The sequence below is a fragment of the Gossypium hirsutum genome, chromosome D12 (genome assembly GCF_007990345.1).
Source record: "Gossypium hirsutum isolate 1008001.06 chromosome D12, Gossypium_hirsutum_v2.1, whole genome shotgun sequence".
NCBI classification, from domain to species: domain Eukaryota; kingdom Viridiplantae; phylum Streptophyta; class Magnoliopsida; order Malvales; family Malvaceae; genus Gossypium; species Gossypium hirsutum.
Window position 1 is genome coordinate 25,233,429 of NC_053448.1, and position 144,179 is coordinate 25,377,607.

Below are 144,179 nucleotides of genomic sequence, written 5' to 3' on the forward strand. Positions count from 1 at the left end.
GTGGAGGGGTATAACAAGCCTAATTTCTATAAATTGTGAAAGTAATTCAATTGACACCTACGATATTTCAAGATTAATACATTTGATATTTTAGTAGATAAAAATTAATTTACCCAAACTTTTGATATCTTTAAAGCATAAGGATTCGAATCTCATTGATTGGTTCTATTAGTTCTCTCTCTTCATTTGTTCACTCTATAAAAGGCATACAAATATCTCTGGCGGGTCGTAAGGGTCTCAGGTTGCTCATTTTGGGTAGAAGTGATGGCTTTGGGTTGATGGATCCAATAGAGGTGAAGCTTAGATGAGGTGATGTTGTAGATTAGACACATACATACGGTTAGAAAACTAAAATACAAATAAAAAAATCAGGAACAAATTTTATCTTTTGTTTGGCTTACGTGTTGTTGTTAGGGACAACAAATACATATACCTGGTTTAAACTAATATTTCTAAAGATGCTTATTTTTTTGGCAAAGTTTTATTCTTGAAAAATTGGAGGCCGATGACAATAGATAATGGGTTTTGTTCTCTTTTTTGAATTTTGGGCCTTGGTTTGGTTTTTTTGGCAAAGTTGAATAGAGGTGTATGTATGACCTTTTATTTTTTTTATTAAATTTTGTTTTATTTTCTCGTGTTTAAATTTGAGGATCTTGACGGTATTGTCTTTGTACTTGTTTGTTGTGAATTAATTGCTACATATGAGTGATTCCTTTAAGAGCAAAGTCTAACAAACCTAAGTGAAGTTAACAATTTATTTTCTTTCGAGTTGCAACAAGTTCATAATACAGTAGGGTTAGTTTAGCATTTCTTTTAAGAAGTGTTTTTAAAAAGTATTGTGAAAAAGTGATTTTGAGAAATACTTTTCAAAAGTTTGGTTTAAGATTTAAGTATTTAGTATTGATGTCAAAAACTACTTTTGATAAATAAAATGTTCATTTTAGACATTGTATAATAAAATAATAAATATGCATTTAAATAATGTTCAAATTAGTTAATATTATGATATCTTAGTAAGAATATAAAAAATTATTTTTTATAATTTGTTGTTAATATTTTAATATATGAAATATAAGTTTTAAATATTTTTAAGCAATTAATATTAATTATTCATAAAATTTATTATGAATATATAAACTATATTTTAAATAATAAAATATGACCAATAAAAATTTAAATATATAATATTATATATTTAACATAAATTTTAATAAGAAAATAATTACATACACTATATAAATATTATATAAAATACATTATAAGTGTTAAAACTGTCATTTATTCCTAAAAGCACTTTTGTCAAAAGCAAAAGCTAAAAAAAAACTCATTTTACTTTTGGGTTGAAAAACACTTTTCAAAAGCACTTTTGACTCAAAAAATTGTCTGTTTAGCATTGCTTTTGGGGTAAAAAACACTTTTGAAGCTATCTCAGTGGTGGGACTAAATTCCCTCTTCATTGTTTTTGAACTACAAATCTGTATACAGTTTGTCATGCTTTTGTAAATATTGTATATTAGATTTACATTTTCCATGTTATATAGTTACTATATTACCATAAATTGTATACATCATGTAGACCTTTTGTTATAGTTGTACACTCGCTATATGCTCGTATGTTTTTTTCTATAATTTAAGAGCAATGACATCTGTAGGTATTTTGTTGAGAAAAAATGAGTTGAGACTTGTCTAGTCGTATTCGGCATTGTCAACTGTTAACTACCACTAAGGTGGTTAAAAATTTGTCTTATTTGGTTTGACAATTTAATGAAGAAAATCTTAGGATCTAGTTGTGGGCTATTGTTTTTAAGATACTTTGGTCCAACTATATAAACCAATCCTTGGAGTTTGAAGATTGGATTAGATTCATGTGAATTAATTAAGTCCATAGAATGTGAAGATCTAATCGAGATAGTGCTGTTGATTTTGGAAAGCATATCTTCAAGTGATTTTATTTTTTATTGTTATTGATGTAATAATTATTTTCATGGAGTTACTTTGTATTTACTTAGATTCTATGTTAACAAGCAAAAATTGATATGTGTTGAGGCTTGTCTAGGTTATGTAATGAGAGTTTATTGGGTGCATTCTAATCTATTCATTGAGGAATTGCTTTGTGAAAGAACGGAAATTGCATTGTAAACATTATTGAGTATCTACTGTCCAAGTTCTTTGGGGGAGGATTTGGAGGTGAGTGTTCTAATATTTAGGTACAAAGGTGAGATCTCTATACTTGGGGAGTGATAGAGTGTGAATCAGTTATTGTATTCGTGTTCAAAGATAGTGGAATTAGTCACTGAGCTAGGCTCCGCAGACGTAAAGAAACCAAACTGCATAAACAAACCTCTATGTTATTATTGTTTTGTTTGCATTGTTATTCGCAGTGCCAAGCCGTAGTGGCCACTGCAGTCTAGCACTTCCCTTGAAATTTTCTTTTTGAACAAATAAGTAACTTCAAGTAGCTATAATTGGTATTAGAGTAGACAATTAACATATCTAGTGGTGAATCCTGATGGTGCTTTTTGATGACAATGGAAGGTTCATCGATTACTTGTCCCTCTATGTTGAAGAATGGAAATTATCTCTACTGGAAGACTAGAATGAAAGGCTACATTAAACTATCAATGAGAAGGCATGGTGATCTGTTCTCATTGGCTTGCAAGCTCCTACTATTGATACTGAAGTTGGAAAGGTTCCTAAGCCTGATGTACAATGGACTACTGAAAAAGAGAGAGTTGCAAATGCAACTCTAAGGCCTTATATGTCATTTTTTATGGCATTGATATGCAAGAGTTCAAGTGTATATTAAAGTGCACAGTTGCAAAGGGAGCATGAGAAATACTTCAAACTTCTCATGAGAGAACTAATACAGTCAAGCAATCCAAGCTGCAAATGCTAACCACCATTCGAGACCTTAAGAATGTAAGATTCTGAGACAATTAGAGAGTTCCATGCCAAGTTGTATGACCTGTCAAATCAAGCTTTTGCTTTTGGAGAAAAGTATTCGAACTCTAAATTGGTAAGGAAGTTCTTAAGGCCACTTCTTGAAAGATTCTATATCAAAGTGACTATTATTGAAGAGGCCAAAGATCTGAGAGTTTGAAGATTGATGAGTTGATAGGATCTCTACAAACTTTCAAGCTAAATCTAGATAAGTCCAAGAAGGTTAAGTCTAAGGGAGAAAGGAGCATTGCAATCCAAGTTGCTGATGAAGTGCCAATTCCCAATGCCTCTGCTATAGAAGAACTTCAAGAGCAAATTACTCTGCTTACACATAACTTCAATAAAACTTTTAAAACGCAAACTAGGAGATCAAGAAGTTTGAGACACCAAAGAGCACTCTTAAGAACAAGATAAAAAGTGTTGCTGTCAAAGAGGATAATGAAAAAGAAAAGAAGAAGCACATCCATTGTCTTGAGTGTCTTGGCTATGGACATATCCAGAAAAAAGTGTGCTAACACTCTTAAGAAGAAAAAGAAGGTGTTATGTGCATCATTGAGTGATGAAGACACTTCAAGAAATTCTGGTTCTGAGGTTGAGACAGATAATGATTCTGACAGAGGTTCTGATAGGGAGTTCCTAAATACATACAAGACCATACTAAGTAAATGGGAACATGTGTGTAAGTTGAGATTTTTATAATTTAGTTCCTGAAATTTAATTAATAATTTTCTTAGTTGAATTACTTATTCGATCTTCAATATATTTTCATACCAACTTCGTACATATTCCTATTTTATTCTTACGAACTCGTTTTGCGGAAATGAGATTCCGAAATCTCATTTTCTGACACCGCCTAAAATCGTGTTGTTACAAAACCAAAATACTATTACACACCCTTACTAAAAATCTCTTTTATAATGTCGAAGGACCTAAAACGACACCAAAATGCCCCTTAAAACCATTTTAAAATATGAGATTTTTTTTATAGTGTTGTCATGATTGTGAAAATTCATTGTCGTGACAATGGCTTGTGGTCGCGATAATGGAGTCTTTGTCTTCAAGGTTTCATTTCAAACAGTGGAGGTGTCATTGAGACCGTGGCAATTCATCATCACGACAACAATCTTTCTTGCATAGTTCTCCACACCATTTGAGTGCCTAATCTTGCCATCATCCATAAAGACCTATAATGGCATTTTCATATAAGTAAGCTCACATTTAGAGGAACACAATGTCAATGCTCAAAATATATGTAAAAATACTTAAAAATTATATTTATTATAACTCCTACTATTTATACAAAAACACACAAAATAAATCTAAATATAACCCGAAAACAAGCTCTGAAAATGGTCTAATATACCATGTTAATTTATGACGCATCACCCACCTATAAGGATTTCACATCAAAACACCATTCTCCATTTGTAGACTTCAGAGCCTCAATACGATTTTGTCTACATTTTGCCCCTGGGCGGCTATGAAAATACTAGATGTTCTTGTTGCCATTATCCAAGTGTATCCCGGCTTCAATTTACATGGCAGTTCTTTTTAATTAAGAATTTCCTCTAATTCCGACCTCAAGGATAGCTCTAACTCTAAAAGATTATGACTATTAGTTGTTCAAGGGCCAGTTGAATCCCTTTTAATCGCGCCATAACCCTTCTCTTTCGCACATTCAAGTTGCCAAAAACCTCTTAGCTTCATACTTAATCAGTAAAAGTCGTAAGAGTATCATCAATATTACTTTAACAAGACTTATAAGTAACTTATGGGATAACCATCCAGCGAAGAATCTAAAATGTCCTACTGGTTCTGTCCCCACTTTCCGGTGCAACTTAATAAGCAGAGGACACTCATCTTGTTTAAGTTTAGGGATATGATTTACTACTGCCCTGGAAAATCTCGAAACTCGACTACAAGTACAAAAAGCCTAATCCAATCTCTCAAAAAGATTTCCTGTGTTCCAGGTGAACTTCAGCCCCTCTGTCATGAAAATTATGTTCAAATAAGAAATCATGAAAGGATTAGTAGAAGATCAGTCTCCTTGCTTTTCTTTAACGCTAAGAAGACACTTAAAATTACCTGCATTGAGACAAGGCTTCCTTATGCTATTAGTAGTAAGATGCAAATATTCCCAAAGTCGTGTGATTGGAGAAATAAATCTTGACTCCCCAAAAAATTCATGATTCCACCCAACTTTACTCATAAAGAGGTTTATAAATGACCCATCAATATCAACACAAACAAACACCCATTGAAGGAATGGCAATGCGTTTTTCTCAAGTTGATCCCTTTTAACCTGTACCACGTATCTCCTCCCCTGGTTTCCAGCTCCTCTTGATGAACCCATTTTCTCACTCTCATTTATTGGCTTTCATGGTCATGGTCAATATGCCTCTCTTTTATCGTTTTTGAAAATTTTCTTATTAATCAAGTAAACATATACATAGTGTAAATTATGTCGATGTGAATATATTTATTAAACATATATTTGGATATCGTCTCCAAATTATTATATATTTACAAAGTTTGGGATTTTATTGGTTTTTGTCTTTAAAAAAAATTAGTTGATTTTCATGCTGGTTGGCATGTGAATGTATATTGTATAAGTTGGAAGATTTTGGCTAATGAATTGGGATTTTCCAGTTGGAATATATCACTTTCACTGTGATCACAAAATCATATAGATTCTATCCTTGTGTAGTGAAATAAATTCTTATGGACCCTGGAATAAGAAAAGGTTAGTGCACTCAACAAAAACTCACTTACATCTAATTTTATTTATTAAGTTTGTATTTTAATTTAGATGGTATTATTATTATTATTATAAGAGAAAGTGGACTCATACGTTTTAAAGCACCATATCTTTTTATTTAAAGATTAAAGAAGAGTTAGGTCTACATTTATGTAATTTATAAAAGAAGAAATTTAAAACAAAATCTTTTTCTTTTATTTTTGAAAGAATATTGTTGAAATCATTTTATTTTGAAAAAAAAAACAAAAATTAGTTGTCGATAAAAATTGGAAAAATTTGGAGTCGCCACCAATCTTTTATTGAGGTGTGATTGGATCACCTAAAAAACGGCTTTGGTCTACGAGTTTTAGAAAAATGGATCCGGGAGTCAGTTACGTACGAGGAAGGGTTAGCACCCTCGTAACGCCCAAAAATTTGTACCTAGTTAATTAATTAGTATATTAATGTCGAAAGTTAAAAATATGATTCTTAGTAAAAACTTAAAAAAAATGCGTTACTTTTTAAGACTCTTCTCATTTCGGAAAAAGAAAATGTCACACCCAATACGTTAGGGCACGATATTCTACTTCTTCAAAAATGAGTTTGTCCAAAAATACCCGTGTATTAAAATTTAAAAGAATATTCGTTTGTTTAAGATTTATAAAGAAATAGCGGCCCAATACATTAGGGCACAATTTTTCAAAATTCTAAACATTTAATATTTCCTTTATTATTTTTTTAAAAAAATTTCATCTCGAGAAATCAACGCGTCACATCCAATACGTTAGGACACGATGTGTTGAATTCCCGATAACAAGCTTTTATTTGGTTTGATTAAAGAGCATTCGCGATAATTAGATTCAACGAAGAAAATTGGAACTCAATACGTTAGGGCTCAATCCTTTCTAAGATCCTAAATACGAGTATTGCATTATCTTAAAAAGCCTTCGAACAAAAATGATTTTAATGCTTTGATGACACCAAATATATTTTCTTTGAAAGTATGATAAAATGTTAATATACAACATGAAACACATGCTTTAATTTAAATTATACATGTATATGTATTTACAATATATATATAAGTACAATATATAAGTAAATTTGAAAATATGTGTATGCATATATTAAAACACATATATAAGAATACATATAAAAAAGGAATGAAATATATAAAAAAAACTTAATAATTTCCAAAAAAATATGTATATATATTACAAAAAATATATATGTATATGTGCATGGATTATAAAATAAGGAAAATGTATATGTATTATAAAATATAAGAATTGTGAAGATAAAGTAATAATAATAAAATAAAATATGTACATGTATATCTTCTACAAAAGTTTAAAACATATATGCACATATATTTTAAAAAATAAAAAAATGTATGTATGTACATAGAAATAATAACTACAATAATAATAATAATAAAAAAACTAATATTAAACTTAATTAGTAAAACAAATGCAAAGGATTAAGTTGAAATCAAAACAAATTTGAAAAAACGAAAGCAAATTAAAACAAAAGGACATTTTTGAAAAATGCGCATAATCTGAAGGGCCAAAAGGGAAATTAATCCTGTCCTTCCTAAACGCTGCGCAGCATTGGATTAAAACGTCACACGGGTAAAATATTTGAGCCAAATTAAAAAAAGCAATCGGACTTGATTAAAACGGATCGCAAAACGGAGGGCCTAACTGCGCAAATATACCATTTATGCCAGAACGCGCGGACCCTGCTTGCGGGTCGGGTCGACGCGCGGATCTGGCCTCTTAAACGGCGCCGTTTTACCTGTTTTAAGTTTTAAAAAAAGAAAAATTTAGGGAAATGTTTTGTTTTTCCCCTGAAGCAGAAACTGCTTCTTTTACAGCATGTTTGGTTATTCCGTGGGCCCACCTAATCACCCGTTTGGTTCAATGGAATGCCTATTACGGGCTTATTCCATTACGGGTCTATGCCAAAAATTGGCTGATTTCTGGGGGATTTCTATTCCCTTCCCAGACCACCGATTGGCTATTCCTTCCCATTTTTTACCCTCCCAACCCAAAAGCCCCAAAAACAAGAGCAAGCAGAAGCTGCCAGCAAAGTCACCCCACAAGGCTCCACCCGCTCCCGATTCACTATTTCAGGCTAGTGCTTCTTCATTTTATACGCGGCTGATTTCTCTTTTGCTAGTTCCTTCTTTCATTGCGTATCCACACGGTTCAGATTGCAAGGGTTTCCTCTGCGGCACATCTTTTCCTTTCTTTTATTTAAAATTGCTGAATCCTATGGTTTCCTTTTCTCTGGTTCATATCTGAGTTTTTTTAAGGCGATTTCGCTGTTAAATTTTGGCGAAGATGCTTCGGCATATGGCCGGCGGGAATGTCCACTGCGTCTCTCGTGAGTTTCGCCTTTTTTTACCTGCGCCGACGTGTATGCTATTTCTTGTGAATTTAATTGACTTCGGGGGCTTCTTTCTGGTGAAGTTTCTCCCGTTCGTTCTTTTTCTCTATTTGGTCGTATAAAATCTTCTTTTTATTTGAAAAAAAAATCTGAAAGGAATCAATGGAGGGGCTGATAAAATACCCTAAAATTGAACCAGAAGACAACCAGTTTCAATTTTTATCTTCCCAGGTAATTCTTATTATTTTTTCTCTCATGTTAAATATCTGTTTGGTTGCATTGAAAACCAAGGAAAAGGAACTGGAAAGTTTGTAAATGCTGTTTCTCTGCTTTTTCTAATTGGGTTTAGCCCAGATGGTTGAATGAATACCCTTAACTAAGATGGAATACAATTTTCTATTGTTTATTCTTTTTTTCTTTGAAAAGGGAGCATCTGTTAGTTTTAGTTTTCTTTTTGTTTTGGATTAATTGTTATTTGGCTTCTCCAAGTAGAGGGTTGTTCTTAGTATTTCTTTGTATGAAAAAATTTGAAGGTTTTTATTGGATGCCTGAGATTGATCGCACTGTTTTAGCATTGCTGCATTGTTAAGGATAGTCAGTAGCTGTTAGTCAAGAGTAGCTGTTAGTCGAAGCTGTTATACAATTGGTTCAATTGTAACTATTTGCTATCCATTATAGTCTGCTAAGGAGTTAATAGTAGCTGTTAGTCGAAGCTGTTATACATATTCTTGTATGAATAGCTATAGAGACTTTATTGTAAAGAGATCATCTTTGCATATTGATGGTATTTCAATATCAGATGTCTTTCTTCTTGTATGTTTAGTGTGTATCTTGATATGCATTGATGTGATTTCCCAGTATTAGAGCAAAGTCATTGTTTAAATTGTAGGTTATTTAATTTGATATGGATTTTAGTATGGCAGCAAGTTTTATGTCGAAATGTACCTATAGGCTATAGCATATTTTGCTTCTTTTTTTTTCTTTTTGCTCGCATAATATGCTTATCTTTGTTGTTTTAGTTTGTGGAATAACTTGTTAATCTTGGTGAATGATAGCTATTTTTATTTTGATTTTGATTTTGTTATTGTTGTTTATTGGTTCAAGGAAAAACAATAGTGTTTTTTTTAATGATGGTGTTAGGATCTGGAAAAAGTGGAGGAAAGTAGAGAAAAATGGACTCTTACAGATACCGATGTTATGCAAGATGGAAAGCAGCTTAAAAGGTCTGCAAGTGAAGTACATCCTAGAGTTAGTGGATGCAATAGTATGGAAATTCTTTAGAGCGATGGAAATCAGAAAAAAGGAGAAGCTTTTTTACTATGATACCCCATGTTCTGAAGAAACTGGAGTTTGGGTACCTGTGTCTGTCCCTCCTGTGTCTGAAAATAAACATGAAGAATGGGATAGAGGCCCATGTCTGAATGGAGGATACTTTCCTGATGATGGTGTACGATCAAATCAGTTTATTGGAGAAAGTAAGGATCTGACCATGTGGGATGTGTTCAGTGAGATGTTAATAGTCGCTCGAGGCAAAGTGAGTTCTATAGCTTCAGGTGATGTTCAAAGATATGGGATCACTTGGTTATCCAGCCATCTTCTTGAACAAACTTGGAAAGAGATGGCTCAAACACTTGCAGAAGCTAATTTTGGAAACAGTTTATTTTTATTATTTTTAATTTTAACTATTATTTTTCAATTATTATTCAAGTTTTAATTTTATTGTTATGGATTGGTTTTATGCATTTGTTTTTCAATTTACTTAATAATGCATTTGTTTATTTTTGTAATTCAAGTAAAGTTTGGATATTTTTTATTTTTAATATTCCAATTTATTAAATAATGCATTTGTTAAAATAAAAATAATTAAATGCATAAAACTAATTAAATTATATATTTAATTAAAATAATTAAATTATTTGTTTCACTAATGATATTTTAGCACATTAAATATGTATTGCGGTTTAAAAATAATAAAGTAGATTATATATTATTTTTATAGTATTATATATTATGATTTTAGTAAATTCATATAAGAATATTTAATATTAAGAATTTTATTAAATTATATATTTTTATTAAATTATATTTAATAATTATTATTTTAAATTATATTTTATAGTATTATATATTATTATTTTAGTAAGTTCATATAAGAATATTTAATATTAAGAATTTTATTAAATTATATATTTTTATTAAATTATATTTAATAAAAATTATGTTAAAATATGATTAAATTATTTATTATTTATATTAATAATCTTATTAAAATTTAATAACAATAACAATAATCATCTGTCTAAAAAAAACTCTACTAAGGGTATTCTAGTCATTTTAGTTTTTTTCCTTATGTTATTACAACATCATTACATTCAACCAAACACAAGAATACTATTACACCTCTATTCCATTCCATTCAACCAAACAATTGAATTACTATTACGCCTCTATTCCATTACAGCGAACCAAACGTGCCCTTAGGGTTTCTCTAACCTTGGGTGCTGCCGTTCAGCCCCAACCCTCCTTCAACCTCCAATCGCGACGGGGTGACGAGGGTTCTACGACGCTGCTAAGGTAAGCTTTTGCTTTTTGTTTCTTTTCTTAACAAATCTGTAAACGTTAACAAAAAAAAATAATTGTAGAAAAGCAAATAAAACAAAAAAAGAAATTAACATTGGTGATTCACCTTCTGTTTTTTTATTTTATTCCTCACTATGTATTTAGTCTCTGTATTTCGTATCTCTTTACACTCCATCCCCCCATTTTTATTTTTGTGTGTGCCTTTATAGCAAATAATAAAAGAAAAATAATTTAAGAAATCTCTCTAGTATCTGTTTCATTCACGATCTTTGCCATATATTGTTTTGTTTCTTTTCTTGTCGTGCAGGTGAAGGCGCACGCGTGAAGATTTGGTTCGTGGCTGCGGCGCTGATGATTTCCTCAGAAACTCTAGGGATTTCTGTAACTTTTGGGCATTTGGGCCACATATAATTGGGCCACTATTCTTTAAAAAAATCGAGTCTGGAATTTGGGCCTATTTTATTGTAATTGGACTGTTTTATTTGGGCCTTTTTACCTGGGCCAAAATAAGGTATTACAAATATAATTGAGGTTGTTAATATAATTATAAATTGTAACTTTAAAATATATATAAATCAATGGTTTTGTTCAAGTTTAATTTTGCGATTGATTTTAATTTGCAAATGAATAATTTATCATATTAATTTAGTATTTTTAATTTTTATACTTTTCTTATTTTAGTATTGAATGTAATAATTTATGAGGAGAACTTTGAAAATAATATTATTTGAAGAATTTTAAAATATGAAAGGTATTTTAATTTTAAAAAAAACACTAAAAATATTTTTCGCAAACAAAAAGGCTCCACGATTATGGTTAAGGTTGTTGATTCTTTAGGCTGTGATGAGCAGCTGTCAATACTGTTTCCCATGAAGGCATGGATTCGCTTAGCCATTTCCTCTCTGTATCTTTACTCTATTCTCTTTATTTTTCACTCAGATGGAGAATAATCAGCTTAAGATATTTTTAAAAATAAAATAAATTTAAATTTAAATTCAGTTATTAATTAAAGGGTAAACTACAAAAACAGTCATCCAACTATGTCTTTAATTCTATTTTTATCAATTAACTATTAATTTTATCAATTTATTCACTAATTTTTCGAAATTAAATATTTTAATTACTTTTCTATTACTTATTGTTAAATGACAGAAAATTGACATAGGCATTTTTTTATTGGTCTAATAACAAATTTAACCTTTCATTGTTTACACATTCTACCAATTTGATCTTAAATTTTTTTAAAAAATCAACAAGTTTAACCCTCAATGTTTATAAAACTTCTCATTTTAGTACTAATTCTAAAAATTTCAATAAAATTAGTTCTCAACATTTACAAGGATTTTCATTTTAATTATAATTCTAAAAATATAAATATATATTTTTAAAAAATATTTTTAAATATTCCTTGACGTGCCTCCAAAACATGCTCAACAATAAGGGCACGTTTGGTTCGCTGTATTGGATTAGAGGTGTATTGGATTAGAGGTGTAATAGCAAATCAACTGTTTGGTTGAATGTAATGGAATAGAGGCGTAATAGTAATCTTGTGTTTGGTTGAATGGAATAGAGGTGTAATAGCATAATGGAAAAAACTAAAATGACTAGAATACCCTTACCATAAATTTGTTTTGGTAAATGATTATTGTTATTGTTATTTAAATTTTAATAAGATTATTAATATCAATAATAAATAATTTAATCATATTTAAACATAATTATTATTAAATATATTATAATTAAAATATATAATTTAATAAAATTCTTAATAATCAATATTCTTATATGAATTTACTCAAATCATAATATATGATACTATAAAATATAAATTAACATAATTATTATTAAATATATTATAATTAAAATATATAATTTAATAATATTATTAATAATCAATATTCTTATATGAATTTACTCAAATCATAATATATGATACTATAAAATATAATTTAACATAATTATTATTAAATATAATTTAATAAAAATATATAATTTAATAAAATTCTTAATATTAAATATTCTTATATGAATTTAATAAAATCATAATATATAATACTATATAATATAATTTAAAATAATTATTATTAAATATAATTTAATAAAAATATATAATTTAATAAAATTCTTAATATTAAATATTCTTATATGAATTTAATAAAATCATAATATATAATACTATATAATATAGATTAATAATGTAGATACTTGCTAAGAAAACATGGATTAAACAAATGTCAAGCATAGGCTTCTTCCAAAAAAAAATTTCTATGAACAATCACATAGGCATAAAGCAACCATGGTAAACTATAAAAAAAAAAGATCTATATGTTATCAAGCAGCAAATCTGTGTTTGTAACTTCTAATATATAAGTTCTGCATGCATATTCAAGAAAAACAACTAGTATACAAATCACTTACCATACAAAAGTTAAACTATAAAGCAGTAAACAGAGTGACATTAAAGTGAACTTGAAACAACCAACACTGACTCATAAAACAGATTCTTAAGCCTTAGCAACAGCTTTCTAGTGACATTTACATGCAATCGCAGGCTTTGAGAAATGATGTAGACTAGGGTCATTTTCTCATTTACAAACATTATGGACAAACATTGCAAGTATTGACAGGTTTTCTATCCACACTTTATTTCATCAAAAACATTGCAAGTATCTCTTCATCAGTCGAGTACAAATTATCAAAATCTGACTCGAACTCTTCATCATCCACATTGTCTCGTGGTTGCACCTCCAATTCATCCATCAATTCATCATCGGTCTCCTCATGCTTCCCAGCTAACTTTCTACGCAAAATGGCCTCAAGAACTGAAGGGAGTGCCTCTTCATCCCCTTCAAAGTACTTCTTGATTCGGGTTTTCAGCTCTGGCACCAAATAACTAAGTTAAACAACATAACAAAAAAACAAACTATCATGATTTATCCAAACAAATATATACATATATCATGATTTAGTTTCCCTTCCTTTCTCAACAACCAAACAAATAATTTCCAAATAAAAAAAAAGTAAATTCCAACAAAGAATAAGCAAAGATTAAAAAAAAAGTAATTTCATCTTATTCAACTCTTGGAAGAAATCATATAAAATTTAGTTTTAGCCTTAAGTTCTACACCAGTAGCATCAGTTGACACATTATACACATAGGCAAATTCAAAATACTAAGAAAGAGCTAAACATTGTAGTAACCGATTAACTTTTTGATATATTAATGAGTCATCCATTTCAACATCACCAACTACACATATAAATAAGAGTACCATAGAGTCGCATTTGCAAGCTATGCTACTCGTACTCGAGTATGTTCAGTTTTTTAAGTTTTTTGAGACATCTTCAAACTCGTATCCGGAGATATACCAAAAAAAGGCCAGCCATGAATACTTCAGGAAAAGAAATAAAAGTTGCAAGTCTAGAATTCCAAGCAACTACTGTTCTAGATGAAAAGGGCATATCAAAGCTCCTTTTCAAAAGCATAGGCAATTTTCCAACTGATGACAGCAAACTAATTCTAGAATAAGAGCTAAACTATATACATATATAACTCAAATATATGTGCTACAATGAAAAACAATCGGCTTCATCACCTTTCTCAACATGGTCTACTGTGTTATTAATTTTATGAATTTAAGCAATGAGAAATGCTACCAGAGACACCGATCACCTCTCCTTAGGTAATGCCAATTTTTTATCTTTAGCTACAACATTCGGAGCAAACAGCAACAGATATGAACATCATATTTGAAATGAATGGATGGTCCACTGGAAGGCAAGTTATAATAGTAGTCCTATGTCCTACCAACTGTATTGATGCAAGTAATATCAATGCTATTAACTAATTTAAGGGAGGCATCCAACAACAGAAGGCGAAGTTGGTCCATCCAAAGAAAAGACAAAAAGAAGCTGGAGTCCAAACACCATAGTTGAAGCAAGAAAATCATCTAAACAAAAGGCTTTGCATGTCCAGAACCAGAATGCAGGCATATTATAGCCTTGTGAAAAGTATTATAACAAAAAAAATAACAGCAAAACCTCTTGTCCAGCACCAGTTGAAATGATTGAAGTCGGTGAGAAATCTTCCAATTCAGCAGCCTTTTCTCTTGCAAGAGCAACAACACTTTCAAGAAAATTGGCAAATTCTACCACATGAATACCAAAACTTTCAGGATAAACAGGTATATTTCAGAAGCTATAAATCATGAATAAAGCCTTAGTGCAACACATAAAGCAAATAACCTATCAAATAATTACAGTTCTTCACAGCTTGCAGACCTTAGCAGCAATAAGTCCACTGATTTGAGCCATATCACAAAGCAAAACAGCACCACACTTATCCGCAATCTGTCGAAACCTTCCGTAATCCCATTCCCTCGAATACGAACTACCACCACAAATCAATATCTTAGGCCTAAAATCAAGCGCCCTCTATTCCAACTTCTCATAATTTATATACCCAGTTTGTGGATTCACTTTATATGGCAAACTCTCAAAGAAAATTGAAGCAGAAGATACTTTTCTACCATGTGGGGTATAATACCCATGACTGGTATTCCCTCCTGATGGAGTATCCAATCCCATGATCCTATCTCCGGGCAATAGTAACCCAGTATAAACTGCGGCGAAGATGAAACTAACCCTAAAGAGAGCGTTGATGAAGTGTCAGCCGATTGAGATAACAAATCCATGGAACAAAAGCTTGCATTCAAACAAAACCCAAACGAAAAAACGAATAAATGAGAGAAAAATTAAAACAGAGAAAGCCGAAGACAATGTTGAAGCAAAGATTCATACTTGAAATCGGCCTCCGATGAAACAATGTTGAGGATTTGTTATGAAAGTAGAAGAAATGAGGATAGATCTGCAATGCCGATGGAAGAAGAAGCAGAAATCTATGAGGGCAGAAAAAGGAAACGAAAATAAGAAATGGGGTAAGGATTCTCTAATCGGCGTTGGATGGGGGGAATAGCTATTACGGGACCGGGTGTATTAGGGAAGGAACAGATTTGGGACGTAATGGTAATACAACCAACCAAACAACAGATTAAATGGGGATTAAGTGGGGCCCATCGATTAGGGGTGTATTGGCTATGCCAATACACCCAACCAAACATGCTGTAAGAGTATTTAACACCAGTTATATCGTGTTCACTTTAAACTAATGTCAACTTCGTAAAATGGTAAAAAAATCAAGTTGACTTAAATTCAGCTATCTAAGTGCCATAATTTACATTAATATCATATTATTTAATTTAATTCCTCTAAAATATTAACAATTTTTTAAACTATTACCAAATAATTATTTCGAATTTTTGTTTCTTATTTTAAAAATATACAGAGACTTAATCTTTGATTAGAGAAAACAATGCGATGTGAAATATTTCATGAAATAAAAAAACCCATAAAAGTTTCTCTTTTCACCTTGTCTTTTCTAACTTGGACGTGTCATCAATAACTTCCAAATTTGGGTAGTCCAAGTGCATTGGTCAAATGACCAAATTCCCAGAAAATCTAGTTTAAGAATTGAAAATACGAGCTAAACTGAACAAAGGGAGATAACTTCGTCAATTTCATGTCTCATGGGATGTCCAACTTCATCTCTCTCTAATGTCCATCAATTCATTTCATGTTCATTTCTCTTTGAATCATTTGTTATATTTTTCCTTTTTTTTCCTTTTGTATTTTTATACGTATGTTTTGATTTTTTTTATTTATACTTTTTAGATTTTATTTATTTATTTTTAAATTTTTTATCCAAAAACAATTTTTTATATTTTATTTTTTTTGAAACTTTTAAAATTAGAACTAAATTGAAAAGATTTGTAAATGTTATGGCTAAATTTATTTACTATTTTAGAATTAGAACTAAAATGACAAATTTTATAAACATTGAGGAATTTGTTGAATTTTTAAAATTTAATATCAAATTGATAGAATGGATAAACATTAGAGCACTAAATTTGTGATTAGACAAATAAAAAAATGCCTATGTCAATTTTTCATCACTCATCAAATAACAACTAACAAAAAAAATGACTAAAATATTTAATTTAGAAAAATTAAATAACTAAATAAATAATAATAATTAAGTAACCAAAACAAAAATAAAGACATAACTAATTATGGCATACCCTTAATAAAAATAATATTGCATCAGTTTAGAAATTAAATCATAACATCTACAATCTCATTATGATATATTAGAGCGGCAACTTATATATATATATTGATGTCCTTCAGCTTTGTCAAAGAATCCTAAAGGTTCACATCGGATCGCAAGTTACATTATTGTGTTCCCTCCATCTTTGAAAAAAAGCATGGGAATGCCTTTGTCAATGGTTTACACGATGGTGTCGATAGCTTAAGAAGTTCACACATGATCGTATTGAAAGCCACATGCGATGCCTAAACATGCAAATCAAGATAAACTGAAGAGTTTGCGCATGCTAGAATTCAAATCTATACCTTATAGCGTATAAGGCGTTCATGGATAAAATAGATATCAGTTGAGACAATATCTCAAGACAAAAACAAAGATAAAATTCTCTCCAATACAAAAGCTTTATGGTGCACCCAATGCAAAAGACACAAGTTTGAATATATCTATACCATTTAATAATGTGATTGACTGAGTTGATGTCACGAGTCAACTCAACACCAATTCGATCTTGAAAATTACTAAAAATCATTTATAAAGAAAGTAATTAAATATTAATACTTTTACTATTTTATATGAAATGTTTAAATAAAACAATTAAAAAGATCAAATGTTGGGGGATTAAACCCAAACTTGATCAGTATTTATTTATAAGTGTTTTATCACTTTAGCTATGATTCTTTTTATTGAATAAATGTTTCATAAATATATTTTGGCAAAAGGGTTTAGAAAACCCTTAGTAAAGAAATTAATTGAGTCCTTGGGGAAAAATGCACCCAATTGAGTAATTAATGATGAAAAAAAAATCAATTAAGCCATTTTGTTAACAAAAATTGTCGTTTATCGACTTGATTGTGAACAAATGTTGATATGGTTAGCGAAAGCAGCGAGAAATTGACATGTAATATACCACATGGACAAGCCTATTGTGTTGGATTTTTTTTTTTTGTGAAAACGTTTTTGTTGCACAACGAAAATTTAAAATTTTTCATAAAATTAAATCTTTGTTGTGTTATTTTTTACAATAAATTTTACCAAATTTCTTTCTTTTGTTTTTTAGACTAGCGAGGCCTACCAATTTTTTTTTCTACCAACTGATCTTCTTCGCTATCTTCGATTGAACCCTTAGTTGTTAAGAGAGTGAACTCTTAATTTGAACCGAACACAAAACGAAAACTCTAACTTTCAATGGGGAAAGTTCTAATTTCTCTATGGAAACCAAAAATTGAAAGAACTCAAGTACTCACAAAATTTAGATTTTATTTAGTAATTAGTAAATTTTCCTAAATTTCGATAGAGTATCCACAGTCTGAGTTGTGTTTTTGGCTATCCCATAGTCCCTATTTATAGGGAAAATCACAAGAATTCTACTTAAAAGGAAGAGAAGAAAAAATAATATTTTAATAAAAAACTCATAGTCCCTTTCGAACACTATATGGTGGGCAGCACTAACACTCTAGGGCACCCAACGTCCATCCCCTTTTCTAGATGGATTGGTTGGGTTTTTCATTCATTGGGTATAATTATATATGTAGTCTAGTTTTAAATTAATTTAAAATAAGTTCATATAATTATACAACTCAATTGTCAATTTTTTATTTCCAACATATTATTTATTTAATTAAATATAAATAATTAAGTCGATTAAATTATTTCTCTCAACCTAATTTTAATTTCGTTAAAGTCATGACGTTTTTACATTATTAAAATACATGAGTAAATAAATTTAATTGTAATGTTCAATAAAACTGTGATGAGTAATTAATTGAGTTTTTACTTTAAATATAATTATTTAATTACAAGTAATTAAATAATCATTAAAATAAATTAAACTAATTTCTAAGTCATCTCTTATTCCTTTTGAGAAAATACATTTACTAGAAATGGTAATTCATGCAACATTTATCTCTTTCATAATTTTCATTCATTTATCATATCGGTTCTTTTTCATCCATATGGGGTTGCGTTGAACAAGTGGAGAGATCGATTGGACATATATAATTAGGGTTTAAATAATTTGTACTTAAGTTTTGACTCTTAGTCTATTAATTACAACAATATTTTTCATGAGTTAATCCACTAAAAGTAATATGACCGAACTCCCTATTATTGTAATGACTCGATTTTTGTCAGTGTCAAAAAGGTAAATTTCGAGGCCGATTTTACTAAACCGAGTCGTTCAAAAATTTAAAAAAATTAAAATGATTACGGGTTAAATACGAGACTAGAGAATAGAACTATTAAATTATTAAATTAGATAAGTAATTAAATATAGTATAGAGACTAAATTAAAAAAACAAAACGAAAATCAATTAGCAAATGAACAAGTACTTACAAAGTTACTAACCAAGTGTTTGAAATTAATCATCCTATAGTTAATATTACGATAGTAGGATACAATGATCTCCACTATCCATATCCATTAATTCTTGTCAAAACCAACCACCACCATTGAATTTTTGTTCACTAAAATTTATTTAGGTTGAGTAAATGTGAACATATATATTAATGGGAGAGAGTGTAATATTTTACATCAGGTCCAATCATCGAACTTGAGTTATGGAATACTATATTAGTCACTTAAGTGACTCTCCATTAACATTCAACCTAACCTCCAGCACATCACGAATTAAAGCAAACAAAACATGTATAGCTTTAAGAAAGCACAAGCTCGTGAACTCACTTCACTTGCCTCATGATACGCAACGACATAAATATGCTAACCTTCTTCACATGCATAACTTAACTACTCTTTTATAGAAGTCTTAAATAATTGAAGAAAGGAATGTGAGCCTTAGGTTTTTCAAAACAATGTACCTCGTAGTATACAGTAGTTCATCTATCTGATACAGAGGTTCGCACCCCTGCTAGCTTGCACAATCTAAGACTTTCATGGGGTAAGTTTCTTTCAACAAAGTAGGTCTTCACGAACTACCCCTATGTGTTTGGATACCATGAACATGGTTCGCAGGGTTTCTTTTATAGCACATATCAAATCCTTTAAAGGTTCGTAGTTAACAGATTGCCAATCACGGGGGTTTACACTTGCCATAGTTCGCAACTCTGTCACTTTGCAGCAACTTTGGTGAACTTTAAGTTTGTCAAGTTGATTAGTTTATGTTATTGCTTATGGCAAGCACTATGTTATAAATTACTTATTTAAAGTGAACTTGTAAAATTAAGAGAACATCAATCAAATTTAGACTATCTTTATAAATTTAAATTTTAGATGCATTTATAAAACATTATCGATTCACGAATAAAAACTTAAGGAAAAACATAAAGAAGCATATTAGTAACTAAGTCTTAAAACAATCAGCGAAGTCAAAAGAATTATATATCTAAGCCCAAATAGTATTTTCACATTGCCTTTAATCCAGAGTTTATACTTCACTTGGATCACTCGCCTCGCCACTGCTCAACTTACGATCTAGCTATCTGTAGTGAATAGAGAGGAGTGTGTGAATTCTTGCAAACTTAGTGAATATACAAGAAAGAATAACCATATAGCATACACAAAACATAATTTAAACAAAAGCTTTGGCAAAGTTATAGAACTTACGAACACGGTTCGCCATACTTACGTGAACTTTGGTTCGCAAATACATACTATTAGATAGCTTAAAAATAGTAAAACACATTATTTCAGAAAACATAAATTTATTTTCCTATTGGATAAGCGAATCTCCTTATAACTCCTCAGAATGACTCAATAAGTCTTAATATGTCTCATAAATGTAGTATAAAGTTAAACACTCTCCAACACACCAACATGTCCTAGTGAATGAAGCTTAGCTCAGTATTCCCTTATCTCTCCAACTTGTCTTAGGGCCTCTCGCTCAAATCACAAAACATAAAGGTGAGTACTCACAATCCTATGGTAAGTCATTATATCCAATGGTTTCAGGAAAAACATATTTGTCAAAACATGTACTTAAAACATAGAGGTCACACATTGTGAGGAGCTCGCAGAATTGTTCATATTGAGCTCATAATAAAGAGCTTGCATGTCATTGTTCATAAAAACACATATTCAAAACACAACCACAAAAAAAGAGTTTTTAGAGAAAGCTTACTCTCAGAACTTAGGTTAAGACCCTAAGCTCCAAATTAACATTATGGTTTGCCCATACATGTGGCGATCCCTGAACACTCAACAATTTACTGAAAACCTTTAGACAAGCTTCGCTTTTCCCTTTTCTTTGCTTGTAGACAGTTCTGTCAAGTTCGTAATTTCATAAATATACACAAGTCACTAATAGAAAAAGCACATAAAAACTCATACATAAACACAAGTGATCCTAGGTTTGCACATGCTTGTTTTTTAGCGAACCTAATCTCCTTTGTTGCAAATTCTTCTAAACACAATATAAGAAAAGAGTCTTACATTAGATCATAAGAGCTAAGTTTTGGGTTCTTAGAACTTGATAATAGAATAATCGACAAAGAATCTGAGAGAGTTTTTTTGTTTAACAAAATATGAAATTCTAATGAAAAGGGTTTAATTTATAGGCACTCAGTGTTTTGGTGTTATTAGGATACCCTAGTCGTAGTAGAAGTAGGAAATAGTTATGTGCATGAATGGTGCTGCGAAGAGAAAAGTAAGTTGACTTCCTGATTTTTGGTATAATTACCGTTTGACTACTCCTACTTTTGATGTTTGGCCCAAAACAAAGATAATAGATTGCCAGGCCTACTGGCGATCCCTGCTTCGCTAAACCCACTGGCGATCCCTACTTCGCTAAACCCACTAGCGATCATAGTTCGTTGAATCCACCGGTGAACACCAGCTCGCCAGACCAACTATCGAACACTAGCTTGCCAGACCCTACTAGCTTACACCATCTTGTCAGACTTGCTGACGTACATCTTCTTACCGGACCTGTTGGTATATACCTTCTCGCCAAACCTGTTGGCGTATACTAGCTTGTCAAGCCTTCTAGTAAACTCTAATTCGCCAAACCTACTGGCAATCGTAGTTCTTCGAGCTCAAACTTTTAGGCCCTATTTTAGGATGTTATAACTCTCTCCTTCTTAATAAATTTCATCCTTGAAATTACCTAGAATAGATGAGGATACTGACGCTTCATTGCTTCTTTTGTCTCCCACATGGCTTTGTTAGTTTTGTGCTTTCGCTAAAAACACTTTAATGAAAGGAATTCTCTTGTTTAGCAAGAACTTTTCCTCACGAGCTATGATTTTAACTAGTTCGTCGTCATATCCACAACTAGATCGCACATCAATTTCATCCACTGACACAACATGAGATGGATCTGCTTGATACTTCTTTAGCACGGACACATGGAAAACATCATGGATTCACTCAAGTTCTGGTGGCAGCTTAAGTCAATAGGCCACTGGACAAATCCTTTCAACCACTTCATATAGACCTATGAACCTTGATCTTAGCTTCCTCTTTCGCCCAAATCTTAAGACTTCCTTTCATAGCGAGACCTTTAAGAACATTTGCTCGCCTATCTGGTACTCAACATCTCACCATTATAAGTCAACATAGGACTTTTGTCTGTCTGATGCAATCTTTAGTCGTTCACATGTCATCTTTACCTTCTCCTTTGTTTCGCGAACTAACTTTGGTCCAACCATTTTCCTTTCATCTAGTTGTGTTCAACACAAAGGGGTTTTACATTTTCTTCCATACGGCACCTCAAATAGTTCCATTTGGATGCTTGCTTAGCAGCTATTGTTGTACGTGAACTCATTAAAAGGTAGATACTGCTCCCAACTTCCTGCGAATTTTAACACACAACTTCATAGCTTGTCTTCTAGTACTTGTATCATCCTCACTGATTGACCATCTATTTGGGGATGGTAAGCAGTACTGAAGTTAAGTTTTGACCTTAAAGATTCTTGCAAATATTTCAAGAATCTTGAAGTAAACGAGGATCTCAACCGAAAGTAATAGAAACCAGTACGCCATGAAGTCTCATTATTTCTACAATGTATATCTCCACTAGTTTTTGCAATGTATAGCACATACGAACTGCCAGTAAGTGCAAACTCTTTATGAGTCGATCTACAATCAGTCATATCATATCTTTCTTTGTCGAAGCTAAGGGCAAGCCTAAAACAAAGTCCATAGTGATCCTTTCCCACTTTCACTCTGGAATTTTGAGTGGTTAAAACAATCCTGAGGGAAATTGATGCTTTGCTTTCACCTTCTGGCAGACTAAGCACTTCACCACAAAGTTGGTGACATCTCCCTTCAATCCAAGCCAGTAATACAGTTCATGAAGGTCACGGTAAATCTTATTACTTCATGGGTACATAGCATAAAGGTTGTTGTAAACTTCAGTAAGGATCACACGTCGTAGCTCTTCATCACAGGGTACACAGAGTCTTCCATGAAAACAAAGTACCCCTTTTTTATTTAATGTGAAGTCCTTTTGAACTCTCTGTTCTACTTGGCGAACCCACTTCACCAAGTCTTTGTCGGTGACTTACTTCTCCTTTATTTATTGTGAAAGGGTAGGCTTCACTTGTAGTTCAGCGATCAGTCCCCCATCACTCATTACATTCAAACGCAAGAACAGAGCTCATAGCTCACTCATTGATTTTCTATTTAAGGCATCTGCAACCACATTCGTTTTTCCAGGGTGATATTCTATCACACAATCATAATGTTTCAACAGCTCGATCTACCTTATTTGTTGTAAGTTCAGCTCTTCCTGTATGAGAAGGTACTTGAGGCTCTTATGGTCTGTGTAGATGGTACATCGCTCGCCATATAAGTAGTGTCACCAAATCTTGAGTGCGAACACCACTATTGCTAACTCTAGGTAATGAGCTGGGTAGTTTCACTCATGAGGCTTCAACCGTCTTGAAGCATAAGCCACCACCCTGCCCTCTTGCATCAGCACGCAACCAAGTCCTATGTGTGAAGTGTCACTGTAAACCACTAAGTCTTTTCTAGATTCTGGTTGAATTAGTACAGGTGCTTTATTAAGCATCATCTTAAGTTTTTCGAAGCTCTTCTGTCTTTCATCAATCCATGCAAACTCATCATCCTTCTATGACAACTTTGTTAAGGATGTTGTTATGGTGGCGAACCCCTCAACGAATCTGTGATAGTATCCAGCGAGCCCCAGAAAGCTTCGTACTTCAATAACACTCCTTGGTGATCTCCATTCTAGAATTGTCTCGATATTTTTAAGGTCTACGTGAACACCCTTTCCCGAAACCACATGACCCAAGAATGTCACCTCTTTAAGCCAAAACTCACACTTGCTAAGCTTTGTGAACAGTTGCTACTCTCGCAGAATCTGTAGCACAGTTGGCTGGTAAGCATCATGCTCTTCTTCAGTTTGCAAATACATTAGAATATCATCTATGAAGACCACCTCGTACTGGTCCAAATACTTATAGAACACTCAATTCATCAAGTTTATGAATGCAACAAGTGTATTTGTTAATAAAAGTGGAAGTAAAGCCAAACAGGCTAATTTCAGGAGGATCACTTAACTTAGCAAACAATGTAGTACCCCATGCCCAACCCTCAAAGAGGATCCAGGATGGCGCGTTATAGCCTTATACCCTTACATATTCTTAAAACCTAGTTTGAAAAGAATTTAGACTTCTCCAATAATTACCATAAATAACAAATTGGAAAATATTGAATCATGATACAAATCATTTTAAATCAAAACCATAAGTTTCAATACAAAAGTTTGAGAAAATCGTAGTTTGGCGAAAAATCTTAATTACAAAATATTGTTCTTTAGAATTCTAAGCTTAAACGCCATCCCCCACTGTCATGCGTAACACAAATTCATTAGGAGTCTCACAACAGTAAATATCCTCTAGCGTAGTCCTAGGCATATCATTTACTTCTTCATTAAACCTAAGAAGGAAAGGTAATGAAGTAAGTTTGAAGAACTTAATGAGTTCCAAAGAAGATAGAACAAATAATATACATAAAACGAACAATTAATTCCTTTCCATCTTAGTGAGACAAACAATTCTCCCATATGCGAATACCATACACAAGCGAACTGTACATAGTTCACCCATTGGCGATTACCATACTTGCACAATTCTTACGATTGACATTGTTCTATTGGTGCAAATACTACGCCCATGCATACATGCAAACACCTTTCTTCATGATATCAAACACCCTAGTCCGTGTTCAGATATCATATCATTCGTTGCCTTCCCTTCCTTGTCATGCTTTGTCGATCTAGTTTGCAATTTCTCTTGCCCTACCAGAGGCTACATAACCATTCTTATGTATTGCGATCTGCCAATTCAATGCTTATAACATTGAAGGTAACACCATGAGTTCATTTCCTTTTTGTTCAGACCATAAAGTTCCTTTCAAAGTAAGGAGGGATACTGACTTAACACGAAGCAAGGCCCTTACAACATTTACATAGACATTCCAGACCAGACTTTTCACAGTGAACGTTCGTTACTTTAGTGCAAACACTTTACCTTCACAAAATAGGTGAACTGTAACACTCCTAACCCATATCCGTCACCGGAATAGGGTTACAAAGTATTACCATAAAAACGTAATTCAAATAATTGATTCTCAACATTTCATAATCATTGCAAATTCAAAGCAAACATATATATAATGTCCCTAATTCAAGCCCTCGAGGCCTTAGAAACACTTTAGAAACGATTCGGGACTAAATCGAAAACATTTAAAACTTCAAGGAAAAAAATAAAAATATTCACATTGTAGGGGTCACACGATCGTGTGGTCAGGCCGTGTCACTCACACGACTAAGACACACGCCCGTGTCCTAGGCCGTGTGGACATTCGAAGTAGGGACACACGGTTGTGTCTTAGCCCATGTCAGTGCCTATGTAACTCGTTGACTTGAGTGACACGGCCAAACCATACTCCCGTGTGCTAGGTCGTGTAACTCTCAAAATGCAACCTTAAAAAAAACTACAAGGGACACACAGCCGTGTCGCATGACCGTGTGTCACACACGGCTAAGTGTGGACAAGAAATTAGCCAAAATCAAGCCATCTCCTTCACCTACCTCAAGCATACACCTAAACATAATTTGTACTTATGAAAAAGGCAACAAAACATATTCAAATATGCATAAAATGACCAATTCAAATGATCAAATACTATTCAACCGATATGCCATATAGGCACCTCAAAAGCAAACATACAAATTTACTTAAACATATAAAAGTACTTGACACTTTTCATTCATCAACACCTAAATTATTTTAATCTCAACCTTATCACAAATTGACCTATATCACTTCAGCTTAAACTAACCATTTGTACCATACCATTCACACATTATAAGTACCAAACTATCAAAATGTAACCATCATCAAATTGGCACCAGACAACCAACTTATACATACCAAAATCCATGTCTAAGCATTTGAACAAACATCAAACACAAGTCTACCTATATATGCCATTATAACCTTTGCTAAAACATTAGGAACTACCGATATAATCGCTAGATAGTATGATGGATCTCCGACGAACTTCCAAACCGATCAAGCTTTCGATAATCTGAAAATTAAAGGAAAAATAACAACGTAAGAAATGAATGCTCAGTAAGCTCGTATAAATTTTAAACATAACATTTCATTTCAATAATGAACTTTATAAGGTAAACATAAACCTATACCAATGCCACAAGATTTATCAAACCTTCCATTTACTTACTTTAGCTTAAAAGACATTATCAACTCACAAATTAGTGTATTTATCCATAACCTAGATAAATTCATCCATAACTTAAGTAAATTTCTTACATATAAGTAAACCCTTTAACTCATCAATGCATTTACATTATCACATTACATCTCAATTATGAACTTACCGTTTTATTACATTTCCTCATCGTATCATTTGCATAACACAAGACATAAGCATAAACATAGACCAATTACGCAAACTTGTCACAAGCCTATATATCATCATCAATACACCAGTTAGTGCATATACTCATAATTCACTCGAAATATCATAAGGTAAGTCATATATATATGAATAACATCACTTGAAATCATCAATTTCATGAACATAAACATACTTTCGTTGAACATTACCTTTTTATTCCTTTTCATAGATTCATGACATAAGTCTTTTGAATATTTACCGACCCCTTCCTTTTCATACCTGTTGAATCAAATGAAATAACATCGAATAATGAAAACAATATTTTCAGTACAACTTACCTGGTACAATACATTGGCACGAAGATTGCCAAGCTCAAAGCCTGATATAATACACTAACACGAAGCCTGCTAGGCATAAAGCCTGATATAATACACTGGCATGAAGCCTACTAAGCACAAAGCCTGATATAATACGTCGGCACGAAGCCTGTTAGGCATAGAGCCCGAATAACGTTACGTTTCTATTTCCTAAAACATAGCTAAATGACATTCAAGATTTAACCAATAATGAAATAGTATGACACATTCAATTCAGTTAATAATAATCGTATAATGAACTTACCTGGCTAAATTGCAGAAATATCAAAGTATATGGGCTTTTTGGTAATTTTTTATTCTCCTCAATTTTCCACTCAATCTTGATCTAAATTAATAATTTCATTCAATTCATTAATTTAGATAGTAAAAAAATTTATTTTATGCAATTTAGTTATTTTTACATTTTTACAAAATTGCCCCTAAAATTTTACTTTTATTCAATTTAGTCTTTGAGCCTAAAGCATGCAAATTAACCATTTTTAATGCCAATTCACATCAGCTAAATATTCATGGCACACAAAACAACTCATTAATGCAACAATTTCACAACAAATCCTTGTATTTTTACTATTTTAACAATTTAGTCCCTGATCAACAAATTCATCAAAAATAACTTAACAAAATACTTTCACATAATAACTAATATTTCAAATTCATCAATTAACATAAAAAAAAATTAGAAGATTCATCAATGGAAACATTTAAAATCTTTAACAGCTTCAAAATCGAAGGTACGGGCTAGTTGGACCTAATTGCAACGATCTCAAAAACATAAAAATTATTAGAAATGGGGCTAAATCGGACTTACATGCATCTTGTGAAGTTTAGTCGAAGCTTGAGTATTCTTTTATGGAGGTTTGGCCATCTAAGAAGAAGAATGAAGAAAACTGTTGATGAATTTCAATATGTTTTAAGTTACATTTCAACTTATTTACAAATTTGCCATTAAACATATTTTATTTTATCATTTTCATTCAAGTTGCCATCCAACCATATTAATTAAGGCTAAATTACCACATAGGTCCTTCCTCATTTAGTTAATAAGCTATTTAATAATCTAAATGTAATAATTACTAAGTTTTGCATCTTTTACAATTTAGTCCTTTTTCTTTAATTAACTATCCAAACGTTAAAATTTTTCAAAAAAACTTTAATACCACATTAATGATATTCCATAAATATTTATAAAAATATTTACGACTCGGTTTATAGAAATGAGGTCCCAATACCTCATTTTCTAAAACCACTTGACCTTAAGGTCTTACCACTTGAGCTTAATAAATCGCTTATATAACATAAATTATCAAATCAAAAACCTTTCAAAACCATATTTTACTCGTAAATATTAAATAATAATATTTACGAACTTACTCATCGGATTTGGTGGCCCCAAAATCACAGTTTCTGACTCCAATGAAAAATGGGTTGTTATATGAATTTACCTTATACCAAATATGAAACAAAAGCATTACACATATAAGGGGTATGGAGGAACTCACCAGAGATTGTAAAAAAGTTTAGATAGTAGGACCCTTGCCCTTATCTGGGGAGTTTTCAAGAGTCTTTTGAGCTATAATGTCAAGATTTATCTTATCAGATCATTTTACCAACAACTAAACAAGTTTTAACAAAAACATGAATATGAAACTTAGAATCTGAAAGTTTTCTCCTTTCTTATTTTAAACTGACCCTAAAGCATAAAACGCAAAGGCCCTGCAAATAACTATGAAAATAAGTTAAGTTTTATTGGTATTTACCAGGTACCAACGTCTGTGGAGTTTGCTGGATATAACAAACTCGATCCTTCAGGCAAGTCTTAGTTCTAGAGTTTTTCGAGAAAATACAAGGAAGATTTGGAGAGAAAATAAGGTTTGCTAAAAGAAAGCATAAAACTTGCTTAGGAAGCCAATGCTGGCTTTATACAGGTGTACACGAAAGGAAAACTTAGTGGGCAAGTCTCATTTCACCTACCACCCTTCTTTTGGTACCTGTGACTAATAACTTTCTCTCTCATCTTAAAAGCATGTCCTTTCCATTTTAGAACCCTTGTCCCTTTTTAACTAATCTTTTTGCATTAACCAGTTGGTTTAACAAGAACGATAAGATAATAGTATAGCTAACAGTTCTTTCAAGCTAAAGGCTTAACATTGAGAAATAAATAAATAAATATTAACGTCTATCAGCTGGGGTGGCATATACCCTGTAAAGGAGTCTGCTAGACCACCAAGCTCACTTTAGCATAAACTTCACCCAAAGGTGCATTCAATAGACTTTAAGAAATTAGTCATACCTAGAAGTTTATGCATTCAAAACTTATCCTTTACGCCTTACTTCTATGAACAGTACTTGAACTCTAAGGCCTCGCCGGGCAGGATGTTACAGACAAAGGCGCATACAGCTCCCTAGATTCATAGGAATCTGTTCGCCAGTATTGGGGGTTTACTTATACTTTCCCCTCTTGGAGACCTAAATTCAAACCCTTTGTGGGTTTGCAAAAAAGAAAAAGGGTTGGTGAATAGGTGTACTTACGAAATAGAGGGTCTCTAAGCCATTAAGGAATGTACAACAGACACCAAGTCTGACATTCAAGTGTACCTTCCCCCTCAATTCTCTCATCTAGTCCTCATTTTTAAAATTCAAGTGTGATTGTTTTTACTCCTTCAAACACTTAGCTGAAAATGAGCGAATATATCCTTAAGGCAACAACTCACTCGGCGGATATCTATACTTTACCTTCGTTGTATCTCTTCTTTAATAAAATCTATTTTCTCCAATGCTTGTACTTTCAATCAATGTAATTGTTTATCCTTCCTTTATATCTTTTTTTCCAATTCAACTGCTTTTACTCTCATTTTTTCCAATTTAGGCGAATATATGTACGCTCACCACTTAATAACTTAATAAAATAAGGACTTGAGGAACTTAGCCAGATCGAACATCATGCACATAATGGGTACTCTTTCCAATTCCTAGGTCTAAAGGACCAACTAAACCGTACTCTGATACCACTAAATTTTTAACACCCTTACCTAATCCATTAGTCAAAATTGAGTATGGAGCACCACACCTGAACCGGGTTAATGTACACATTTAGACCTCACTGTTTAAAAATCTAACTACATCACCTATTCATTTAAAGAAAAATCTTTACAAGAAAGACACTAATTTTTAAACCAAAAGTTCCCTATTTCGACTTCGAGCCTCCTAATTCACCGTCTTGGCGGGCTTCATATGTTGCCATTGTTGGGAAATATGTCTATATTGTAATAAACATATAATTGTTTTTTATTTTTTTGAACAATGAATAAATAAATAAAATTAATTTCACATTTCACTATTATGTCTTTTGTATTTTCTGTCTTTTATATTTTGCATGCATAGCGAAATAGTGACAAGCAAATATTAGCTCATTGATTGTTTAAATTTCAAACCGAAGATAAGTGGCATTGTAAAAGACGTTTACATTGTGAGAAAGATAACTTACTTCAGTAGATAATCTAAATGAGTTTGTAATCCCGTAAAAGAATTAAAGTGATCATTTGATTCAAATACTAAGAAGGATTATTATGTCGTCTACAATTCCAATTGGGGAGATGACTAGTATTGGCTACCGGAGCATATGACTCCACGAGTAGAAACATAAATGTATTCATTGGTAGAATGACACATTGGACTAGACACAAGATGAATTCATTCACTTGTGACATTCATGGTGTGATTTACCTAAATCTTAAGTTAGTCACTGACCATGTATATGCAACTCATGTGCTTTGATATAAGTGGAGGCTTATGCTCTAAAGATGATCGAGCCCATAGCCGGTATGTTGGGTACATGACTTGTGTATGGCATGGCTTTACTAGCAACAGTGGAATGCATAACTCAATTAATGAGTTAATGATATCCTCTTATTGGTATTGTGTGGATTGATAAATATGAAATGTGGCCACGAGTTGCTAGTTCCCGAACGACCAATTTGTCATAGTCATTTGTTGGCAGTGCTCATATTAATCATTAAGAAGACACAGTGGTGACAATAAGATAAAATAGGATTGCATTGAGTGAACAGATTTAACTTAAAGAAATCAAGGATATCATATGAGGGTAACACGTACATGACGAGGTCATTGACAAAGCAGTTGGATGAATTACTTTCGTAAAAAGTATACAATAAGGAGTTTTCAATCATGGTACTTCTTATGGATTGGCTCCATGATTAAGTAATTACAAATTATCGGAACGATGCTTCTGGACATAATATCAATCACTAGAGTCTAATTTTATATGTCTGATTGGTCCCTCCGCTAGCTCAATAAAAGCTCGATCGAACTGTATTTGAATCAAAAGAAAATTCTATGACTTTGGGAATAATTTAATTGAGTCAATTTATTCGATGTGGAATTAAATTAGGTGGTCGTAAGAATTGTTCAACTAGAAAATTTGATTAAAGAATTTTCTTGAAAAATTAATTTAGAAAATCTAAGTGATTTTGGAAAATTTATTTTTTATCAAGTAAAATTAAATTAATCAAATTAATTAAAATTAATATGATATTTATGAAAGTTAATTTTCAAGTCAGACAATTGGCCCAATGGGTAATTGAACTTGAAAATTATACTTGAGATCGTATATTGGGCCTAGGAGCCCAAAATCGAGACCAAGACCCAAAAACTGGTCGAATCGGGCTCAGCATGTGAAACCGGGCCGACGATCCAACCGATGGCTAAACCAAACTGGTTGGTTTATCATTAACTCGAACTGAATCGACAATAGTCGAACTAGCTCGGGGTATTGTAAGGGTGTCGCACCTGCACCATTAGACCTGGCGGTGTTGGTAGCTATGACAGCGGCGTCCTAGTGGCCAGTGGCGGTTGGTCATCGATGGTTGAGTAGTGGAAGGGCTACACTCCTATTGGGACTCTACTAGAGAATTTGATTTTAGATTAATTATTCCAAAAATAATATTATTTTAATAGTTTAATATTGAATTTAATTTAATACTTATCTTAATAGTATTTTAATAGTTTAATATTAAATTTAATTTAATGTTTATCTACAAGATAAACATTCTATTATTTTAATAAGATTTAATATTAAAGTGATTAAGTTTAATCATAGTTGAACTCTCTAAACTCTCCCTATATAAAGAGAGTCTTGGGTCATTATTTACACACACTTGAATTCAATAGAAAGTTGTAGAGAGAAAATTCATTGAAGAGATTATTCCAGAAAATTTCTAGAGATATTTTTCTGATTTACAACTTGACCCAAAAATTTAGAGAAATTGCAAAATTACCCTGCTGGTAATTTTTGTGAATTTTTTTATTCGAAGAGAGCCCACACTCGACAGACGTGAGCTTGAGGATAACGGAGAAGACTACTCGGTCGAAGTGCTCATCCAAGACGAATCGAAATGGTACAATTTTGATTAAGTGGTTATTACTTTAGAGATCACAACCAAGATCTTGTTCAGGAAAAAAAATTTTAAACTCTGGTTTTTCCTTAAATTTTTTTTCGCTACATTTTTCAAACTCATTTTTCCAATAGTTATAGCTCAACTATAGTCTTACGCAATATGATGTCATGTTTTATTGTCCTGACAAACTTTATTTGTTACCATAACCCAGCTGTGGTCTTACACAATATGATACCATGTTTACTGTCCTGACAGACTTCATATGTTGTCATAGCCCAGCTATGGTCGTACACAATATGATGTCATGTTTACTGTCCTGGCAGACTTCATATGTTGCCATAACCCAACTATGATATTACATAATATGATATCGTGTTTACTGTCCTGGCGGACTTCATAGGTTTTCATAGCCTAGTTATGGTCTTACACAGTATGATGTCATGTTTTCCCATGGACCTTTGATTCGAAAAAATCGATAAACCTCTTGCTCCATAGAGTTTTTGCTTGTCGACACTAACAAAAAATTATCACCTATGTCATCGGCTACACTAGCATCAACAACTTCTGCTTTTTGCTTACCATTTTCGTCATTTTCGGCATCCCTTTTATTCTTATTCTGAAGTTTATAACACTTTGCCTTAATGTGACCCATCTTCTTGTAATAGCCACATTATTTGTCTCGATTTTTGGATTTTGATCTTGCTCTAGAGCTACTCCGATCTGACTTTTTAGATTGTAGTTTGCCCTTTGCAACAAGGACTGAAGCCCGCCTGTGTGACTTCTTATTTGGGCCTAACTCATTATCGAGTTTATCTTTGCTCAATAGATTTCCCTTCATGCCCTTGAATGAGAAATTATCTCTCCTATAAGTCAGGGTTTCCCTGAAAGTTCTATAAGAAGGGGCAAAGAACACAACAGTAACATAGTTTGATCCTCGTCCCTGATATTTAAATTGAGATTCTTTAGGTCATTGAGAAGGGTAACAAACTCACTCATGTGAGCCTTAATGGACTCAGTTTTAGCCATCCTGAATGTGTAGAGATGTTGTTTTAACATTAACCTGTTAGCTAGAGATTTCTTCATGTATAAGGCTTCTAGTTTTCTCCATAGCCCGGATGTTGTTTTCTCCATCAATACCTCCTGTAGCACATTATTTGTAAGGCATAGTTGAATTGCAGATAAAGCTTTTTCATCAAGCTCTTCCCATTCTGATTGGTTCGCATTTGCGGGTTTCTTCCCTATAACAACCTTTTCAGGCCATTCTGGACCAGTATTGCCGTCATTTGAACTTGCCAAAACTGATATTTACGATTCCATCGAACTTCTCAATGTTGAACCTTGTCGCAGCCATATTTGAACATGCTGAATGTGGAAACCAAACGAAGCTCTGATACTAGTTTGTTGGGTATAAATCTGTGTACGCAACGAACAAGAATAATAAAGAAGAAATTGAAAAATTAAAACATACAAATTTTACGTGAAAAAAATTCCTCCGAAAATGATAAAAAATTATGGGCAAAAGAAAATTTCACTAATGTAAAAGAAGTACAAAGATGGAGAGAACCAAAAAAATGAAAAACTCGAAACCCTAAAAGAAAAACCTTTCAAACTCAAAAAACACAGAATTCTCTCAATCTTTATATTTTCTATTGTATAAACCTAGGGTAACTAAAGACTATTTATAGGTTGAAATTCATAGCTTTTATAACTAGAATATCCATAGGTTAATTAGAGTTTAAGTGGAAAACTAAAACAGAGTTTAATTGAGAGAAGAAAACTGAGAAACTTGAGGAACATATCGTCACGTCATGACGTGGCTTTTGCGTTGTTAGGAGGAAGAATGATCGCATCGTCGGGACGGAGATTTTTTTCTCGTCGTGACGTCGAATTTTATCTTGTCGAAATGTCACTTACTATTTTATTTAAAATGCGAGGCATACTCTACACTAACCTTTTTTACAACAAATAAGGATAAAGAGATTATTCAGATATAAACTAAACTTCAACATAATTATGCTTTTTATCACTTCACTTTAATTTACTATATTATTTTACTTTTTCTTATAAGAAATTCTTGATAGTTTGGGGTAAATTATTAGTTTTCTTGAAGTGATTAATTAACATGGTCCAATTCAGTGTCCACCTTCCATTTATTTCCCCAATTGGATACCTAGTTAAATACGGTTGAAACACTGAGCATTAATCGGTGGATTTAAAAGCAGGCAACTGGGAATCTGGGACCGATTTTGATTAAAACTAATAATTAAGTTTGACATCTAAATATCAATGATATTTTAATGCGATGATTGCTCACATTATTCTTTAATCATAAAGTTAAGAGTTTGATTTTCGTCTATGGGAATGAAGCACATTTTATAATCAATTATTTATCTCTTTAGAGAGCACTCGCGACAAGAAAATTAGTTATTACTACCAACGATGAACATCCTGATTTCGATAAAAAGAAAAAGACAAATTTTTTTACTATGTATAAGTTGTGGGTTTAGTCATTTTACTTTAATTTGATTATTCTTGGTTTTTTTTTTAAATTTTTAAATTTTAGTATTGACCAAATAGTAAATATTAGTTTCATTAAGTTAAAGTATGCTATTTCCAATATACTATGCGACAAACATATATTATTCCATGTGTAATGACATGTAAATATTTTATTTTCGCACTATTCAAAAAAAAAGTTAGTTAATGAATTTAGTGGGTATTGTTTATATTAATAATAAAATTTTATAATTTGAAAATTATATACACTAAAAATGATTAAATTTGAAAACATTGATTAAATTTTTTTTGAATAATAATCGAATTTAACAAAATAGATCTAGTTATTACTATTTAGATCAAGTTAAAATTTGAAAAACGTAAAAATTAAAATTAATGAATTTAAAAATATAAAAACTAAAATTGGCATCAGCAGGAGATTAAACTTCGGACGATTTCTAAGAAAAGACTGATGAGGTGGCGGCCGTACTTTGATGAATGTCCGAAGAATAACGGCTAACATGGACATCACGTGATGACTGAAAGGTGCTTGGAATTGGAGACGTGGAGGGATTTGTTCTTTGTACAACCCCTTTGGAATCGGATTCCTCCAATTACGGCGAAACCAAGTGGCGCTAATATCAACGAATGGTTTTTGTTTAAAGAACACCGTTTAATCTTAATTCACACATTATTTATAATTTTATTAAACACAATTGATCATTTAAATTATATTATGAAAAAATAAAAATAAAAAGTATAATATTCATAAACAAATATGTGAAGATCAAGATTAAAATATTGAATATTAAGTTTATAATGATTATTTAGGAAGATTTTGTTATCATTGTCTAACGCATGCAATTCAACACCATATATGACACGAGATGACGATTCTCATCCTACATTTCTATTTTAAATAAGTAATGCTTTTTTCAAATTTAAAAATAATTCTAAATATTTATAAATTAATTTTTTAAAATGAGTGTAAATTCCAGGTCGGAATACAAATATTTGTTTTCTTACCAATAATTCAATCAGTCAAAAATTTTGTTAGGGGCGAACTAAAAGCAAAGTTAAAAATGATTGTAGACATATAGATTTAAATAAAAATTAAGTTGTTAAATTAAATTATTTGTCTAATTTTATGGCTTGACCTGATTTTTCTTTTTTAAATTTAGATGAACTTAGATTTATTTTTATTTTTAAAAAATTCTTTTATTTGATTTTAATTGAAAAATATCTTTATACATCATACGTACTACATTAATTAAAAATTTTTCATCATCTAAATATTTCCTATAGCTCATTTTAAATCAATATTATAAATTATTGTTGGGATCAATCCATATAAACAATGAAATAAATAAAAAAAGTAAAGAAGATCGAACACAAATATTTACGTGGAAAAAATTACGGGTAAAGAAAACTTTACTAAAACGGAAAAAACTGAAAAGGAGTACAAAATGCAGAAACAAACAAATTCGAATCCAAAAAATGCAAGTTTCTCTCGAAATTCCCACAAAACTCTCTCTTAATTATGTTGTTGAATCCAATTCTCTTGGGTTGCTAAAAATCTTATTTATAGACTAAATTTTGTGGCTAATCTAATTAGAATATTCCTAGAGTTGTTAGAGTTTAACCGAAAAAAATAGCAATGTTTAATAAAGAGAGGAAGTCCGATTTAAGTTGAGTACATGTCACCATGTCGTGACGTGGAATATTACCTCGTTGGGACGAGGCAACTCTTCTTGTTGGGACATTGTTGTCGTGTCATCATGACATCAGCTCTTCTTCGTCACAACGTCGATTCTGTTTCATTTGAAATGCGATACATACTCCACAATTATAAAGTTTCAAATTTTAAGAAATAATATACAATTAAAATACGAATAAAATTATTTAATATTATAATATAAAAACATAAAATTATATTAATTTAGAAGTGAAATACGTAATATCCAATTTGTATTAAGAATAATCCTAGTTTTTTTTCCCTTTTCATTATGAGCATGGATGAAAAATATATTATTAATAAAATAACCAATGTAAATAATCAATGTAAAAAAAAATTCAAAGTAATAAATTATGTATATTAAAAGTATTACCAAATTGATTAGATTAAATTGAAATTTTATTAGCATTAAATTGAAAATTTTTGGAAGGGTCAAATATAATTTTAAATAACGATAAAGGGTAATTTTAAAATATTAAAAAAAAATTGTGTGGCCAAATCTAATTTTACATTTTTAAAAGTAATGGTACAAGAACAATGTAATGATGTTAAAAAATTTGGGGGGCCAAAAGCAATTGTACCCTTTTTAATTGCCTAAACAATCCATCAATATCAATGTTCTTAAAAATTTTGTAGGGGCCGAGCCTTGCTTGCTCCCCCCTAGATTCAATTGATAATAAATTATAACATTTATGCTAAAATAGAAAAATGATTCAAAAAAATATCAACCAAAGAATGACAAAGGAAAACAAGAATTGACTTTTGCAAATGACAATGCTACACCTTTTCAATGATATCATAAATGTAGAATGAGAATCATGAAAACGATCTTTAACCCTCCCTAACCTACTTCTACGACAGGCACAAAAGATTTTGACTAAAATAAAAAGGCATAATTGTTTTTTTGGCCCTTCAATTTTACAGAAAAATTATTTTAGCCATCCATTTAATTTTTCACTTCTTTTAGCCTTTTAACTTGTAATTTTTTTGTCAAATAACCCCAAAATGGATGGAAAAATTAATGTTCGTTACCTTTGCTGGTGCAGCACACATGTGGATTGCCACGTAGATGACACATTAGTATTTAATTAATTTTTTTATTTTTAAAAATAGTTTTTATAATTTTTAAAAATTAATTAAATGCTAAAGTGTTATACATGTGGCAATCCACGCGAATGCAAGGTGAGAAAAGATAAAAAAAAATTAATTTTTTATTCATTTTAAAGTGATTTGATAAAAAAAAGGAGGTTTAAAGATTAAAAAATACAAAAAAAAGAGAAAAAAGACGATATATAACTAAAAAAACTTTTTTTTTGTAAAATTAAGGATATGTTTGGTTCAGTGTATTACCTAATACAATACAGGCCGAATACGCGCGTATTACATGACGCCTCTAATCCGGCGTTTGGTTCGCTGTAATAGGCATTACGGGCGTAAACCAATCCCGACCTAATCCCCTTTTTCGCTGCTTTTGTAATCCCTTCCCCAATCCCTGTAATACCTATTACGTCCGCCTTCCGTCCCCTGCTCTCTGTTTTACCCTCCCTCCCTACCCGACCCTCTCCTATTCTGTCCTCAAAATTTCTCCTTCCATCTCCCACCGTTTTTGTTTATTATTCTGTCCTCATCGTTTCTTCAGTCTCTGTCTCCTCCCATTTCCTCCCAACCCTATCTGCAACTCTCTACTGCTCTTCAATATTTTCACAAAATTGGAAATACCTGATAGCTGAATCCAGTGAATCCTTTGAAAGTGAAGCGTTTTTCAGGTCATCACCTCTAATCCAATATCGGGTGAGTTTTATTTTGGACCGAAATTAATCTGCCAATTCTTTTGTTCGACAATCTTTTATCAAATATTTTTGCATGGTACAGTCTGAAGCTTTGCTAACTAGGGATGGATTGTTTGACAAAAGTGTTTATGGAACAGAGAAGAAGAAAGCCAGTTCATCTTCCAAATCCAAACGAAGAGGAGCCCTCAAAAGAAATAATGGTAATATGTTTTCTTTGAAATTTTTGGGTAGAATAACTCTTATATAATGTTGGGTGAGTTTGTTTGAGTGGTAAAACTTCTTTCACATTGACATGTGGAATCCCATGAAACTATTCTTTTAGACCATGCTGTTTTTTTTTAATTACTTTTTTTAAGAGATAAGAGCAAGGTGCAGAACTAGGAATTAGTTTCTGGGAATGCCTTTCTGCTACTGTTTCTGTAATCTGAAATTGTGCATTGGAATGCGAAGTCATGTTGGACTGTTAGATATTTGTTCCAACAAGTTTTTAATGTGATTTCTGTGTATGAAGTTTTCAGTAGTGGAGGTAAAACTGTTCCTTGGACTATAGTGTCCTGACGGTGAAAAAACAAGTAGTGAATTTGTGCTTATATGCTAGGCTGACAAACAATTGATCGTTTGCTATTTCACTGTTCATTTGGTCATGTCTAGCTCATTGTTTTTTTGTTCGTTGGTGGTTTTTGGGTGATTCCTAAACTTTGGTTGACTTTGTTACCAAGTTGGATGGATGTGTTTTTGGAGAAATAATCTACTGTCTTGGAAGACAATGGTCTTGCAGACTCATTTCTCATGAATTTCTACGTTTCTATTGATGTCTTAGATCTATGGTGTTGGGCAGTTGTCCTTTCTTATGCTTCATTTTATATAATTCCTGTGCATTGAATGAACTGTTGTTTCTTTTGGTGTATTATTATTGGTAAAGGGGGGAAATATGGTGCTATTTTCAAGAAAATTGGACAGAAATCATTGAATGAGCAAAATTCTGAGTTCTGTCTGTGTTTTTTATTAGTCGCTGTTTATAAAAGCAGAGCCACTTCTATCATGTCATTGAGCAACATTTTGTATTCAAAGTACAGAAATTACCTTCCATCTACAAGACTCTTCTTAACTTTTAAATTGTTAGAATGCTGACTCCATCACCTTTCAACTACTTGTGTGTCATTCTGATGTTGTTTTACATGATATGTAGAATCAAGCGGCAAAATGAAGGTGTATCATGGTTATTTGGCCAGTTCTTATCATACAGCAATCATTTCTGGGTTTTCTCTGATTTCATCCTATTTGGAAAGTGTGGCATCATCAGGGAATAGGGTAACGCTCATTCTCTTTTCTTTGTGGAATATTTGGTAGATTTTTGCCCTCCACCTATTTAGATATCTGTAATTGCTGTTTTGCTCGTCTTCATCAGATGTTGAAAATTTATGGTTGCCAGTTTTAAGTATATTTGGTGGTCATTTGATGTGATTGTTGTGTATTGGGAATAGACCTACTTTAGCCAACTTTCAGATTTGGAGGTCTAATCTTTGTAGCATAATGTTTGTCTTGTTTCAAATCGTTGATGCTTATTTTCTTTGATGCACTGCACTACTGCTCATGTCAGAAGTCATCTTTCTCAGGTTAAAGCAGTTGTGATAGGTCTTGGTGCGGGCTTACTTCCTATGTTTCTTCATGGATGTATGCAATCTATGCAAATTGAGGTAATTCTTACGTTACCCTGTCAAAGACATGTTAAACTGTCTTTCAAAAGGAATTGCTTTGTTAAAAATTTTATTGAATCTTCTGATTGATTTTGAAGTTGACTTCACTTGATGGAAATAGTGCAATGGAATTTTTATGCACAGGGAGTGGAGCTAGATCCTGTTATGCTTAACCTTGCAAGAGACTATTTTGGTTTTACTGAAGATAAACGAATGAAGGTAACTGACTGTATCTCAGTGCATTTTTAGTTTGAAGTGATTAATCCTTTCCTGAAAAATTAGTACCATTGTCACTGAATAGCTTGTTTCCAATAATTATCAAATTGTTTTTGTTTCATCCTTAAACCTGGCTTCAATATAACTCAACTTGGGAAATATTCTTGATTCATAATTTGACCTTCATAGGCGTTTATGGTCAATGATGCCAAACCTTCCAATTATTGTCATTAGAGGCTGGATTGTTTGGTCTAATTAGGAAACCTGTGAGGCCCTGAATATTATCAAGCCTTAACTGAAAGTTTCTTATGAACTTTCTTAAACCCTCTTAGGTCAATTGTCTAACTACACACAAATATTTATGTTATTATCAAGACGTCAGCCGTATAGGAAGTATCTTCAATGTCTTAGGTATAATAATAAAAGTTGGAAAAGATAGAATGAATATGGTAGGAAATTTATCTGTTTCACCTTTTCAAGAATGCATTTGTAAAAGAATTGTAAGATGACAGATATAATATATATTTTAAATAGAGCTTCAAATATTTTCGCCTTCCAATTTTTTAGGTACATATTGCTGATGGCATCCAGTTTGTCCGGGACTACAGAAACTTATTTTCAGCTGGCAATGAAGTGCTCCTTTCTTCCAACGGAAGTTGCAAACTTTCAGATGCTGAAAGCAGAAGTACCGCTATTGACATAATTATTGTTGATGTGGACTCTTCTGACTCAAGGTGAATTGCTCTATTAACGGCTACAACAATTGTTGTTGCAAAGCGGAAAGCTTTTAAATACATCTTTTAATCACCTCTGTTGTATTGTCTTTATAGCTCTGGACTGAGATGTCCTGCTGCTGATTTTGTGGAAGATTCTTTTCTTCAAAACGTAAAAGATACTCTTTCCGAGCAAGGTCTCTTTGTTATTAATTTGGTCTCAAGGTCTCCTGCCATCAAGGATGCAGTTGTCTCAAGGATGAAAGAGGTGAGATTAAGAACATAAATACTCGCTAATCAAAGTTCATCTCTTGTTTCATGGTTCTATACTCTCTCTATAAATCTAATGTAAATATATTTAAAAGCTTCTTATTACTATTTATTTCTATGTTGGTCCGACTCTTTTTTCCTTAAGTACCCATGTCCGACCTTTATCTTTACATGGATTCAAGGATATGACCCTCCTAGGAATGTTTACTGCATCCCATGTAGTCTAATGCTACTATTTATTTTTATAAATTTAACTTCGTTGATTGTTTTAACCATCGGGAACTTATTATGTGGATTTAAGAATTTAGAAAGCTAACAGTAGTTCTTGGATTAACTAATTTTTCGTTCTCCATGCTTACAACATTTATGTAGCATCGAACCATGCAAATCTCATTGCAATTTGGTTATGTTATGCTCATCATTCAGGTTTTTAGCCACTTATTTTGCATTCAGCTGGAGGGAGAGGTCAACCTAGTACTTTTCGGTCTTTGTTCGGAGTCTCACATTGAGGAGGATTGCATACCTGATGCTGCCCTTAAACTTGATAAATTGCTCAAGTCCGAACATCCCGAGATAAGCCAGAGCATCACAGATGCAGCAAAGAAGCTCAAACGTTTAAAGTGAAGACCGTTTGATAACAAAGTTTCCCCTTTAATGTATTCTCAAGTAACTCGAGAGCAAGCTTTTGCAGATTTTGAAGCAAATGGCATTGAAACTGGGTGACTGAAGATTGCACCACAGAATGAGAAAAGTCCGAGGTGGGTTTTTATTTCTTTTCTTTGAATGGTATGCATTCTTACCATTAAATATCAATGTTCAAACTTTTTGATGTTGTAAAACTATATAACATATGGATTTTAATGTACAATTTCATTTTCATCTAACCTTTTCTTAATATAAGTTAATTATGTTTATGCATAATATAATTCTCAAGTTATATATTGATTTTAGTAAATTCATATAAGAACATTTTATTATTAAGAATTTTATGAAATTATATATCACTATATAATTATATTTAATATTAATTATTTTAAATTGTATAAATTCATATAAGAAAATTTTTATTATCAAGAATTTTATGAAATTATATATTATTATTAAATTATATGTAATAATTATTATTTTAAATTATACAAATTCATAAACTATAATCATATTAGTTATAATAATTTTAAATTTTATTAAATCATATATTTAATTAAATCATATTAGTTATAATCATATATTATGATTTGAGTAAATTCATATAAGAATATTAATTATTAAGAATTTTATTAAATTATATATTTTAATTATATTATATTTAATAATAATTATGTTATTTTATATTTTACAGTATCATATATTATGGTTTGAGTAAATTCATATAAGAATATTAATTATTAAGAATTTTATTAAATTATATATTTTAATTAAAATATATTTAATAATAATTATGTTTAAATATGATTAAATTATTTATTATTGATATTAATCTTATTAAAATTTAAATAAAATAATTTACCAAAACAAATTTCTGCTAATTATTAAGAATTTTATTAAATTATATATTTTAATTAAAATATATTAAATAATAATTATGTTTAAATATGATTAAATTATTTATTTTTGATAATAAATAATCTTATTAAAATTTAAATAACAATAACAATAATCATTTACCAAAACAAATTTATGGTAAGGGTATTCTGGTCATTTTAGTTTTCTCCATTATACTATTACACCTCTATTACATTCAACCAAACACAGTTTTACTATTACGCCTCTATTCCATTACATTCAACCAAACAGTTGATTTGCTATTACACCTCTATTCCATTACACCTCTAATCCAATCCAATACACCTCTAATCCAATACAGCGAACCAAACGTGCTCTAAAGGACAAAACGAGTGATCATACCAAACAAAAACAAACAAACAAACAAACCAGTTACAGGTCTGTGTGCGTGTGTGGGAAGGAACCAGCTGAATTGACTGTTTCTAATCCAGTTGGATCTTTTATCTGCTTTGTACTAGGTTGTATACTTGTAATTCTACTGGTAAATTTGAATAAGGATTTAACCATAATCAACTCTAACCCTTTTCTTTAGTTAACCCCTACCCTACTGAACCCTTTAAATTGGACTCCTCCTCCCCTTCCTTTCTCATCAACCTTGGCTTTGGCGCTCAATTTCAACTTTGAAAACTCCAATTCACTTCTCACTCGTTTTCTTTTCCTTTCATTTCTTTTGCTTCTTTTTACAACACCAAAAGCGATTGTTTCGGAGACATACTGGATAACACTGCAAAACAAAAGTCTTACTGTATTTCTTTATTGTCACTTTGTTTTTAGAAAGAACAAGATATGGCGGCAAACGGAACCGGATTGCCAATGGCAAGGAAGCCGTTGGCGAAGATTGTTACGGATGATAAGCAGGGAAACGGGATGTGTCACGATGATAGTGCAAAAGGCGTTAAGGCTCAGACTATTGATGAGCTTCACTTTTTGCAAAAGAAGAGATCTGCGCCAACTACGCCTCTCGAAGGGAACCAGGGTGCCTTCGCTAGCTTGCCCGACGACGAGCGCCGCAGGCAGCAGCTTCAGTCCATCAGGTACTCATGCAACTGCTCTCCAACACTTAAATTATTTTCTTATCATCCTAAAGAATTAAGATGGTTATTTAAAAAATAGTAGTAATATGAAGATCATCTTAGGGGGACACACAGCGATCAGTGATTTTGTTTTTAATTGAGTTTTTAAACAGTGCATCTTTGGCGTCGCTGACGAGAGGGACAGGCCCCAAGGTGGTAAGGGGAGATCCAGCAGCGAAGAGTAGTCAAGCGGTGGAGCATGTGGCGCACCGCCACCACCACCACGTGGAAGCACCCGCCATCAGCGTCAGTGACGACAGTTCTTTGAAATTCACCCATGTTTTATACAACCTCTCCCCTGCAGGTATACATAACATCACATGATAAAGTAACATAACGTTATGTAAAAAAAAAATGGGTATTGTTTGTGTGCAGAGTTGTACGAGCAGGCTGTAAAGTATGAGAAAGGGTCTTTTATCACGTCGTCAGGTGCATTAGCCACCTTGTCAGGAGCCAAGACGGGGCGGTCTCCGAGAGATAAGAGGGTTGTTATGGATGACACCACCCAAAATGAGCTTTGGTGGGGAAGGTAAGTGTATGTATAACTGTAATGAATTATAGAAAAATTGAAGGAACAATTGAGGGGAATTGCATGGCAGGGGCTCACCCAACATTGAGATGGACGAGCATACCTTTCTTGTTAACAGGGAAAGAGCTGTTGATTACTTGAATTCCCTCGACAAGGTCAACTTTTTTTTTTCTTTTAAAACTTTATTTCATTTAATAATAATAACTGTAATGAAATCTGATTGATGGTAATTGGATGTATATGATTATCCAGGTTTTTGTGAATGATCAATTCCTAAACTGGGATCCACAGAACAGAATTAAAGTACGGATTGTCTCTGCTAGAGCTTATCATTCATTGTTCATGCACAACATGTAAGTAAAAGCTAAGAAATTTAAAAAATATATGTGCATCATTTGTTGAGTTCTATGATTCAAATAGAAGAACCCCATGGAGGAATTAAGATAGAAAAGGTTGGTAAAAGCTCTAGTGTAGAAATGGATGAATTGTGGGGTGGTTGGCAGGTGTATCCGACCCACTGATGAAGAGCTGGAGAATTTCGGTACTCCGGACTTCACCATATACAACGCCGGACAGTTCCCTTGTAATCGTTATACACACTACATGACATCTTCCACTAGCATAGACCTTAATCTTGCTAGGAAGGAAATGGTCATCCTTGGCACTCAATATGCCGGGGAGATGAAGAAGGGTCTTTTCAGTGTCATGCATTATCTCATGCCTAAGCGTCAAATCCTCTCCTTGCATTCTGGCTGCAATATGGGAATAGATGGAGATGTTGCCCTCTTCTTCGGACTGTCAGGTATGTAGTGTCATCGGTTCAAGGTCTTAGTCCTTACTTTGTTCTTGAAGCCTTAATAAACTTGTTTTGGAAGAAAAGGATTTAAGTCACTCATGTGTTTAGTTGGATAACTTTCTTAATAGGTACTGGCAAGACTACGCTGTCTACTGATCACAACCGGTATCTGATCGGAGATGATGAGCACTGTTGGAGTGACTATGGCGTGTCAAACATTGAAGGAGGTTGCTATGCCAAGTGCATTGATCTTTCCAGGGAGAAGGAGCCTGATATCTGGAACGCCATTAAGTTTGGCACTGGTGAAAATTCTTTGTGCTCTTTTTTTTCCAGGCTATGTTTTACTGGAATACAGTTGTGGTGCTTGGTTTCATTCTTTTAATTCCTTTGTTTCTGCAGTTTTGGAAAATGTAGTGTTTGATGAACATATAAGAGAGGTTGAGTACGGGGATAAATCGGTTACAGGTATATATATTATGAACAATTTGGGAGTGAAAAAAAGAAAATTCCTTGATGTCAAACAATTTGGCAGGGAAATCATTTTTACACATCATATTACAACCATTTCCATTTCTTGCAGAGAACACTCGAGCAGCATATCCTATCGAATACATTCCCAATGCCAAGTTACCGTGCATTGGACCACACCCAAAGAATGTCATCCTTTTGGCATGCGATGCCTTCGGTGTCCTTCCGCCTGTGAGCAAGCTGAACCTGGCACAAACCATGTACCATTTCATTAGTGGCTACACCGCTCTGGTACGTTTCCATGCCCAACTAAAAAAGGCTTGAAGCCCCTGAACTTGTCTGATGATGATGCATAACCATATAGGTGGCTGGCACAGAAGATGGTATTAAGGAGCCGACAGCTACATTCTCAGCTTGCTTTGGGGCAGCATTTATCATGTTGCATCCTACAAAGTATGCAGCCATGCTTGCTGAGAAAATGCAAAAGCATGGAGCAACAGGATGGCTTGTCAACACCGGCTGGTCTGGTGGAAGGTAAATTGCTTTTTATTGGAAACCCTTTTTTGGGATAACATCCAACACTAATTCCTGGAACTGTTGATTTTCTTTTACAGCTATGGCTCTGGAAACCGTATCAAATTAGCCTACACCCGAAAAATCATCGATGCTATTCACTCCGGTAGCCTCTTGAATGCAACTTATGAGAAAATCGATGTGTTCGGGCTAGAGATCCCCACTGAGATCGAGGGAGTGCCTTCGGAAATCCTGCGTCCAGAGAACACTGTAAGCTATATCCGTTCTTCAACCTTGTAGAGCATAATGTTGGCCCTACCTTATTCTTTATTAGTGATGATAGCTTGAATTGTCTCTGAATGCTGATGTATTTTGATTCATGGATTGCAGTGGGGTGACAAGAAGGCATACAAAAACACATTGTTGAAATTAGGTTGTCTGTTCAAGAACAACTTTGAGACCTTCACAAATTACAAGATTGGCAAGGACACCAAGCTGACTCAAGAGATCTTAGCAGCCGGTCCAAACTTTTAATTCAAGAACCAATAACGTTGCGAATAAACTGATGGAAAGTGACACAAATAAGGGTTTTTGTTTGCAATATTAAATGTAGTCCTGAGTTTAATTCTTATGTAAAATGGTTTCTTTACATGTGGAACTAAAAGCTTGAATATAAGTCACATCTTAATAATAATAGTTCAATTTACTATGATATTTATAATTAAAGATTAGTGGTATTTACTCTTTCATAATTTTAATGCAAAATTTTTTAAAAATCATGAAAATTAATTTTAAGAAGGAAACAGAAAAAAACAGAGAACAGAAAAGCAAACGTTGCGTGGTGGGTGTCAAGTAGAGCTTGATTGCGTAACCAACGAAACGAAAAGAGATGTAAACGTCAATCAATTATTTTAATTTAATTTTTAATAATAATAAAAAAAGAATGTAAAACTATAAATATAGAAGCCATTATTTTTACGATGCCATTGTGTTACTACCGTCAGCATCTCCAAAAGAAGAGAAAAAGGCAGGTTTTTGCTGCTCCGCCAGAAGAAATGGGTCTTTCTTCCTCTTCCATTACCAAGGATCCTCCTGCTACTCCTTCCTGGTTCACTCCCGAGAGGTATTCTTCCTTTGTTTAAAAAAAAAAAATCTTTATTAAACTGTTTTATCCGGAAATTATGCTTGTTCTTCAATTTAGCTGAATTCAATTGCTTGTTAAGGCTGATTCTGAATGCAGTTTGGGTTTATGAAAGAAGAGTTAGGTCTAGGTTGAACTTCTTTCAGTTGTCTCTTTTATTTTTTTGTTTTAATAGAGATGTTAATTCCTGATTTATATTATTATTATTATTATTATTTTGCAGGTTATTGATTCTATTTTGTGTAATTAACATGATAAATTATGTTGATCAAGGAGTAATAGCGAGTAATGGTGTGAATGGGAGTATTAGGACTTGTGATGACAAGGGAATTTGCACATCTGGTAGTGGAATTCAGTAAGATTTCACTTAACATTGTTTGTTTGTTTTGCTGCGCACATTCAGCTTTCGTAAGATCTTGTTTATTGCTTAGTATTTGTTTTAATTGTCTTGCTGAAAGATGTTTGCTTGCAGGGGGGAGTTTGACTTGACTAACTTTCAAGATGGTCTCTTATCATCTGCATTCATGGTCGGACTTCTTGTGGCGTCCCCAATATTTGCCTCTTTAACAAAGAGGTGAATTACCTTTCATGGTTCTTTTCATTCTGTACCTTTAAAAATTTTCAAAAATTTCAAACTGGCATTTTTGTTAGTAGCACTGCGATGTTAAATACTACTTAAATCTTATTGTTTTGATTGTTTAGCTACCGTTGTATTTTTGGCTGTTAATTACATGTCAATTTGGTTGATAATGTTAGTTGATTTATATGATTTCAGCCACCATCCTTTTAGGCTTATTGGAGTTGGATTATCTGTTTGGACCTTAGCTGCAGCTGGATGTGGTAGTGCATTTTCCTTTTGGTTTATTGCAATATGCCGCATGTAAGTGTAGCATTCTCAATACACTCTGGGAATTGGTTGTAGTTCAATCTTACTAAACTAGTTTCTTATGCTACATTGTACCTTTTTTTTTTGTTTGTGTGTGTTTGTTTTTTAATTGTTGCTCTGTCTTTGATGTTTTAGGTTGGTTGGTGTTGGGGAAGCTTCCTTCATAAGTCTTGCAGCTCCATTTATTGACGACAGTGCTCCCGTTTCTCAGGTTCATTTATTTTATTTATTCTTTAACTTCAGAACTATATCTTCATGCCCGGACTACACGATCATGATAATCCACTGTAATACTCCAGAAAACAGCCTGGCTTGCGATGTTTTATATCTGCATACCTACAGGAATTGCTGTTGGATATGTTTATGGTGGATTTGTAAGTTTGTATATCCCTTCCTTTTTTTTCTCACTAACTATAACTGTTGCTTTTACGTTGAGGAAGTGATTCCTAGACCATATCACTTGGTGGTTCCCTCTGTATTGTCTAGATAGTCTGCAGGATGCTTGATGATTAATCATAAACTGTCTGCTTATCATATAGGTTGGGAGCCAGTTTAACTGGCGCTATGCTTTCTGGGGAGAGGCATTATTAATGCTTCCATTCGCGGTTTTTGGCTTTGCGTTTGAACCATTACAGTTGAAAGGTATTTGTTTATATGCGTCGTCTGCATTCCAGAGTTTTATGTCTTATTATCTCACAACAATTTAAGTGTTGAACATCTGCATTACTGAACTTTAAATAATAAGTTTCTGTCCTGTTGGATCAAAGAAAGTGTTTAAATTTATTGAGACAGTTTCTTCTGTAATTGATGGTACATGTTCCTTATCATTCTTCTTTTTGTATCAACTGGTTCCACTATTTAGTGACAAGTTGCTTGCAATAGTGGGGTGAGAAACACATGCTATGCGTGTATGTCACAGTAAATATTTGAATATGAATGGACAGACTAGAAAGGAAGTCTTAGGTCCTCCCTTTAACAAGTAAAAGAGCTTGTTTTTAGCAAAATCAGACAAATTGAAAGAGAACTAAAAAGGGAAGCATTTTTCAGATAAAATAGATTAAATCAAAGAACTTCTGTGACTGTTTAACTCCTAATGTTCTTGCATAATCTTTTTATTCATATCATCCAAAGAAACTTAAGGTTTTTATACTCTAGTTCCAACACCTGTAGTTTGTTGTTCCCATAAATGTCATTTCACTTGTGACTAAATATTTAAACCACCTTCTAGCATGTATAATCACTAATGCAAATATGGTGATCATTAGGGCGTGCATGTAATTTGGTTGGTTTAACTTGTTGCTAACTGAAATCAAGCAGAATGTAGTTGATTTTGATTTAAACTGAAACAAAAGGGTGGGTTTCTAAACCTAAACAGAACTCAACTAAAACTTATGGTTTCAGTCAAAATTAGACCAGAAAATTTTCACATACACATTACTTAGAATCGAACAAAAAAAAAAAAAAAGAAGAAGCAAAATGATTCATAAGTTTGTTTCTTGTAATAAGCTGGCCTACCAGCAGTTAAGTTTCCTTTTTTTCTCTAAGGAACTCATGTTATTTTAAGTCTAGCCTATCATAGTTGCAGATTCAGAGGCATCAAAATTACATGATCATATTTTGGTTGGAGCTGACAGTATGAGTGTAGATGAATTCAAGAAAACTTCAAAGTGAGTTGTTAAGTCCTGCTTTCTATTGCAACAGCATTCCTTATAATGGTGCAAGCTGGTTCCAAATAATGTTTACTCACAAACCTTTATTCGCAATCAGAAATTTTACAAAAGAAATTAGAGAAGAGTCATCAAAGAAGAAAGATTAAAGGAACTATAATTAGGTAGTAAGGCTTTAGGATTCTAGTTGCATGAAGAATGTTGGACACATTTGGGTCACCATCCTTCTCCATACGGTACCCAACAGGAACAATAGGCCTCTAGTCAGAAAGTGGGAAATGTGGGAATTACAGCTATGACTTGGGAGATAATGAAAATCTGAGCACATGTAAAATGCAGGCTGCAGGAAATAGGCTGATTGATGTAGTTTTGAAAGTGGTTTATGTGGCTTTGGTTGAAACAACTATATTGCATCCTGTAAAAACACACATAAAATAAGATTAATTTTATGGATGTATAAAAACTTTCTCTATATGTTAATAATATTTATGATTCATTCCATTCCATATCATGATTAAGGACTGAAACATTTCTTTGGCAGGTCAGTAAACATTCACAATATCTTGAATCAATTTTCTCAGTTTGCAAAAGATATGAAAGCGCTTTTGGTGGACAAAGTTTATGCTGTAAATATTTTTGGTATTTTTCTTGGCACCCTTAACATCTATTTCAGAAATGCTCTTAGAAAACAAAATCCAATAAGATGCTACATGAGTTTTTCTTTTTCGGTCACGATTTTTCTCTTGGATATTTCCAAGACAATCTATAAAATATGTGATTTTTATTTTCTTATTAATTCTTTGTAGCTAAGTTTGTTTCATGTGTGATTGTTTTGGCTTGTAAAGAATGACTACTAACATTTTCTCCAGCAGGTTACATAGCATACAACTTCATCATTGGAGCATACTCATATTGGGGGCCAAAGGCTGGTTATAATATTTATCATATGGTACAATTTCTGACGAATTACATGCACTATGTTTTCTATCAAAATCTTTTCCTGTTAGAATTTTCTTTTCGGCATCACAATGAATCATATGAACTGTTTCTGACAACTTACTTGCCTTCTATAGAAAACTCTTAGGATTTTCTTTTTGAGACCATAAAGAATTATTATTCCCTACTGTTCGGTGCTGTAATCATTTTAGTTGTGATTTTTGCAGGAGAATGCAGATATGATGTTTGGAGGGATTACAATTGTTTGTGGGATTTTAGTAACATTATCTGGTGGCTTCATACTAGATCGCTTGAGTGCTTCGATATATAAAGCTTTTATTGTGAGTTTTATTTCTCCTTGATGATGTTGTATGTGAATGGTATTTTCTAACTTGCTTATTTGGAACAAAAAGATCCATTCACTTCCTTTCGTTTGGATATGACAAAGTAAGTCAATAAAGTGTAAGTTTTGGAGAAATTAATTAAAAACTAAGTGTTATTCTTTGTTATTTTGCCTAATACAACCTCTGATTAATAATAAATAACAGATGGATATAGAATTTTGGTAATGTAAAATTACCTCTTTCACTATTACTTATTTAAATCCAGACTACTAAAGAAAAATTGCAACCAGAAAAAGAAAAGGAGGAAAAACATGATAGTGACTTTAACTGGTAAAGAGACAGACAAACTAATGTTTGTGATTTCCATAGTTGAAACTAACAATCAGCTATGAATTTTAGTCTGAAATTTGTCTCATTTTTGCTTTCTGTTTATAACATTATTTATGGCTTACTTTCTTCTAAAACAGCTTCTTTCTGGGGCAACGTGTCTGGGTGCAATATTTTGCTTTCTTGCCTTCTGTCTCAGGAGCTTGTATGGTTTCATAGTTTTTTTCGCATTGGGTGAAATTTTTTGTTTTTGCAACACAGGTAAAATAGAAAATTGGAGTGTGTTAGATTTATGATATTATTTTTCTCCAAATTATTATGTACTTGTATTTCTTGAGATGTAGTAACTCTCTGCCCCTTTTTCAACTAGCTTCATTCAGTAAAAGATACAAAAGGGGGATTTAATTGGAAGTTATGCCTTGAGTTTTACCAACTTGCTTCACTGCAGCTATAGCATATTTTGTGGAAGTTGAACTACATTTTTTATTTAATAATAGAAAGAGCTTTTCTGATCCATTATTGTCTCTTTAGTGAATACATTGACGCTTGAGCAATATTTTTCGATTTTGGACTAATATTATCTTGAAATATTTATCCAATTCTACTATATTAATGGTGTTACTTTCTCATCATACATTGATTTTCCAGGCTCCAGTGAATTACGTGAGTCTCCATTGTGTCAAACCAAGTTTGAGACCATTATCTATGGCCATCTCTACCGTCTCAATTCACATCTTTGGTGATGTGCCTTCCTCACCACTTATGGGGGTCCTCCAGGTGCTTTTTTAAAAATATATATATGAGCTTGCACAGTCACATGTGTTTTGATGTGGTAGATGTTTATTTACATCGATATGCTGTTTCATGTATTTTGCTTTGAAAAAAGTTTTCCTGCTAACTTTGAACACAATTTCCAAAATCTTTCAGCTTTTAAAATGTTCTTAATTCTAAACGTAATTTTCAATCGATTAGAATGCAGTATGCTTTGCAGTTGTCCTTCAAATTTTTGGGAAACAAAATTCACAATATCTCGTCTATCCATATTACTTAAACTTGGGTGTTTTAGACTCAGGTATGCGTGTACAATATGAATATTTTCAAATTTCTTTTTCTTAAGATTTCCATGTATTTGGAGGGTCTTTGGAGGATTATATCCTCGTACTCATGTCTGGATATGTATCAAATATAGATGTCTGACATGGATACTTCAAGAAAGATGAAGAGTCATAGCAATATAGCTCGCTATTTTCGAAAAATACTATCAACTACTAAAAAGTTTTAGGTTGAAAAATTGATTCTTGGATCTTGCATAGATTTCAATGTTGAATAAATTTATAAATGAAATCATAGCAAGTTAGTGAAGTATGAAAATGAAACTATATATAGATTCTGGAAAATTAATTTGCCCATTTCTAATGGATTTTTTTGTTGTGTTAAATGGCAAACCCTTTATCTTTGCCTTATTACCTACCTTTTATCTCTATTTAAAGCATGTCTAACAATCACTTTAGGAGAACTGGATGCAGGAACTTGAACATACTTCATTTTCTTTCAGTTTCAATTAAGGCTCTTATGAACCATGAAATGTCTATAAATCTATCTATGTATATATATATTTTTTAGAGCCTTGTTTGTGACTGGCGATGATGTTTTGGAGCAGGATAATATTAACAATTGGAGGGCAAGTGCACTTATTTTGACTTCTATTCTCTTTCTTGCTGCTGGGATTTGGTTTATAGGTGAGTAATTATAAGTTCTTCACATTGTTTCTGGAAGATCTGATGATATATATACATATATATATTTCTTTTTTTGAGGTAGTGAAACCTCCTTTAAGCATGCAAATATACTCAAAGCTACCAACGATGCAGGACTCGTCCAAGTGATACTGATTAATAATATGTTCGTATTTGTTTATAAAAATAAAAAAGGACTTGTGATTTGTTTGTCAAGATATCGGAGAACATTTTATCTTGAGAAATAAAGCATGATGCAGCTATATTTCCTTTACCGAAACATGATAGCCTGATAAAAACCCTGAACTTTTCCGATATCTTTGTTACTTTAAAAAAGACTATTATTGTTTCTCTTTGGCAGGTGTTTCTCTACATAGTGACGATGCATCTAATGACAGAAGTGAAAGTCAAGTCTGTACAGTCACAGTAGACAATGGAACACCATTGCTTTATGGAAATGGGGATGAAAGTTCTTACGAAGCCTAAGTTCAGACCTAAATGCAGGCTATCAGATGTAAATATATATATTGTTGCAACTGTTATTTTTCCCAGTTGTAAGAAGGTTGCAGATTTATTTAGGTTAGTTTGTCTTCATGCAGTCTCTGCAATCAGTAATGGGAGCAAAATGACAGATTTTGGTTGCATCCCCCAATGTACAAAGGCATTCTGCATTCGTGACGGTGAGATCGCGTGTAATGAATCATGTGAAGATAAACTTTCAATATAGGTCGATCTCTGGGAAGGTACAGAGAAAAAGAAAGAGATGATACCGAAGGTATTTGATGTTGTGGAACTTACTGCATCAACTAATATCTTTGTCACATGCACATTATTTGCAGATTGTATTGTGAATGGTATTTAGATTGGAGCTTCAAAATTTGATCAACCTCATTTGCTTTGTTGGTTGAAGTAATGGCTGCAATTCAAGGAAGACTGCTGTCTTCTTCTTTTTAGTGTTTCAGTTTGATATCTGACTAAACTTGCTGAAAATTCCATTTTAATTTCCTAAAAGAGAAAAAAAGGACCTTTTTTCCTCATTGGAAATGAACTTAATTCTGGCAGGAAAAAAAAATCCGACTATTTCTTCAATGTCTATAACTTATTTGTTTCATTCCCCCCCCCCCTATGGGGGTCTTAATTATCTATTAACTAGCATTGATCACCCCGCCAATGCTTGGGTCTTGGTTTTTATTTATTTAATAATAAAAGTTTAATTTAATTATATTAAATCATAATTATTCATTAAAATTTGTGTTAAGTATAAAAAAATTAATTTAGAATAATTGTTTTAATTAGGTACAATTCGTAAATAGATACATAAGCTGATATGTAAACCTAAATATTTAAATACATTATTTAAAAAAAAATCTTGATAAAGTTAAATACCATACTATAAAAAGAGTGACAATGTGGATTTGAGATTTTAAATTTATTAAAATTAATATAATAATAAAGTATTTTATTTTTTATTTTTTTGCTAATTACTGAGATATCTTTAAATGTCTACTTATTTCAAGTTTTTTATTAATTTGGTGTCATGAGTTAACCAAATATTAACTCATTATGAAATTAATAAAATATCCTCTCATATACAAATTATATTATATTTTTATATGGTGTTTTTTCTTTTTACATAATAAATCAATAAAAATTGATCATAAAGTGAATTGAACTTAAAATATTAAACAATTAATTTTATCATTGATTTTTATTCAAATTTTTTATAAATATATTTACTATAATTTTTCATCCAGATTATGATGTGCTATAAATATAGTATTATTTGAAAGAAAAAATGTTTAAGTAATGAATCTTTCTCTAAATTGAATGTTAAGAGTTAAACCAGAATGTAGAAATTTGTAGAAACAAGGTTGAGAGGAAGAAAAGAAGAGAGAGAGAACTTAGAGGAGGAGAGGAAACTGTATAAAAATTGTACTGCTCGTTATTCTCCTTACATCCAGACAATATTTAAAAGGAAATAAAACAAACAATTGACAACTGTCCTGCCAAAATAACTAATCGTCAGTTACTTAAAAGATTAAAACGCATCGTTTTCATTAAGGTCGAAACGCTCCGTTTTGCTCCAAGCCAAATACGCATTGTTTTATTTTGTTCAGATTTTAGCTCATATAAACCACTCCCTTCCTGCAAAATATCCTTGTCCTTAAGGATTAAAATGAGGAAACTTGTTCTTGATCTGGTCAAAAGACTCCCAAGTTGCATCTTTTGAAAATGAGTTTGCCCATTTCACCAGGATTTTCGTGACTAAGTTATGGCCTCTCTTCACAATAAGTCTGTCCAACACTCGAATTGGTTCCTTAGTCCAAACTCCCTCAGCATCAATGACAGGTAAGGCTGCCTCAACTGGTGCGGACCCAACGTGCTTCTTAAGATGAGACACACGAAACGTGGGGTGTACTCTCAAACCAGAAGGAAGCTGAAGTCTGTAAGCTACCTTCCCTACTCGGGCTTCAACTGGGAAGGGTCCAAAGTACTTGGGGGAAAGTTTTTGATTGAGTATTTTTCTGAGTGCTGCCTATACGGCTGAAATCTCAAGTAGACCAAATCACTTGCCTTGAACTCTCTATCACTTCTATGCTTATCTGCTTGTTGTTTCATTTGATTCTGAGCTCGCTTCAAATGGAATTGGAGCATTTTTCGGGCTGCCTCTCTCTATTGTAGGTTTCGGTCCACATTAGGCACCAAGGAAGAATCAGCTAAGTAGGGAACGTGGTGAGGAAGAGGTTGGCCATACAAGGCCCCGTAGGGTATAGTGTCAACGACTGAGTGGTGAGTGGAATTATACCACCATTCTGCCATTGGAAGCCAATTCACCCATACATTCGGATGCTCCCCTGTCATGCACCTAAGGTAATCTTCAAGACACCTATTCAAAACCTCAGTTTGACCATCTGATTTGGGATAGTAAGCAGTGGATAGTTGCACTTTCGTACCAGCATGGTGGAAAAGGTCTTGACAAAAATAATTGATAAACACCCTACCTTTGTCTGAAATGGTTTAATCAGGTAGTCCATGGAGCTTGAATATATGAGTCATGTATTTCTTAGCCACGGTCGAAGTGGTATATGGATGGGATAAAGCCAAAATGTGTCATGTCTTGGTGAGCCTATCCACCACTACCTAGATGACGGACTTACCCTTCGACTTGGGAAGTCCTTCAATAAAATCCATATTGATAGATGACCAAGCTCTGTTTACTATAGGTAGTAGTTGCAGCAGACACGGTTTTGCTACTATTTCATTTTTGCACTTATGGTAGACAAAGCACTTTTTAACCCAACTTTTGATGTCCATAGTTAGTCCTTTCCAGTACAGTACTAATGACATTCTTTTCCTTATAGCCTGGATACCCAAATTACCCCTATGGCACTTGGATGAAAGTGTTGAAATAGTCCCCTTTTGATTGCTTCATATTTCCCTACCACTATCCTCCCATTTCTTCTTAAAAACCGCCTATCCCATATATATTTAGAATGTTAAGAAGATGGTTGTTGAACCTCTTCGCACAGCTTTTGTAGTAGGTTATCGGATGAATAAAGTGCTCGAACTTTATTCAACAATTCAGACACCACCGTGGAAATATTTAGCTGCCATATTTGACTCACTAGGAGAGACTTGTTTCTAAAAAGGGAGTTAGCTGCAACATTATTAGATCTTTTCCTATAGACAATTTCATAGTCATATCCCAGCATTTTTCCCACCCATTTTTGCTGAAATGGAGTAATGGCCTGTTGATCTGACAAAAACCTCAAGCTTTGGTGCTCTATCCTAATCTTGAAATGTCTCCCAACCAAATAAGCATGCCATTTTCTTACTGCCAATAGTACTGCTAGCATTTCTTTTTCGTAGATCGACAATGCTTGATGCCTCACACCCAGACCTTTGCTAAAATATGCCACTAGCTTCCCTTGTTGCTAAAGTACAGCTCCCACATTGAAACTTGAAGCATTTGTATCAACACAAAATTTTATCTGAAAGTCTGGAAGTGTAACAGCCCGATTTTTGACCCTAATCGGAACAGTGGTTTCGAGACCACAAATCCGAGTCTGAAAAATATTTTAATATTATTTTTGTGTTTATGATGTGTGAATTTAATTGTGTGAAAGTTTCGTGATTTAATTTTATTTTTTGTGTGATTAATTTGAGAAAAAAGGGTTTAATTGCGTAAAATGAAAATTTGATGGTTAAATATGAAAGTGCCTAATTGTTGTTGTCTTTATAATTTGGAGGTTTTATGTTGTAATTTAGCCAATAATAAAGATAGTGGATGGCATGATGGTTAATATATAGTTTTTATATATTAAATACAAAAGTTAAAATAATAAAAGTATAATATAATGTTATATTAAATAAACATAACTTAAAAAGCCATGTTTTTATCTTTCTTCAAATCGAAACAAAAAGAAAAGAAAAAGAAATAAGGAAGCTATGTATTCGGCACTTGTTCAAGCAATTTGAGGTATGTTTCGATTTCAGTTTTTAATGATTTTTATATTTTTGAGATGGTTGCTTCGAATACTACTCGACCCATGCTTGAATTTTTGAATTTGATGATGATTTTGTCTTTTTCCATTGTTGAAAGCTTGATATTTTGTTGTTAAATGATAGAAAATAAAAAATATGAAATGGATAAACATATGTTGTAATTGAATTTTTGATGATTTTGAGTAATTAAGGCTAAATTGCAAAAATAATGAATTGAGGGACTAAAATGTGAAATAAATGACATGCATAGACTTATATGAGCTTAGTGCATATTCGGACAAGCTATTGTGCAATGAAAGTTTGTTTATTTTGTATTTTGTGAAATAGGGACTAAATTGTAAAAAATGTGAAATGTTAGGGGCAAAAATGTAATTTTCCCATTTATGTGTTCTTAGACTAAATTGAATGAAAATATGTTTAAATGAGATTTATTTGAATATTTTTAGATTAAGAAACCAAGAAATCAGATTTAGATCGGGGGAAATCGAAAGTAGTTGAGTAGCCGATCTATTAGTCGACGACATCCGAGGTAAGTTATTAAGCATATATTTTGTATCGTTTTAAATAATCTTAGTATCTATGTAATTATGCTGAATTGAATGGTATATATATATACATGTAGTGATAAAATTATTGAAATAAGATGTATTGAGTTGTTGACTTTTGACACTAAGTGTGCGGGTATAAAAATTTATGATAATGAGATTAGCACTAAGTGTGCGAGTTTAATTGTAAAGCACTAAGTGTGCGAGATTGATTATTAAGCACTAAGTGTGTAAACTTATTCAATATTTTCGAATAACTATTAGTATTGAGTGTTCGACTTATTAAGTAATCATGATTAGTATAATGAGTAAATACTTGGAGTTCTTGAGTAATAACTGTTATGGTTGTATTCAAGGTTGAGCTTTGTAAGTATTAAACCTATGTGGTGATTATATTTGGAATCAAATATATAAGATAATTCTTTATATCACATGATGATGAAATGCATAATGTATTTGGCATTGTATTTAAATTTGAAGAAATGTTTATGGTTGAGTAATTATATTGATTTTAGTTAAATCATAGTATTAAGTTAATAATTATCTTATGATATGGTAAGCTAAAGGTAAGATGATTTAGTAGTATGAATTGGTTAAATATTATTTGAGATATCAAGTTAAATTGTAAAGTTTATTTGCTTGTAACTTACTAAGCTAAATTAGCTTACAATGTGTTGGATAATTGTTTTGATGTATAGATTTTGGTGATCGCTACGTGTTCGGGGATCGTCTGTGAAGCTTGTCACACTATCGTTTATATTTTGGTACTTTACTAAGTTGTTTTCGAATAAATGGCATGTATAGCGTAGTGGAAATGTTGATTTTGGAACCAATGTATGTAGGTGTAATTAATAGCCATGTGAAAATGGCTTATCTCTTTTGTTTTGAATTTGGTATTAATGCATATGCTTTAATGGTCTAAAATGTAGTATATGTTCATGTTATTTTGATGCTTAAATGCTGCCCAATTTGTTGTATATATACTGCTCAATTTGTTGCATATATGCTGTCCAATTTTTGATGCTTAAATGCTGCCCAATTTGTTGTATTTATGCTGCCCAAATTGTTGTATATATGCTGTCCAATTTTTGGTGTAAAAAATGCTGCTCAATTTGTTGTTTTTATGCTGCTCAAATTTTTGTATATATGCTGTCCAATTTTTGGTGTAAAAATGCTGCCCAAATTGTTGTATATATATGTTGTCCAAATTTTGGTGTGAAAATGCTGTCTTGTTTGGTATATAAATGCTGTCCAAATTGATGAATAAGAGCTGTCCAAACAGGGTAGATTACCTATGTTGTAATATGTAGTATAGTTAGTAAATTGAAATGAAATATGTGTACAAATAAATGTTTGGATATATGCTTGATTTATGATATATAATCATATATGTTTGGAAATGTTTTAAGAATTTGAATGATATTAAATTTTGATTAGGTAAATGATAATGATATGGTTGAAATTTTGAAACATGGTTAGTATATGTAATTTGATTAATGATGCATGTTTGATTTTAATTGGTTATGTGCTTATATATATATATATGGAATGGAATTTCGTGGTTGAGTTAGTATAGTTTATGAAAAAAAAATTTCTGAGTTGGGTTTTGATCAGTAATGCCTCGTAACTCTAATCCGGTGATGAACACGGGTCGGGGTGTTACAGGAAGGGTAAGCATAGGTGCTGAACAAAGGGAATCCTTAAGCTATTGGAACGCTTTGAGCGCTGGATCACCCAATTCCAAGCATTTTTTAAGAGATCGGCAAAGGGTCGAGCCAGCAGCCCATAATTCTTGATGAAACGCCTATAATAACCAATCAGCCCCAAGAATCCTCTTAAGTCCTTGGTACAGGTTGGCATAAGCTAGTTCATTACAGATTCAATTTTGGCTTGGTTTATTGCTATTGTTCCTTTGGATATAACATGGCCTAAGTATTCCACTTGTTCTATCCCAAATGCACATTTATTTTGTTTTACAAAAAGTATCTGTTGCCTCAAATTTTCAAAGAATGTCCTGAGGTGTGATAGATGCTCTTCCCATGATGTTGAGAATACCAAAATGTTGTCAAAGAAAACTAAAATTGTTTTTCTTAGTAATGGTTTAAAAATAGCATTCATAAGGGATTGGAAGGTTGAAGGGGCGTGAGGCCAAATGGCATCACTAAAAATTTGTAATGCCCTTCATGGGACTTGAAGGCCGTTTTATGGATGTCCGATTCATCCATTCTGATTTGGTGATATCTCGATCTAAGGTTCAACTTAGAAAAGACCCTGGCATGACTTAGCTCATCTAATAGCTCTTTGATAATGGGGATAGGAAACCTATCTTTAATGGTCAACTGATTGAGTTACCGGTAGTCCACACAGAGCTTCCAACTACCATTTTTTCTTCACCATTACTATGGGAGATGCAAAAGAACTCGTGCTATCTCTGATGCTACCAGTAGCTAACATGTATTAAATTATTTTCTCCATTTTAGTCTGTTGGACTGTTGGATATCTATAGAGTCGAAGCTTAACTATCATATTCTTGTCCTTTAAAGGGATCTTGTGGTCTTGTGCTCTTTTCGGTGGTAAACCAACAGGAGTGCTGAAGATGTCAGCAAACTCATCAAGGAGTGCCTTTAAACCCAAATGTGTTATTGGAGGAGCTGCAATCAGACAAACTTGAGCTGTGGAGGTCATAACCATAGTGCAAGGACTCAAAGTTTGACCATTCTGAGCTAGAAATTTAGAGGACTGGCTCGCAGACATGATCTGGATGCTCCCAAGTAAGATCCCTTTCAAAGTGCACTCCTTCTGATCCAACAAAAATCTCATTGTCAGAAACTCAAAGTTCCAAGTAATTGACCCCAAAGATGATAGCCATTGTACTCCTAGGACCATGTCACACCCTTTCACCGATAGTACCATAAAGTCTATCACAAAACAAAATCCCTAAGCTTCCCAATTCACTTTTCTACAAGTTCCTCTGGTCATCAAGTTTCTACCATTTGCCATTATTACCTTAAGCTGCTTCTGATGACACAAATGCAAAGATAATCTGCTCACCATCTTTGCATCAATAAAGTTATGGGTACTACCCGAGTCAATTAGCACAATCGCTTTACAGGTTCCTACAGTAGCTATGATTCTTATGGTAGAGGGCCTTGAGACCGTTTTAGGGCATGTAACGACAGGACAGGCTCCTAGGGTTATTCCACGTCTCTTGAAGGTTCCTCTAGTTGCTTCGTGTATTAATGAAAATCATCCTCTTCGTCCTCAAACTGAGAGTCTATCAACACTTGATAAAGTTAGCCCTTGACACACTTATGACCCATGTGGTATTTATTTCCACACCAAAAGCACAAACCTTTTTGCTTCCGTTCAGCTATCAATGCTGGGTTAATTCCCTTGGACGAGGCTTTCGAAGAATTGGAAGTATTGACAAAGCCATGGGTTGAAATAGCGCTTGTTTCAGCATGTAGAAGTGAAACAGAACCAACAGATGGTGTCAATGAATATCCAAAATGAGTTACCGAACTAGAGGCTACAAGAAAAGCTCTCTTTGGAGTGTCACTCACAATAAACTCTACCTTCCTAGCTAACTTAAAGCCTTCAACTAAAGTTTAAGGCTCAAATAGTTATAAATATTGACTTAGCTCATGCTTCAAGTTGCTGACAAAAATATCTAGGGCATAAGGTTCAGATAAGTTGAGTTGATTTAAAATGCTTACAAAAGAGTTGTGGTAGCTCTCAATCGAGCCTTGTTGCTTTAATGAGACCAGCTCCGACATGGGGTTCCTGAACGTGTTGGACCCAAACCTTTCTCTCAAAGATTCACCATAGTCGGTCCAGTTTAACGCTTGCATCCCCCCTATTTGTGGACATAAAAGTAGTGTAACACCCCTAACCTGTATCCGTCATCGGAATAGGGTTACGAAGCATTATCGTACAAATAGAACATTAAATCATTCATTTCATACATTAATTCAAACATAATCTAATTATATTTAATCACATAAATAACGTCCCTTAATCGAGCCCTCGAGGCCCTAAAAATACTTTAGAAACAATCTGAGACTAAATTGAAAACATTTAGAAAAAATTAAAAAATTTAGACTGTAGGGGTCACACGACCGTGTAGCTAGGCCGTGTAACCTTCAAAATAAGGACACACGACCGTACCCAACCTGTGTCCTTGCCCATGTAACTCTCTGAGTTGGGTCACACGACCAAGCCACACGCCCGATGCTAGGGCGTGTAACACTTGAAATAGCCTCACACGCCTGTATGCCAGGCCGTGTGTTAGGTCGTGTAACTGCCTAACTTGTGAGCCTTAAAACCTATAGGGGACACACGACCATGTCATATGACCGTGTGTCACACACGGCTGAGTCACATGCCCGTGTCTCAAGCTGTGTGAACCTAAAGTGACTTAAACAACAAGTTTACCATTTCAAGCTTACTTAGATTCTAAGTAATCCATTTACCAACCAAAACACCTATTCAAAATGACATTAATTAAGCCAAAAACATACCAAATCAACTTATTAAGTGCCTAACCAATGTACCCTCATTGGTACCACAAGTATATACTGTTAGAGTATGCCCAAAGATCAATCATGAGATGGTTGTAATAACATACTTGATTTATCATGTTTATTAATATAAGGCGTTACCATTATTATTTCAGTTTCTTTTCTGTGTATATAAATAAACTGTTTTATAATAATGTCCTGAGAATAATATGATTATTCTTAAAAGTTCCTTAGTCAAGTATTATTGTTGGATAGGACAACGATAATGCATTAAGACTAACGTGTAGTTGATTGATGATAAAGAGTTGTCATTGATATGGAATGTCAGAATCATTACATGAATATGTGTGTTAGAGAACAACATATTGGACTGACCCGTTATGAGTATGTTTCTTGGATTATTATGTAATTGTCACGACATTACTCATAATGATTAATATTTATATGATCCTCAGACTTGAGATCATCATAATCCCAACATCGTGAGTTGTATATTTTGATACAGTCAAACGTACACCGTAACTGGTTGTTCTATAAAGACTGATGTTAGATATACCATAATCTATGTAGAGGGATATGGTTGGTCGATATAGGATAAGTCCCTCCTACATAATGGGAGTAATATCTTAGGCCACTTGATTAAGTGAGACTAAAAATGCATGGCCATGCTCAAATAAGTTGATATTAGATGTCATACTTATTTGTACATCGTAGTCTGCTTAAGATATCAAGGAACATGGAATGGACAATGCAAGTATGACTATTCCATGACTTGTGTCCAATCTAGAGATAAAGGACTTAAGGATCATTGCATAAAAGGTTAATCATAAAAAGGTTATGTCGAATCATGATCTCTTGTGACTTAGGTAGCAATGATGCATTGCTAGATGCCACTTATTGTTCGTAGCATTAGAATCGTTCTAGTGTTACTGTTAACGTTACAAGAACCTACAGGGTCACACCCTATAGTTGAAATGAACAGAATAAACCATAGTTGGTATTGTTTTTGGGGTCGCTTGAATTAAATTAATTATAGAATTAATTTAATTCGGTAATCAAATTTCCAACACATTATGTATAAGGTTGTTGTACGTATAGTGAGGACATGAATTTGGTTAGCATAAGAATTCAAATAAATATATGGTTTACCGAACTTATATTATAATTAATGTAATTATAATTTTCGGATTAAAATATTATTATATTTATTTAATTCTTAAAAAAAACCCTAAAACAAAAGAATATATATAATCCTGTTTTTCTTTGTTTGAATCTAGCAGCCTTCAAAGAAAAACAACTTTCAAAACTGTTTTGGGGATTCCTTCCATTTGTAGTCAACTGGGTGGATTACGTAGAGGCCGGAATCACGATAGATTGCGGTTTGGTTCGACAGCAGATCAGACTACTCGTTGTTGAGGTGTTGCTGTCTACTCTGAATAAACATTAGGTAATTTCGCAACCTCTTTCACCCCGATTCGTTCCTCACACATGGATCCCTGGTTAGGATCACCGGATTTTTATTTTTCGCTGTGCCATAGGGGTGCCGGCGATCCAACAGTGGTATCAAAGCCACTTATGTGATACGAACTCGGGTTTAAATACTTGGGTGATGCAATTGTATGAGATGCATGCTTTAATTTTAGTAAATTTCGACTGTTTAAATCGTTTAATAGTAACCTAATAACCGTTCCTTTTGACAATGGTTTAAATGTTAATCATGATGTTATGGCCTATTTGGTTTTATGTTATTACAGTTAAATGTTAACAGATCTATAATTGTGCGACGGTGGTGTTGACAGTTTCCAGTAAAAGTTAACTGGTTAGTGGAACAAAGGTTGTTCCGGCATGAAACTTCAGGGATTAAAATCTCGAAAACATGATTATGTTGTCTATCGTATTTTTGGGGATAGGGATCTGAGGACGGTTTCGGTCGTGAGCCGAAGGCCCGCTCCCTTCACCGCCTCAGCCGCCATCTTCTTAAAGTATTTTTTTATATATAGTAAATAAAACTTGGTGGGCCATAAAGTTGAAAGGATATGTTTTAATACACCTTAACAAAAAGTGTTTATTTGTATATGCTATTTTTGACATGCACGGTGTTTGAAATGCATAGTTATAGCCCAACAGCCCATTTGATAAAAAAAGGTTGTAATTTTATAAATACGGCCTGCGTGTCGTGCCTTGCTACTATTCTCTTGTATTCCTCTTCTCATCTTACTCCCTCGTATGTAAAATGAGTTTCTACATATTGTAATTTGCAAGAGTTGCTGTGGGCTAGCCGAGATGGAAGATGGGCCAACCAGTGTGGACTGATAGCTTGAAAACCGGCTTACACCTTTAGGTTTCCTTTCGGTTCTCCCATTGGCTTGGGTTGCGCCACCTTAGTTTATAGGCTATAACTATTGCATTTATTTATTGCTTTATTCATGTGTGAGATGCTATGGATGTCTAAAGCATGCCAAATTTTAAACATGTTAAAATTTGATAATAATGAACTACATTAATTGATGAGATCAATTAAATGGCTAAATGGACTAAAGTAAATCATAATTGGTGAGATGAAACGATCTTAATAAAATCCCTCTATTAAAATATTAAGTCAACATAGCCTTCTAATTTTGCCCTCGTTAAGGCCTCGATCAATACTGTGTAGGTTCTGCTAAAGCGAAGTACTAGTATTTATCTTGGTTAAACGCGAAGAATAAACAAGTGATATTCGCAGGTTAAAATTGGTTAATGACTTGACTAGGTTATTCTAATAGGATTAGAAACCTAGAGGCAAGTAATTTGGATAAATCATAAGATGATTAGAACAAGAGTTGTTCACCAAACTTTAGGAGTTATATATGATGTAATTAGCAAGTGTTGCTTACCTAGATAACCATAATCTTGAGAGTAAAGCCAAATCTGACTTAAGAGGAGGTGAAATATGGATCCTTAACCCACTTGAAATGCTTTTCAAGAAAGCCTTTCCGAAACTAACGTATGAGGGTATTAGTTTTGTAGTAAAATAGTGGGAGCATCATTTAATTAAGTCCTTTTAATGATTAATATAAATTTGATAAATTTTCACACGCATAATTTCATTGTTGTAGATATATTATGGCTGCAAACACAAATACACTATCATTGCGATCGATCCTTGAGAAGGACAAGTTGAATAGTTTAAATTTTCTTGACTGGTTCCGTAACTTGAGGATTGTCCTCAAACAAGAACGGAAATTATATGTCATTGAATAACTAGTTCCTAACGAGCCACCCATTAATGCCTCGAGGGCTGATAGAGATGCTTACAGGAAGCATCTCGATGACATGGTAGACGTTGGATGTCTTATGCTTGCCACTATGAATCCTGAGCTTCAGAAGCAACATGAGGACATGATTGCTTATGAAATGATTGAGCATCTGAAAGAACTTTATCAGGGGCAAGCACGGCAAGAGAGGTTCGATATCTCTAAGGCCCTGTTCTAATGTAAGCTGGCTGAAGGAAGCCCAGTGGGACCTCATGTCTTTAAGATGATTGGCTATATTGAAAGCCTGTCTAAGCTTGGGTTTCCATTGAGCCAAGAGTTGGCCACTGATGTTATTCTGCAATCGTTGCCGGATAGCTACAGCCAGTTTGTCCTCAATTTTAATATGAATGAGATTGATAAGACTCTACCACAGTTGCTCAGTATGTTACGAACTGCTGAAGGCAACATGAAAAAGGTTGGACCCAAGCCTATACTGATGGTCCGTAATAATAAGGGCAAGGGAAAGGCCAAAGTTCAGGCAAAGCCCAAGGGCAAAGCTAGGCCCAAGCCTGGAAAAGTAAAGGCTGCATTGAAACCTAAAGGAGGGGTGGCTGAGGAAGGAAACTGTTTTCATTGTGGTGTGATTGGACATTGGAAGCGGAATTGCCCTATCTATCTTGAGGAAGTCAAGAAGGCCAAAATAAGCGAAACGTCTGCTTCAGGTATTTATGTTATTGATATTAATTTATCAACTACTACTTCATGGGTATTAGATACTGGTTGTGGTTCTCACATTTGTACTTCTGTACAGGGACTGCAAAGGAGTAGGACTTTGGCTAGAGGAGATGTGGACCTACGAGTTGGAAATGGAGCAAAAGTTGCTGCATTAGCTGTGGGAACATATAATTTATCTTTGCTTAGTGGACTTGGTTTATGTTTAGAGGATTGTTATTATGTGCCCAGTTTGACTAAAAATATTATTTCAATTTCTTGTTTAGACAAAATTGGTTTTGAGATAATTATTAAGAATAATTGTTGTTCTTTTTTTCTCAATAATGTTTTCTATGGTTCGGCACAATTGAATAATGGCCTCTATGTTTTAGATCAAATGAATCCCATCTACAACATAAATACTAAAAGATCAAAAATAAATGACTCAAATCAAACTTATCTATGGCATTGTCGTTTGGGCCTCATAAGTGAGGAACGCATATCCAAGCTCCATAAAAATGGTTTCTTGGATTCATTTGTTTTTGAAAAATTTGAAATATGTGAATCTTGCTTATTGGGAAAAATGACTAAGTCTCTTTTTACTGGTAAAAGTGAACGAGCTAGTGATTTATTAGGCCTAATACATTCTGATGTATGTGGGCCAATAAATATACAGGCTAGAGGAGGATTTCATTACTTCATCACTTTCACTGATGATTTCAGTAGATATGGGTATGTCTATCTCATGCGCCATAAGTCTGAATCCCTTGAAAAGTTCAAGGAATTCAAAAATGAAGTACAAAATCAACTAGGAAAAACTATTAAGACACTTCGATCTGATCGAGGTGGAGAGTATATGAGCTTAGAGTTTGATGATCTTTTGAAGCAATGTGGGATTGTCTCACAACTTACTCCTCCTGGTACTCCTCAATGGAATGGAGTTTCTGAAAGAAGAAATCGAACTTTGTTAGACATGGTTCGATCCATGATGAGTCATGCTGATCTGTCGACTTCCTTTTGGGGACATGCACTTGAGACAGCTGCTTTCACACTAAATCGTGTTCCATCTAAATCGGTTCAAAAGACACCATATGAGATATGGACTGGGAAACGTCCCAGTATGTCTTTTATGAAAATTTGGGGTTGCGAAGTTTATGTTAAACGTCAGACGTCTACTAAGCTTGAACCCAAATCTGAAAAATGTATTTTTGTGGGGTATCTAAAAGAAACCAAATGATATTATTTCTTTAATCCCACTGAGAACAAAATACTTGTTGCTCGGACTGGTGTCTTCCTAGAGAGAGAATTTGTTTCTAGAAAAGGAAGTGGGAAAAAGATTGAACTTGATGAAGTTCGAGAATCACAAAATACCACTGAACCAGAGATAGAACAAAAACAAGTTCCACAAGAGGTTGAGGAACAAGTAATTGCTGTAGAAACACAACCACTGCGTAGATCTTTAAGGGAACGCCAAGCACCTGAGAGATATAGATTTCTCATTACAACGTATGGTGACGTTCTACTGATAGATCAAGATGAGCCTAGGACTTATCAAGAAGCGGTGATGAGCCCAGACTCTGAGAAATGGCTTGAAGCCATGAGATCTGAGATGGATTCCATGTATGAAAACCAAGTATGGACTTTGGTTGACCCACTCGAAGGGGTTAAGCCTATAGGGTGCAAGTGGGTTTTCAAAAAGAAAACCAACATGGATGGTAATGTACAAACATACAAGGGGCGATTAGTCGCTAAAGGTTTTCGCCAAGTTCATGGTGTTGACTATGATGAAACCTTTTCTCCTGTAGCTATGTTTAAATCCATCAGGATCTTGCTAGCTATAGCTGCATTTCATGACTATGAAATCTGGCAGATGGACGTCAAAACAGCTTTCCTTAATAGGAAACTTGAAGAGGATGTGTACATGACACAACCTGAAGGTTTTGTCAATCCAAAGGATGCTGGAAAGATATGTAAGCTACAAAGATCCATTTATGGATTAAAGCAAGCTTCTCGAAGTTGGAATCTTCGTTTTAATGATGCAATCAAAGAGTTTGGTTTTATCAAAATGAAGATGAGCCATGTGTTTACAAGAAAGTTAGTGGGAGCACTATAACATTCTTGGTACTGTATGTGGATGACATACTTATCATAGGAAATGACATACCTACCTTGTAGTCTATTAAGACTTGGTTAGGAAATTGTTTTTCTATGAAGGACTTGGGCGAAGCAACTTACATCTTAGGAGTAAAGATCTATAGAGATAGATCAAGACGACTACTAGGTCTAAGCCAAAGTACATACATAGACAAAGTACTGAAAAAGTTCAGTATGGAAGAATCTAAGAGAGGATTCCTACCTATGAGACATGGTATTTCACTCTCGAAGGAAATGTGTCCTTCAACTCCACAGTAGAGAGAACGAATGAGTAAAATTCCATATGCTTCCTCTATTGGATCTATCATGTATGCCATGTTATGTACCCGTCCAGATGTCTCATATGCCTTAAGCATGACGAGCAGATACCAAGTAGATCCCGGTGAAGGTCACTGGACCACAGTCAAGAATATCCTTAAGTACTTGAGAAGAACTAAGGATGTTTTCCTACTATATGGAGGTGAGGAAGAGTTAACTGTAAAAGGTTACACTGATGCTAGCTTCCAAATCGATAAGGACGATTCTCGATCACAATCAGGTTTTGTGTTTTGCCTTAATGGTGGTGCTGTGAGCTGGAAGAGTTCAAAGCAAAGTACAGTAGCCGATTCTACAACAGAGGCTGAGTATATTGCAGCCAGTGAGGCAGCAAAAGAAGCGGTTTGGATCAAAAAGTTCATTACTGAACTAGGGGTTGTGCCTAGCATATCAGATGCTATAGAACTCTAATGTGATAATAATGGAGCCATTGCACAAGTTAAAGAACCTAGATCTCACCAGCGATCCAAACATATACTTAGGCGCTACCATCTTATTCAAGAGATTATCGATCGAGGGGATGTAGAGATATGCAGAGTACCTACAGATGATAACATTGCTGATCCCTTGACCAAGCCTCTGACACAGCAAAAGCATAATCGTCACACTAAGTCACTTGGTATTAGATATATAAGTGATTGGTCTTAGTGCTAGTGGGAGGTTGTTAGAGTATGTCCAAAGATCAATCATGAGATGGTTGTAATAACATACTTGATTTATCATGTTTATTAATATAAGGCGTTACCATTATTATTTCAGTTTCTTTTCTGCGTATATAAATAAACTATTTTATAATAATGTCCTGAGAATAATGTGATTATTCTTAAAAGTTCCTTAGTCAAGTATTATTGTTGGATAGGACAACGATAATGCATTAAGACTAACGTGTAGTTGATTGATGATAAAGAGTTGTCATTGATATGGAATGTCAGAATCATTACATGAATATGTGTGTTTAAGAACAACATATTGGACTGACTCGTTATGAGTATGTTTCTTAGATTATTATGTAATTGTCACGAAATTACTCATAATGATTAATATTTATATGATCCTCAGACTTGAGATCATCATAATCCCAACATCGTGAGTTGTATATTTTGATACAGTCAAACGTACACCGTAACTGGTTGTTCTATAAAGACTGATGTTGGATATACCACAATCTATGTAGAGGGATATGGTTGGTCGATATAGGATAAGTCCCTCCTACATAATGGGAGTAATATCTTAGGCCACTTGATTAAGTGAGACTAGAAATGCATGGCCATGCTCAAATAAGTTGATATTAGATGTCATACTTATTTGTATATCGTAGTCTGCTTAAGATATCAAGGAACATGGAATGGACAATGCAAGTGTGACTATTCCATGACTTGTGCCCAATCTAGAGATAAAGGACTTAAGGATCATTGCATAAAAGGTTAATCATAAAAAGGTTATGTCGAATCATGATCTCTTGTGACTTAGGTAGCAATGATGCATTGCTAGATGCCACTTGTTGTTCGTAGCATTAGAATCGTTCTAGTGTTACTGCTAACGTTACAAGAACCTACAGGGTCACACCCTATAGTTGAAATGAACGGAATAAACCATAATTGGTATTGTTTTTGGGGTCGCTTGAATTAAATTAATTATAGAATTAATTTAATTCGGTAATCAAATTTCTAACACATTATGTACAAGGTTGTTGTACGTATAGTGAGGACATGAATTTGGTTAGCATAAGAATTCAAATAAATATATGGTTTACCGAACTTATTTATAATTAATGTAATTATAATTTTTAGATTAAAATATTATTATATTTATTTAATTCTTAAAAAAACCCTAAAACAAAAGGATATATATAATCCCGTTTTTCTTTGTTTGAGTCTAGCAGCCTTCAAAGAAAAATAACTCTTAAAACAGTTTTGGGGATTCCTTCTGTTCGTAATCAACTGGGTGGATTACGTAGAGGCCGAAATCACGATAGATTGCGGTTTGGTTCGACAGCAGATCAGACTACTCGTTGTTGAGGTGTTGCTGTCTACTCTGAATAAACATTAGGTAATTTCGCAACCTCTTTCACCCCGATTTGTTCCTCACACATGGATCCCTGGTTAGGATCGCCAGATTTTTATTTTTCGCTGCACCATAGGGGTGCTGGCGATCCAACATATACAATTGTACATCAAAAGAAAACCTAAAACACAACTTATTAAGTCATCAAATCAACACCTAACCAATGTACCTATCATAGGTACCTCAAATACACATATCATTAATACATACCATTTCTATTTGCATTAAAACATCTACCTTATTCACATATATTATATTATATGGCAATTTACACATAATATCATACTTAGCATTTTACTTATTCCAAAAAATTAGTAATAACTACACAAAAGCCTATTAATTGCATATAAACCAAATCAAACATTTTAAAAACTACCGAATGAAGCTGGATAGTGCGACTTGAGTGCCGATCCGATTGTCCAACCTTCCGAGTATCTACAAGGACATTAAACAACACAAGTAAGCTCAATGAAGCTTAGTAAGTTCAATATATTTAAACGATAAATCTTACCGAAGTAATTACAACAATTCAAACATTAACTATTCAACCACGAAGGTTTCCTATCATCCACAATCTCAATCGATAAATCACATACGTTCAATTTAATACTCAAATGTATAGAAAATCCATCAAATTCATTAAACTAATTACCTTACCAAGATTTTTTATTCGAAGAACGAATTACGGATAGGAGCACATCGTCAGTCCAACCATAAGACGCCAGATGCTCATAAGATCCAATTCCTCCAAAACATGCCATATGCTCCCAAGAGATAGTCCAACCAAAAAACGCCAATACTCATAAGAGTTAGTCTAACCGAAACACGCTAATGCTCATAAGAGCTAAGTCAAACCGAAACACGTTAATCAGATAATATAACATGAGAGTTCGCAACAAATGCTAAACCTCAATTTACTCGGAAAATATATAAACACATCCCTCCAAAACCATCTCTACTCCAATCCCCCACATCACACCAAATCACAATTGTACTCTATCCCGTGTTCAATCTAATCCGAACATCAAATTTAATAACATATCTCAAATAATCATTCATTATCAACAATTGAATATATATATTGTATCATGTTATACTATTCAAAAATTCATATAGATGTTAAATTTTAAACCGTATGAACTTACCTGGACTGAATTATAGTAGTTGCTAAAGTTCAAGGACTATTTCATAATTTTTCCTTTTCCACGAATTTCTACGAGGTCTTAATCTAAAATATAAAATTTCTCAATTATAAGCTTACATTTCACATTCCAATCCATTTTAAAATTAATATGCTTTCATTTTTCAAATTTACACAATTACCCCAAACTTTTAAAATTTTTGCAATTTAGTCCATTAACATGAAAATCATCAAATTAATCGCTTTTCTCAAGTCAAAGTTATAGCCGAAAATAATAGACCCTTATACAGTCCTCACTAAACACCAAATTCACTATAAAACTCTAAAATTTTGACATTTTCACAATTTAATCCTTAATTCAAAATTTAACAAAAATCACTTCACAATTTCATTAAACAACACAACCAAAGCTTAAAATACACAATTATAATAAAAAAAATCAAGTTTATCAATGGAAACTTCTAAAATTCTTAATAGATTCAAAAACGAAGGTACGTGCTAGCTGTACCTAGTTACAACAATCTCAAAAACATAAAATTTACAAGAAACAGGCAATAATTTCACTTACATGCAAGGCTTCTATACTTAGCTGATTCTCCAAGCTACTTTATATGGTGTTTTGGCAATGGATAAAGAAGAAATGAAGAATAAAAACTTATTTCTTCTAATTTTTTTATTTTAATTTCCATTTATTTACAATTATACCATTATCATTAAATTTTCAATCATTTTTAATTCTAATTGCCATCCCACAAATTAATTATGGTTTAATTGTTACTCAAGTCCTTCTTCAACTATGAACTAATCAATTTGATTACCTAATTTTAATAATTACTAACTTTTGTACTTTTTACAAATTAGTCCTTTTTTTCATTTAACTATCTAAACGTTAAAATTTCTTAACCAAATTTTAATACGACTTTAATGACTCTAAATATTCTAAAAATAATATTTATGAGTCAACACAATGGAATTTTGTGGTCCCAAACCACTGTTCCGTCACCACTGAAAATCAGGTTGTTACAAGTAGTGCCATTCTAGAGCCCTTCCCTCGAGATGTAACAACACAGTGTTGATCTTGTCACCTTCAGGCTAGCTTCAGACTTTAAATACTATCTTAGTTTGAACCACCACGCCCTGAAGTCAAAACCATCAAAATGAGAACAAGCCATTCAGTAATTTCTTTCTAACAACATCTCTAGTTGGGCATGATTTGGGTCTCCTTCCACCAATGATGGTGTTTCGTGGTGAGAACCTTCTCCTGTCTCTTTAAGAGGAAAACTAGGGGGAGGTCTTCTTAAGATCCCTTTTCCTTTTCCTTGAGCTGCTTCATTGTTGGTAGACCCCGATGAACCAAAGTACTGTTCATATGAATCGGGGAGTCCGAATCTGAATTCTTCCTTGAACCCAAGTAAGCGAACTTCAAACTTGGGATCCAATGTTGACTCCATTTGTGATAGTTCACCTTGCACCTTCACCATTTCTTGTTGCAAAATATTGACTTCCTTTTGAAAACGAGTAGTTACACCTTCCCCGGTCATCGGAATCGATAGCTCTAACACCCTGTTAAGAGTTAAACTAGAATGTAGAAATTTGCAGAAACAAGGTTGAAAGGAAGAAAATGAGAGAGTGAGAACTTAGAGGAGGAGAGGAAAATGTATAAAAATTGTACTGCTCGTCATTCTCCTTACATCTAGACAATATTTAAAAGAAATAAAATAAACAATTGACAACTGTCCTGCCAAAATAACTAATCGTCTGTTACTTAAAAGATTAAAACGCATCGTTTTCATTAAGGTAGAAAGGTTCCATTTTGCTCCAAGACAAATACACACTGTTTTATTTTGCTCAGTTTTTAGCTCATATAATTGAATTGTTATAAAAAAATATTTTAATATCTTTTAAGCAATTTGATATTTTAAATGAATGAATTTATAAAATAAATGATGAAATGAGAAAGGAGAAAATAAATAAAATAAAGACATGAATATCTTAACACAAACCATACATATAAACTTATATAATAAATTTGAGGAAGCGGGTATTTTTATTTTCTTATCTTTCCTTGTTTGTCCTTCCTCTCTTGCTACACTGCCTCCTAATTCTATGTGTTCTTTTTATAGTGTTTTATAGATTACATATTATATATAAAATAATTGTTTCCTATAAAAAGGAATTAATTAACTGTTGAGTGTTATTGGAAGACATGCTAACATGTAATCAACTATTTAGTTAACTCTGTTGAAAAATAGGTATAACTATAAATTTAGTTTCTTACTCATTGCAACTTTTGTTAATTTGAATATAATTAATCAAATTACATCATTTAACTTTAATTACTAACATTGCTAAATTTTTTTAATGAAGTAACAGAATTAACATTCTTACTTTGCATGCTTTTAAGTTTATTTTTTCAAAGTTCAATCAAGTGACAAGGTAGGGTTTCAATTTTTTGTTCTTCTAAATGCCAATGATAATATTAGATTACCATTAGAGATTATGGTTTATTTTAAAACTAATAGGATATCGTTTAGGTGATTATTATCCATATTTTGGCCCCGTCTCCGCAATTAAACTAGACCGAAAGGCGACTTTTCTTCAGAATTTCTTCAAGCTTTGGTTTCTTGAACTTGTGTATGTGTTAATTGCTTGAATAAAAGGGAGTACTGATAGAATTTAACTGCTTCGTTTGATAGTTTTACAAAAATTTAAATTCTTTTATTTATTATTTATCTCTTATTAATTTAATTAATTAGAAATAAAATAATCATTTAATATTATCACTTAACATAAATTTTTATTATTTATCTCTTAATTAATTTAAATTATTTAGAGAAAATTGATTATGACACAATATGATATTATTTTTATCAATGGTAGTTTTAGTTTGACCCACGGTAATTCCAACTTCCAACTTGACACATGCCACTTTGTAATTGGTCGGAGAATTTTCTTCGTCTACAAACCCAAAAATAGATGGAAAGTTAATATCTGTTAACTTTATTGACGTGACATCTACGTATATGCCACATAATCAATTAATTAATTTTTAAAATTAAATATATTTTTAAATTTTTTAAAATTTTAAATAATTAATTAATTGTTGAAATGGAATCCATATGATAATTTACTTGTATGCTACATCAGCAAAATTAACAAACGTTAACTTTTTGTTGTAAAGTTAAATGGAGCACTAAATTGATTTGTTTTTTTTTTAGCTAAAAAGAGACTGATATTAATAAATAGCTCAAGACAAACAGTATCTGAAACGTTAGAAGGAAAGTAACATGAAACGACTAACAAAACAGCTGGCAAGCACCAACAAAAAACAAACAAAGAAAGAAAAACGCCTAGAAACAATCAATACCAAACCACCAGAAAACAACACTTGAGCCAAAGAAAACCACTGTCTTACACCCAATATCAGCCATTTCTCTCCTCACCATCAGATTCTGGAACAAGTATAATGAGAGAACAAGCACTTAGGACGACCCTCCTCTGTTTCCAAAGTACACCAAGATGAACTCAGCTCCGCCGGTCCCAAGCTAAACGGTCCTACAATGCCGCTAATCGGACTGATTCAGGCACTCCAGTAAGCCAATCCCCATAGATCTTTCGTCTCCAGCCCTCTAATGCTAGTGTATGAGCCGCCTCATTAATCAATCGAGTCACTGCAAGGTAAGATATCTCCTCAAAAGACATACCCAAAATATAGATGTGATGTGTAATTGGTCTGAGCACCGATTTATCCTTCTCCTTTCTTTTAACATTTTTTTATAATTGTCAGCAAATCGCCTTTCACAACCAGTCGACGGAAACACATCCTACCCGCGAAGATTAGCGCCCTTTCACAAGCCCTAGCTTCTGCCACAAACGCATCGGCAACATCATTAAAGAGATAAGTTTCTACCCCTACAATCTCACCTGTAAAATTTCTGGCTAGAATTGCTGTTACAGCAAGCTTCTCCTCCTTTAGGAATGACGCATCAAAGTTTAACTTGATAACTCCTGGGTCCGGTGGTCTCCAGATCTCCTTAATCAGTGGTCTAGGAGGGGAACAGGGAGACATAAAATTAAGACAAATGTTGTGCACATATCCCCGAATAAACCCTAGCACCTCCTACATCGAGAAGTAAACCCCTTCATGAACTAGCTTATTTCTATGGAACCAAAGACTCCAAATGGAGATCACGATGATTTGTTTTTGTTGTTCATCAGCTGCAAAGAACATTTTAACAAAATGGAGTATGTGACCCACCGAATCTTCGAATGAAGGAATCTGTACTATTAACAACGCTCACACCCTCTGCAGGATACTACAAGACTACAGCAGGTGATCGGAATCCTCCAGCTCTTCCTTACACAACAGACACGATACAGCTGCACACAAAGTCCTACGCGCCAAGTTACCAAAATGAGGCACCAAATTATTCACCAGCCTCCAAATATGTATTTTAATTTTCCCTGGAATGTTCAATGACCATAAAGCATTTTAAAATACTTTGTAATCCTCACCAAAAGAGGATCTGTAAGTAGAGTCTCGTAAGTAGTCAGTATTAAGAGCCCAATATCCACTCTTAACAGAGTATTCCCCAGAACCCTCATGTTTCCAAACCAACCTATCCTCCTGACCACTTTCAGAAATGGGAATAGCAAAAATACGGTCCGCTGTACTCTCATCCACCAAGTAATAAACCAGATCCCTATCCCAGGTACTAGTCTCCGTGTTAATTAGCTGATTGACAGTAGTCCAATTAGGCCTAATCATCTGTACTGAAATACGATTATTCTCTCTTCCAAGTAACTAGAGGTCATTCCAGATGTTGATACGATCACCCTTCCCAACCCGCCACAGCACCCCTTCTCTAATTACCTCACGAGCACTGCAGAGACTTCTCTAGGTAAACGAGGGGTAAGATCCAATTTTTGTTGATAAAATATCAGAAGACGGAAAATACCTGGCTTTAAAGACTTTAGCTAACAAACAATAAGGTTGATCAAAAATACGCCAAACTTGCTTTGCTAATAAAGCTTTATTAAATAAGAACAAATTTTTAAAGCCTAACCCCCCAAAGCACTTCGGTTTGCATAACATCTCTCAACTGCTCCAGTGGATACCTTTCGATGACTTATTGTTTGTCCACCAAAATCTGTTCATAATTCATTCGAGCTTACAACATAGTGACTTCGGCAATAAAAAACATTGCATAGCATTAATTGGAGCTGCTTGTAGAACCGATTTAATAAACACCTCCTTCCCTTCCATAGACAAATAGCACAACCTCCATCCTTCCACGCGTTTTCTGAGTCGATCTGCAAAGTTAGCAAAAGCCCACATTTTCCTCTGGCCTACCATCATAGGCAAGCCCAAAATATTTCTTCGGGTTCACAGCCTCCTGAACTCCTAACAGGTTGACAATATCCACCTTGGCATTAGAGTTTACATTCGCACCAAAATAAATAAGAGACTTATCAAAATTCACCCGCTGTTCTGAAACAATTTCATATTCCCTTATTATATCCCGAACCACTCTTTCCCCATTACACGAAGCATCTCCAAAGAGAATGCAATCATCCGCAAAAAACAAATGATTAAGGGTCAATCGTTCCCTACCGACAGATGCACCCATCATTCGACCCTTCTGTTTCGCATCCTGTAAAAGCGTAGAAAAGCCCTCAGCACAAATCAAAAATAGGTATGGACTAAGAGGGTCACCTTGTCGTAACCCTCTTGAAGGAAGAAACCATTCACTGTTCGCTCTATTAAGGCTAACTGAGTAAGAAACGAAACAAACACACCTCATAACAAGCACAATCCAATCAGCATGAAAACCTAGATACTTCATCATTCTAGCCAAAAAATCTCATTCAACACGATCATAGGCTTTACTCATATCAAGCTTAAGTGCAAAGTTCCCCTTCTTGCCTTTTCTCTTCATTTTGAGTGAATGGAGGACTTCATAAGCAATCAACACATTGTCCGGGATAAGTCTTCTCGGGATGAAAGCTCATTGAGCTTCATTAATACAATTGCCCAAAATATCACTCATACGGATAACCAAGACTTTCGTCACAATTTTGTAGATAACGTTACAAAGGCTTATAGGCCTAAACTGGGTCATATTCTTAGGTTTGTCCACTTTGGGAATCAAAATGATACGCGTTTTATTAATATCACCTATTTCAGTCTGACCATGCAAGATAGGTAAACAATACCGTGAAATCTCTGTACCAATAATATGCCAGTATTTTTGGAAAAAAAATTACAGGAAATCCATCAACACCAGGAGCTTTCAAAGGGGTCATTGACTGAACGACATTGGCAACATCCTTCTCAGTGAATTGTTTTAACAAACTATCATTCATGCTATCAGAAAACCACTTCTCTACTAATCCAAATAGATGCTCATCCGATCCCATTTCTGATGCTATAAACAGCTTACCAAAATAATCTGAAGCTATCTTGATACACTCGAGAGTTGAAGTAGTTCGTCTACCATTCTCATCTTCTAATTCAAAAATTCTACCACAGAGGTGGCGTTGCACCGCAACCGTGTGGAAATATTTGGTATTTCGATCGCCATTCTTCAACCAGTTGACTCGGGCTCGTTGCTCCCAAAATAGTTCTTCTTTGTCAGCTTCCAAATTAAGCCCTAATTGAACCTCCATAATTTCCTTAAGGGTCTCATCAGAAACTTCCCGATGATAAAGACTGTTTAACTTTTCTTCCAGATCCACACAAATCTTTTTCTCTTCTTTATCCCTTGACTTACTCCACTTTTGCATTTGGTGACCAATTCTCTCAAGCTTGCTCGGTACACAACCAGATGTATCCTCCCACCATCTTCGAACCCTTTCCTCAAATAAGCTTTCCAAACACCACTTGGCCTCAAACTGAAAAGTCTAAGCTTCGTTACTCTTGCTCCGAGCTTCCCATCTCGCCCTTATGATATCAAGAAGAATGGGGCAATAATCTGAAAAGGAGTGGCACAAGTGTTTAAGTTGATAATGTGGAAAAAAACTTACCCAGCCCAACGTAGCAACTCCCCGATCCAGCCGCTCACGTATGTTTGTAGCAGCGAATCTACCTCTTTCCCATGTGAACCACCGACCAATAAAATCTAAATCATTGAGACCACAATCTTCTAAGACCGTATGAAAATCCTTCATCTGACGTTTTAACCTAAGGCGACCCCCTTTCTTCTCAAATGACTTGGTAATTTCATTAAAGTCCCCCAGAACAACCCAAGGAATTGATTGCTCATCGTTTAATTGTCAAAGTAGATTCCATGAAGCACTTCTACTCCATTCATCCGGATTCCCATAAAACCCTGTTAGTCTCAAATAATTACCACATTCAGTATCATGAACCTCAACATCAATATGAAAAGAGGAAAAACTCCTAAGCTTAATCAAGGCATTTCCATTCCAACCCAGAGATAAACCACCTTTAGAGCCTATCGCTCCAACATCAATACCATTCGCAAAACCACACTTCAGTCTGTCTAGTTCCATCTTCTTTGAACTTAACTTTGTTTCCATAAGAAACAAAATTCGGGGATTAATGGCCTTCAATTTATTCTTGAGCCTCTTTACTGTTTGTGATCTCCCCAAACCACGAACATTCCAACTTAGTATTTTCATTGGTCCCGGCTGCTCTGGTCACCAGAGCTAGTCGATAAATGCATAGAACTTGAGCCCTCTTTAGATCCTAAAAAATTGAGCAGTTTTTCCACCACCCTCTGTCGCCTCTTTCCTTCCACTAGCGCTACAACATCATTTTCCTCTTCCAATACCATGTCCATGGGCCCCCTCCCAAATCCGTTGATAGCCAAACCATCTTGTCCCCAGTTACGCCAATTGTGTTGATCACCAGCAACCTTCTGTAATTTGTCAGCAAAAAACTATGAGCCATCAGCTTCACGTAACCATTTACTCACCTCCGAAGTCCTGCGCCTCACCACTGCACGCAATGATAAATCCCAACCAAAAACAATTTTTGAAGGCTCAATTTTTAGCCTGAAGGGACAAAAACTCTCCCCATGCCCTAGTTTTCCACATATAAAGCAAAATAGACTTAGTTTTTCATACTTAAAGCGAGCATAAGCAGTCATAGCCTTCCCAACTTGAATTTTCTTCTTCCGTTTCAATGGAGCAGACACATCCAAACAGACCCGAATATGCATATACTTCTTAGAACCCAAAACCGGGGTAGCAGAATCATACTCGAGAAATCTTCCACAAAAGTTCCCTAATTGTTTTGCCAACGATTCAGAAATCAGTCCTGGAGGCAACTCGTGAACTTGGACCCAAAATTCTGTAGAATTTAATTCCAACATCGCCAGATTTCCCCCATACGAAATTCTTTTCAGAATAATCAAATGGTTATTGAAAAACCAAGGTGTTCCAGCAAGCACCCTAGCAATGTCTACTTCTTGAAAAAATTGGAATAGATACCGGTTTTCCCTTATATCCGTAATGCAGATTCCTCCAATAGGATACCAGAGATCAGCCATCGTATTCCGTAATGAGGGGAAGTGTACAACACTGTCTGTTAAACAGCGCCCCACAAGATAAAATTAGGAGATATTTTCCACCGCTGCTACATCCTCTTGGATCGCTTCTTCCTCCTCATCCACTAACCTCAGATTTGCCAAGTCATCTTCCATGAGAAAAGCAGTCAATGCCAACAAAACCAACAGGACTGGATTAATTATCGAGATCAGATTCTACGAAATAAAGAGAAACCAAAGGAAACGTGCCAGGCGGCAGACAGAAACAAACGTGCCAGGCGGCAGACTTTAGGGTTAAAAATAATTTGTTTTTTTTATAAAGCTGAATGGCTAAATAAGTTATTATGACTTTGTGATATTATTTAAAATAAAAATACAACATAAAAATATATTTATTTATTTTATGAAAAATGTATTCATAGCATTACATATTTATATTAAAATTTTATTAATAGAAAAAGTAATTAATAATAAATTTTTATGTTAAATTATAATGTCAAATAAGTCTTTAAAAATACTAATTAAATATAACATATTTTAATACTATAATTATATATGTATATCCTAAAATCTATAAAATTTAAAATTAATGATAATATAAAATGTTTGACATAATATATTAATTTAATAATATAATAACTATTTTTATACTAGATGATTAAACATGATTTATTATACAATATTAATAACATTACTAATAAATTTAATTTTGATGACTTGTGAATTTGGTTGTACTTTTTGTTTTATTTTTTTAATAATTTGAGAACTTAGGTTTTACTTTTATTCTTGATTGATTAATGTTTAACGTTTTAATTGATATTAAATGTTTATTAATAGTATTATCTTAATATAATTTTTTAGATTTATAGAGGGTTTATCTTTATTTAAATTGGATTTTGAATAAAGTTTAAATTGAGTTTAGATTTAAGTTCGGGCTTGGATTTAAATATATATTAGATTTAATAGATGCAAAGTCGGTTAATTTGATTTAAAGAGTTTTGAATTTCGAAAAATTAACTAAATACATAACCCGACCTTAAATTGAAACTGCCCATTGAACTGAAAAATCGAATTTATTCATTGGTTAATTGAATTAGCTCGATTTGGTCAATTAAATTAATTTTACCACGTTAGTGTATTTTAACAATGTTAGTTAAATACATAAAAAATTGAATTAATTTAATTTAATTTTTTCATAAAAAATTTAAGTTGCCATAGATTAATATAAATGCATTGGACGGAAGTAGTCAAGAAACAGAGGCTTCAGTTGAAGATTTAAAACTAGAAAAGAAAAGGAAGAAAGTGTTTTCATTTCACACTTGCGTGCGGAGGTAGGGATACTCAAACACCTGTCTCATTATGAGCTACCGGATTGGAAGAGAATAGTTTCAAGCAATCAAACCCACGTCTGAACACACTTGTCTCCGGACTGCAGGTCGCTCTTTTTTTTCAACTCCCAACTCAACTGATGTTTGTTGCATTCTCCATTTATTAAACATCAAATTCATTCTTAGCTCTGGGTCTCTGTGTTTTTCCTTCTTATATACCTTCAAATCTTAGTAACTTCATTTCTAACATTTAAAGCTTTTTTAATGGAAATCGCTTCAGGAAAATGGTTATCTCAACTGGTAAATATTGTTCTTCCATTGCTTCCAATCATCTCAAGATCAGGGATTCAAATAACGGAACGTTTTCAGAATAGCGACTGTTATATAGCGGTAGCGCCGCCGACCGAAACCGCTATTGCTGAAAATAACGGAGGGAAGCGGATTCACACCGATAACGGTGGATAGCGGCCGCAATTTAACAGATAACGGACAATTGCGGCAATAACGGGCCGCTATTCCCGTTATTTTCCTTTTCCGTAAATTAAAAACAAAAAATCAAGTGCTGTAGATGGAGGTGAATAGTGAAAAGTGAGAAAAAAAGACTGAATCAATGTATGTACTTTATAATAAAACAAAAGGCAAGGGAATATATTCCCTCCCAACCTGCAAAATCGGTCAAGTTTCAAACTTTCAATCAAAACAAAGTAAAATAAAGTAAAGTAAAAAAGACTGAAAGTCAGATTAAAAACTCACTCACAAGTCACAACACAAGCAAACGAAAAGGCAAAATATATTTCTTCATTCTCCATAATTCGGCAAGTGAAAAAACACAACCACAAGGCACGGACAGCAAGCAAAGCAATAGATCAAGATCAAGTAAGTAGAAAACTAGCCTGCATGTCTTGAATCTGCAACATAGAGTGATTTTTTGAGATTTTTATCCCCAGATCTATATTCTACACAAAAAAAGGGGGTTTAAAATGTTTTCAGCGATTTCCGACCACCGTGCACAGCGGCGCCGTCGCTGGTGACCGGCGGCTGCCACGGTGGTCGATGGCCGGATTCTGGGTAACGGTAGAGAAAAAAGATAATTGAGAGAAAAAGGAAAAAAATTATTTGAAGAATGGCTGAAATGAAGATTCTGAAAAAAAATTTATTTAAATAGGCCTTCAAAACGACGCCGTTTTGGGCAGGCCACTCTGGCACCAAAACAACGCCGTTTCGGCCTAACCCGTGCACTTACCCAACCCGTTTCCTAGGATCCGCGTGTTTTTAATGGAAGGGTTAATTTTGCTTTTAGCCCTTCCTATTTTTTATTATTTACAATCAAGCTTATTTCTTTTTTAATTTTGTTCTATAATTTATTTCGTATTTCAATTTGGTCCACCTTGAAGCTGTGCGTTTTGAAGGATGGGGATTATTTCCCATTTGATCCATTTTTTTTATTTGTGCATTCAATTTGGTCCTTTTTCGTTTTATTTATTTCGGATTTGCCGCAAATTTATGTTTTAAGTTCAATTTAGTCCCTTTTTTTGTTATTTTTGCTATTTTATTTATTAAATTAATTAATTTAATATTACTATTACTATTATTATTTTTCCTTTTTTATTTTATTATTTATTTACTTGTTATTATTACCATATTTTTAAAATTTAATTAGTTTTGCATTATTATTTCAATTATATTTCTTTTCATATTTATTTACCTAAATATTTTAAATACATTTATTTTATTATATCATTTTATTTATCTATATAGTATATCCTTTCATATAATTTTTACTTTTAAGATTTTTATTATTGTTATTATTATTATTAATACCATCATCATCATCATCATTATTATTATTATTATTACCATTATTATTATTATTATTAAATTGTTTTACACAATATTTATTTATTTATTTCTATAATATTAGGTCTTTACTTTAGCTTTAAATTTTGTTTACTTTTTTTGGTATTATATTGTTGATAATATAAATAATGAGTTGCTTATATTTCTAAATATAATTTTATGTTTCTTATATAAATAAAAATAAAGCATGCCACCACGTGAAGAGTTCCCGACTAAAGGATTGGAGGGTGCACCAAGTAATGATATAGGTTGGCACTTTGGAACTCCAGTGCCAAATGCGAGAGGAAGTATCGTATGTAAACTTTGTGGTAAAGTTGTGAAAGGAGGAATAACACGATTTAAAGAGCACATTGCTCATAAAACCGGCAATGTTGCACCATGCCCTAATGTTACTGGTATGTGATACTTTATTATTATTATTAAATGTTATTGTAAATTTATCAATAAAGATTATATATAATTGATAATAATATAAAGTGTGAATTATTTTTATTTTATTAACAGGTGTCATTAGAGAAAGTATGATGAATGTACTAAAAGAAAGCAACACAAAGAAAATAGACAAAAAGAGGAGAAAAGATGAATTCTTATCTCAATTAACAGAAGAGGAGGATGAGCATGAGGGATTCATTGATGAGGTTTCTGCTATAAGGCAAGCAACTCGAGAAAGTATCCAATCACAACACGAGTGGCATAGAAGGGAAGAATTCAGACGAAGTACTGGTGGTTGGGATAACATTTATGAAGAAGGACGATCTTCTCATGGATCAGCTAGAGAACATAATAGAGAAAGAACAAGTAAATCTATTCCAGGTGAGTCTGAGTTTACCTTAAGGGGAGCTATACCTGAATTGGTTAGAAGCAAAAGTTCAAAGCAACCAAAGGTCAATGACTCTTTTTTAAAGAGTTTTCGAAGGAAGATAGGTGAAGCGGTATCTAAATTTATAATATATGAAAGACTTCCTTTTCAATTAGCAAGCTCTCCATGGTTGTATAACTTAATTCAAGTGGCAACAGAAGTTGGACAAGGTGTAAAGCTCCCAACACCTTATGAGGTTTCAGATGTGTATTTGGAGTCAGAGTATCAACGAGTTCATGATTGGGTAAATGTACTAAAGACTCATTGGAAAGAATTGGGTGCAACTCTAATGTGTGATGGTTGGACCAACAGTTTGAATCAAATGCACATCATTAATTTCCTTGTTTATTGCAGTAAAGGAACCATTTTTTGGAAATCGGTAGATGTCTCAAGTGTCCGTAGTAGAGATGCTGAATTCTACTACCGTTTGTTAGATTCAGTTGTAGAAGAAATTGGAGAAAATTACATTGTCCAAATAGTGACTGATAATGAGGTAGCAATGAAAGCTGCTGGAAAAAAGTTAATGTTGAAAAGACAACATCTATATTGGACCTCATGTGCAGCTCACTGTTTAGATTTATGCCTTTGAAGATATTGGGAAAAAGCCCAGTGTAGCAAAAGTGTTAGATGAGGCAAAGAAAGTGACTTGCTTTATATACAATCACATTTGGACTGTTGATTTGATGAAGAAGTATACACAAGGGAAACAAATACTTCGACCCGCTCTTACTCGATTTGCAACTCATTTCATTCAACTTGAAGAGATAACAAGACAAAAGCAAGGTTTGAGAGAAATGTTTAATTCAAAGGTCAGTATTTTATAATTAGTTAATATAATTACTTAAATATAGTAACCTTTAGTGATTTTATTAGTTCCAAATAATTTAAATTATATTATTTTAAAATTTTTCTTATGAATATATAGGAATTTAAAGAATCAAAATGGGGAAAGCAAAAGTCAGGGCCTGCTTATGAAGCCAAAAAAATTGTTTTGGGAAAAGATTTTTGGAAAAAGCCAATGACCTCATAAAAGTTTATGAGCCCTTAGTAAGAGTATTGAGACTTGTGGATAGCGATAAAAAACCAACGATGGGCTTTATTTATGAGGCTGTTGATAGGGCTAAACGAGCAATTCAACAAAATTGTCGATATTTCACAAAGTATGAAAAGATTATTGACAATAGATGGAATTTTATGCATTCCGACTTGCATTCAGCTGGTAAGATAAAATATTTCATATAATTAAGAACTATTTTTATATTTTATTATTTTAAGCTTTAGATTATTATTATTATTTGATGATATTCTTATAAATTATACTTAGGTTATTTTCTCAACCCTCAATTTCAATTTGGGGTGGAGCATTCTGAGAATGTATTAATAGAAACATTAGAAGGTACACGATCAGTAATTGAAAGATTAGAACCTTCTATGGATACTCAAGTCAGAATGGTTAATCAGGTTCGATTCAACTACTATTATTTGTAACTTAGTTAAATAATTTGAAATAGAATTTTTATTTTTATTTTTACTCTATCTTTTATTTATGCAGTTGTTATTATTTAGAGATAAACATGAGACATTCGATACTCCACAAGCACAAAGAGCTTGGAAGCAAATGAATCCGGGTAAACAGTTAATTAAATTATTTAATTTAATTTATATTATTTAATTATATTGTACATTTTAAAGTTATTTTGAAATTTAAATAATATTATGCAGCTGAGTGGTGGATGATATATGGCACATGTGTTCCCGAATTACAAAAATTAGCAATTAAAGTTCTTAGTCAAACAACTTCAGCATCAAATTGCGAACGAAATTGGAGCACATTTAGTTATATTCACACCAAGGCAAGAAATAGGTTAAAGTATAAAAAACTTGAAAAACTAGTGTTTACCTATTATAATATGAGGCTTAAGATGAGGCATCAACAAAGAATGAGCACTGATGATATAAATGCTAGTTTTAATCCTATCAGCCTTGATTATATCTTTGAAGATGTTGATCCACTATCAGAATGGCTTCATGAGAAAGAGAATCCATTGTTAGATGGTGAAAATGCCGGTGTGTTGCCTGTGGATACCTCTGATGATGAAATGGATGTTGATCAATCGCAACAACAAATTTTGTCTCATTCAAGTTCTAGTTCAACTACAAGTCAGAGTGGCGATAGACCCGATGGTGGTGGTTTAAGTCCAATTGATGAGGATGACGGATATAGTGGTGATAGAGGTGAAATTAGGTCTTCTAGTCAATATGGAGGAGAATATGGGGGTGGTACCACTGGTGGACATTTTCGTGACAGATCAGAGTTTGATGGAAATATGTTTCCTGAACCTAGGAGAGATAGAAGTGAACCTAGAGCTCCATCAAAGGGAAAAGGCAAGAAGCATACTTCTATAGGCTCTTCATCTGGTAGTGGTAGGAGATCGAGTTCTAGTAACCTTGGGTATAGTGATTCATCTACTAGCACTCAAGGTTTTTATCCACCAGAACAACCTTCACATGGTTATCCACAACCATATGGTTATTATCCATCATTTCCTAATTATGGTGTGCCATACCAGCCTCAAATGTATCCTCCTCCACCAATGTATCACCCACCTCCACCTTTCATGTATCCTCCTCCTCAAATATATCCTTCATATCAATTGAATGAAAACCAAGGTGAAAATGTTGCTTTTTTTGGATATATTTTTGGACAAAGGCCAAGAGAATAAAGTCAAGAACGCTCCCAAAGTGAAGGTGAAGGATTTGATCTTCCTCGTCATTCCACTAATTGGTGAAAACTAAATCGTGCCACTATCATTATTTGTAAGGTATGTTTTTTTTTAAAGAAATCCTTTGTTATTGTTCTTAATTTTGATGATATTAAAACATTTAAAATAATATATATCTTTAGATAAATGAATGAAGTATATTTTATGAAAAGATAATGAAGAATCGAAGCATGTTAAATTATATATGAAAGTAGAATGAGATGAGAATAAGTGGTAGGAAATAGGAATAATTAATGAGAATCTATTCATTAATTTATCTATTCCTTTTTTCCTTTTGCAGCATATTTATATCTTCACTATCTTCAAAGCTGTCAAGAAATATTGAAGACATCTCTCATGTATGAATTCTCAATTCTTTTATTTATAAAAACTTTCAAACTTATTAAATATGATAAATGTTTAATATTTCTTTTTTTTTACTTTGTTATTAGTTAATATAACATTCTTAGAAAATTCGTAAATAAATATAAGAATAATTAATGATTATAAAAGTTGTGTTCTCATGTCATATTAATAAAGGTTCATAAGTGTTAGAAAACACTCTAAAAATCATTAAAAGTGACTTTTTATAATTATAATTATAATTACTATGTTTTACAGTAAGTTGTACGAATTTGAAAAAAATTCACGACCGCGATACTCGCAGTGACCGCAATAGCGTCCGTTATGTCCGCGACCGCGACAAACGCGACGCGACCGAAAACGCGACCGCGACCGCAATTTAAATCCCTTCAAGATAATATATACATATTTATTTTATTATATGAATTTTATGATGGTATGATTGGCAGGAAATGGAGGATCCCACTTTATTCCCACAATACCAAATGATAAACCCTATTGACTATTCATTTCATGATTTCAATTTTCACTCTGAAAACTATTCATCCAATCCATATTATACCATTGGTAATTCATTCATTGAAACTTCTCACGAGGTCGACGATTTTAAAAGGCAAATGAAACAACTCAAAACCAACAGTTGGAACTCTTGCAGTACAGAAAATAACATCCCACCACCGGCAAAGCCTTCTTCTTCTTCTTCTTCCTCGTCTTCTCATTTAATCTCCTTCGACAACTCCAATTCATACTATGCTGTAGACTATGACGTGAAACCGAAAAATGAAGTGGGTTCATTCACAAGGATCCCATTACATGCTCAAGATTATGTACTTGCTGAAAGAAAACGCCGTGAAAAGCTTAGCCAGAGTTTCATTTCTCTTTCGGCACTTATTCCTGGCCTCAAAAAGGTAACAAGTCTTTCTGTCTAATTATATATATTCAAAGATTTCAGTCTAGTTCGGGCTTTGAAATTAACTTGTGAGACATCTTTGGACTATTGTGCCTACGCAGACGGATAAGGCTTCAGTTCTGGGAGACGCTATCACATACTTGAAAAAACTTCAGGATCGAGTTAATGTGCTGGAGGAACAAGTTGCTAAGAAAACAATGGAATCAGTAATCTTTGTGAGGAAAACCCAAATTTATGCAGATGATGAGACATCTTCTTCTGATGAGAGCGTCCATGGACAATCTAACAACAACCCTTTCCCCGAGATCGAAGCAAGAGTTTCAGACAAGGATGTGCTCATTAGAATCCACTGCAAGAACAACAAAGGTTGCATATCAAACATCATAAACGAGGTCGAAAAGCTTCATCTCTTTGTGCTCAACAGCCACGTCTTGCCCTTTGGGCAAGCCACTCTTGACATAACCATTACTGCTCAGGTAATTTATTCAGGTTTGCTTTTCAAATCTAACTTATACATATGATAAGTATTTGTTTATACAACCCTTGAGACTTAAGCTTTAATTTCATGGTTATTATACAATATTGCAGATGGAAGCTGAGTTTTCAATGACAGTGAAAGATCTTGTGAAAAGCCTACGACTGGCTTTGCTGAAGTTCATCATGTGATGAACTTGCAACACCATGTTCACACCGAGCCCTTGACATCCCATGTAAGTTTTCCTGTGAAACATAAATTACAGCAAGACCAAGATGGAGAGTTCAAGTTATCAAAATATCCTTCGTGATGAGCACATAAATTTAATTATCAAAGCCAGAGAATATAGTTTAAATCATTTTGAAGAAGATTACAAGCATAAATGATGTATAGAAGAAAAAGGAAGATTATGTGTTGGTGAGGAATGATGATTGTAATAGTTGTTTGCAAGGCACCGACAGATGAAGACCTTGTGAGAGATTGTAATATGCCACAGTTTCTCTCTTTTGACTTTTTGATTCTTCGATTTCTCTAGTCTATATCTGTTTTCCAACTATACTTATCATAAAAAGTGCTGGTTTTGAATTTGTTCCAGGATTAATATGAGTATATATCCTTTCTTTTAATATTATTATTTTTTCATACTTTTATATAATATTTACATAAAATAATTAAAAATTATATATTAAAAAATAAAATATATCCTTAGTACAATTTATATATAATTTTTTACTATTTCACTTATAATCATTATTAAATAAATTTTAAAAAAAATTTAAATATAATATTTTCTTTCACTCATACAGTAAGTGTGACATAATGTAGTAAACATAAAATTTATGTTTCATGGGCATGTATATATTGATTAAGTGTCATCATTAATGGTGTCCAATTCAATTATGAAATTACAAAAAAATTATTATTTTTATACAATAAATACTATTTTAAAGGCATTTTGTATAAATCTTGAAAAATATATATAACAAAATTTGAAAAAAACACAATTTAAAATTTAAATTTCAATAAAAACTACATTTGATTTTTAAATCAATTTTTTATTATAAATTATTACGTAATTTTTTTTCACCCATAAACTTAATAAATATTATCATAAAATTTTAATGTAAGTTATAATTTGTCAAAAATATTTTGGAATATTTGTGTATTTTACATTGTTTCAAAGCAAGCATTAACTGTTTCTACCAAAAAGGCATGCATTAATTAAGAGATAACTTAAAAATGAACTCCTTCAAAGTTATAACTTGAAATTTCTCAAGCCTCCTCTTTGCCATTAGATAACGGTGAGATTATTATTCGAGAGATAGCAAAAATTATGTAGAGAAAGGGATATATCGTGGCAGGATATGAGGCATAAAGGGGTGCTTTGTGTTGAAATGTATAATTGTTAATTGAATAGAAAAGATATTACTTGAACGGAAGATGGCACCGTAATAAATACAATAAAAATAGAGAAAATTATTAATGCAGATTGATTTCTGGAGTCGAGTTTAATGAAGGTTGGAGGTTGAGAGTTGCTTGGGAAAGTCGTGTAGTTTAGGGTATTAAAAGAAAGTGAAACAGTGAAAAGGGAGGAGTAGTCACCAAATGACAGGGTTCACTTGTTTTCCAATTCAATATTGGATTGGCAATACGGGTTCACATGTTGTAGGCTGTTTATGATATAACAATATATTTAATTTTAGCCGAGCAAAAAGAATTGGGTTGAAGAACCCAAATGTGTAAGACTAAATAAAGATATAGCTAATTAACCAACAGTTTTGGCGACATTTAGCAATTAATGAATCAGATGAAACCAAACCGACCAAATACACAGCATTTGTAATGAAAAGAAGTCTGCAACAAGAGATTATAGAGTCAAAGTCAGGAAACTACGTGTTGCTACAACCTTTGTCCCAAGATCATTGTCGGTGCTGATATTATTTCCTACGTGGTGACTATGAGCTGAACAATGGTGGACCACTAAATACATGTAGAATATTGTAATTTAGGCCCTTCCTTTTCATACATCTTTCATAGTTCCACTTCATCACAAATTAAATGCTTCTATTTATCCAATAAATTTGGAGTTCCCCCACCTAAATGTTAGGCAACTAATTCAAATTTTAATATGATTTTGTACTTTCATAAATTTTTTTATTAAATATTTTAGGTCACACTCATTTATATCATACAAATCAAGTAAACTAAAATGTAAAGTTAAATGTAAAATTGACATTCGACCTATATCACATTTCTCACTTGTGTTTCTTAAATTCTTCTAGTCAAAAGTGGTATCTAAACTATCAATCAATAAGAACATGACATGTGTCATGTTGTATACTTCTCAGTAAAATAAGATAAATTTGATAATTTAAGTGTTGCTTTTAATAAGGAAAAAGTCTTAGGTACCTAAATGAGAAAAACGATATAGTTTTTATAGCTACACCTAAAACTTTCTAGCTATTTATTTTATATAATTAAATGGATTTAATATTTTAGATCCATATATTCGCTTCAAGCCATAGATAATCTTTATCAAAGGCAAATTTAGTATTTTTTTGTAAAGATTAATGTATCATTCATGTTTTTTTTACTGTTCATAAAGACTAATTCTTTTAAAGTTTGTGAGTGTCCTTCCAACAATGTCAACTACATGAGTTTGAACCTAAGTTTCCCTCTAAGAGTGCAATCAACCTTACCATTGAACCCAACCTTTATTAGTAAATTTAGATTCAATTTATTATTATCATTTAAAAATAAATTGATACACTGGGAATAGAATTTAAAAATTTCACAAGCAAGATCGAGATGATGATGTATATAAGATATAGTAAAAACTTAAAAAGAAAAAACTATATAAAAAACATGAGACACAATGACAAATTTGTAATTTTACTTGTGGGATTTTAAATGTCACTAAGAAATACAATTTATTTAGTAGTTATAAAATAACTTTAATTACTATTTATAACCTTGGCAATTTATAGATTAATCTTACAAATGTGAATGTAAACGATGAGTAGTTTGAATTGCAAATGTTATATCCATTGCTGTCTAATAAAGATATATGTGAGTGGTAGAATTTAAATAATTATATAAACTTTAATCATTATAAAACAAATGTGAAAAGCATTGATGAGTGTATTAACAAATAGAAATAAGAAAAAGGAATATATATATATATATATATTTAGGTTAGGTATATATTTGAACCGGTTTTTTGAGTTTAGATGAATAAGCCAACCTATGAAAATGTAGATGAGATGAAAATGGAGGATTAAAGAGGAGAAAGTTAGCTTTGGCCTTTTACTTTGCTTCTTTTGGGACGGGTTGGTGAAGGTTTGGTGAGTTTGGTCAAAATTTTTAATATTTGTTGTTGTTGTTTTTCCTTTTCTTTAATCATATCAATGCACAATAATTCCTTCCCTTCATTGAAATGACTTTGTACGGTTGTACCTTTATTCCCTCATTACTTTTTCTATTTAAATATTCCTTAGAATTTCATATTTACAACATAATGCTCTTGTCATTGAGTTAAGAGATTGTTGTCAAAAATAAATTGTTATTTAGAAACTATATGATTACATGAATATCCTAATTGATAGAATTTTTGTGGTTTTTCCTTCTTTTTTTCTTCCGATCATAAAATTAATGCAAACATACTTTTCTAACAAGTGTTAATATAACAGTAAGACAATCACACTCTTAAAGAGAGACATATGTTTAAATCTTAGAGATGACATTGCAAAGAGTGGTAGCTATAAACTCTAAACATGAACGGTAAAATGAATATGGAGAATATCAAAATGTAAACTTACTTTTCCATAATATAATTAACAAAAACATACTTTCTCATAATATAATTAATATAAAAATATCTTCCGCTAAAAAATTAAAAAATTAAAAGAAAAAAAAATGTAATTTATTAAACTTCATTTTTATTGATATTATGGAAAAAATTGAATCTTTTAAGTACCATAATTAATGGTTTTATTTATTATCATATTATATGTATTATAAAAATATATGTAAACAATAATTATAAAAGAAAAAAAATGAAAGGATGGGTAATGATTTAAAAATTAAGTTAGTTTGTATATAGTTATATATCTATAACATCATAATAAAATATTTTATTAAATTTAGTGTCACAAGTCAAATATGTATAAATGCCAAAAGTAGTTGTTGTTTTTAAACAGAGATGTTTCTATCATTTAAACATTTATAAATTAAATATATCTAGTAATCTCAAGCTAACTGCGTAAAAAAATATTTTCTCAATTTAGACTATCTATTGTTTTTGTAAAAAAAAACCACTACCTATTATTATTATTATTATTATTATTATTATTATTCATGTAACTTCTCATTATTAGAAAACAAAAAAACCTATCCAAATTTTTAAGATTATTATTTTCAAAATTTATATATGAAATATTATTAATTTAAATATAAATTTACATTTAAGATATTATCTTTTCATGTGTGTTATGTTTTTCACAAACTTTTTTGGAGATAGGCTTGTTTAAGAAATGGACTACTCACCCGAGTTGAAGGTGCATTCGAAATATGGGAGAGTTTAAACAAAAGTATGAGGTGCGAAAAATGGCCTTGGGAAATTAATTAGGTTCATTGTAAAATATGAGTCTAGCTTGGGCTTTAACATTCAAAACCCGAGCCCAACTTGCTTTCTACTTTGTAATATATATTTATTTTATTTTTATATAGTAGGTAATTTATATATAATATAATATAATATAACATAATGTAAACATTAAAATATATATTAAGTTATCTATGTTTAAAATTTAATAAAATAAATTCACAAAAAAACATTAAATTAATAAATATTAAATTAAAAATAACATATTTTTTTAAAAAGAATTAAAAATATTGGTAAGCCTAAAACGAGTTTGGGTTAGTCATTTTCAAATATGGGTGGGTTTGAGCAAAACTCAAGACTTATATTTCGAGTCAAATCAAGCTTGAGGAAGTATGAAGTGTGCTAATATCACTACATCGGCCTGGCTAGACCTAGCTCATGAACATTTCTATTTGGAGATAATGATATATACCACTAGTTTATATATAGATATGCATACATATGAAATAATTTTTTTTTGTTGGTATACACCATCGACAACAATGACTAATCCTCTCGCTACAAATGCTATTCAAAGAGGTAAATGATTGGCCATAAAATGTGCTCCATTACCATAAATAAGGATTAAACCCTCGACCACATGGTTAAGGTTAAATAATTTTAAAATTTTAAGAAAAAAATTAAAAATAAATTCAGTGGTCTGACTGTCTTACTATCGCTTCGATTTTTGCAACATTGCATATCATCTATTATATATTCGCAAGATCACTATGTGTGTATGTATACATATGATCAGTAATCAGAAATATGAAAAGACAACGGTCTATTAATTCTAAATTTCAAACATGAGTTGTCACAATTTGTGCTTGTTCATGATTTGCTAATTAGGTTTATTTAATTTATATTGTCTTAAAACTTAATTTTAGGTTGCGTAAGTTTCAAATTTTTAATTATAAATTTCACCTATTTATTTAAAAAAATTAAAAAGTTAAATCTTTTTATTTTAATTGGTTAGAATATGATAAAAAATTGAGAAGTTAGTGTAGATGTTCGTAAATGCATAAATTTGCTAGTTTATTGTGATAAATTGTTACAATATTTGGATTCCACATTTACTTCTTTCTTTTCATTTTGATACTATATTATCCTTCCAGGAAGTTTCTTTTTGAAGCATTAATATTCAAACCTGAAGATGAAATACAATGTACACTTTCTTGTATTTCTATTTTAATATTTGAGCTTATCTGGTCCATAAATTAAAAATTATTTTCTAGTAGGCTCTTTTACATTGTATAATCATTTAAATTAGTAGAGACTGGATTCAAATTTCTCACATTTAATTTTTATTCTTTTACATTTATAATATTTATATCTAATACTAAAAATATTTTTTTCTTTTATCTATTTTAACTTCTTTTTAGTATGGTTACAAAATGGTCACGCCTCTCTTGTTTATGTTTTATTATTTTAAATATAGCTCGACTGAAATGGATATAGAGATGGTTGAAAGGCTTTATGTTGAATGATAGAATAGTATTTTTTTTAGAAATAACTTCATCAATGGTAACAATTAAAATCTTTAACAGTTTCAAAATCGAAGGTACGAACTAGCTAGACCTAATTGCAACGATCTCAAAAATATAAAAATTACTAGAAACGAAGTTACATGCATCCTATGAAGCTTGGCTGAAGCATGAAGGTTTATCAATGCTTTCTTCTTTCTCAAATTCGGCAAAACAATAAAAGGAAAAAGATGATAGCTTTAACTTTATTTTATTTCCTTTTAATTTGTTTTATTTTAATTAATAAAACATACATATTTTTATAATAAGACAAAGCCAACCACCCACTCATATATAATATGGTATATTTACCATATTAGTCCATAAATTTTCATTCATTAAGCTATTTAATTACTTAAATCAAATAGCGATTAAATTTTACATCTTTTACGATCTAGTCTTTTTTAATTAATTAACTATTGAAACATTGAAATTTTTCAACGGAACTTTAAGACTTCCTTAATTACACTCTGTAAATATTTATAAAAATATTTATGAGTTGATTTATAGAAACGAGGTCCCGATACCTTATTTTCTAAAACCATTTGACCTTAGGGTCATACCACTAGAACTTAATAAATCGCTTAAATAACATAAATTATCAAATTAAAAACCTTTTTAAAACCATATTTTACTCATAAATATTAAATAATAATATTTATAAACTTACTTATCGGATTTGGTGGCCTTGAAACTACTGTTTCCGACACCACTGAAAAACAGGCTGTTACAAAATCCCCAAAAAAACTCTCTTCACCTGTTTTCTTAATTAAATTTATATTATTAGTGAGTCCACTTCTCCATTGTGCAAGTCTTCCTTGAGTTATTTGTAAAAAGATGCATTATGATGACAGAAATACCCCTTCAAAAATTTGGCCCATCAAGCTTCAATGTTGCAACATCACAAGGTCGATGTCGCGACTTTGTGGACAATTTTCTTGAGTTCGTGTGGCTAGCCTTCAATGTCATGACTTCCTCTTGTGTATGTCATGACTTTGTTGCTTTGTTACGATAACTCCCAACTCTGGCTCTTATTGTTGATGTTTTGACATTGCCTACAAAATGTTGCAACTTTCACCTTCAGTGTTGGAACTTTGAGCCCCAGATGTCGTGATTTTGCCAACAATTTGCCTGTAGGGATGTTGTAACGACTCGAAAGTCAGTGTTGTCGAAAAGTGTCATTTCAAAACTCTATTCTCGTAAATCGAACTCGTAAATATTTTTATGAAATATTTACAGAGTTATTTTAGAAGTGAATTAAATTTTGGTTAAAAATTTTTATTGAATTAGGGCTTAGTTTGCATATAGGGACTAAAATGTGTAAGTGATGAAGTGTGTATTGTTAAAGAATTCTAATTAGAACTCAATAAAGGGGATCAAAAAGGTAATTAAACCAAATTTAAGAGTAGTGGACGGTAACATGACTTATTATGTCTAAATTTTGGTAAAATAGGTATAAAAACATGGAAAGTAAACAGTTATAATAACATAAATTAGTGGAAAACAAAAGACATTTTTCCATTTTGCATGCATTTTGGTCGAAACTTTGAGGGTGAAGAATGAGAACTCACGGCCTTGGGTTTTTGGTTTTTCAAGTTTAAATCGGTTAGTTAATTTAGTCAATTTTCTTGAATTTTTTATGTTTTTGGAATCCCGATACCTAGAGCTAGCTGACCCATGTCTAATTTTTCAGTACTACTTAAGATTGAAGATGTTACTATTGTCGATTAGTTAAAGTTTTAGGGACTATTTGATAGATTTTTAAGGTTAGATGTGAAATACAACTAATTTGTAAAGTCAATTGATGATTTTGTACAATAAGGACTAAATTGTGCAAAATTTGAAATTGGAGGTGTAATTATGAAATAGGAAGTCCTATAGGGACTCTAGAAAATTCAGCATTAGATTTTAGGGATTAAATGTGAAAATTTTTGTAGTCCCGGTTTTGGTGACTAAATTGAATAATATGCAAAGTTGTATAATTTAACAATTGAATTCCAATTGGGATGTGTAGTGTTAATTTATTATATTTGTTTTAATACGTAGCTAACGTCGACTCGAAATCTCTAAGAAAGGAAGGAAAAGACAAGGTTATCGACAAATAGCTCGGAGTTTACAGTTTGTTTATAACCCGAACAACTTCAGTTGTTGCATTTATGAACTATATTGCATGAGAAGATTATAAGGTAAGTTATAAATGATAAAAAGAGCTTAATTGATCCAATTCAAATTTATTATTTGTAATGAGGATTAAAGTGAATAGATTTGGAAACAACGTATAATAATTTAAATATGAAATTGAATCTGTTTTGAGATGTGATGTATATAAATATAATTGCGTATACGTATATAAGTATAATTGCCAACCTAGCTTAACAAGTGAAAATGGTTGAACAAGCCTTGGGCTTAGATAAGAAAGACGAGCCTCTTCGAGCATTTGGAAAGAGAGTAGAGACTATAGGCTCACAACCTCTATTTAAACGAAATAGAGAGTCTCGAGATTTTGAGACACCAGTTCCACCGAATGTAGACTTTGAGAAAGATCAAGTTAAACAACCATCAATATCTATTGGCAATAGTAAGAAGTTGAAAAAGGACATAACTATTCCGAACTTGGAATTTGTGGCAAAAAACACAGAAGTGAATGTTGGAAGAAAATCGAAGCATGTTTTCGATTAAGATCTTTAGAGCATATCACTCGAAATTGTCCAAGAAATGTTGATAATATTCCTGCTGTTATTTAGAGATCTAATCCGACAAAAAAAGGTCAGGGAAAGATTATGGGTGAATCAAAAGCACGAGGATTTGGTACGTATTTTCAAGATTTAATATCAATGTACTTGTTATAAAATTATGTTATTCGCATGATGGTGAATTAAAATGAATTCATAATTATCTTATAAATTGAATTGTGACTATGGGTACTGAATGTTTAGAAATTAGACTGAATTGAATAAAATAGAAAATAGTACAATTTAATTGATAAGTGGTACTCGATAGGAAATTAAGTTGAATTATGATATATATTTATATATGGTATTAGAATGGTAAATGGAGATTGTTAGAACGTAAATTGAATTTATAAGGAAATTGAAAACTAGTTATGCTATTGATGTACAGGTTATACTTCGGTTTATCCGATGATGCACTGTGTCTGCCAATATATTTGCTTCGATATATCCGATGATGCATTGTGTCTGCCAGCATATTTTTTTCAGTTTATCTGATGATGCACTGTTTGTGTTAGTATATTTTCTTTGGTATATCCGATGATACACTGTGTGTGCCAGTATCTTTGCTTCGTATATCTAATGATGCACTATATGTGCCAGTATATTTTCTTTGGTTTTATCCGATGATGAACTATGTGTGCTAGTATAGTAGCTTCGATTTCATCTGGTGATGCAATTACGTGTTGGTATAATTACGTCGGTTCATTCGATGATACACTTATGTGATAATATGATTATAATGGTTTTATACGATGATGCAATTATGATGCTAGATTGGAATACAAGTTAGTTAATCGATGTATTTGACTTGACTCCAAAAAAGATCAATAAAGTTATGACTCCAAGAAAGATCAATAATGTTATAACATATAAATAGGTTAAATTAAATTTTAGTACTCCACCTCTTTCCAAGTAAATTATGGGGAAGAAATTTCTTAAAGGAGGGGAAATTGTAACGATCCGAAAGTTAATGGTGTCAAAAAGTGTGATTTTGAAACCCCATTCTCGTAAATCAAACTCGTAAATATTTTTATTAAATATTTACAGAGTTATTTTAGAAGTGAATTGAATTTCGGTTAAGAAATTTTATTGAATTAGGGCCTAGTTCGCATATAGGGACTAAAGTGCGTAAGTAATAAAGTGTGTATTGAGTGAGATTCATGAATTCATGCCTATGACCATCAACATAACACCCGCCCACATACTTCCCCTGAAAGGTAGTTTTAAAGTAGTCCCAGTTCAGACGATCCGTTTGAGTACCCTCCTCAACTGACAACCACCTTTGATATGCCTCATCAAGAAGCAAAGCAACTGCACCCTTCAAGTTTTGCTCAGGACTGCAGTCGATGTCGTTCATAATCATCTCGGTAGCCTCCAACTAATACTCGGCCACAATAGGGGCAACTTTAGTGATGCCCCTAAACAGCTCAACTCCATTGGATCGGAGTCGTTTAGTTACCGACCCACAGCCCCTAAATCCAGAATGGGGTCCAACGACCTTCTCCAAAACTCTCAACATGGTTTGGGACAATGCGTCATCCTCAGCTGAGCAGTTTTGAAACCCAGTCTCAGTAGCAGGTGAAACTAGTGTCTCACTTGTATCCAAATTCGGCATACTGCCCAGAGAGGAAGACTTCGCTCGAGCCCCCCTACGGCACCCGTTGCGCCCCACGAATACCACGACCGCGAGTTTCACGAGCGCTTATTGTATTTTCAATTTTATCTACATTATAAAATTTTATGCATCAGTTCCAGTGTTTATTAACAGATATTTTATGCTCAATTTATCAGAAGTTCCAAAGTATTTCAGAGGTTTTAGTCTTTAACTAACTCAGTACAATTTTAGAAAGTACTAACTACAGTGTTTTCAGAATGTTTTAAGTTCAGAAATACTTACAAGATCGGTGCCGGAGACTCAGTGTATCACATACTTACTAAATTTTATCTAAATCATTTGAAAACCAATCTTTTTTCAAAACACAATTTTGGAATACAAAATTCATATCCCGAATTTTGGAACCCGACTCTAATACTATTAAATGTAACACCCCTAACCCAGCTTAGACATTATGGCTAAATCCGAAAGTGTTACAAAGAAGGGTTTTGAAATCGATGGTACTTCGATAAAACCATGTTTAGTTATTTGATAAAACGTCCAAGTATTGTAAAGCATATTCATTACCGAAACCGTTATGTGATGTTCTTTAAAGTTAATTATTCATTTCGTAGCGGAAGTTTGAAATTCTTTTAAAACCAAACCATTTGTTTGCGTAAAGTGTTTTTGTCCACATCGCGGAAAAGAATGCAAAACCAAAATCCAAGTCCAAAAGTTAAAACCATACAGTCCAGAGAGTCCCCAAAATTACAAACTCTCAAGAAAAACCAGATTTTAGAATAAAACCAATATTACTAAATAATCAAACAGTTCTCTATCGAGTGGTCACCGTCGAGTCTACGTTGCACCGACCCGTCTAATTTTGTGGATTACCTGAACAGAACACAAACAGATGTGAGCTTTCGTAAACTTAGTGTGTAACCCAATAGAAATAGCCATGCAACATACACAGAATCTTATGATCAGTCAAATACAGATTCAGACCTAAGACAATAACATATACAGATATCAGAATCAAATAAACAGAACGGATATACGAATCCTACCCCCATCCTCTACTCACCATCTCCGATCATCCCATCACACCATGTGGGGTTAAAAATACCCACCCATCCCTACACACCATATAGTGTCGATACGACACATAACATATAATATGCAGTCAAACTGCCAGGATATAGGCGAAGAGTTGTCATACAGATCACTTCCTCCATATGTACAATTCCCACCCAAACATAAATACAGAATACAGATGTAGATATATCAGATTAAACATGCTTAACATGCTCGTATACAGATAGATACATACTTAAATAGTACAATTAGACATACGTATCAGTATCCTACTCAGATCAATCTATTAGAATATCAAATCACATCAAATAGGGTTTGGTTAGCCCTTACCGACCTTACAGTAGGTCCACAGTTGATCAAAATGACCTGTGCGGCCCTAGGAAAAATTTTAGAATTTTGGGCCCACATGCCCCAAATTGACATTGCCCATGTGGCCCACACAGCCTGTACCAAAACCCACACTCCCGTGAGGAATGCTCGTGTGGGCCCACATGCCCCATTTGGCTAAGGTCGTGTGGCCTACACGGCTACACTCGCACCGTCACATGACTATGTCTTGCTTACGACCACGCTTTCGTCACTCACATAGCCGTGTCTTGCATACACCAACCACACAGCTGGCCACACGCCTGTGTGGCGTCGACAGACTCTATTTTTGGCTTTCGCTGAAACTAGATTTTTTGTGCTAGGAGTACACAGCTGGTTCGTTTTTTCAAGAATTTACACCCCCGAAGTGAAAAGTACCTAAAATTGTCTACCAAAACACCCATAATTACTTTAATTCACAAATCCAACCGAGACATCTCTTGGGCACAACTCGAAAACACAACAGAAAACTGCACTAAAATGATCCAAAAGCTTACCCTTGACAATGGCAGCCTCGAAACTTCACTAAACCACCGAAGAGTCTCGATTTTTTTAAAGAGCACCTGCCGAAATGGTTTACCGGATTAACTTAAACATTAATAGAAGCAAAGGTACAAAAGAAAGACTCTCACAACACCACAACAACACTTACCATTAAAATCGTACGACAGAAACAAGAAGTAAAACACCACGATTGGAAGAGGAAATTTTGACAGGAATCAAAAAGGAAGAAAGAGGGAAAATTTGACAGGTAAGATGTACATAAACGTCAAAGAAAGAGAGAAAAAATAAAATTAAAAATAAAATAATCAAAATAAAAAGAAAATAATCAAAATATTAACCAAACTCCTATTATCCCACTAACTACACAATCCCACTAAATCTCACCCACTAACCACATCCAACTACCTTAGACTCCCAACTCCACCGAACCTCTAACAGACAACCGAAACAAAAATTATCACCTACACTCACGCAGGGATTCGAACACAATACCTCCAACACACTAACTCCTTACCACTCGAACCACCAGACCCATTCTGATATGGATTAACAGACAATTTTACATAAACCCACCGAACAGGGATAAGGCTTAGATTAAAAATAAAAGAATTTCCAAATATGGGACTTGAACCCTAAACCTCACACAGACACCCAAACACTTAACCACTGAAGCATATACATATTTATGTCAGATTTCACAAAAACAGTCTTAAATTAATCATGGTGTTACATAAGGACTCTAGAAAATTTGGCATTAGATTTTGGGGATTAAATGTGAAAATTTTTATAGTCCCAGTTTTAGGGACTAAATTGAACATTATGCAAAAGTTGTATAATTTAACAATTGAATTCCAATTATATTTGTTTTAATACGTAGCTAATGTCGACCCAAAATCCTCGAGAAAGAAAGGAAAAGACAAGGTCATTGACAAATAGCTCGGAGTTTACGGTTTGTGTTGCTATAACCCGAACAATTTAAATTGTTGCATTTATGAACTATATTGCATGGAAAGATTATAAGGTAAGCTATAAATGATAAAAAGAGTTGAATTGATCGGATTCAAATTTATTATTTGCATTGAGGATCAAAGTGAATAGTTTTGGAAAATACGTATAATAATATCAATATAAAATTGAATCTATTTTGAAATGTGATATATATAAATATAATTGTGTTTATGTATATAAGTATGACGAATGGAATAACAATATGGATTTAGGACTTTGAAATTGAATAGAGGATATCAGAGTTAAGTCCGAAAATGTGTATATAATATTAAGTATTTGAAGTTATTTAGGAATTTTATGTTAATAAGAAAGTTTAGTTTAAAACTAATTTTTGTTTAGGTTAATTAGAGTTCTAGTATACTTAAGAGTTTTATTGAGATTTATTTATCTAGCCTATATAAAGGCCTTTGCAGTGTACACAATTCATTCAATTGATTATTATTCAACTTCCCTTTGAGTTTTTCTTTTTCAAAATTTTTCTTGAGTTTTCTTTTAGAAGAGTTTTAAAAATCTTTTCAGATTGTGGGGAAAAAATTAGAGTCATTTGAAAGGCGTTGTGGATTCTTCTTATTTCCAAGGCTCTTTAGGACTTCTACACGCCATGTTCCATCTTTTCCATCTGTCTTCCTTATTATTCTATTGTTCTGTTTTACTTATCTTAGTTTATTTATTTCAATTTTTTTTCTTAAATTTTTTATTTGACTCGACTCGTTTGTGTTTTAGGCTACTTCAAAATTCGAGTTTCTTTCTGAATGTTTAGAGCCCTGAGTCAAATCTACGACTTGGACAAACTACGATTCTTCTTTCGCAATCATCCTTATTATTAAATTATGGCAGATCATGAATTCAAATGAACTGCATGATTAGATTGATCAAGCTTGTGATTTGGTTCGATGATGATGTTTTTTAAAGCCACTGCAACTTTGAACTTTGACTTTTTGAGAGAGGAGATTTAAGGCAAAGATCGTCCCTCCAAGCATGCCAAAAATTGATACACATAAATTTTGAGTCAAGTAGTAACTTGGAAATTTGGAGTCAATTTGTATTTTTGAACTTACAGAGTTACAATCTCTGGATATTTCTTGATTATAGAAAAATAACTCATTTGATTCTTCTCTTTAATAGAGCTTCTGTAATAACCTCATTTCGGGTGAGGGTGTGTAAAATTCGGGTAAAACTAAAAAAATTCAGTTAACCGACCGAATTGGGTTAATCGATCGGTTAACCGAATTTTTTCAGTCGGGGGTCGGTTAATTATTTTTTGATTTTTCGGTTAATGGTTAATTCGGTTCGAAACTGGTCGGTTAACCGAATTTTTTTGGTTTAACCGAAAAATTAATAAATAAAATTATAATATATAAATAGGCCCACTATTCACCTAAACCCAATCTAAACCCAAGTATTCAACCCAACCCAACCCAATCATAAAAATTACAAATAATTTAATAAATAAAAATAAAATTCTAAAACTAAAACTAAAGTCTAAAAGTCTAAAAATAATTTAATTATGTAGTGATTCAATTCAGTTAATTCGAGTAATTCGGGTAATTCGGGTAATTCGGTTAATTCGGTTAATTTTTAACCAAAAAATAAAAATATATATAATTTTAGGTTAATTCGGTTAACTAATCGAATGAACCGAAAAAATTTTAGTTCAGTTAATTTTTTTGAAAAATATTCAGTTCGGTTAACGGTTAAAGATTTTGAAAGGTCGGTTAATTCGGTTAATGTTATTTCGGGTCGGTTAACCGGTCGGTTAACTGAATGAACACCCCTAATTTTGGGCAGTATCTGAAAATATGATTTCAGAACCCCATTTCCATAAATCAATTATGTAAAGATAAAATAGGAAGATTTTTAGAGTTGATTGCTATTAAAAAATAGCAATTGAACTTTTACAGTTTAGACAACACTAGGTCAATTGCAATTATAAAAATCAACACTATGTTGATTATGTGTTTTAATGTGATTTGGATGTGAACTGATGTTGTTTTTATAATTGAATTATTGAACACAACTAAAGACAACACTAGGTCATCTCGAAAGGAAAGGCGAGAGTCCTAGACGAGTAATAAAAATATATTTTGTACTTTTATGATTTGAATTCAATATACATATATACATGATATGTTACAAATTGGTTTATTTGAGGTAAGCATTCTCCTTATCTCATTATTCAGTTTGTATATGATGATATAGAATGTCGAGAATTAAATTTAGTTAAGCATGGCATAAATGAGTATGATATGAACTATGATATATGATCATGAACATATATGTATTGATTCATCGGTTACCCTATTAACTGTCTCGAGAAGAATCGGGTATAGTTGGCATGCCATTGGTTAGTGTATGGGATATAATTCGATTTATATTGATGAGGTGTAGAGTGCATATTATACTTTAAACATTCAACGAGGTGAAGAGCACACTTTACTTCGATTATACCAATGAGGTGCGAAGCACACTTTATACTTCAAACGTTCCGATGAGGCATTGGGTGCTAGATTAGTGTAATGGTTGGATGATTCGTGTATCCATCTTGAATCCATGTCCGTTAATAGGGGTTATAAAATAAGAATTTTCTAAACGATATTGGATATAAAATGATGATAAAAATGGTATACCATGTATATATATGAAACGTGGAAAATGATAGCATGTGAAAGATCATAGGAACCGATTAAAATGAGCCCTAAAGGCTGATATGGATATGAAATGAATCAATTGATTCAGAAATGAAATGAAAGTGAATATGACTTGTTGATAGAAAGCATGGTATGATATATATTCATATGAATTTGTCAAATGAGATATCGCATGAAATTGGCGCATGAGACATGAATGGTAATTTGAATTGTTGAGAATTAAACATATTTTGATTGCATTCTTGACATTTTATGTTTAGTGTATTATTGATTTGAATCATGAAAGTACCACTTAGCTTTATCATTCAGCATACGGTTTGTTTAATCCATGCGTAGGTATCAATAGATCTCAAGGTTCCAATGAGTGAGACAACATCCTGATTGCAACTCTTGACTCAACAAGTTTGTAAAGTCTTTTTTGTTATCAATAAGTGGGATGTACCTAGGGTTGAATCGACTTTATGTTATGAATTGTCAATTTGGTACTTTGGAAAATTTTACATTGTAATCCTCAACCAACCTCGGTTCATCGTAAGAGCTTTTGTAATCTTTTTTAAACCTTGAATTTGATTAAATAACATAATATAATTAAGAATTGGTCATAATGACTTGTATAATTTGTTTATTTAATATACAAATGAAGTTCTAGTTGCTCTGGCAACGAATGTGGCATTTCCTATCTAAGATTCATTTATCGAGTTGGGTCTGGATGTACATTTAATGGTAATAGAGCTATAGGTTTAGTCGATTCTTGAATTAAATTGAGCTCTGAATTGGTTCTACAGGTACATGCCAAGTCTAAGTCAAGTTTGAATCGAGATTTGGATGTTGATTATGTATTATTTTGTTTTAGAGCTAAAGATATCTGACGAATCAAGATACACTGCTGAGGAAGAAGTTAACAGTAGTGATCACTCCATTGAGGGAGAGAATCAAGTAGAGATCAAGGCACACAATGTTTATCAAACCAGTGCTTGACGCAGAAAAATGGTTAATAGACCTCATCAAGAGGGCCGAGGTGATGAGGACTTACTTCATACAATAGCGGATGTGCTTAAGAGAGTAGCAACAATATCTCAGCAAGCAACATTAATAGCTACAGTCTAACAGGCCCCTATAAAAGAGTTACAAAAATATGGGGGAATTGAATTCAAGGGATTGAAAGGTTTTGACCCTTCCTCCACTAAGAACTAGCTAGAGTCAACTAAGCAAGTTCTGCAATAGCTAAAGTGTTCACCGCTAGAGTGTGTCACTTGTGTTATATCTCTTTTAAATGAAGAGGCATATCAATGGTGGTTAACTGTCACCTGTCATGTACCAGCAGATTAGATTGATTGGACATTCTTCCTATCTGAGTTCAAGAAGAAATATGTCAGTAAACTGTATCTAGAAGATCGAAAATAGGAATTTATGATGTTGAAACAGGGTGATATGCTAGTAGGCAACTATAAACGAGATTTTTTATGACTCAGCATTCGGAAAAAGAGTTGGAACCAATAGTTCGGAACCTCTTCCTAAGCGAGCTAGGGAGTCTCGAGATTCTTCGAGATCAACTCCATAGAATTTCAGGTCCGAAAAAGAGTGTGTTAGACAACAATCAATGTTCATGGGAAATATTGGGGGTCAAGTGGAAGATGCTAGTATTCCAAATTGTGAAAATTGTGGAAAAAGTCACAAAAGTAAATGCTGAAAGAAAATGGGAGCATGTTTCCTATGTAGATTCATGGAGCATTTAGCTCGATATAGCTTGAGAAATGTTAATGATGTTCCTATTGTGACTCAGAGATCTACTTCTTCAGCTAGAGGTCAAGGAAATTCACATGGTAGCTCAATTACAAGGGGTAGTCAAAGAAAAGAAACTAATTATGAGGCACAACATTATAAAGCTAGAGCTCCAACTCAAGCCTATGTAGTCCGAACCAAAGATGAGGGTGTAACACCCCTAACCCGTATCTATCACCAAATAGGGTTACGGAGCATTACCATAATTTACATTTCAAAACTATCAAAATACAAATAATTTACTCCACAACATCAATCATAGAAAATTCCATCAATAACATACATATTTTCCCTTATACGTGCCCTCGAGGCCCTAAAAACACATTAGAAACAAATCGAGACTAAATCGAAAACATATAGAATTTTATGGGAAAAGATGAAAATTTTCAAACTTCAAGGGTCACACGGCCATGTGGCCAAGCCGTGTAGGCATTCGAAGTAGGGACACACGGTCATGTTGCAGTCCATACCCGAGCCCGTGTAGCTCTCTAACTTGGTCACACGGCCAAGCCACACGCCCCTGTGCCAGGCCATGGAATCCTCGAAATGCAACCTTTAAAAACCTAAAGTAGACACACGGCTGAGACACACGCCTGTGTCTTAGGCCGTGTGGACAAGAAATATGTCATTTTCAAGCCATTTCTTTCACCCAAAATATATTCATACATACAGGCCCTTGTACCTATTTCATGCATTCAAAAATATTCCTAAAACATGCATAATAAAGTTAGATCAATATGATATTTATCCATACAACCACTATGCCCAAAAGGCACCTCAAAGCAAGCACTCAACTTAACAACACATATGCACAATTGATCACCTTACTACCATTTTAAAACATGTCATGCTTAACTTATACCTTGTCATTAGAACTTATCATTTGAACTATAGTTTTAATGCATCCCAAATATACATATATCTAACTTATACATATTTGACCATAACTTATCCATATATACATATATATATAGTTTAATTCCATACCAAGTTATACCATAATTTACCACATGCCAAAATCACAATCAAACATACCGATTTGGTTATTCAAAACACAAATTCAAATAACCATTTCCACTCCAACCATCAAGTCCATCTAAATGACACAAATCTAACCATATCTAGATGGTTCCAACAATCAACATGTATGCAAACCATATTTCAATCATGCACATCTATTCAAAGCCTTACAAAGCATACCATATCTTGACGATGTTGAGGTCAATTCATCATATATCACTTTGGCCATTCAAACATGCTTTAACACATTATCAAATTAACCCATATCAATAAGGCACCAAATGTACCAAGACTTCATCACCCAAAATGACCTATACATGCCAAACTCATCAACTAAATTCAACTAATAAACAACCATAAGTCCACCTATACATGCCATTATAACCTTAACCAAGATATCAAAATCTACCGATATAATCGATGGATAGTATGATGGATCTCTGACAAGCTTCCAACCCGATCAAGCTTTCAATAATCTGAAAAGTAAAAGAAAAAAACTGCGTAAGCAATGAATGCTTAGTAAGCTCATATAAACTTTAGTCATATCAATCCATTTCAAGTATGAAACTTATACAGGATAAGAATAATCCTATACCAATATCGCAAGATTCATGAAACAATATTCAACAACTCACAAAGTGAATAAATCTACAATATCACATAAGCGTATCATCTCTATGATAGTAGGATTTTATAAAACTTTAAACCCTTTCAAATTTTCTTACTTTCATTTGCATTTCATTACTTTCCATTTTATTTACTTTCTTTAGCTTAAATTACAATATCAATTTAACTCATCATTCCCTTTTTCATAATTTTACACTTCAGGTATGAACTTACTATTTCATTACCATTCTACACCCGTTTCATATGCTTAACACACAAGACATAAGCATATCATCAACCATAGCCATTAGATAGTGCATTTAAGCATAATTCTTTTGAAATTAACCACATTATAAACCATTTCATAAGAAATTACATAATTTAAAGCTTACCACTCTTTCATAAACGCAAACATATTTCCATTTGGGAACTTACCATTTCAATGCATAACTTATAAGTAAGCATAATATAATCCATCCAATAGCTTGGCCAAAGCCTAAGCATTCACACCAAACATGTTAGCAATATAAGCATAAGGCATAGGCAATTTACTCATGGATGATCACAACATTTAAATATGTAACATATGAATATATCATCCATCTCAACTTACATTTATCCATGTATCACAAATTTAATGCAATTCATGTGTGAATATGTCTTAGTTCGTATCGAACTCTTACCATTTCCTTTCAAAACATGCCCGTTGAACCGTTTAAAATATAGTTGGATACCCGGGATAGCTTACACATATTGTGCTAACTCATATAACTGTAATCCATCAATTCCTGTACATGTATGCTCACACAAGCTATGAATCAGAATGCTCACACGAGCTGTGGAGTATTCGCAACACATGCTAGACCTCATCCATCGGTAGGACGTTCAAGACCAGCACTCGAATCATGTAAACCCTAATGACATGTCATTTGTATCCTATGAATTCCTAAGGTTCAAACAGGGCTCGGTAATTGTCGAAACATCGTTGGATTTCCATCGTTTCATTACTAGATAAATTGCATACAAAAACTTATATATATTGATTTAATCACAATATAATCACATATTAACATTCAATTTAATCAAAATTATACATAATACAGTACATACGAACTTACATGGCTAAATTGTAGAAATGTCAAAGTACATAGGTATTTTGGTAATTGTCTACTCTCCATAATTTTCTACCTAATCTAGATCTAAATTAATAGTATCATTCAATCTATTAATTTAGACAGTAAAACAATGTATTTTATGCAATTTATTCATTTTTTACATTTTTACAAAATTTCCCCTAAAGCTTTACTTTTATTTAATTTAGTTCCTGAGCCTAAAACATGCAAATTAACCATTTTTACCCAAAATTGAGCCTATTTGAATACTTATGGTATCCAAAAAAGCCCATTCATGCAACAATTTCACATCAAATTCTTGTACTTTTACTATTTTAACAATTTAGTCCCTAATCCAAAAATTCATCAAAAATCACTTAATAAAATACTTTTAAATAAAAACTAATATTTCAAATTCATCATTTAACATCTAAAATCACAAGTTTCATCAATTTAAATATTAAATATCTTTAACAGTTTCAAAATCGAAGGTACGGGCTAGCTAGACCTAGTTGCAACGATCTCAAAAACATAAAAAAGATTAAAGACGGGACTAAAATGGACTTACATGCATATTCAAAATGAAGGCCGAAGCTTCAAGCTTCTTCCTTTCTATTTCCTTGGAAATTTTGGTGATGAAAGTAAAATGGGGAAGAAAATATTTTGTTTCTTTATTTTATTAACCTTTTTTTTATTTTATTAAATATAAAACATTATAATTAAAAGAAATTAAGCATCCAACCACCCCAATAATATATAATATGGTATATTTTCCATATTAGTCCATATTATTTCATTCGTTAAGTCATTTAATCACTCAAATCAAATAGCGATCAAATTTTACATCTTTTACAATCTAGTCCTTTTTAATTAATTAACTATCGAAACGTTGAAACTTTTCAACGAAACTTTAATATCACCTTAATGAAACTTCATAAATATTTATAAAAATATTTACTACTTGTTTTATAGAAACGAGGTCCCGATACCTCATTTTCTAAAACCACTTGACCTTAGGGTCTTACCACTAGAACTTAATAAATCGCTTATATAACAAAAATCACTATGTCAAAAACCATTTAAAACCAGATTTGACTCATAAATATTAAATAATAATATTTACGAACCTACTCATCAGATTTGGTGGCCCCGAAACCACTATTTTTTATACCACTAAAAACAAACTGTTACACAGGGTGATGCTACCGGTGCTGTAGCAGGTATACTTCTTTTATGTTCTGCTCCCCTTTATGCTTTAATTGACCTTGTCTCTATGCATTCATATGTTAATTCTAGCTTTATGAATTCGGGTAAATTGAAATCTGAAATGTCAAGCATAAAAATAGTTGTTTCAAGTCCCTTACAACAACCTATGCTCGTAAACCAAGTGTGCAAGCATTGTCTATTAAAGATCCAAAATAAGTAATTCTTGGTTGATCTGTTGCTCATTCATTTTGGTGATTTTGATGTAATTTTAGGAAAGGACTGATTGACCGAGCATAATGTAATCTGGGATTGTTGTAAGGAGAAGTTTTCTATTCAAATCAATGAAGGTGAAATTATTGAAGTTAATGTGTAAAATCGAGTGATTCCACTCGTAAAATTTCATTTGTTTAAGCTAATAAGCTTTTAAATCAAGATTGTGAGTGTAATACCCTATTTTGGCCCGGGTCTAAAAGGCCCAAATTAGAAACAGGCCTATAAGGGCCCAAACTGAAACAAAGTAGAGGCCCGAAACTCAATGGCCCAAAACAGATAAAGAAACCCTAGGGTTTCTAAGAAACTTCAGCCACCGCAGCCAAGTCCCTTTGCACAAGCCAAATCTTCGTGCGCACGATCTTCGAACCTGCACATCAAGAAAGAAAGCAGCAGTATATAGAAAGAAAAAAGATTTGCAGATCAAATAGATATAAACAGATTTGTTTCTTTATATTGTTTGAGAATAGCAATAAAAAGCCATTAAATATACTATAATGAGGGGGAGAAAAGATCATTAAAAAAAACACAGCATTGTTACACAGAAAGTGCAAACTGAAACTAACACAGAAAACCAATCGAAAAGGCAAAAGGTTGATTTTTTTTTCCACTTCATTTTATTATTTTTTTATTTTTATTATTGAAATAGAATAAACTAAGAGGTGAAGATACTCACCATGGTTCGCTTCTGAAACACTGTGGAAGGCCGAGGTTCGTCTCTGAGGACAGACGGTTAGAAGCCGAAAGGTTTCTAGGGTTTTTTACGACTTCTTCGTCGATTTTGGGAATTTTGAGCCCGGATCTGGGTTTAAGGGCTTCGAAGGGACGAATAGGAGATTTTCTCCTTTTCCGGCCACCGTAGACGGCGGTGTCGTCGCCGGAGGCCGATGGCCGGCGCGGTGGCCGATGATCGGCTGATGGCCGGACTGGAGGCCGGACGACTGGGGAGAGGAGAGTTTTTTAAAAGGTTTTTTTTGTTTTTTTTTTTGAAAAAGGCTTAGAATGATTTTTTTTGGAAAGATAGTGGCTTAAATAGCCCTTCAAAACGGCGTCGTTTTGGGGCATGGGTCGACCCGAATCCGACCCGACCAGGCCTAGGATCTGCGTGTTTTTTGAACGGAGGGGCAAATTGCATTTTTGGCCCCCTCTGCCTTTTAATATATTTTCAATTAAGTTTTCTTCATTTTTTTATTTACCCATTTTATTTATTTTCAATTTCAATTTCGTCCTGATAAACGACGCCGTTTAGAGGAGAAGGGAAAATTGCCCTTCCAGTCCCTCCATGATTATGCGCGCGTTCAATTTAGTCCTTGTGACTTTACTTATCCGCAGATTTGCCCCAGATTTTTCACCAGCGATTCAATTTAGTCCCTTTTTATATTTCTCTTTAAATTAATTAATTAATAATGTAATTATTATTTTTATCTTTATAATTTTTCATATGTAATTATTTTTAATGTATATATATATGTATTTTTATTTTTTTGTACATATTCATTTTTTATATATGTATGCGCATATTTTTTATTTTAATATAATTATTATTTAAATTTTTATATATTGGTATATATGTACACGTATATATTTATTTCTTTTAACGCATATTTTTATAATTTTATATATGTGTATATATTTATTCTTTTTTAAAAATGCTCAAATGCATATATATATTTTTTAAACATATACTCTATCATTTTTTATATATTTTTATATTTTATTTTTTTCATAAATACATTATATATTTCGTTATATAAATTCTATAAATTTTATATGCAAATTCATATGTATGCCTTTCATTCTTCATAATTTTAATGTATGTGATATGTACCTTTTATTCTTTATATTCTTGCTTATTGCCTTCGTTTGTTTATTGATTTATGCTTTCATTTGTATTTTAAAAGTGTTTTTTTATTCTTATTTATTTTTGTTCATTTATTTAATATTTCGTATGTCATTGTCTTATTGTTTATATTAATTTCGTTTATTTACTATTTATATTATTTCTATACAATTGTGGTATTTATTAATGCGACATTTATACATACAATATAACATTACATCATTTTTTCTTGAATTTAAAAATATAAAATTTTCAAAATAGAGATAATACTCGTATTTAGGAATTTCAAGAAAATTGAGCCTTAACGTATTGGGTTCCAATTTTCTGCGTAAAATCTAACAATCGAGAATTGCTCTTTAACCAAACAAAATAAAGCTTGTCATCGGGAATTCAACATGTGGTGTCCTAACGTATTGGATGTGACGCGCTAATTTCTCGAGATAAAGATTTTTCTAAAAAATAATAAAGGAAATATTCAATGCTTAGAATTTTGAGAAATTGTGCCCTAACGTATTGGGCCACGATTTCCTTATAAATTTTAAACAAATGAATATTCTCTTAAATTTTATTACACGAGTATTTTGGACAAACTCATTTTTGGAGAAGTAGAATATCGTGCCCTAACGCATTGGGTGTGACATTTTTTTCCGAAATGAGAAAAGTCTAAATAAGTAATGCATTTCTAAAGTTTCTACTAAAGATCATATTTTTAACTCTCGACGTTAAGACATTAATTAAACAATTTGGTACCAATTTTTGGGCGTTACGAGGGTGCTAATCCTTCCTCGAACGTAACTGACTCCCGAATCCGTTTTTCTGAAACTCGTAGACCAAAATCGTTTTTTAGTTGACCCAATCACACATTAATAAAAGATTGGTGGCGATTCCAAATTTTCATCGACAACTAATTTTTGTTTTTTTTCCAAAAAATAAAAATGGTTTTGATAGCTTGGCGACTCCGCTAGGGATTTATTTTTTTGTCTTATGGTTGAGAAAGTATTTTTTTTAAAAATTCATGATATCTTTTTGCATTCATGTATTTAAGTATTTTTTTGCATTACACATTACATGAGTTGAATGATATTACCCTTTTAAGTGGGAGCGAGAAACTAGTCCTTCGTGAGGTTTTCACCTCCGTGCAGGGTAATGGACTGCTTCCGGGATACATTCGTACCTATGTCTTCGTGAGATTTTCATCTCCGTGCAGCCATAGGGAAATGTATTCCCCTGAACTGAACTTGATCTATATGAGCCTATAATGGGTGAGGATCAAGGAATCTGCTAGTTCGGGTACCTTTACCCTAGAAGCCGAACTTCATATAATGAACCTTAGGAATCCACCCTAGGTAGAATTATACTGAACCCTAGTAGATACCCGATTAGGTGTTTTACTATTTCTTGATTATATTTTATGTTGTTATATGACACTGACATTTTGTGTTTTATTTTGATTACATGACATGGCATTTCATTTCATCATAAAAGGCGTCGGTTCATATTCAGCTGCTAGATAGAAAGCTTATCATGGAAAAAGGGTTTCTTGATAAAGTGGAGGATAATGCGGCTGTCCAAACTTGGTCTAAAACAACACAGCAAGAAAAGGGTAGTTTGGCTGACGGGCATGTATCAGAATTATGAGACTTTACGCGCATCAGTGTAACTCAAAATAATTTGCAAGAATTGAAGGAAATCTAGGGTCAGTGGAGTGATGAGGTTAGACAGCTATTTTATAATGATTATGGGGATCTGCCTTATTTGCTTGATGTAAAGGTAGACAAGCATTTGTTTCAAGCCCTCGCCCAGTCCTGGAATCCTACTTACAGCTGCTTTACATTTAGGAAGGTCAATTTGGTGCCTACGATAGAGAAATATATGGCTTTACTCTGATGTTCAAAGTTTCAAGTGGACAGGGTTTACTCGAGAGCGGTAAATGTGTCAACCTTTTCAAAGAAGCTGATGAGTATAACAGGAGTGAGTGGGCAGTGGGTTGCTGCACGGATTAAGCAAAAGGGGGATAGTAAATGCGTTCCTTAGAGAAGTTTGAAAGATGCAACTCTAACACACCAAAACGTGAGAAATAGGTTAGATGTCTTTGCTTTAAATATATACGGTTTGGTTGTCTTCCCCAAAGCCTTGGGGTATGTGGATAAAGCAGTCAACGATCTATTCGATCGGCTTGATAAGAAGGTTACGCTGATTCTGACGATTTTGGCAGAAACCTTTAGGTCATTGAGTGCATGCCGAAAAATGGGTGATGGTAGATTTATTGGATGTGCACAGCTTCTACTCGCATGGTTTCATAGTCACTTTTGGAAGGTGGATAATGTTTCGTATCAGGTTTTCTCTGAAAATTATTCACCACTAAAGGAGATAGTAGTTACGCCCAGGAGAGATGACATTTCAGAAGAGAAATGGATGGTAATTCTTCAGAATCTTCAGGAGGAGGACGTTGAGTGGAGAGCTCCTTGGTTGTTACCAGATGAGATCTTGTATAGGTGCGGTAACTTCGATTGGTTTCCACTGCTTGGAGTTTGGGGAGCTATTGGATATGCCCCATTATTGGTGCTAAGGCAATATAGGTTAAGACAATTTATACCTGCGACCCAAGGGATAGCTGATTGTGAACTTTCGTACAGAGGTGATGGTTATAGAAAGAAAATTCAAGAGATGTCTAGTGTGTGGAAACAGACTTGCCGAATGAAGGAATTAGCTGTGGGTCCGATGACAACACCTGAGTATAATGAATGGCGGGGTAGGAGAATCAACGACAATATACCCAAGGTAAGTCAGGAAAGTCTCCAATCAATAAAAGAGCATTTGCGAGTCATCCCTTCTGAGTTGGAAATCATAAGACAAGATTTTGAGAGAAGAAATGCGGATTTAGAAAAGAAGATAGAGCAAATGGAGGAGGAAAAGATGAACTTGAAATTGGACATAGACGTTCAGAAGCTTGAAACTGAGAAATTAAAGAAGGAGAAAAACAAGGCTGAGGAGGAGCTGGGTAGTTTTAAGACGGATTATAAAAAGTTGCGTCTGTCAATGAGAACTGCCGAGCTGGGAAAAACTTCAGAACAGTGGCGAGTAGAAATTTGAGAAGAAAAGGAAAAAGCCGATAGATGGGAACAGAAATTCCAAGAGATGCAGAGGCGAAACGAGGCTTTAGAAAAGAGTTTGTCAGAAAGCCAAAAGGAAAAGGGCGAGTTGAAGGATAGGTGATCATGTTGGAAGGATGTCTTCGTCAGTATCGAAATCGAAATCTCGCGATAGAGTTGAAAGCAAGCTTGAGCAAGATTGAAGAAATAAAGAAAAGAATCAAAAAGCTAGAAACGGCGCTGCAAAATTGTGAGATCCAGATCAAGTACTTGAAAGCAAATGAAAGTCGTAATAATGAACAGCTCTACTACTTTCAGAGTTAAGTTAGGAGCAGAGATCATCTTATGGAGGAAGCTGTGGTCTAGATTCGAGAAATAGCTGATCATATACAGACTTTGGCAGCACAGACTGACATGCTGAGTGTGAAGTATGAATTAGAATCAGATCAGGGGCAAGAATTAGCTTTGTTACTTAGAAAGATTAGAGTTTTGGGTACTAGGGCAAAGTCTTATTTTTAATTCACTTTATGTAAAGGAATTTAATTTCTAGCAAAGTTTTCTTAAATGGAATTGAATCAAAATTGACGCCTTTTTGCATTCATTTCATGTATTGCATTGCTTCATATACATTAAAAAATACATCAAAAGATTCTAATTAATTTAAATCACTCTTCAGTTAATCTGGAAACCAATCAACCTACCAAATACCGCTAAGGTACTCATTGAAAAACTAAAGACATGGATCAAAGGCTAGAACAGTTCCAGAAGGAAATGCAATCCCTGACTTCGATGAGACATCTAGGAAAGAGAAAATGAATGATGAATTGCCAAAACAGCTAGAGGAAAAGTACAAATGGCTGGAAGAGAAATTTAGAGCGATGGAATGTGCAGAGAGCTACTATGGATGAATGCTAAAGAATAGAGCCTGGTTCCGGATTTAGTACTCTCTTACAAGTTCAAAATGCTAGAGTTTGAGAAGTTCAACGAAACTAGTAGCCCCGAAGCTCATATTACCATGTTTTGCAGACGAATGACGGGTTATGTCAATAACGACCAACTCTTGATACATTGCTTCCAGGATAGCCTCACAGGGGCAGCATCCAAGTGGTACAATCAATTGAGCCGTACCAAGATTAATTCATGGAGAGATTTGGCACAGGCATTCATAAGACAGTACAGTCATGTAACCGACATGGTACCTAATAGAATTACTCTACAAAACATAAAGAAGAAACCCGGTGAAAATTTTAGGCAATATGCACAGAGATGGAGGGAGATTGCTGTCCAGGTTCAGCCATCTCTTCTAGAAAGAGAAATGACAATGCTTTTTGTTAACACATTGAAGGCCCCATTTATTACGCATATGTTAGGAAGTGCTACTAAAAGCATTTCTGACATAATTATGAATGGTGAAATGATAGAAAATGCTAGCAGAAGCTGGAAGATAGATGCTGGAGAAAGTAGCAGAAGGTCAGCCTCAAAGAAAAAGGAAAACGAGGTCAATAACACCAGTTTTTCAAAGACGATTACGGTGAATCAGCCGAGAAAGGTCGCTGTTGACAAACAAGGAGCCGACACAAGGCAAAACAAGGAAAAGCCCCAATTTACGCCCATTCTAATGTCGTATAGGGATTTATATCAAAAGTTATTCAATGCAAATATAGTTTCTCCTTTTTACTTAGAACCACTACAACCTCCCTACTCCAAATGGTATGATGCGAATGCACAATGTGACTATCATGCGGGAATTACAAGACATTCCATAGAACACTGTGCGGCGTTTAAAAAGCTGGTTGAAAGACTCATAGGCATGGGTGTTGTTAAACTGGATGATTCACCCAATACAGAGAATCCGTTACCTAATCATAATGATAATGGAGTAAACATGATAGGTGGGAACATGGGTAGAAGAATCAAAGAAGATATCGCAGAAATAAAAATTTCATTGAGATGTGTTTGGAAAGAGATGGTGAAAAGGGGATTGCTTGTTTTGGATTTAGAGCGAAGCTTTGAAAAGGTGGAAAACTACTGTGAGTTCCATCACGAGAAGGGATATGAGATTCAAGAATGTACAGAATTCAGAGCCTTGGTTCAAGGCTTGATAGATGACAAGGAAATAGAGTTTTTCGAAAATGTTAAAGAAGAGGGGAGTACCTGCACATCTGAATCCACAAAGATTCCAAGAGTAACTCAGCCTGTGGTCATTATCTCGCAACCAAAGAACGATAAAGTGAGAACGCCAGTAATGCCAAGAATCATAATAAAAAAACCTGCAGCCTTTTCTTACCAAGATAGTAAGAAAGTACCATGGAATTACGAGTGCAATACAATTGTCCCTGGAAAGGAGATTACAGATGATCGGGGTAGAGATGCCTATCCAGAGCTAGTGAAAGAAAGGGTCGTAACAGTGGAGCAAAAGGGGAAAATAGCTGAGCCTGTGTCATCCATTAACGAGCCAGTAAAAGAGGAAGAAGCTGTGGAATTCCTCAAATTTTTGAAGCATAGTGAGTATAATGTTGTTGAACAGTTGCATAAACAATTGGCTCGCATATCTGTACTGACCTTGCTTTTGAATTCAGAAGTACACCGTAGTGTGTTGATGAAAGTATTGAACGAAACCTATGTGGCCAAAGATATTTCTGTCAACAAATTGGATCGACTGGTCAATAATATTAGTGCTGATAACTTCATATTTTTCAACGATGATGAGATACCACCTAGGGGTATGGGGTCCACTAAGGCTTTGCATATTACTACACGATGCAAGGGGTATACTCTGCTAGGAGTCTTGATTGACAATGGATCAGCGTTGAACGTGTTTCCATTATCTACGCTTAATAGGCTTCCCATAGATAGCTCGTACATGAAGACATGCCTAAATATAGTGAGGGCATTGACGGTACAGAAAGGAAGGTCATGGGAAGAATTGAGATACCCCTATTGATTGGTCCAACAGTTTACGAGATGGATTTCCTTGTGATGGACATTAAACCATCCTACAATTGCTTATTAGGGAGACTATGGATACATTTGGTGGGGGCTGTACCTTCTTCATTACATCAGAAGTTGAAGTTGGTGACAGAAGGTTGGCTGGTGACAATAAACATCGAAGAGGATATTATAGCAGCTGTATCCAACGAGGCGTCATATGTGGAGACCAATGACGAATCGGTAGAATGCTCTTTTCGATCTCATGAGTTTGTAAATGCAACATTTGTTCCTGAAGGGAGCAAAATTCTGATACCTAAAATATCCAGAACTACAGAGATGAGTTTGCAATTCTTGGTAGGAAAAGGAGCTTTACCCAGAAGAGGATTAGGGAAATACCTACAATGGGGAATTGGGGTCCCAGCACTAAAAGAGAAACAAGACAGCTTTGGTTTAAGGTACAAGCGAGATAGATGGCAGAGAAGGAAAGAGCTGGAAAGGAGGCAAGAAAGAAGAAGGGCGCGTCTGAATGGGGAGGAAATCAAATGGGAGCCAATGATCATTCCTCAAATATCCAAAACCTTCGTATCCGGAGGGACCATTCATTCTGAGAGAAGGGTACTGATTGAAGAAAGCATTGAAGAGACGTTGGAAAATGTGCACATCAATGTCATATATGAGAAAGCCAATGATGAAGGGAGCATGTTAGATATCTGCCCTTTTGAACCCGGGAGTGTTCTAGATAATTGGACTGTGGAAGAAATACCTGAAGTCTTTAGAACTCTCTCAGAGTAATGTTCAGAACAAACTTGTTATTTTAGCCTAGAAATAATAAGAACTCCTTTGTGAAAAAGGCTTATGTTAAGATATCATTATTTTAATAAAATACATCTTTGCAATTGTTTCAAGCAAATATTCTTTTATTCTTTCCATATAAGTAAATAGATTAATTATTCTTTCATAATCATATTGTACAAATAATGGTACATAAATTCATACATTCTTTTGTAACCATATTAGGTCATTGTATATCAATGACGTGAATGACGCCGCTACAAACTTAGAGTTTCCTTTTGAATGAAACATGTGTTTAGAGGGATCGCATGACTTTGAAGGTGATGTAGATTGTGGTTATCCTTGGACTTGTTGAGGATGGTAGAACAGGAAGAGAAACAGATCCTGCCTCACAAAGAAACAATAGAAACTATGAGCTTAGAAAAAGGGAAAGAGGTGAAAATTGGAACAGAGATTTCCACAAAAACAAGACGAGACCTTGTCGAATTACTCCAGGAATTCAAAGATGTCTTCGCATGGTCATACCAAGATATGCCTGGATTGAGCACGGATATTGTAGTGCATTGTTTACCTATAAGGGAAGATTGTAAGCCAGTTCAGCAGAAGCTCAGAAGAATGAGACCTGATATTGTGCTTAAGATAAAAGAGGAGGTCAAAAAGTAGTTTGATGCTGGGTTTTTGCAAGAGGTCAAATATTCTGAATGGGTAGCCAACCTCGTTCTAGTCCCTAAAAAAGATGGAAAGGTACGAATGTGCGTGGATTACAGAGATTTGAACAAAGCAAGCCCGAAGGATAATTTCCCATTGCCACATATTGATACTTTGGTGGATAATACAACGGGATATTCATTCTTTTCTTTCATGGATGGTTTCTCAGGATATAATCAGATAAAGATGCATCTTGAAGATATGAGAAAGACTACATTCATTACTTTGTGGGGAACATTTTGCTATAAAGTGATGCCATTCGGATTAAAGAATGCGGGTACAACATATCAGAGAGCCATGGTAGCCTTGTTCCATGACATGATGCACAAGGAGATTGAGGTTTATGTCGATGATATGATAGCCAAATCCAGAATAGAGGATGAACATGTACAAGTCCTAAAGAAATTATTCTTAAGACTAAGGAAGTTTCAACTTAAACTCAATCTGACGAAATGCACTTTTGGAGCTAGGTCAGAAAAGTTGTTGGGCTTCGTGGTTAGTGAAAAAAGAATTGAGATTGACCCAGATAAAGTCAAGGCAATACGAGATTTATCGCCACCACATACTCAGAAAGAAGTTCGAGGTTTCTTAGGAAGACTAAATTATATTGCTCGGTTCATTTCACAGTTGACCGAGAAATGTGACCCTATATTTCGTCTTCTGAAGAAACATAATCCAGGGGTTTGGAATAAAGAATGCCAGGAAGCTTTTGAAAAGATAAAGCAGTACCTATCCAATACTCCAGTTCTGTCACCACCTAGCGCAGATAGACCCTTGATTTTGTATTTAACGGTGTTCGACAATTCCATGGGATGTGTGTTGGGTCAACATGATGCGACTGGAAAGAAGGAAAATGCTATATACTATCTCAGTAAGAAATTCACTGACTGCAAGATGAGATATTCGTCTATCGAAAAATTATGTTGTGCCTTGATTTGGGTGACAAAGAGGTTGAGGCAATACTTATTCTATCATACGACTTGGTTAATTTCAAAATTAGACCCTTTAAAGTATATGATGGAGTCCACAGCGCTGAATAGGAGAATGGCTAGATGGCAAATCTTACTCTCCGAATTTGATATGGTATATGCAAGTCAGAAGGCCATCAAAGGGAGTGCAATAGCAGATTTCTTAGCTAGCAGAGCTTTAGAAGACTATGAGCCTCTGGACTTTGACTTCCCGGATGAAGACTTGATGTATATAGCAAATTCTGAGGAGGATTCTCAAGAAAATCATTCTTGGAGGATGAACTTTGACGGAGCTTCAAATGCGTTGGGCAATGGGATTGGGGCAATCCTGGTATCTCCAAACGGGGATCATCATCCTTTCCCCAATAAGTTAGAATTTGATTACACCAATAACATGGCTAAATATGAAGCTTGCATCATGGGTATCCGGGCAGCCATAGAGTGAAAAATCAAGACACTAGAAGTATATGGGGACTCGACATTGGTAATATACCAGATAAAGGAGAATGGGAAACGAGAAACCCAAAGTTAATCCGTTATCGGAGATTGGTTCTGGAATTGATTGAAGAGTTTGACAATATCACTTTCTGGTATCTCCCACGTGAAGAAAATCAGATGGCTGATGCTCTGGCTACACTAGCCTCCATGATTAAAGTGAATAAATTAGAAGACATGAAGCCCATTCAAATCAGTATTTATGAGATCCCGGCCTATTGCTATAGCATTGAAGAGGTGGAGAATGATAATTGCCCTTGGTATCAAGACATATTGCAATACGTGAAGGATCGCAAATATCCTAATCAGGCAACGGAGAATGATAAGAGGACATTGAGGAGACTGGCTATTGACTATGTCTTAGATAGAGAGATTCTATACAATAGGGGAAATGATCGAGTACTGTTGAGATGTGTGGATGTTGTAAAGGCTAAGGAAATCTTAGAAGAAGTCCATGAGGGTGTTTGTGGAACACACGCCAATGGATTCACCATGGCTAGATAGATCATGAGATTCGGATATTATTGGTCCACTATGGAAAGACATTGCATCAATTATGCCAAGAAGTGTCATAAATGCCAAATTTATAGGGATAAAATGCATGCACCTCCTACACCTCTTCACGTTATGACCTCTCCATGGCCTTTCTCCATGTAGGGTATGAATGTCATTGGACCAATATCACCGAAGGCTTCTAATGGGCATCGTTTCATTTTTGTAGTTATTGATTATTTCACTAAGTGGGTAGAAGCAGCCTCGTACGCGAATGTCACGAAGTCAGCAGTCAGTAAGTTTTTGAATAAAGAGATTATATGTCGTTATGGAATGCCTGAAAGGATCATATCTGACAATGCACTGAATTTGAACAACAGCACAATAGCGAAAGTCTGCAATCAGTTCAATATTAGACACCATAATTCATCACCATATCGCCCAAAAATGAACGGTGCAGTGGAGGCAACCAACAAAAACATCAAGAAGATTGTGGGGAAAAGGACTAAAACTTATAAGGACTGGCATGAGAAGTTGCCATTCGCTCTTCTTGCTTATCGAACATCTATCAGAACTTCTACTGGAGCAATGCCTTTTTCTTTGGTTTATAGGATGGAGGCAGTTTTACCCATTGAGGTTGAAATTCCTTCTCTCCGGGTATTTGCTGAACTAAAACTAGATGAGACCGAATGGATCCAATATCAGTATGATCAGTTGAATTTGATAGAAGAGAAAAGACTAAAAGCTATTCGTCACGGTCAAATGTACCAGAAGCGAATGATGCGAGCTTATAATAAGAAGGTTCGTCTTAGAGAATTTCATGAGGGAGACTTGGTGCTGAAAAAGATTCTCCCTTTGCAGAAAGATTTCAGAGGGAGATGGATGCCAAATTGGGAAGGACCTTATGTTGTAAAAAAGGCTTTTTCCAGAGGAGCTTTGATTTTGAGTGAGATGGATGGTAAAAATTTTTCGAATCCTGTAAAATCAGATTCCGTCAAGAAATATTTCACCTGAAGAGTGGGTGGGATCACAGTGAAAACCCGCAAAGGGCGTTTTAAAAAAAGGGAGAGGTCAATGTGAAAACCCGCAAAGGGCGCCTTGAGACCAAAGGGGGTTTGAGTTGAAAACCTGAAAAGGGCGGCTCAAATATTAACCAGATTGGGGCATGTAATGAGCTTGATATACCCGAACTAACAAGAAAAGGGTAAACGGCATCTTGGGGCATCAACAAAGTACTGTAGATCTCCTAAACACATGTTAAATTTAAAATGATTCTTAGTTGGCACGGAGAAGTTCAAGCTGCGATATCCAAGGCATTTAATCTTCATATTACTTGTACAGAATTTGTTTGTTCTTGTAATACTTTACTCTTCACTGTTCTTGAATATCTTTTTTCTTTTCAAGATATTTGCTCTCAATAAATTCTTTTTCTTTTATTCATATTTGATAATCTCGGTGCGAGCATGTTGCATTAGAATAATGGTTAATGGACTAATAAAATTTCACAAAGGAAGTTTTGCATATTACTCTGGAAGATTCTAAATAATACAATGACCTGAAACAGGACTATCGTTTAGAGCATGCCAAGTTTGAAAGTTGAAATGTCTAAGATTTTGTCAAGATATTTTATCGGTGGCAAAGTTTTAATCACCAAGGAATAAGAAGAAGTTCCATTTAAAAGAAAATTCTTCAGTTATACAAGAGCATTTGGTATGACACCCTGGGAATGATGTAAGAGACCAAAGAGTTTCACATTCGGTACCCTTAAATTGTGATAGCAGAGGATTGAGAAAAGGCCAAATCTTTTTACTCTTGGGTTATAGCAGGAGAAAAATGGTACAAATTTTGCATCCCAGTGGATCAAACTTAGAGGTTTACAATGGGGGGCAATCTGGTCAAGTGTTTTCTTGGGAAACACCTGCCGAGCAAAAGGCGTGGTAGCACATCAGCGATAAAACTTTAATAAACTTTGAGTAATGATAACTTAAGCAAAAAAATGGATCATTCTCAAAAAATAATAAATAAATAAATAGCATTCTACATTCATGAAAACACCATTCACACATGTCTAGTTAGGAGCATTTGATGCATTTTGATCATGCCATCCTAATTCTAGACATATTTAGATTCATTATACAGGTCATGTTCCTCAGAGAATAGATCGAAGATACCAGCCTTGCCTTCCTGGGTTGTAGTGGAGCAGGTTGCAGATAGCAGATCTTGCCTTCCTGTACCGACAGTGAAGCAGATCAAATACACTAGCCTTGCCTTCCTGGAACGTAGCGGAGTAGGCTGGAGATAGCAGATCTTGTCTTCATGTATTGGCGTGAAGTAGATCGAAGAAAACGGATCTTGTCTTCATGTATCGGCATGAAGTATATCAAAGGTAGAAGATCTTGTCTTCATGTATTGGCGTAAAGTAGATCGAAGAAAACCGATCTTTTCTTCATGTATCGACATGAAGTAGATCATTGGTAGAAGATCTTGTCTTCATGTATTGGCATGAAGTAGATTGAAGAAAATGGATCTTGTCTTCATGTATCGACATGAAGTAGATCAAAGGTAGAAGATCTTGTCTTCATGTATTGGCGTGAGTAGATCGAAGAAAACGGATCTTGTCTTCATGTATCGGTATGAAGTAGATCAAGGGTAGAATATCTTGTCTTCATGTATCGGTATGAAGTAGATCAAAGGTAGTAGATCTTGTCTTCATGTATTGGCATGAAGTAGATCGAAGATACAAATCTTATCTCCCTGAAGTTGCAGTGGAGCAGATTAAAGCCAATAATCCTATCTCCTTGAAGTTGTAGTGGAGCGGATTAAAATCACAAATCTTATCTCTCTGAAGTTGCAGAGAACAGATCGCATCTAGTCTTATCTCCCTGAAGTTGCAGTGGAGCAGACTAAGTAAGCAAGTCTTATCCTCCTGAAGTTGCAGTGAGGCAGACTGAAGATGGTGAATCTTATCTCCCTGAAGTTGCAGTGGAGTAGATTGAAGCCAATAATCCTATCTCCCTGAAGTTGCAGTGGAGCGAATTAAAACAGATCTTATCTCTCTGCAGTTGCAGAGAGCAAATCGCATCTAGTCTTATCCCCCTGAGGTTGCAGTGGGGCAGACTCAAGAAAGCAAGTTTTATCTCCCTGAAGTTGCAGTGGAGTAGACCCAAGAGAGCAAGTCTTATCCCCCTGAAATTGCAGTAGGGCAGACCGAATAAACAAATCCTATCTCCCTGGCATTGCAGTGGAGTGGATTGAAGCATTAGTTCCTATACCTCTAAGATGCAGTAGGAAAGGAATGAGGCTACTTGAAGAAGAAGAATACCAAAGTTCAGCACTACCGGGAAAAATTGGGCATTTTTAAAGTCTTTGCTCCGTTCCCATTACACAATAACGAGCAAAGAGGGGCAGCTATAATACCCTATTTTGGCCCGGGTCTAAAAGGCCCAAATTACAAACAGGCCCATAAGGGCCCAAACTGAAACAAAGCAGAGGCCCGAAACTCAGTGGCCCAAAACAGATAAAGAAACCCTAGGGTTTCTAAGAAACTTCAGCCGCCGCAGCCAAGTCCCTTTGCACAAGCCAAATCTTTGTGCACGCGATCTTCGAACCTGCACATCAAGAAAGAAAGCAGCAGTATATGGAAAGAAAAAAGATTTACAGATCAAATAGATATAAAAAGATTCGTTTCTTTATATTGTTTGAGAATGGCTATAAAAAGCCATTAAATATACTGTAATGAGGGGGAGAAAAGATCAATAAAAAAAACACAGCATTGTTACACAGAAAGTGCAAACTGAAACTAACACAGAAAACCAATCGAAAAGGCGAAAGGTTGATTTTTTTTCCACTTCGTTTTATTATTATTTTTTATTTTTATTCTTGAAATAGAATAAACTAAGAGGTGAAGATACTCACCATGGTTCGCTTCTGAAACTCTATGGAAGGTCGAGGTCCGTCTCCAAGGACAGACGGTTAGAAGCCGAAAGGTTTCTAGGGTTTTTTTAGGACTTCTTTGTCGATTTTGGGAAATTTGAGCCCGGATCTGGGTTTAGGGGCTTCGAAGGGACGAATAGAAGATTTTCTCCTTTTCCGACCACCGCAGACGGCGGTGCTGTCACCGGAGGCCGATGGCCGGTGCGGTGGCTGATGGCCGGACTGGAGGCCGGACGACTGGGGAGGGGAGAGTTTTTTAAAAGGTTTTTTTTTTGTTTTTTTTTGTTTTTGAAAAAGGCTTAGAATGATTTTTTTTTGGAAAGATAGTGGCTTAAATAGCCCTTCCAAACGGTGTCGTTTTAGGGCATGGGTTGACCCGAATCCGACCCGACTCGGCCTAGGATCTGCGTGTTTTTTGAACGGAGGGGAAAATTGCATTTTTGGCCCCTCCGCCTTTTAATATATTTTCAATTAAGTTTTCTTCATTTTTTTATTTACCCCTTTTATTTATTTTCAATTTCAATTTCGTCCTGATAAACGACGCCGTTTAGAGGAGAAGGGAAAATTGTACTTTCAGTCCCTCCATGATTATGCGCGCGTTCAATTTAGTCCTTGTGACTTTACTTATCCGCAGATTTGCCCCAGATTTTTCACCAGCGATTCAATTTAGTCCCTTTTTATATTTCTCTTTAAATTAATTAATTAATAATGTAATTATTATTTTTATCTTTATAATTTTTCATATGTAATTATTTTTAATGTATATATATATGTATTTTTATTTTTTTGTACATATTCATTTTTTATATATGTATGCGCATATTTTTTATTTTAATATAATTATTATTTAAATTTTTTATATATTGGTATATATGTACACGTATACATTTATTTCTTTTAACGCATATTTTTATAATTTTATATATGTGTATATATTTATTCTTTTTTAAAAAATGCTCAAATGCATATATATATTTTTTAAACATATACTCTATCATTTTTTATATATTTTTATATTTCCTTTTTTTCATAAATACATTATATATTTCGTTATATAAATTCTATAAATTTTATATGCAAATTCATATGTATTCCTTTCATTCTTCATAATTTTAATGTATGTGATATGTACCTTTTATTCTTTATATTCTTGCTTATTGCCTTCGTTTGTTTATTAATTTATGCTTTCATTTGTATTTTAAAAGTGTTTTTTCATTCTTATTTATTTTTGTTCATTTATTTAATATTTCGTATGTCATTGTCTTATTGTTTATATTAATTTCGTTCATTTACTATTTATATTATTTCTATACAATTGTGGTATTTATTAATGCGACATTTATACATACAATATAGCATTACATCATTTTTTACTTGAATTTAAAAATATAAAATTTTCAAAATAGAGATAATACTCGTATTTAGGAATTTCAAGAAAATTGAGCCCTAACGTATTGGGTTCCAATTTTCTGCGTAAAATCTAACAATCGAGAATTGCTCTTTAACCAAACAAAATAAAGCTTGTCATCGGGAATTCAACATGTGGTGTCCTAACGTATTGGATGTGACGCGCTGATTTCTCGAGATAAAGATTTTTCTAAAAAACAATAAAGGAAATATCCAATGCTTAGAATTTTGAGAAATTGTGCCCTAACGTATTGGGCCACGATTTCCTTATAAATTTTAAACAAATGAATATTCTCTTAAATTTTATTACACGAGTATTTTGGACAAACTCATTTTTGGAGAAGTAGAATATCGTGCCCTAACGCATTGGGTGTGACATTTTTTTTTCCGAAATGAGAAAAGTCTAAATAAGTAATGCATTTCTAAAGTTTCTACTAAAGATCATATTTTTAACTCTCAACATTAAGACATTAATTAAACAATTTGGTACCAATTTTTGGGCGTTACGAGGGTGCTAATCCTTCCTCGAACGTAACTGACTCCCGAATCCGTTTTCTGAAACTCGTAGACCAAAATCGTTTTTTTAGGTGACCCAATCACACCTTAATAAAAGATTGGTGGCGACTCTAAATTTTCATCGACAACTAATTTTTGTTTTTTTTTCCAAAAAATAAAAATGATTTTGACAGTGAGGCATATCTAACTTATAAAAAAATTATATTATCACTAATTAAATTATAATAATTAATGGTAATATTAACTGATTATTCAACTCGTATCATTTCATCAGCTCGAGCTAATAAACTTCTTCATTTGAGTGTTCTACAATAATTAAACTCTTTTATTTATTATTTATCTCATATTAATTTAATTAATTAAAGATAAAATAATCATTTAATATTATGACTAAATTATTTTAATTCAATTAGTGATAATATATTTTCTTTTGCATAATTTTAATTAATTTATATTAATTAGAGAAAATAATTATGATACAATATGTGATGTCAACATTGTAATCCAAAATAATTCTAATTTGACCTATGGTAACTTTGGCTTGACACATGTCGCTTTGAAATTGGTAGAAAATTTTCTTTTTTCTACGAGATAGAAGAGCTCTATTTTGAAAATGTTAGATAGCATTAAGAGTGATACATTGAAATTTAACCAAATATTGTTAACTTTTTATAGGATTTCGAATATTGGAGGTTGGAGTTTGTACTAAGAAATTAAGACTATTTTCTTTGAGTTTTCCTCTCCTTCCATGCATGTTTTAATGTTGAAGTTACCTTATGTTTGGATTCAAGTCAATAAAGCAAAAAAAGAAAAAAAAAAAAAACAAAGAAGAAGAAATGAGAGGAATAGATAGGAAAGGAAATTATATTCTTTTATTTGGATATTTAAAATGAGTATCAGTAAAGTAAAAAGAAAAAGAAAAAAAACAAAGAAGAAGAAATGAGAGGAATAGATAGGAAAGGAAATTATATTCTTTTATTTGGATATTTAAAATGAGTAAAGGAAAGGAAAGTTGTAACGCCCTCAACCCGATCCAATTAACCGAATCCGGATCTTGGGTATTACCACATGAATACATACAAAAACTTAATCTACTTAAACAAGTTACAATTAATTGCACCTTCTCAATTATAGATTTCAAACTAAATTACATAAGTATATACAATAAGAAATTACAACTACCACACATGGTAATTAAATTACAACGATATCTAAATTGAAATCCTAGTTTACTCTAGAAACTCCAAAGTATGGATTTTTATGTAACAATTCAGACTTTGAACTTGCCACCAGACTCGCTTTGTATGCATAATAACCCAATACGCCACTTCTTATCATAGTCCTAGCATCGTCCCTCTTAGTCCAGACCTACATCAATTCACCTATAACATAACACACAGAGATAAGTTCATAAAAACTTATCGAACAAAATATCATTTACCTGAGTCATATTTGTACATCGAAACTGATAAATTACACAGACAGTTTCATCGTTCTTAACCTTCAACCTTGTCTCTGGTGAATGCTTCCTCAAGTTCCATTCCTTTACACTCATTCGTTACTATACCTTACTCTAAAATCATTTTCTTTTCTCAATAAAACGTTTTCATTACATCACTTACATCCTTCAACCACTGAGTCATCGCCTCATCATGATTCAAGAATAAACACATACACAGATCACAGATGTTGCCTTTGAAAATATAAATTCATGTTCTTAATCAAAATACATTTTCAATACTAACTCATTACTTCTCTATATCTCTTCAATTCATTATTGTCGATCGATTCTTTGTCTTGTACAGTACTTTACCATGTAGTCCATAGATATATTTTGTCCTTACTGATTCCTCTGGTTTCGTTTAAGAGCCATACAGAATTCGTCATGAAGGCCTTATCATGGTACACCACAAAGAACCTCCTTCATAGTTCTTCATTGGGAATTCTATTAAGACACGCCACAAGGACAATTCATCCAGATTTCGCCACAAAGGCTCTTCTTTTAGAGTTCGCCATAAAGGCTCTTCTTTCAGAACTCACCACAAAGGCTTTTCTTTTAGAGTTCGCCACAAAGGTTTTTCTTTCAGAGTTTATCACAAAGGCTTTTTCTTTCCTAACATATTTACAATATGGATTTGCCTAAACTCACCTTTCGTGAGGTTTGCTCATCATCGTCCTAGGACATGCAGAGAACCCCATCGGGTAACCATCATTCATAATTCCTTTTTAGAGGGTGTCATACATGTAAGGTGATCTGTCGCAATTCAATGTGGCAGATTAAACTAGTTTCCGTACTAGAGGAGCTTGAATACAAGTACTTTTATTATATTTGAGTTATGTTTTTTATATTTTAGTATAAATTCAATAAAAAAGTGTATTTTGAGTCTTTTATTGACCTTAGAGGTCGAATGAGGCCTAAAGGCAAGCTAACATATTTGGTAAGTGTACAAGAGACCATACAAGTGCATAGGAACTCAATACTACTCGTTGTGTTGCAACACGGGGAATCTGAGGTTGCAACATAGGGAGCAGAATACAAGATTTGCCATACTGATTTTTGTGTCTTGACACAGCCATGGGATGTTGCGGCACACCTCTAAAACTACTCTAAACCTGAGCATACTATCTTCAATGTTGCGACACAAGCACTAGGGTGTCGCGACATCGGCCTTATACTGAAAATACTTATGAGCCAAAGGCATTTTGGTCCACACAATCAAAAGTTAAACACAAGAGCGTCAGTTGACCTAGGGTTGAGGACAGCGACAACCTTAACTCTATAAATATAGCTTTTGATATTCTAAGTTTTTCTTTGTAAATTTAGTCTTTAAGTTTTTCCTTCCTTTTAGGATTTAAGTTTATTTCAGCTCTTTCCTATTTTGTGTTATTCGGAGAAGCTGATTTGCAGATTCGAACCAAATATTTTGTATTTTGCACTTACATCATTCAATACAATTTAGGATTCTCTAAACCGTACTCTTGATTTATTATTTAGGCATATCTTATTTATCGAGTTTATTGTGTTTATGATATCCATGAGTAACTAATCCTCTTATGGGGAATTAACGAGTGGATGTGTGATTAACTTATTAGTATGTAAGGTTTTTTTAATAGATCAGCTATTTGAGACAGGAAGAACTTAAACCCTAGGCTTGACGACCCTAGGAAGTCATTTAGGTGGGGATTAACTCAAAATTGATATAGCCTATCCATGCACACCTTAGCCCCAAACCAGTCTAGACTATAAGGTTGAGAGATAAGTAGTTTTTGTTGACTCATTAGTTTAGTGGAAGACTGAGAGATCCTGCTAGGTTAATGACTAGTTGATTTAATAGAAACTCAAAATAGGAAATAGTTATAACCACCAAAGTGAGCTAATCACCCATAGCTAGATTTGATAAATTTTATAAATTAGTTTTCTTAAGTTCTTTTTATTTATGTTATTTTGTTCCTTTATTTATAAAACTACTATTTATATTTTATCATAATATGATTTATTTAAAGTACTAATTAGATCTATTTGTGTTTAGGTTAGAATTAATTTAGTACTCACCTCCATTGGGTACGATGCTCGAAGTACTTACCTACTTTGTTGTAACTATATTACAACCTGACCCATATACTTGGGGACACCACCTATTTTATATATTTTGTGTAGTATTCTTACTATGGACATTAGTATGTCTGGAGGCGATCATAAGGTTACCAGTCCAGGTTAAACCTTTAAAACAACAACAGATTACTAGTCCGGGCTAAATCTATGTTACATGTATCTTCGAGTCTACAAAAAATGCTGGAGCTCAGTCTCAACCTAACTTACTTTACAGGCATTTCATGCACTGACACAACTAAAATAATCATTCTAAAACACCACTATACAACCGAAGTACTCACATCACATAACATACTGTCCAAACATACACACATATCCATATTTCATCATCACAGAATCTCATACATCCATCACCATATGCTTAAACTTATCAGATTCCAAACTATATTTACACATTGTTCTCAAGAATATTCAGTCAATCATAAGTATACTTTAGGAATCACTTACCTTAAGTACTATACCTTTCATAATCTCGGCATCATTCTTCGATTTGTTCTATAGACATTAATGTATGAACAGTACCATCCAAGAGCTAGTTTAGTGACTCACCTAACATCCCACGAATAGCGGCTTGAACTCTAGATTCAACATCCAACATGAAACTACAATGACCACCAGACACAAACCATCTTCTTATGACAACCTAGAATCTCAACTTCTAGCTTAAGTAAGGAAGAAATGCTTGCAGTTTCTTAAGAATTAGATAGTAGAAATTTTTGAAAAATGGAGAAGATAACTTCCCCATACTCCTCCTAAAAAAATATATATAGCCTAAGTCCCTATTGATACTTGACAGGTGTCGCCTTCTTTCAGAATTGACCATAAAATAGCCTACAGCCTCTAGGAAGAACATATGTGAAGGTCCAATATTTTAGTTACTCGATTACTCAACCCAATTGACTTCTAACTAAATTACCTTGTATCTTGTCTTGAATACTTACAACATGATCAACACAGTAACTTAAACAAACTTGGCATACATCGCCTTACAAATTTCTCTTACTTGACTCTTCTCCCTTACGACTCCACTTTCTAGATCAATTCTTACTTAATATCCCGACTTCGGCTTACTTAATATCCTGACTTCGGCTATGTGCCCAAATCTATACCACAAGAAACAACTGGCGTAGAGAATCGCGCCACACAGATTACTTTTAGGCTACGCGCCTAAACATAGAACCCACCAAATTAAGGTGTTACAAAAGTATGAATCACCAATCATTGTTTGGTTAACTAATGGAAAGGAAAGGAAGTGATATATTATTTTATATTTTTTCAGTTATACCTTTTTAAATAAAATTAAACTTTTTATATAACATGAATAATTTTGAAATTGATTATTTTAAACAATTTTAAAAATTAAATAAAACATTCTAGTTAAAATATTATTTTATAATTAATTCATAAAAATTAAAAATAATAAGTAGTTTCATTTCCCTATAGTTTTATGTGTTTACTCATTTTATTCATTTAAAAATTATTTCTAAATTCAAAAAAAATTAAGGCTTTTTCATAAATTTAAAAAAATGTATAAATTAAAAGTTTACCCCAATTTAGGGTCATTAAAAATTAACACTATGTTTGGTTTGGGGAGTAAAAATATATTACAGCCCAATTCAGCAAGCCCACCACCAAACTTATGTTTGGTTGGCTATAATGGCCTATTACAGCCTGCATTGAATAAAGGTTTATTTCGATAAGAGGTTGCATAGTCATTCCCTTCCCTTACCACTAAATAGCCATTCAACTCAGTGGAATAAGGAGATTTTTTCCCATTTTCAATTTTTACCCTCACCTTTACTAAGAGGATGAAGACACTGTAAATGGAACCATCATTTTTCTCCCACGATCTCACTAGTAACTTCCTTTTCCTTTCCATCTCTATACTTCCTTTTTTTTCCTTTGCTTGCAAAGGAAACCTAGGTCTGTCAATTGAAGCCATCATCCTCTGCTCTTTTTTCTTTTTCTTCACATTTTCCTTTTATTCCTAGATTCTCTCATCAATCTCTCACCTCTCCAAACTTCATTCAAATCAAACTAAAAACCAAATTTTTAGGGAATGCTCTGTCACTTTATGATGGTATTTTCCTCTGTTTATGTTTTTTGGATCATTTTCAACCTTACAGAAATGTTATTGGATCTGATTAATGAGTTTCTTATTATTTTTTTCATCAGATTTGATCACTTGGTTTGGGACTTGAACTCTCTCCAGAATTTGATTCTTTTCCATTGTGTTGTGTTTTCAAGTTAAGATTCATTTTTCACGTCGAATGTAAATGTATCAGTTGGTTTTCTCATGGGACCCTATTTTAGTATTCAATTTGTTTTCCCTACACTTGTTCAACTCAATTGAGTCTGAAAACCATCATCTATTTGTCATGTTCTTTTTTAGTTCCAATATTTTGGGGTTGGTTACTTCGATTGAAGCGTGTGATCTTATGTTTTTATATATATTATTCTATTTTCTTTTCGATGAAGATAGATACTTACTTTCATGATTCATTCTAGCTTGTAATTGATATCTTGCCTAACTCTTCTTTCCTTTTCTTATTGCTTCCAAAATATGATATTATGTTATGTTTTTTTTCCTTCTTAAATTATCATTTTGTAGTTTAGAGCTTTAGATTTCAATGTTTTGTTTGTGGTTTTTATTTCTTCAGTTTCTTAACCCTATGCTTGAGTTCTTTACATTTTCTTATTATTTTATAATGTTAATATCTTTGTTCAATAATGTTTTCTATGTTGAACTATTTTTACAATTGAATTATTGAACCACAAAATTAGAAATTTACACCATTTATAAATTTAAACCAACTGGTTGTGGCTATTTTAGCTCACTGCCTTTGTTTTCTTTAAGTAGAAGCCATGTTTAATGTTTCCTATACTATCAACTATTGTCAAATCTAAGCTCAAATTAGTTTGTCTCTCTCTTTATGAAGCCAAAGTGGTTTATGCATCAATTTTCAAGGTTAATTTCAATTTTCAGAAAGAGAATGCCCACTAAATATTAGTTATAGATTAATTTCCTAATGTAAGTTGTTGAGTAGTTGCTAATTGTTCATTTGCCCTTATCTCCATTTCACTTAAAAAAGTTCATGTACTACTAATGTTTTGATCTACCTCCCATGGACCCTTGTTGTCGAGTAACATGATTTTATTACCATAAACATGCATATTGGTTTGTGCTTTGGCTTTATTATATTTGCGATGAGAACCAAAATGTAACACCCCATACTCGGTCTAGTTGTCAAACGTAAGCTATGGAATGCCACATTAGTCACCTAAGTGACTCTCCATTAATACCCAACCTAACCTCCAACACACCGCAAGTTAAAACATAAAACATATGTAAATATAAGGAAGCACACAAGTTTTGTGAACTCGCTTCTCATGCTTCATGATATGCAACGAAAATATTTTGCGAACCTACATCGCATGCAAAAACTAAGATTACTTTTTACCGGAAGTAATAAATATTTGAAGAAAGGAATTAAGAACATGTGAACCCTAAATTTTGCAAATCAAAGTACCTTGCAGAGCACAACAATTCTGACATAGGGGTTCGCACCCTTGCTAGCTCACACAATCTAAGACCCTCATGTGGGTTTCGCAAACTGCCTATGGTTCGCAAAGTTTCTCATGTTTCAAAAGTTATTAAGGGTTCACATATACCAGTTCGCCAAATGCAGGGTTTGCACTTAGTATAGTTCGTAACTCTATTACTTCGCAACAATTTTGGCGAACTCTTCATAATTTATCAATTTGAATACTTCATGTTATTGCTTATGGCGAACACTATGTTATAAATTAATACATAAGAGTGGACTTGTAAATGTAGGAGAACATCAAACAAACTTGGACTATAAAATTCAAATGTGATTATAAAACATTATCGGTTCGTAATTATAGACATAAATAAAAACATAAGAAAGCATAGAAATAGCTAAGTCCTAAACATTCGGCGAAGTCAACAGAATTATGTCACTAAGCCCAAGTAGAATTCCCACATTGCATTTAATCCAGAGTTCGCTTGTACTATTTTTACAGCATGTATATTTCGCTTGGATCACTCGCCTCGTCGTTGCTTACCTTACAAACTAGCTATCTGCAGTGAATAGAAATGAGTGGTTCAGTTCTTGCAAACTCAATGAATATATAAGAAAGAACAACCACATATCATACACAAAACATAAGTTAAAAAAAAAAACTTTGGCAAAGTTGCATAACTTGAGAACACGGTTCTCCACACTTACGCGAAGTATGGTTTGCAAATACTTATTACCAAATAGCTTAGAAACAGTAAAACACGTTATTTCAAAATATATAAACTTATTTTCCTGTTGTATAAATAGATCTCCCTATAATGCCTCAGAATGACTCAATGAGTTTAACATGTCCCATAAGTGTAGCATAAAGCTAAACACTCTCCAACACAGTAACATGTCTCAGTGAATGGAGCTTAGCTCGATATTCCCTTATCTCTCAAACCTGTCCTAGAACCTCTAGCCAAAATCACAAAATATAAAGGTTAATACTCACGATCCTATGGCATGTCATTATATCCAATTTTTTAAGAAAAAAACATATTTTTCAAAACATGTACTTAAAACATAGAGCTCGCATATTGTGAGAAGCTCGTAGAGTATTATTCATGTTGAGCTCACAATAAGGAGCTCGCGTGAGCTCGCATGTCACTATTCATAAAAACACATATTCATAACACAAACACAAAATCAAGGTTTTAGAGAAGGTTTAATCTCGAAACTTAGGTTAAAACCCTAAGCTCCTGGTTAATATTTCGGTTTGCACATACAAGGCTGATCCCTAAACACTCACCATTTTAATGAAAACTTTTAGACAAGCTTTGATTTTCCCTTATCTTTGCTTGTAGACGATTTAGTCAAGTTTGTAATTTCACAAATATACACAAGTCACTAACAGAAAAAGCACATAAAAACTCATACATAAACACAAGTGATCCTAGGTTTGCACATACTGGTCTTTTGGCAAACCTAGTTTCCTTTGTTTGAGAACCTTTCTTAATTACTTCTAAACATAATAAAAAAAAGTCTTACCTTAGTTCCTAAGAGTTAAGTGTTGGGTTCTTAAAACTTGATAACAGAATAGTCGATGATGAACTTGAGAGAGTTTTATTGCTTAGCATAATATGAAATTTCTAATGGAGAGGACTTAATTTATAGGCACTGAGTGTTCTAATGTTCTTAGAATACCCTAGCCATAGTAGAAGTAGGAAAGACGTTACGTGCACGAATGGTGCTGTAAAATAAGTTGACTTCCTAATTTTGGTATAATTACCCTTCAGCTATTCCTACTTTTCACCCTCGGCCCAAAATAACTATCATAGTTCACCAAGCCCACCAAAGATCCTTGCTTTGCCAAGCCTACTGGCGAACACCAACTTGCCAGACCAATACCGAACACTAACTCGCCAGTCCTACTAGTATACACCATCGCATCAATCTTGTTGACGTATACCATCTCGCTAGACCTGTTAGCAGATTCTATCTTGCCTGACTTGCTGAATTATACCATCTTGCCAGACTTGTTGGCATATACTAGTTCGCCAAGCCTTTTGGCAAACTCTAGCTCACTAATCTTACCAGCGTTCTCAGTTCGTCGGGCTCAAACTTCTAGGACCTATTTTGGGATGTTACACAAAACATATATGTTGTTGTATTATAAGCAATGGTTGTAGTTACAGTGAAAAGAGTTGCAAGTAAAGACCATGCATTAATGAATTCTCACCTATACAGACATAAGATTAATATAAGAGATATGTTTTTATAGATATGTATACATGTTAAAATGTGCTAATTATGTTGCTAAAGTATACAAGTTTATTGTAGAAAATTTTGGACTGACAAGATTCATTTGTTTCATAGAACTTTAGAAAATGGTTTGTTACCAATTTTTTAGTTTCAGAATGGGAATGTACCTCTATGTTGGACTTGATCTTAGTTATTTTAACCTCGAAGGTTCTCAAAATCGTATAATTCTTGCTTTTGGTCTATTTGGGGTGTAATTGTTTATAGAGAGAGAGAGAGAGCAAAAAACAACATATCTTGTTCTAACCCCGGAGGTTTTCAAATCCATATAATCCCTACTTTTGGTCTATTTGGGGTGTAATTTCTTACAAAGAGAGAGAGACAGAGAGCAAGAAACAACATATCGAAGTTTTCTAGTTGTGGAATTTTAAAGCTCTTTGTTTACCTTTAATGTAAATTTGTTCCTATTTTTTTGGTCTCCTGTATGTCCTTTCTTATTACTATGTTCTAAAACATATAACTTGGATGACTACTTTACGGTGAACTGCTTTTGTTCCTCGAACTAAGACCAAAAAATATCAACTTGGTTTGAAAAATATTTTATAAGAGAATCATTAGATCTTTGTATAATTTTTGTTTCAATTTTATTTGCTAGATTATGTTAGTAATAGCAACAAGATTTTTAAGGAAGTTTTTGTTTGAAAATCAGGCAAAGGTGTAGCTAATAAATGCCAGATGTTTCATACTTTCATTAGCCATGGAAATTAGTTGAGTTCTTGCTAGATCTGTCAATTAGACAGATTAAGTTGCTTTTTCAAAGGTTTTAAAATTTGTAGGTCATTTCAATTTTGAATTATTTCATGTTGAGTTTTTCTAGTCAAATCATCTCAGTTCAGATCAAGTCATTTCATTTTATCAAATTGGTTTGATCGGGTTTAGATTTGAATTAATTGGATCAAATGCTTTAGTATTTTGATAGGTCTAGTGTTAAATTGGTTTCTTATAATTATAAGGAATTTATATAGAGTTAGAAAATTCCATCACTAGTATTTCAAATTATTATTCTTTTTTTAAATTAGTCTTTTGATCACCTACTCTTTGAGATATTTATAAAAAAATAAAATGAAATAATTATAAATTAAAAAAATGTTAAAAAGTAATGTAGAAAAAACTAAAATAATTGCTTAAAATTGGTTCAAATAGTTTTTAATCAACTTTTTAGTTGTTCGAATGATTTTTTATTGGTTTAATTAGTTTTATTGATTTAACTTCTATTTAGTTTTATGGTGTTAGTTGAGTTAGTTGAATCATCGTTCTCAATTCAATTGATTCAATCAATTCAAACCTGGAAGATGAAAAAGCACTTGTTTATATAAACTTGTACATATGATATCAATCCTTAACTTTATAAAATGTCTCAATTCTTTGATTTTTTTTATTGAGCATTATTTTTTTCTTGTTATAGTTATTCTTTTTAGCTTTCAATTGTGTGCTTTGAAGATTTATGCATCACATTTTGTTTTGAGATTAATTTATACTATGATTTGAACATATCTAACACTTTAATATCTTGCAGTAATGGTCTTTTTGCCTTTAATAGTACAAAGTGAGAGGAAAAAAAGAATTGGTCTTGAATTGACAGTATGGTTACAAATGTGTACAGTTGCGAGTTGGTTCTTAGTTACGTTGGGTGTCGTCTCTAGCCTACATACTTATAGACCAAGGATTAGATCATATATTTTAGATTTTTATGCACAACGAGATTATGTGAAAAGACTTGTACATGATAGTGATGAAACTTGTATTGAACAAGTTAGGATGAATAGAGTTACTTTTTTTAAACTATGTGAGATGTTACAAACTTTAGGAGGATTGAAGTCATCAAAGAACATGCTTGTTTATGAGAAAGTGGCAATGTTCTTACATATCATTTCTCATCACCTTCAAAAACAAGTTATCAACAATCACTTTAATAGGTCCAGGAAAACCGTTAGCAGATCATTTCACAATGTCTTAAGTGTTATCATACGCTTACAAGATGTGCTATTTAAAAAGATAGAGCCAATTACAGCTAATTCTACATACCCAAGGTGGAAATGGTTCAAGGTATTGCAGTGGGTTCCATATATAGCTTGTACATAATTCACTTAATTTAGATTTAAATATAGTATCCTAACCTAAGATTTTTAAACTATTCTTGTAGAACTGTTTAGGTGCTTTAGAAGAAACCCACATCAAGATTTCAGTTCCAAAAGTTGATAAACCTAGATTTCAAACACAAAAAGGTGACATAGAAACAAATATGTTAGGTGTTTGTACACCTGATATGCAATTTGTTTATGTTCTTCCTAGTTGGGAAGGTTTCATTATTGATGGACAAGTTCTTCGAGATGCTATTAGTAGGTGATATTGACTAAAAGTGCCTCATGATAAAGTGCAAAATTGGAGGAATTTGAATTAAATTTTAAGATCATAAATTTTTGAGAAAGTTATTCAAGATAAATAGTTTCTTTTTTCTTTTTTTTTTAGGTTGTTATTATCTAGTTGATGTTGGTTACACAAATTGTGAGGGCTTTCTTGCTCCTTTTAGATGACAAATATATCATTTTAATTAGTGATGCCAGGGTCACCAACCAAGTACTCCCAGAAGAATTTTTAAATATGAAACATGCTTCAGCGTGCAATGTTATTGAAAGATGTTTTGGGTTATTAAAACTTAGATGGTGAATACTTAGGAGTCCATCATTTTATCCTATGAGGGTTCACAATAAAATAATTATTGCATGTTGTTTGCACCATAATTTTATTTGAACCTGTATAAGTCTTGATCCTATTTAACCGTAGTTGGGAGAAGGATTACCTAGTAATGTGATAAAGGACAATGAACCGAATATCATAAATATTCATCCATCGGATGCATAGGCTACTTAGAGGATGGAACTAGCCAATCAAATGTTTTATGAATGGAAAACATCTAGAAATTAGTTAGGTTTATGAAAACATAATAGAAGGTTAATTTGTTTATGTTATTTCATGTATCTAGTTTATGAAAATTTGGTATTGTTTGAATTGTCTTTATGTATTGTATTGTACTTGTTGAATTACAACTTCAATTTATTTTCTTCTAATTTATTATGTGTTATAATTTTATAAAGTGTCTACCTTCTGATTCATAATATTAAACCTAATTTTAATTTGCATTTTTTCTTAAGATAGTTTTGTCAGCCTTTTCACAATCAACTACAACTTCTTTCGAAAATTCTCGAGGAACCAAAAGAAACTGGGTTCCAGAAGAAAATGTTACGTTGGTTGCTTGTATGGTCGACTTGCACAATGTTGGAACTTTTAACACAAATACGAGATTCAAGGTCGATTATTTAAATAAGCTGGAAAGAATGTTAGAAAAAGTTTTACCTCATGCAATGCTGAAGGCTAGACCTAATCTTGAATTGATGATTAGGACATTGAAAAAGGAATAGGCAATCATTGACAACATGCTCAGAGGAAAAGACAATAGCATCTTTGGTTGGGACGAGCATAGGTAGATGGTTGTTGCTGAAGATGTTGTGTGGAACTCATATATAAGTGTAAGAATTATTTCCTATATTTATTATCTTAGAATTATTTCCTATATTTATTATCTTGTTTTGTCCAAACTTATATCTAACGTGGATTCCTTCTTTTATCTAGAGTCATAAAGAAGACAGTCAATCTAGACATTGCAGTTTCCCTTATTACGACCAACTTACTTCTATATATGCAAAAGATCGAGCCACTGGGAAAGATGCTTAAACAACTAGTAATATTGTTGAAGAAATAAATGTTGAGGATGTAGCTACTACAATGATTCCTAAAGAAGAAAGTAATTACCATGGATGTGAAGCTGATGTTTCTTTAGGTAAAATGGATGTCTCAACTACACAATCGCAATCGTCGAAGCCAAACCAAGATGATTCCACATTTTCAAAGAAGAAAAAAAACAGATTTATGCTGTAAGTGAACAAATTTCTTCTACCTTATTTATTGATGCTATAACGTTATTAGGGGGAAAAATACGGACTGTTGGCCTTGAATTAAGTAGGAGCGTTGCCTCCGAAGTGCTAATTCAAGAGAAGTCAGAAATGCTCATTCAATAAAGTGCCCAAAAATTATATCTGGCCCTATGCGAAGTAGAAGGACTAATTGGGGATGAGCGCTTTCATGTGTTGATCAAAATTCCAGACTATCAAACGCAAATGCTCATTTTCTTAAGTCTACCTTTTTTTTTGTGCAATTGGAATGGTTGAGAAGATTTATTTCTACCCATTAAAAGTCATGGTTGTGTTGGTGATGTTTTAGTAACTTTTTGTATATGTTAAAACATTTTTATGCTGTAAAATTTAACATATAGATTATGACATATAAGTTAATGACATCGTGTAACATTTTGTTAATTATGAATATTATGTTTGGATGTAAAATATAATTCTTAAGGTATTTATTACTTCTAATCTTTTACTTTTTAGTTTAGAGGATAATTAAATTATTTGTTTCGTTAATGATATTCTAACACATTAAAATGCATTGCAGTTTAAAAATAATGAAGTAGAATATATATTATTTTTCTAATATTATATATTTTTATTTTTATTAATTCATATTTTAATAATAATTATATTAAGAATGTTACTAAATTATATATTATTTTTTATTAAATTGTATTTCATAATAATAATATTAAAATATGATTAAATTACTTATTATTTTTTATTAAGTTATATTTAATAATATTCCTATTAAAATTTAATAACATTAATCATTTATCTAAAAAAACTTTACTAAGGGTACTCTGGTCATTTCAACTTTTTTTCTTATTGTAACACCCCAAACCCGGTCTAGACGTTATGGCCAAATCTAGAGATGTTACGTAAAACAGTTGTAAATCCAGTTTTCGAAATCTTTGGAAAATATAGTAAATTTTATTACTTAAACCCCCAGTTTAATAGAAAACACACCTAACATAACTTTTTAGTTGAAAATGATGTTTACTTATATTTCCTAAAAACGATTACTTTGCCGTGGAAATTCTTAGATTGTTATGTTTTGGAAAAACCAAGTTTGTTTTCTCAAAAACAGTTGTTTTACAGGAAGCCATCATTTTCGATAAAGTGTTTTTAACAGTATGCAAAAATAGAAAATAAAATCCCAAAACCAAAACCAAAACAGTCCGAAAATAGTTTAAATATTACAAAATGCTTAAATCCCAAATTTAAATGAATCAAACTAAACAAATTTATTGTAACCGAGTTCCCATGGCACCGACTCGCCTAAGTCTAAGGATTGCCTGAAAATATCAGTAAAACAGAATTTGAGTTTTTGAAACTCGGTCTGTAACAATAACTTGAATAGTTAATTTATATCAAACAGAGAAACTGAATCATATCAAAGCAATACAGATACAGACATATTTTTCTACTCTCATCCGCTACATACCATCTCCGAACATCCCAACACACCATATGGGGGTATGAAACACCCATCTAACCCTACATACCACTTAGTGTCGATATGACACTTTAAGAATATTTGCAGTTGAGCTGCAAGTGTAATAGGCGAGTTATTTCCACTCACAAAAATACTTCCTCCACATAACATAACCCATCCCAAACGTAAATACATATCAGAACAGAAATCAGACATGTTACAATTATACATGCATGACATAACAGATACAAAGCATATATAGCATTTTTTGGGTTACTCATAGCCTATTATAAGGTCTACTTATCATATGATGTCTCAAATATATGAACATATATTAGAATTTATACTAGCTGATGACCAAATTCCATATTTTACAATCTATTTGATCACATACCGACCCCATGGCAGGCCTACGATCGATAAGAACGATGTGT

General features: G+C 33.2%; 7 protein-coding genes, 4 long non-coding RNA genes and 1 pseudogene across 14 annotated transcripts; 11 read left to right on the forward strand and 1 right to left on the reverse strand.

Moving 5' to 3' along the window:
- Positions 1-7,424: 7,424 nt before the first annotated feature.
- On the forward strand, positions 7,425-9,764 carry LOC107945319 (uncharacterized). 3 transcript variants are annotated; one of them, XR_001696489.2, is made up of 2 exons: positions 7,425-8,299; positions 9,209-9,764. XR_001696489.2 is itself a non-coding variant. In XM_016879278.2 (2 exons), the coding sequence occupies exons 1-2, from the start codon at positions 7,555-7,557 to the stop codon at positions 9,347-9,349; spliced, it is 399 nt and encodes a 132-aa protein (XP_016734767.1). In that variant the 5' UTR covers positions 7,538-7,554; the 3' UTR covers positions 9,350-9,764. The 3 variants fall into 3 exon arrangements, 1 of the variants encoding a protein (XP_016734767.1); XR_001696490.2 differs by having other exon boundaries at positions 7,425-8,065; XM_016879278.2 differs by having other exon boundaries at positions 7,538-7,812.
- A 688-nt stretch (positions 9,765-10,452) lies between these two features.
- Positions 10,453-11,215, forward strand: LOC121224082 (uncharacterized). Its single transcript, XR_005921559.1, has 2 exons — positions 10,453-10,642; positions 10,956-11,215. It is a non-coding gene; the product is annotated as an uncharacterized lncRNA (long non-coding RNA).
- Positions 11,216-13,076: 1,861 nt separating this feature from the next.
- On the reverse strand, positions 13,077-15,377 carry LOC107945320 (uncharacterized). The gene is made up of 3 exons (XR_001696491.2): positions 14,930-15,377; positions 14,690-14,756; positions 13,077-13,527 (listed from the first exon to the last, which is right to left on the reverse strand). It is a non-coding gene; the product is annotated as an uncharacterized lncRNA (long non-coding RNA).
- Positions 15,378-38,547: 23,170 nt separating this feature from the next.
- On the forward strand, positions 38,548-42,085 carry LOC107941066 (eEF1A lysine and N-terminal methyltransferase-like). Its single transcript, XM_016874586.2, has 7 exons — positions 38,548-38,670; positions 39,660-39,781; positions 40,087-40,167; positions 40,312-40,386; positions 40,951-41,117; positions 41,214-41,364; positions 41,793-42,085. Exons 2-7 carry the CDS (start codon positions 39,674-39,676, stop codon positions 41,988-41,990), a joined length of 780 nt encoding a protein of 259 aa, XP_016730075.2. The 5' UTR covers positions 38,548-38,670; positions 39,660-39,673; the 3' UTR covers positions 41,991-42,085.
- A 1,379-nt stretch (positions 42,086-43,464) lies between these two features.
- Positions 43,465-47,020, forward strand: LOC107945321 (phosphoenolpyruvate carboxykinase (ATP) 1). Its single transcript, XM_016879279.2, has 12 exons — positions 43,465-43,963; positions 44,116-44,306; positions 44,378-44,531; positions 44,602-44,686; positions 44,784-44,884; positions 45,035-45,333; positions 45,456-45,629; positions 45,727-45,792; positions 45,908-46,086; positions 46,160-46,329; positions 46,410-46,578; positions 46,699-47,020. The coding sequence occupies exons 1-12, from the start codon at positions 43,716-43,718 to the stop codon at positions 46,840-46,842; spliced, it is 1,980 nt and encodes a 659-aa protein (XP_016734768.2). The 5' UTR covers positions 43,465-43,715; the 3' UTR covers positions 46,843-47,020.
- Positions 47,021-47,134: 114 nt separating this feature from the next.
- Positions 47,135-54,312, forward strand: LOC107945322 (probable sphingolipid transporter spinster homolog 2; annotated as a pseudogene).
- A 1,164-nt stretch (positions 54,313-55,476) lies between these two features.
- Positions 55,477-59,354, forward strand: LOC107945323 (uncharacterized). The gene is made up of 3 exons (XR_001696493.2): positions 55,477-56,216; positions 58,298-58,380; positions 59,095-59,354. It is a non-coding gene; the product is annotated as an uncharacterized lncRNA (long non-coding RNA).
- Positions 59,355-75,733: 16,379 nt separating this feature from the next.
- On the forward strand, positions 75,734-77,338 carry LOC107945324 (uncharacterized). The gene is made up of 2 exons (XR_001696494.2): positions 75,734-76,212; positions 76,322-77,338. It is a non-coding gene; the product is annotated as an uncharacterized lncRNA (long non-coding RNA).
- A 7,027-nt stretch (positions 77,339-84,365) lies between these two features.
- On the forward strand, positions 84,366-86,069 carry LOC107941076 (uncharacterized). Of its 2 annotated transcripts, XR_005921560.1 has the most exons (3): positions 84,366-84,627; positions 84,737-85,900; positions 86,017-86,069. XR_005921560.1 is itself a non-coding variant. In XM_041106608.1 (2 exons), the coding sequence occupies exons 1-2, from the start codon at positions 84,420-84,422 to the stop codon at positions 85,678-85,680; spliced, it is 1,152 nt and encodes a 383-aa protein (XP_040962542.1). In that variant the 5' UTR covers positions 84,366-84,419; the 3' UTR covers positions 85,681-86,069. The 2 variants fall into 2 exon arrangements, 1 of the variants encoding a protein (XP_040962542.1); XM_041106608.1 differs by having other exon boundaries at positions 84,737-86,069.
- Positions 86,070-86,229: 160 nt separating this feature from the next.
- Positions 86,230-87,921, forward strand: LOC121224083 (uncharacterized). The gene is made up of 3 exons (XM_041106609.1): positions 86,230-86,310; positions 86,416-86,552; positions 86,644-87,921. Exon 3 carries the CDS (start codon positions 86,825-86,827, stop codon positions 87,812-87,814), a length of 990 nt encoding a protein of 329 aa, XP_040962543.1. The 5' UTR covers positions 86,230-86,310; positions 86,416-86,552; positions 86,644-86,824; the 3' UTR covers positions 87,815-87,921.
- Positions 87,922-88,684: 763 nt separating this feature from the next.
- LOC107945325 (transcription factor bHLH25) lies at positions 88,685-90,195 on the forward strand. Its single transcript, XM_016879281.2, has 3 exons — positions 88,685-89,124; positions 89,228-89,602; positions 89,715-90,195. Exons 1-3 carry the CDS (start codon positions 88,702-88,704, stop codon positions 89,790-89,792), a joined length of 876 nt encoding a protein of 291 aa, XP_016734770.1. The 5' UTR covers positions 88,685-88,701; the 3' UTR covers positions 89,793-90,195.
- A 31,894-nt stretch (positions 90,196-122,089) lies between these two features.
- Positions 122,090-127,220, forward strand: LOC107941086 (uncharacterized). The gene is made up of 4 exons (XM_016874605.1): positions 122,090-122,462; positions 122,537-122,844; positions 126,916-127,013; positions 127,130-127,220. The coding sequence occupies exons 1-4, from the start codon at positions 122,090-122,092 to the stop codon at positions 127,218-127,220; spliced, it is 870 nt and encodes a 289-aa protein (XP_016730094.1).
- Positions 127,221-144,179: the final 16,959 nt, after the last annotated feature.

Excerpts from the sequence above, each read along its gene's own strand:
- LOC107945319 (XM_016879278.2), top strand. The coding sequence starts at position 7,555 with ATGTTTGGTTATTCCGTGGGCCCACCTAATCACCCGTTTGGTTCAATG. Across the intron at positions 7,813-9,208 it reads CTCCCGATTCACTATTTCAG|GATCTGGAAAAAGTGGAGGA; the intron begins GCTAGTGCTTCT and ends TGATGGTGTTAG.
- LOC107941066 (XM_016874586.2), top strand. The coding sequence starts at position 39,674 with ATGAAGGTGTATCATGGTTATTTGGCCAGTTCTTATCATACAGCAATC. Across the intron at positions 40,168-40,311 it reads TGCAATCTATGCAAATTGAG|GGAGTGGAGCTAGATCCTGT; the intron begins GTAATTCTTACG and ends TTTTATGCACAG. Across the intron at positions 41,118-41,213 it reads GTGGACTCTTCTGACTCAAG|CTCTGGACTGAGATGTCCTG; the intron begins GTGAATTGCTCT and ends TTGTCTTTATAG.
- LOC107945321 (XM_016879279.2), top strand. The coding sequence starts at position 43,716 with ATGGCGGCAAACGGAACCGGATTGCCAATGGCAAGGAAGCCGTTGGCG. Across the intron at positions 43,964-44,115 it reads CAGCAGCTTCAGTCCATCAG|TGCATCTTTGGCGTCGCTGA; the intron begins GTACTCATGCAA and ends GTTTTTAAACAG. Across the intron at positions 44,307-44,377 it reads ATACAACCTCTCCCCTGCAG|AGTTGTACGAGCAGGCTGTA; the intron begins GTATACATAACA and ends GTTTGTGTGCAG.
- LOC107941076 (XM_041106608.1), top strand. The coding sequence starts at position 84,420 with ATGCCACCACGTGAAGAGTTCCCGACTAAAGGATTGGAGGGTGCACCA. Across the intron at positions 84,628-84,736 it reads ACCATGCCCTAATGTTACTG|GTGTCATTAGAGAAAGTATG; the intron begins GTATGTGATACT and ends TTTTATTAACAG.
- LOC121224083 (XM_041106609.1), top strand. The coding sequence starts at position 86,825 with ATGATATATGGCACATGTGTTCCCGAATTACAAAAATTAGCAATTAAA.
- LOC107945325 (XM_016879281.2), top strand. The coding sequence starts at position 88,702 with ATGATAAACCCTATTGACTATTCATTTCATGATTTCAATTTTCACTCT. Across the intron at positions 89,125-89,227 it reads TTATTCCTGGCCTCAAAAAG|ACGGATAAGGCTTCAGTTCT; the intron begins GTAACAAGTCTT and ends GTGCCTACGCAG. Across the intron at positions 89,603-89,714 it reads ACATAACCATTACTGCTCAG|ATGGAAGCTGAGTTTTCAAT; the intron begins GTAATTTATTCA and ends ACAATATTGCAG.
- LOC107941086 (XM_016874605.1), top strand. The coding sequence starts at position 122,090 with ATGGAGTCCACAGCGCTGAATAGGAGAATGGCTAGATGGCAAATCTTA. Across the intron at positions 122,845-126,915 it reads ATCGCAAATATCCTAATCAG|AATAAACTAAGAGGTGAAGA; the intron begins GCAACGGAGAAT and ends TTCTTGAAATAG. Across the intron at positions 127,014-127,129 it reads AGACGGTTAGAAGCCGAAAG|ACGGCGGTGCTGTCACCGGA; the intron begins GTTTCTAGGGTT and ends CGACCACCGCAG.